General features: G+C 38.9%; 5 protein-coding genes across 10 annotated transcripts in view; 3 read left to right on the plus strand and 2 right to left on the minus strand.

The window, feature by feature from the left end:
• Positions 1 to 12,406: 12,406 nt before the first annotated feature.
• cpm.L (carboxypeptidase M L homeolog) lies at positions 12,407 to 59,176 on the plus strand. 3 transcript variants are annotated; one of them, XM_041586348.1, is made up of 9 exons: positions 12,407 to 12,654; positions 15,155 to 15,314; positions 33,823 to 33,920; positions 37,439 to 37,608; positions 39,326 to 39,510; positions 41,702 to 41,857; positions 43,259 to 43,411; positions 45,563 to 45,711; positions 57,819 to 59,176. In XM_041586348.1, the coding sequence occupies exons 1-9, from the start codon at positions 12,646 to 12,648 to the stop codon at positions 57,831 to 57,833; spliced, it is 1,095 nt and encodes a 364-aa protein (XP_041442282.1). In that variant the 5' UTR covers positions 12,407 to 12,645; the 3' UTR covers positions 57,834 to 59,176. The 3 variants fall into 3 exon arrangements, with proteins under 3 accessions (XP_041442282.1, XP_041442281.1, XP_018107945.1); XM_041586347.1 differs by lacking the exon at positions 57,819 to 59,176 and adding an exon at positions 47,912 to 49,800 and having other exon boundaries at positions 12,409 to 12,654; positions 15,158 to 15,314; XM_018252456.2 differs by lacking the exon at positions 57,819 to 59,176 and adding an exon at positions 47,912 to 49,800 and having other exon boundaries at positions 12,410 to 12,654.
• A 3,812-nt stretch (positions 59,177 to 62,988) lies between these two features.
• mdm2.L (MDM2 proto-oncogene L homeolog) lies at positions 62,989 to 72,610 on the minus strand. Of its 3 annotated transcripts, none has more exons than XM_018252457.2 (11): positions 72,393 to 72,610; positions 71,241 to 71,322; positions 69,732 to 69,806; positions 69,463 to 69,596; positions 69,225 to 69,274; positions 68,187 to 68,251; positions 67,035 to 67,122; positions 66,762 to 66,922; positions 65,597 to 65,752; positions 64,965 to 65,042; positions 62,989 to 63,831 (listed from the first exon to the last, which is right to left on the minus strand). In XM_018252457.2, exons 1-11 carry the CDS (start codon positions 72,422 to 72,424, stop codon positions 63,283 to 63,285), a joined length of 1,470 nt encoding a protein of 489 aa, XP_018107946.1. In that variant the 5' UTR covers positions 72,425 to 72,610; the 3' UTR covers positions 62,989 to 63,282. The 3 variants fall into 3 exon arrangements, with proteins under 3 accessions (XP_018107946.1, XP_018107947.1, XP_018107948.1); XM_018252458.2 differs by lacking the exon at positions 72,393 to 72,610 and adding an exon at positions 71,666 to 72,382; XM_018252459.2 differs by lacking the exon at positions 72,393 to 72,610 and adding an exon at positions 71,481 to 71,659.
• Positions 72,611 to 83,534: 10,924 nt separating this feature from the next.
• Positions 83,535 to 89,230, minus strand: LOC108711094 (solute carrier family 35 member E3). Its single transcript, XM_018252460.2, has 5 exons — positions 88,314 to 89,230; positions 86,444 to 86,554; positions 85,318 to 85,476; positions 85,119 to 85,201; positions 83,535 to 84,286 (listed from the first exon to the last, which is right to left on the minus strand). Exons 1-5 carry the CDS (start codon positions 88,698 to 88,700, stop codon positions 84,100 to 84,102), a joined length of 927 nt encoding a protein of 308 aa, XP_018107949.1. The 5' UTR covers positions 88,701 to 89,230; the 3' UTR covers positions 83,535 to 84,099.
• A 23,900-nt stretch (positions 89,231 to 113,130) lies between these two features.
• frs2.L (fibroblast growth factor receptor substrate 2 L homeolog) lies at positions 113,131 to 133,563 on the plus strand. 2 transcript variants are annotated; one of them, NM_001087328.1, is given in 7 exon segments: positions 113,131 to 113,176; positions 124,211 to 124,311; positions 125,418 to 125,509; positions 125,913 to 126,099; positions 128,179 to 128,334; positions 129,031 to 129,194; positions 131,305 to 133,563. In NM_001087328.1, coding segments are annotated over 5 exon segments (1,530 nt in total). In that variant the 5' UTR covers positions 113,131 to 113,176; positions 124,211 to 124,311; positions 125,418 to 125,443; the 3' UTR covers positions 132,262 to 133,563.
• Positions 133,564 to 136,495: 2,932 nt separating this feature from the next.
• Positions 136,496 to 144,179, plus strand: part of cct2.L (chaperonin containing TCP1 subunit 2 L homeolog) — an 11,454-nt gene continuing 3,770 nt past the window's right edge. Inside the window, exons 1-11 of the mRNA XM_018252461.2 lie at positions 136,496 to 136,652; positions 138,390 to 138,464; positions 138,545 to 138,610; positions 138,995 to 139,106; positions 139,196 to 139,272; positions 139,680 to 139,792; positions 140,357 to 140,559; positions 142,571 to 142,671; positions 142,757 to 142,884; positions 143,030 to 143,133; positions 143,466 to 143,585. Of these exons, the coding sequence (XP_018107950.1) occupies positions 136,650 to 136,652; positions 138,390 to 138,464; positions 138,545 to 138,610; positions 138,995 to 139,106; positions 139,196 to 139,272; positions 139,680 to 139,792; positions 140,357 to 140,559; positions 142,571 to 142,671; positions 142,757 to 142,884; positions 143,030 to 143,133; positions 143,466 to 143,585 (1,102 nt within the window). The 5' untranslated portion in view covers positions 136,496 to 136,649. The remainder of the gene's footprint in view (positions 136,653 to 138,389; positions 138,465 to 138,544; positions 138,611 to 138,994; positions 139,107 to 139,195; positions 139,273 to 139,679; positions 139,793 to 140,356; positions 140,560 to 142,570; positions 142,672 to 142,756; positions 142,885 to 143,029; positions 143,134 to 143,465; positions 143,586 to 144,179) is intronic.

The raw sequence follows: 144,179 nt of genomic DNA on the forward strand, positions 1-144,179 counted from the left end.
CTTGTCTGCGAGGAGAACCGGTTGCGGCCTAGCGCTGGGCCTGAAGCCGCGGCCTCGCGTGATCGCGGTACCCGCCCACGGCCCTACTACCAGCGCGGTTCCCCTTGTAGCACCTAGGGGACGTCGCAGAAGATATAGTGGGGACTCCAGACGGTGGGGTGAGTGGTGCTGGAGCCCTGGGGACCCTTCTACAGCCTGCAGCAACCCATGCACGGCTGTGTCAGTAGTTTGGGCCCTCCAACATATAGTACAACAGCCCAGCAGGGGTTGTGCATCAGGCCCTACACATCCCAACCCTGCAGAGAGAGCTCAATTGGCTGCCATACCTAATAGCCTGGACCCTAACACTAGCGTCCTGTCCTACACAAGCTGAGATCACACATTGAAGGGGGCTGTGTGACTGCAACAATGAACTAACCAAAGGTGCTGTGCCTTAGCTCCATACCCCTGATATTATCCTGGGCAAGAGCTGCCTGACCCATTAGTTACTGCGGGTCCTGTCTACAAGCAACCCACTAGGGAAGGTGTCCCTGCAGAGGAGAGATGGAGAAAAAAAAGGCTGCACAGAAGCGGATTGATGGCTATACTAAACCCACTAAAGCTTCACGAGAGCCACATCAGGGTGACGACACGGCTCATCCTGACGAGCTAGAAGGTTTAGCAGTGGTTGCTCCGCTAGATCCAGGGCCGGCGGCTCAAGACACTCAACTCCTACTGCAGGCAATCGCAGACTCCAAAGAGGTCCTTACCACCAAACTCGCAGCTACCAGCTCAACCCTCACTTCAAAAATTGAAGAGGTGCGTGTTGACCTTTCTCTCCTGAGGCAGGACCTGCAGGCAGTCCGAGAGCGCACGTCGGAGGTGGAACGCAGGACTGGGCTGCTGGAGGACGAGGTGGGTCCACTCGCCCAACAAGTACAACTCCTTCAGAGGGAACATACGATTATGGCCTCTAGAGTGGACGACCTGGAGAACCGCAACCGTAGATCTAACCTCAGAATAGTGGGCCTGCCTGAAGGTTGTGAGGGGGCAAAAACCGAAGACTTCATTGAAAGATGGCTACAGGACACGTTGGGTCCCTCCACCTTTTCCCAACACTTCGTGGTTGAAAGAGCGCACCGGGTCCCTGCCAGACGTCTGCCTCCGGGAGCACCACCGAGGCCATTGATCCTCAAGTTGCTTAATTACAGAGATCGGGATGCCGCATTGAGAGCTGCTAGAGAAAAAGGCGACATTACCTTTCAAAATGCGAGAGTTTCTCTGTATCCAGATTTTTCTCTTGCGATCCAGAAAAAAAGGGGTACGTTCACTGAGGCTCGCGGCAGATTGATAGAGCGGGGGATTAAATATGCCATGCTTTACCCTGCCAAAATGAGGATCTTGGATGGGGAAAAAGCTCTTTTTTTTGACGCCCCAGGCGACATCATCCAGTGGTTAGAGCATCGGCCTTCCTCTCCCAGACGTCCTGTTCCATAGCCCGGTGGAAGGCTCTCTATCAGGTCATATACTGTGTTAAATGCCAACCATCTGTTTGGAAATTTTTCTGTCTTTTTCTATATGCTTCCCTTGTGTTTACGGGTCCAATCATCTGATTATGACTTATTCTGAGGTGCATTTGGATTCCTTCACCACCAACAGACACTCTCTTTGACTCATTGCATCTTCGTTGCTTGCATACTATGTTGTATTTTGATATTCTGTTTCTCCTCCTATACCGAAAGGTGAGACCACTTTTGGTTGAATTACGTTGGACACTCGCCATCAAAATAACTGTTTAGATGGAGCTTTTGCGCAGCACTTCTTAAGGCCCTACAGGGCATTACTGCAGTTAGGGGGAAATACTGGTTCACATTCCCTAGTTGTTAAAGTTTTATTCTGTTTAGGGACTGATGTATCCCCGGGTTGGGGGGGGGTACCAGGTGGGGGATAACTTGTTGACTCAAGTTGGGCTTCTTACTGTCTACATGTTTTGTATGTTTTTCTTGCTACTATGTCTTACAACTCTACCCGCAACATTTACTCAGGGCTTCAAGTTTGGCCAAGGTCTCTTCCTGAAGATTCTGGTTAGGTCCCTGTGGGATGGATAGTCATGGCGTCTAGACCGAAAACGATACAAATAGTGTCATGGAACACGCGTGGTGTGAATGACCGCATCAAACGCTCTATTATTTTAGACTATCTTAAAAAAACAAGGGCAGATATCTGTATGCTCCAAGAGACACATCTCACGGGGAGAAGAGTATTGGCACTGAGACGGGCTTGGGTGGGCAGCCTTTATCATGCCGAATACTCCTCGCATTCCAGGGGAGTGGCAATTTTCACTAGGAAGGGGCTAGGTCTGGGGGTAGAAGACCTGCGAACTGACACGAAAGGTAGATATGTAATCCTAAAATGCCTGTTGTTGAATCAATGCCTAATTATCATCAATGTGTATGTCCCTCCCCCTTTCACTGTACTCCTTCTCGATGAGATACTAATGCATGTTGCTAATATGGGGCAATTCCCGACTGTATGGTTAGGGGATTTCAATGCAGTCCCTGATTCTTCCATGGACAGGCTCAGGCCTTTAGCCCAGGATTCCTCAATTTTTCCAAACTGGATAGCAGGAGCGGGACTACTTGATGCATGGAGGTGCAAACACCCCAACGTTAAGCAGTACTCCTGCTTCACTGTTGCAACCTCAGCACTATCCCGCATTGACCTTGCCCTAGTTAACCAAGAGGCACTCCGCCTTATTATGACTGTAGATTTCCTACCCCGGGTGTGTTCTGATCACGCACCCCTACAATTATCTCTCCAACTCCCCGGGCCTGAGCAGACTTCCCCTTGGCGTTTGGCCCCAAAATGGGTTCACAACCTTAGTGTACTTGAGAGTTTCCAGCCCCAGCTGAAAGAATTTTGGGAATTGAATGCAGGTACTGCGGCAGCAGAAACAGTTTGGGACTCATGTAAAGCATGGACTAGGGGTGCTTATATTTCACTCATTAAGAGGGAGCGTATTAGAATAGAAGGGGACATAGAGAGGGCCAAGACGGACCTGTCGGAAGCCGAGTACAACTTGACTCTGGGCGATAGCCCCTCACACAGACAAGCCTTAGCAGCAGCGCAAAGATCTATAGACCTTTTGCTTACCGAGAAATACTCCCAGTTTGAAGTGAATAGGCGGGCTGCCTGGTATGATAGAGGGGATAAGAGCGGTAAATTGCTGGCGCTATTAGCGAAGGACCCCACGCAGCTGACAGTCATACCTAGATTGATTGCACCCTCCGGGGAGGAGCTCTTAGACGCTAAAGCAATAGCGAATGCCTTTGGGATTTTTTATAGAGATTTATATCAATCAGGTTGCTATGATAGGGCCACATTGGAAGAATTTTTGGAGCTGACACCCTTCCCAAAACTAACTGGTGCGCAAATGGATTCCTTAGTCTCCCCTATTTCGGCCGACGAGATTAAAGACGCAATAACTAATTTCCCTAATGATAAAGCCCCCGGCCTGGACGGAATTCCAATAGAGTGGTACAAGGCGAATGCTACTCTGTTGGCCCCTATCCTGGCCTCACTTTTTAATGATTGTGCTGAGTCTGGCAGTATCCCGCTCTCCTGTTCTTTAGCAACAATAACTGTGATCTTAAAACAGGGCAGACCCAGCCACTTGTGTGACTCATATCGTCCCATTTCGTTGCTGAACGCAGACATTAAGATATTTGCCAAGGTCCTGGCTACCAGGCTTAAAGGGGTAATAGAACATCTGATTTGCCCGGATCAGACGGGCTTCATGCCAGGTAGAGCGACAGATATCAATATTAGGCGTCTGTATACAAATATTCAAGCCAATCATGATAATAGGGGCGAGAGGGTTGTGGTCTCATTAGACACAGCCAAGGCCTTTGATACTGTCCAGTGGCCTTATCTGTGGGAGGTCCTGGCCCGCTTTGGTCTGGGTGACAGATTTGTCAAGTGGATAAAAGCTCTGTATAAATCCCCGACAGGGCAGGTAAAAGTCAACAACTACCTCTCAGACCCGTTTGAGCTACATAGAGGCACGAGACAGGGCTGCCCTCTTTCATCCCTTTTGTTCGCGTTAGCGATAGAACCACTGGCCATTTGGATTCGCAGAGATCCGGGCATAGTTGGTCTTAGATTAGGTCAGCTGGAGGAGAAGGTGTCCTTGTATGCCGACGATATGCTGGTCTACCTGGCAGACCCGGGGGCCTCGCTAACTAGGCTCCTGCAAGTGGTTAACCAGTTCGGTGTTCACTCTGGGCTTAGGGTAAATTGGGAGAAATCTACAATATTTCCAATAGATCAGATACCCCCCCTGGATCGAACTCCTTCCCCACTGCAATGGACTTGCTCCTTTAAGTACCTAGGTGTGATTATTCATAGAGACCCCAAAGAATACATATCCAACAACTTAGACCCTGTCTTACAAGAATACCGCAGGAAAACCACCACCTGGGCCAACCTTCCTCTTCCCCTAGTGGGAAGGGCGAACCTTGTCAAGATGGTATTCCTGCCTAAATTCTTATATAAGCTTCATAATGCCCCAGCATATATACCCCAAAGCTGGTTTAAACAGCTGGACAAAATCACCAGCTCCTTTCTCTGGGAGAATCGAGCCCCCCGCATCAGTTTGACAGCCCTCCAGGCCCCTGCATCAGGGGGAGGCCTGGCGTTGCCAAATTTTTTACTCTATTACCACGCCTCACAACTGGTTTATGCTCACTGGTGGCTGACGTTTGATATGAATAATCATGCCCTTTTGGCGGAAGCGGCATGTGCCACCTCACTTGAGGCTCTGGCAAATCATTTGTACAGAGGAGAGAACTCCGTTTTTCCTCAGACTTCATCTATGACCCCAGTGATAAAATTTTTTAATCTATATATTGAGCGCATGTACCCCCACCAAGACACCTGGTCACCTGGCACCCCCTTATGGGAAAATCCCAAACTCCAGCACTTTAGGGGGCTTCCCGATTCTGGGCTTCGGGCGTCTATGGGAATCAAATACTTAACCCAAATTGTAGAGAGAGGGCAGCTTAAACCCTTCCAGACCTTGAGAACAGAGCACCAGCTCCCTACTAATATGATATTTCGCTATCTGCAATTGAGTCATGCCTTCCAGGCCCAGTTTCGGGTTCGTCCTTTAAACTTAAACCAATGCTCGCTTGAACGATACCTCAGGCAGCCAGGGCTGCAAAAAGCCATATCTTGGATTTATGCTATTTTACAGAAATCCTCGGGCTCACATATGGAACGTTTACGCCTAAAATGGGAAGTGGATATCCCAGTTCTGGATGAGGAGGCTTGGACGGGTGTCATAGAGCAGATTCCAGAACTTTTCATGTCTAATAGGGATAGACTGGTACAGATAAAATTTTTCAACAGGGTGTATCTTACTCCCCAACGGCTTGCCAAGATCTACCCGGGAACGCCAGACACCTGCTACAAATGTGGGGTAGAGGTTGGTACTCTCTTCCATGTGTTTTGGGAATGCCCTAGTATTCAAGGTTACTGGGGGAGAGTACTAGATTTTATTCAATCTAGTTTTGACCTACCGAATATTCGCTCCCCGGAGCTATGTCTAATGGGTCACACTGAACCACTTACTTTCCCCCAGTGCCAGAGATTGTTTTATTTGCAATTACTTTATTATGCTAAGAAAGCCATTTTGTTGACTTGGAAGGATACTTCCCCTCCCTCTTTAAGTCGATGGAAACGACTGATAAACGAAATTCTCCCCCTGCAGAAGGCAGTGTATTTAGCTAGAGGGTGCCCGGAAAAATTCCTAAAGATATGGGGTCCTTGGCTTGAGTTGCCTGACACTGCTACTCACTCATTTCAAGCATTGACTTAGGCATGGTGATATTGCTCCTCATGAAGCTAATGCATGTATATTGCTTTGTAGTACCTAATATGTAACCTTTGGTAGACAATTGTAAGACTCTCTTTTCTTCTGTACTTTGTCTGTCTTTTTGAAAAAAGTTAATAAAAACAAATTTTTTTTTAAAAAAAAGAATGGTTTGCGGCTTGGTACTTTGGAGTACAAAGATATGCATACCCAATTTGGATTTGTGGGAATGTGTACTTTCCGAAAATATATGGTTTTCTGGGGTGAACTTACTTTTTTCTACCTTTGCCCTCCCAAAACTATGTAAATGTGTTGATTTTGCAGTACCTGAAATGACAGACCATATGGGGGTCTTCCTTTTGGGGCCCCTATATGCCACGTGCTTGGGTACACCTATACATATTGGGCATCAAACTGTTCAGAGGACCCTAGGCTTTCATATTTGGGGTGATTTCTCTTGATACCTAAAAGTATGTGTGGAATACGATGCTGCAGGGTGGAAAATTTGAGGTGATTTTTGGAAATGTCACCAAAATTGCCAAATTTAGGAACGTTTTGCAGCTTGGTGCATTGGAGTACAAAGACATGCATACCCAATTTGGATTTGGGGGAATGCGTACTTTCCGAAAATATATGGTTTTCTGGGGTGAACATACTTTTTATTACCCCCAGGTCCGGACTGTGAATTAAATTAAGCCCTGGAATTTCAGGTACACAGAGGCCCACTCAGCCCACATAGAGGCCCAAACAGCCCCACCAGCCCACTAAATACTGACTTTCAATGGGGACCTTATAGCAGCCCCTCTGGCATTTGCCAGAACCCACAGATTGCCAGTCCGGGCCTGTTTGCCCCCCCCCCCAAAACTATGTAAATGTGTTGATTTTGCTTTTGGGGCCCCTATATGCCACGTGCCTGGGTACACCTATACATATTGGGCATCAAACTGTTCAGAGGACCCTAGGCTTTTGTATTTGGGATGATTTCTCTTGATACCTAAAAGTATGTGGGAAATACAATGCTGCAGGGTGGAAAATTTGAGGTGATTTTTGGAAATGTCACCAAAATCACCATATTTAGGAATGGTTTGTGGCCTGGTACTTTGGAGTACAAATACATGCATACCCAATTTGGATTCGTGGGAATGTGTACTTTCCGAAAATATATGGTTTTCTGGGGTTAACTTACTTTTTTCTACCTTTGCCGCCCCCAAAACAATGTAAATGTGTTCATTTTGCAGCACCTGAAATGACAGACCATGTGGGGTCTTCCTTTTGGGGCAACTATTAGGGATGTAGCGAACTGTTCGCCTGCGAACTTGTTCGCGCGAACATCGACCGTTCGCGTCCGCCTAATGTTCGCAAACGTTTGGGAACGTTCGCAATTTGAGTTCGCGACCATTCGACCGCTAAAATCGAACGATTTCCATTCGTTCGACCGATTTCCATTCGTTCGAACGATTAAAATCCCTCGAACGTTCGATTCGAATGAAAATCCTTCGATCGAACGATGAAAATCCTTCAAACGTTCGAATCGAACGAAAAATCCTTTGAACGTTTGAATCGAACGATTTTGCGGGTGTTCGAAGTTCGTGAACTGTTCGCGAACCGTTCGCATTTTTTGCCGGTGTTCGCGAACGGTGTTCGCGAACACCAAAACGGCAGTTCGCTACATCCCTAGCAACTATATGCCACATGCTTGGGTACACCTATACATATTGGACATCAAACTGAGGACCCTAGGCTTTCATATTTGGGGTGATTTTTCTTTATACCTAAAAGTTTGTTGGAAATACGATGCTGCAGGGTGGAAAATTTGAGGTGATTTTTGGAAATGTCACCAAAATTGCCAAATTTAGGAATGGTTTGCAACTTGGTGCTTTGGAGTAGAAAGACATGCATACCCAATTTGGATTTGTGGCAATGTGTACTTTCCGAAAATATATGGTTTTCTGGGGTGAACGTACTTTTTTCTACCTTTGCCGCCCCCAAAACAATGTAAATGTAATGATTTTGCAGCACCTGAAATGACAGACCAAATGGGGGGGTCTTCATTTTTAGGCCCCTATATGCCACATGCTTGGCTACACCTATACATATTGGGCATCAAACTGTTCAGAGGACCCTAGGCTTTCATAGTTGGGGTGATTTATCTTGATACCTAATGATGTGTGGGAGATATGATACTGTAGAGTGGAAGCTTTGAGGTCATTTTTCAAAAAATTCACCAATTTCTATAAAAACATTATAACTTTAGGAAACAATCGCAACTTGGTAGTTTGGAGTACAAAGATATATTTACCCATTTTTGATTCACCAGAATCTGTTCTAATAATGGGTAGTTTTCTAGGGTAAACCTACTTTTAGTGGAATGTTTGGCCTTGAAATCAGAATTATGCCGTTTGAGGAGCGGTGATTTGGAAATTTGGTAGTGTACTGCTTAAAGATTTTGATCTATACAAGTAAGAACTATATATATTTGGTATTGCCGCATTCAGGAGACATAGCCCTTTCCAAATCGTCTGTGTTCTCGTACATAAAATAAATTATGTTTCTGATATATGTGATTGTTCTTTGTGAAACATGATTTTTTTCATGTTATTAGACACTTAGAAGCCAATATTTTTTTTACAGAAGTAGAATTACACCAAAATTCTTGCATATTTTGAAAGTTCAGGTTGTCCTGAAAAAAAACCAATATATTGTTTTACTGGGTAAACTAAAAGACCGCCCTAGGAAAGGCCCTTAAAGTGAAAGAGTACAAAATGTCTAAAAACTGCTTGGCAGTAGATGTTCGCATCTAGGACAAAACTGCTGGCAGGGAAAGGGTTAATGACTTAGGGGAGGGTGTTGTAAGTAATGCATCAGTGTTTGCAGATGATACAAAACTATCCAGCCCAATAAATTCCTTCCAGGATGTGGCATCCTTGCAACACAATATTGACAAACTGGCAATCTGGGCAACTAAGTGGCAAATGAGATTCAATTTTGATAAATGTAAAGTCATGCACCTGGGATGTAAAAATATCCAAGCCACTTATACCCTTAATGGGACTGCACTAGGCAAATCCATTATGGAAAAGGACCTTGGAGTCCTTGTAGATGATAAACTTGGCTGTAGCAAGCAATGCCGGTCAGCAGCATCAAGGGCAAATAAGGTCTTGAGCTGTATTAAAAGGGGCATAGAGGGAGGAGGGGGTCATTCTTCCACTGTATAGAGCACTTGTAAGGCCCCATCTAGAATATGCCGTACAGTTTTGGTCTCCATCACTTAAACAGGACATTATTGTATTAGAGAGGGTACAGAGAAGAGCAACTAAGCTGGTAAAAGGTATGGAAAATCTCAGCTATGAGGAAAGACTGGCCAAATTGGTGATGTTCACGCTGGAGAAGAGGCGCTTAAGGGGAGATATGATAACTATGTATAAATATAAACCATGAATTTTGGAAAAGCTAATTTTAGTGCCTTGAGGGCTGCCCTACAGAGCATTGATTGGGGCATTAGGTTTTCAGCTAAAAACACAGAACAGAAATGGTTGTCCTTTAAAATGATATTAAATCATTACTGTTGGCAATTTATTCCCTTAAGGACTAAACGTAGAAGCTCTAAGAATCATCCTGTGTGGCTTAATACAGAAGTAAAGAAGTTAATGGGAAAGAAGAGAAAGTCATTTAAAAACTACAAATCTGTAGGGACAGAAGCTGCATTTAATGAATATAAACACTGTAATAAATGTTGTAAATCAGCAATCCGGAAGGCTTAGAAAAGAAATGAAGAGTTAATTGCGGTGGAGGTGAAAACTAACCCTAAAAAGTTTTTTAAATATATTAATAGTAAAAAGATGCAGGTTGAGAGTGTTGCTCCCTTAAATAATGGTACCAGTATGGTTGTAACAGATACAGATAAGGCAAATGTGTTAAATCAGTTCTTTTCTTCAGTGTATACAATAGAGGAGTCTGGGTTCACAGGCTCACTTAATAACTGCACGAATGGTTCAGCTCAATCTAGTCAGTGGCTGACTCAGGATATGATTCAAAAAGCTTTAATACAAATTAATGTAAACAAGGCTCCAGGGCCTGATGGCATACACCCCCGGGTTCTAAGAGAGCTTAGTTCAGTTTTAGATCAGCCCTTATTTCTGATTTTCTCAGATTCGCTTTCATCTGGTATGGTGCCTATGGATTGGAGAAAAGCTGATGTTATTCCAATATTTAAAAAGGGATTACGATCTCAGCCTGGCAATTATAGGCCAGTAAGCTTGACATCTGTGGTGGGCAAATTATTTGAAGGCTTGTTAAGGGATCACATTCAAAATTTTGTCCTAATGAATGGCATTATGAGCAACAATCAGCATGGCTTTATGAAGGATAGGTCATGTCAGATGAATTTAATTGCATTTTATGATGTGGTAAGTAAGATTCTGGACAGTGGGGGGGCAGTAGATGTGATCTATTTGGATTTTGCCAAAGCGTTTGATACTGTGCCCCACAAATGACTGCTTTATAAACTAAGGTCTATTGGGCTTAATGAAGTCATTTGCACGTGGATAGGAAACTGGCTACAGGATCGGGTACAGAAGGTGGTTGTTAATGGGACATTCTCTGCTTGGAGTAAGGTTCTTAGTGGGGTCCCCCAGGGCTCAGTATTGGGTCCACTTTTATTTAACTTGTTCATTAATGACTTAGGGGAGGGTGTTGTAAGTAATGTATCAGTGTTTGCAGATGACACAGAATTATCCAGCCCAATTAATTCCATCCAGGATGTGGCATCCTTGCAACATGATCTTGACAAACTGGCAATCTGGGCAGCTAAGTGGCAAATGAGATTCAATGTTGATAAATGTAAAGTCATGCACCTGGGATGTAAGAATATCCAAGCCACTTATACATTTAATGGGACTGCACTAGGCAAATCCATTATGGAAAAGGACCTTGGAGTCCTTGTAGATGATAAACTTGGCTGTAGCAAGCAATGGCAGTCGGCAGCATCAAGGGCAAATAAGGTATTGAGCTGTATTAAAAGGGGCATAGAGTCAAGGGAGGAGGGGGTCATTCTTCCACTGTATAGAGCACTTGTAAGGCCCCATCTAGAATATGCCGTACAGTTTTGGTCTCCATCACTCAAACAGGACACTATTGAATTAGAGAGGGTACAGAGAAGGGCAACTAAGCTGGTAAAAGGTATTGAAAATCTTAGCTATGAGGAAAGACTGGCCAAATTGGGGATGTTCACGCTGGAGAAGAGGCGCTTAAGGGGTGATATGATGACTATGTATAAATATATAAGGGGATCATATAATAATCTCTCTAATGCTTTATTTACCAGTAGGTCTTTCCAGCTGACACAAGGTCACCCATTCCGATTAGAAGAAAAGAGATTCCGCCTAAATATTCGGAAGGGGTTTTTTACAGTGAGAGCTGTGAAGATGTGGAATTCTCTCCCTGAATCAGTCGTACAAGCTGATACATTAGATAGCTTTAAGAAGGGGTTGGATGGCTTTTTAGCAAGTGAGGGAAAACAGGGTTATGGAAGACAGCTCATAGTACAAGTTTATCCAGGGACTAGGCCGATTGCCATTTTGGAGTCAGGAAGGAATTTTTTCTGAGGCAAATTGGAGAGGCTTCAGATGTTTTTTTTTTTTTGCCTTCTGGATCAACTAGCAGGCAGGCAGATTATAAAAAAAAACTAAAAAGTTGAACTAGATGGACGTGTGTCTTTTTTCAACCTTACTTACTATGTTACTATGAGTATGTCACACACAGGGAGCATGTGGAAGCCAGAATAGGGGAGGACCACTCTAACATGAACAGTCCATACTATGCTACTGTACATACAGTGACACAATGCTGGTGCCTCTTCCAGACATACCTACACCTTCGGGATGTTAAATGTAGTACGGAGGGGCTGGCTCACTATAAAAGACAAGACACACCACTAACTATTGCCTTACAATGCTATTGTCTGGCACCATACCAAAGCCAAAACCCTTCAAGGTGTGAATCACATCGTAACATAGTTAAATTGGGTTGAAAAAAGACAAAGTCCATCAAGTTCAACCCCTCCAAATGAAAACCCAGCATCCATACACACACCACTCCCTACTTTTAATTAAATTCTATATACCCATACCTATACTAACTATAGAGTTAAGTATCGCAATAGCCTTTGATATTATGTCTGTCCAAAAAATCATCCAAGCCATTCTTAAAGGCATTAACTGTTGCATATCTCTTTTAATTGATATTATTCTGTGTTGCTTTAAAAATAAGGTTGAATTGCAGGGGCACCTTCATTTTTTAAACATCCCCCCCAGAGAGTCCTTTTATTACAAGCAACAAAACTTGAGCTCGACACAATGATATACTGGAGGAAGCCTGCGGGGCAGCCATTGTATTCGAGGGCGTTTGCTACAATTATAAACAATATACCATGACGTGGATGTTGACTTTTATCTGTCATACACACTCCTAACCCAACCCATTCCATGAACCAGATAACTTCTACGGACTAGAGAATTAGGGACCCTGCGAGACAAGTGTAAAGCTCCCAGCAGGCGGCGCAAAAGTACCGGGATGAAGTTATGTGAGCGAGTTACAGGGGGGTAGAGCCGCTGCTCCGGTGCGGTGTGTTTGTGGTGAGGTAGGAAGGGCAGTCCGGGGGCGGGATGAGTTGGAGACAAGACAAGACGTAGGTGAGAGACATCATGCTTTCAGAAGTGTCGGTGAGGTGAGCAGATAAAGAGCCATGTGCACATCCTGGTGACTACTGTTTCTAGGACAGCGGGACAATAGCAAGGATGAACTGGGTAAGGCTGGGAGCTTGGACTAACGTTTCTTCTCTGGGGACTTGCCATTTCTACCTGTACTTCTCTCTATCTCTTTCTCTGTGACTGATCTTTTCTCTATAATGTCATGGTCCTTTTTTTATACTACAATAGAAAACTTCTGCTGAGACAAGGCTGGACATTTTCATGAAATAATAAGTGTTAATAAGTTTTTCCCCCATCAGGAAACCTAGATAGGACAAGTTCTTCATAGTTCTCTGCCTAATACATTGTAATACTTACTGGAGGAAAAGCTGAACAACTATTGATTGCAAAAACTTGCTTTGGTGTGGCAGCAAGGAGAATGAAATGCCATTTTACTCCAATTATATATTTTTATTAAATATATTGGACCTTGATAATATGTAATAATAAAAAGACAAAGTTTTTTTTTTACAAAGGGTGCACCGGTTTGAAGATATTTAGTGTATACATGCTATAACCGAGCACCCCTATTACTAAGACGTAATAAGCCTTGGAATGTGGATACTCACTTGGTTGTATATATATATATATATGTATAAATATACATTACTGTCATTTATCACTCTTTGTAAATAAGCCCTATAATACTTATTTAAAGGAAGGGTCACTTTACTGTAAATGTTTACTGTCAGGTAATCTAAACTGCCCATATATGGGACAATATTAGCTGCCAACTGTACTTGACTGCCAGTTTATTGGCTTATGCATGGAAACAGATGACCTACCTGACAGCTATCTGGCCGGGGATCGACTAGTTATTTATCAGGCAGGTTTGAAAGTTTAGTTGGGTGGGAACCATTTAAGGCTTCTGATGCTGTTTTCTCCTGATGTGTCTGCTAAAGGTGGCCTAAGACGTAACAATAACGTTTTTTCCAAGAAAGATTACTCATTTCAATATACACGTGTAGAGCTGCTTTGTCAGATACACAGGTAGAAACAATAGAATTCTACCTGTATCGGAGGATTCAGCACTAACTGTGGCAGATGTTCGGATGCCATCAACATTTTCCGCCTGAGCCGATCGACAAGCAAGTGGGAGATGATCCAACCAATATCTGCTGAAGACTTGGATAATGGTCTGCTTGTCTCCCACCATACACACACCTAATATCGTACGAAAATTAGTTTTGTACGATAATATTGGTGTGTGTATGGCCACCCTAAGTTATTGTTCTAATTAAGCCCTCCACAGACAGTGTACAGGTGCTTTGCATTTTTTTTTTTACAAGGGGCTAGGGTTTGAATTATTTACCCTTTTCTTCTGCCTCTCCTGTACTGATGGCTTATAGGAATAGCCCTAGCAATACAGACTTTATTAAATGTCATATTTTTATGATCAATATATTTGATCCTGGATTCTGTTTTGTACAGTCCTTGTGTACTTTTTTTCAGTCTGCTGCTTTTGTTTGTTCATGGGTTCTGAAAAAATAGTGTCCCCTGTTTATTATAATATTAAAGGGGAACTTCATCCAATAACGAAAAAGTAAACAACTTTCCAATACACATTCATCAGAAAAATGATCTATTTATATAACGCTGGCAGTGCATTACAGAGATTATACATCATTCACATTCACATTGGAGCTTACATTCTAAAGTGTTGCATTCACACATTTTTTTACATCAACATTTAACTTTTTTTTTAATCCTCACCTGCCTATTTTTTTCTGGGTAGAACATTGACTTCATTAAAATTACATTTTTTTCATTATGCAGAAAACAGTCTTTGGAAGGAGGAGACCAAATGCAAACTGTTTTGAAGGGCCAAAAAAAGAAAGGACCTTATATACATTTAACTATACTGATACCCTAAATATCTAAGCATTGCATATTTGCTTTAGAAAAAATATCCTACTTGGGCACTGCCACACATGGCTGTTTTTCCCCTTGCATATAAACTCAGGAGGAGAAACAGCCAGTCCACTACCATCTACTCCTTCTTGATGGTGTCGGCCTGCGTGCAGACACAAGGAGGTAATTTCAGCGAGGACACACAAGAGTATGCATTTTTGCACTGAAATATTCTCTTTTATTGTAGCTCAGGGTATATAATTCCCCTAAATTGCTCTGCAATAGCAGTAGCATTAATGCACTAATTTCTATACTTCATGAAACTTTATACAGATTTTTGTAGTTAAATATGAAAATTATGTAGTATAAAGGGATGTACCAAATTCAGGATTCGGTTTGGGATTAAGAAAAGGTTTGGCCTTTTGCCAGCAGGATTCATATTCAGCCAAATCCAAGTATCTTGCTGGTTCAAATCTTTAAAATAATGTAACTTACCATTACGTGAACAAGTAAACTAAGATATTGTCTTCTGCGCCCACTATTCTTTCACCCAATTTGCATATGCAAATTAGTCCAGTGTACACTTATTTTACACACAATCACCATATGACCGCACCCTTTTAATCTAGATACAGCAGTATTACCTATATAATGAGCAGATTGAGAAAATACCTGCACCTAATGTTCTAAATTTTCTTTTATCCAGCAGGTAGTGAAATGCTGTTTCTTTCTGGGAGTTACCACAGTGTTGTGTAGTCTGGATTTTAACTACCATGACAATAAAGCTGTGGAAAACTATTTGAAGGATATTAATAAAAATTACTCATCAATAACGTATCTTCATAGTATTGGGAGCTCAGTGGCAGGTAAGTGGAATCGAATTTCTGTTACTGGTGTACATTACTAAAAGAAACAGTAACACCAAAACCTGAAAGTGCTTTAAATTCAAATACAATGTACTATTGCCCTGACAAGTAAAACTGCTTCAGAAATACTGTTATAATTTATATAAACTGCTGTATAGCCATGGGGGTAGCCATTCAACTTTAGAGCTAAATGGCTCAGGTTAAATACTAGACACAATTTAAGCTCTGTAGAATCTCATTGTATTGTACAGAGGTTATCTTCTTTCTGCTATGTAAAAAGAAAACAAGGGTTATATTTTGGTATAATCACCCATTGAAATGCATTGAACTTGGTTGAACAGCAAGGCAAAACTACATTTCTTAGGGACTGATTATACATTATACTTTTATTTTCACGTTCATGGATAATGGCTCATTTTCACTTTCATTTTCACCCAAATTAATTCACTCTGGTCTATCTACCTCTTATATAAGTAGCATTGAACAAGCTTAATCATGCTTAATGAGTGCAAATTTATTTAAATTATCATACAATATTAGTAACGTACGTGTCCATTAACAGTAGTCATTTGGATGGCAACTTTGAGTTTGCCATGTCTGCAGTGTTGTAACTAGCTATACAGCAGACCCTGTGGTTGGGGGGGGGGCAGGCAACTAAGGGGCCTGGACTATGGGGTCTGCTGTATCATATTCCCCCCTCCTCATCCTGCTCTAAATTTTGTATTGCATGTACTGTTGCCCTGCACTTATAAAAGTGATCTGTTTACTTAAGAAACACTACAAAAGTTCATATAAACAATCTGTTGTGTAGCAATGGTGGGAATTGAAAAACGTTTACATGGCACAGGTTAAATAATGGATAACAGATAACACCATTATGTGCTACAGAGCTTATCTGCTATCTGCTGTGTAACTTGAGTCATTTCTCCTTTGAATGGCTGCCCCCATTGTTACACAGCAGCATATTTATATAAACAGTAGTGTTTCTGAAGCAAACACAGCAGCTTTACCAGTGCAGGGCAACACTGCATTAGATTTTTATTACTTTAAAACACTTCCTTTTTTTTACTGTTCCTTTAAGTTTTGGATGCACCCCAAAAGTATCTGTTTAAGTGGTTTTACAAATCAGCTAGACAGGCCTATAGACCTTTTAAGGGGTTGTTCATCTTCCAAACACTTTTTTCAGTTTAGTTGTTGCCAGATTTTTCACCATAAAAAAATTGCTTTCCATCTTTTATTTTTTACCGTTTTCCCAAAATTGAAGTTAAATGTTTAATGATCTTGTGTTTCAATCTGGCAGCTCAGTGATCCAGGAGCATTCTAAACTGTTACAATTTTTTACATTTAGTTGATACAATATTATCCATACATTTCTCAGCAGCGTCTACAGAATATTAGCAACTATTGTATCGATTCTAACAGTTGCCTTTTATGAAATGCGGAGATTCTGCTCAGCAGTGATAAAGATAACAAATGTATCAACTAAATGTATTCATTTAGAACAATAAAAGAGTCGGCAACCCACCTCCCGGAGCTGGTTTAGAAGGTGAAAAATGAAACGTTACACTTGAATATTAGAAAAACAGACACAAATAGAAAATAGAGTGTTATTAGAAAAAGTCTTTATTTCATGTGATCTGTCTGAAACCAATGAACAACCCCTTTAAAGCGCCACATTTAAATTATAGCAGCAGAGCAGAAAAGAAAAAGACCACACAAAATGTGATATGTGACCCAGTAAACAGGGCCATATTTCAGTACCGGAAAGAACTATATTTTTTTCTGCAAAATAGTAGCTGCCATTAAAGTCCCCATAGACGCGACGATTCTTCTCTGGTGAACGACCGATTTCAGCGCAGTCTGACCAATCCGTCAAATTATCGTGCGGTTAGTGGGATTCAAATGATCGTACATCTTACGATTTTGGCTGACATCTGTCAGGAAATTGATCGGCCAGGTCAAAAAATCTTTGGCGGCCGACATCTGTCAGAAAATTGATCCGCCAGGTTTAAAAATCTTATCGCCCCAGTGCAATCTATCTATGTTTGCAGGGCCAAGCAGGCATCTACTCTTCAGTTTTGCTAGCAATATCGCCTGAAATGGTATTTTTAGTTGATTTCGAGATAATCGTGGTCTCAAGATAACGATTGAATCTTTTAAAAATCTTCAAATCTATGGCCAGCTTTAGTGTCTCGAAGCACAGTCCAGTGCATATAAAACCCTTACAGGAGTTCACATAGACTAGCTGATGTAATCTTTAAGGGGCAGATTTATCAAGGGTCAAATTAAAAATTTGATTTTTTAAATTCAAATTTCGAGTTTATATTAGTGTAATTTGACGAGGGAATAATCCAAATTCGATTTGAGTTTAAAAAAATGTTGAAATTCGAATTTCAAAATTTATCATGTACTGCCCCTTTAAGAATTCAAATTAGACTATTCGCCATCTAAAACCTGCCAAATTGGTGTTTTAGCCTATGGGGATCCTCCTAAAATCAATTTAGAGTGATTTGGTGGACTTTTGAAAATCAAATTTTTTTCAAAAGATTTATTTTTTTTTGGTGAAAAAACTCAAATCGAATTATTTTTTAAATAAATTTTGATTGGTCATTTTTTTTTTTCAATTTCGAGTTTATGGGGGTTTATGTGAGTTTTTATAAACTCCCATAAACTCTAAATTCAACCCTTGATAAATGTGCCCCTAAAGCTGGCCATAGATGCAAAGACCCGATCGTACGAATCATCGTACGATCGGACTTTCCCATCTCCCGACCCGCCACTAACCATTCAGATCAAAGTCTTACCAGTCAGATTAGTAAAAGAACAGATCAGCAATGTTCTGCCCCTGACAGCAATCGTACGATATCTATGTCCGACCAAAGCTAGTGACAGTCTCCCACTGAAAATCGCACGATCGGCAATACACGCAGAGATATTATCCGCAGCCGACAGAAATTTTCTAACCTGTCTGATCGACCAAACGACCGATCTCCGCCGGACGAAAAATGTCGGGACTCTCCACACACGGTTCGAAAATCGTACGAATCCTCGATTCGTACGATCAGATCTTTGCGTCTATGGCCAGCTTAAGTGATCAGATTTTAAAAACTGAGCAATCATTTTGGTCCCCCACATGGAATGAGGTCAGTCCAGTGTAGTAGAAAATTACCATACTGGCATGTATAAAGCCAGATAAAACTGGCTATAGATGTGCAGATATAATCGTACAAAAAACATTTTTGAATTGGGTGTGAGCTCCAAATAATCATCTGAATAATTTCCGTACCATGGAAAACGGTTGTTCAGCCGATCAGACAGGTTAGAAAGGGTGTCACCCTGCTGGCGTGCTGACATTTGACGTATACTATCCACAATTCAAGTGCCAAGCTCAATTTATTGTGAGTAGCTTATCTGTTGTCTGCTATATGCAGGGGCAATACTGGCCCCTCTGCCGCCTGAGGCAGCAGCAGTTGCTGCCGCCCCCCCTCCGGCATGCGCTTACCTTTTTGCGCCTGACCAGGGTCCAAGGGGGTCCACGAGGACGGCAGAGAGGGACAGTATGCTAGCGCAATGAAGAATGAAGGATTTAATTCCAAGACATCATTTAAGCTGACAGCATTTTAAAGTGTATAATAATAATAATTTTTTGAAAATTTGCACTGAAAATAAGCTAACATTTTAATAATTTAATACCACGATGTATCGCAAAACATATAAGATATGTTTTGTAATGGGAATCAACATTTGTATATCAAAACTACATGTACCTTATATGTGCAGCATAACACTATCTGTCATTCATTTTGTGTCATTCTCACTTGCATGAAATATTGAATAGGGATGCTGCTTTGTATGTTTAAAGGCTAAACTTCACTAGTACACTTGCCCATGGGAAAATATCACTGGTAATAAAAAGTAACTGATGATTGATTGTTATGGGCAACCTGTCTTTGTAAATCATCCCTGTGAACTGCAGCATTCCAAGCCATTTGATGTATTTTTTTTCTCATTACACTGATCAATTTAGCCTAATTATTCAATAAACCAAAGGGAAATGTAAGTTTTATCAAAATCATTATTTATCATAACTTTCAGGGAGTCAGCTTATCAGATCATAAAAAAGCAAATAGTCGAATAAAATTCAAACGCCGACTATGGGCAGTGCTCACTTTTAATATCTATTTCTTGTTCATTTGATCAGTATTGATTTGTCAATACAGATATGAGCCACAGACAAATGTAATCAAATGTGTTATTCCAGATAAAAATTCCAAAATGGTTGGTTAGAGATCTGCACCAGGTAGCACCATGGCTAGGCATGTCGGTTGTTAATCCCTCTGTGCAGAAATGTGTTTGGCTAGCAGTCATGGGTTAATAGGGGAGTAAATCTTGACAATTTGCTTTGTTTATTGGTACCTAGTCTGTTGCTCTTGCATTTTAAATTTGACCCCAAACTCATTCAAACAGTTCAGTTTATCTGAAAACAAGCAACTATACACAGTTAACAGAAACTAAAGCTGTCTCACAGTATTTTTTATTTAAATGATAGAACAAAAGTTGATGTACTTTAAGTCTTTTGACATAATGCTTTTTCTGTGTGTACTTATTTGCATTGTAGCACTCGTATCCGGCACAAGCTAAATTTTTACAGGACGAGTAGCTTTTTTTTCTTTTGCTGCTGCTTCTAAGTTGTCAAATAGTAAAGAAAACATGACAAGACGTGAATAACTGTAGTCACTTTAGCAATTACAGCTTAAAGGGTGACTATCGCGATAATTAAAATTTAAATATAAGCTTCATCATACTGAAATAAGAAACTGTCTAAATACACTCAATTAAATATTCAGTATAGTTTCTGAAATAATCAAGTTTATTTTCACTTATGCTCTCTTAGCATCTGTTTCTTCCTTTTCTAGCAGATGTAATAGAGCTCACTCAAAAAACTGATTTCACTAAAAACAAAATCTAACAAAATAACTGCCTTTTGCATAAATTCTGCATTTAGAGAGACATGATGTCTGGTGAGTGAGCACTGATAAATCTTCTAGGCAAAAGTAGCCCACCTATAAGATATATTGGATCTAACGGTCAATGAATATCTGACACCCAACTCCTGCATGAAAAGAGAATGAAGAGAAACAGATGCTGAGAGATGGATAGTGAAGATAAACTTGATTATTTCAGAAACAGTACAGCATTTCTAATTAGTTATATTTAGAAAATGTCTTATTTTAGTATGCTGAAGCTTATATTACAATTTCGTGACAGTTCCCCTTTAAACACTGTTTTTGGAATGCTGCATTGAGCATTTCCCTGTGACACTTAGGGGCAGATGTATTAAGGGTCGAATATCGAGGGTTAATTAACCCTCGATAGTCAACTGGGGAATTAAAATCCTTCCCCATAGGCTAACATTGACTTTGGTAGCTTTTAGGTGGCGAACTAGGGGGTCGAAGTTTTTTCTTAAAGAGACAGTACTTTAACTATCGAATGGTCGAATAGTCAAACGATTTTTAGTTTGAATCGTTCGATTCGAAGTCGTAGTAGTAGTCGAAGATCGAAGTAGCCCATTCGATGGTTGAAGTAGCCAAAAAAAACACTTCGAAATTCGAAGTATTTTTTCTTCTATTCCTTCACTCGAACTTAGTGAATGGGCCCCTAAGAAAAATGCTGAAAAGCTGGCACTAGAGATTAAGATGGTAATTTATCAAAGGTCGAATTTTAGAGCTTTGCAAGCTTTTTTAGGGAACTAGCACACGGGCAGATTCGGGGAGATTTAGTCGCCTAGCGACTAATCACCTCTTCTGCGGGGCGAAAATCTCCCCGAACTGCCTTCCCCCTGCCTTTCTCCTGCTATTATGAGAAAACGCCAGCGCCAATGCACTCGCGGTGCTTCTATTTCCAAAGTCTCCTGAAGTTTCCTCATTAGGCAACTTCCGTTTTGACTGAAAAATACCTTCGAAAACACAAATACTTCATGGAAAAAACTATTTAAACTTTAATAAATCTGCCCCTAAATGTAGTAAGGGACAGATTTATCAATATTCAGATTTTTACCATGATTCAAGCTTAGTGTAGCAAATATCACAGATTCAAGTTCCAAAAACTTTTCAAGATTTATGGGGTTATTTATTAAAAGTCAAGTTGTGTTTTTCTTAAAAAAATGCAAGTTTTTCAAGACTAGTTTCACAAAAAACTTTTTAGGATGAATAAAAACTTATTTTGAGATTTATTATGCCCCGAAGCCTTAAAAAGCTAAAACCTGTCGAGGTCATGTCGAATTTAATGGCAGAGATCCCTTGAACCATTTGAAGATGTGTTTTGCCCTTTTGGATTTTTTACTGTGGTTTGCACTCAAAAACTCGTTCTATTCGAGGTATTTGAGGGTTTTTTTTGCCTATAAGCAGATCAATTTGAGTATTCAAGTTTTTTCCTCCGATTGCATTCAGTCAAATTTTTTACATTAGGGTTTTTTTCATAAATAAGCAAACATTAGAGTTGTGAGTATATTCAAGGTAGAAAAAAACCTTGCAAACCTCAGAAACTCGACCTTTGATAAATAACCCCCTTAATAAATGCAAAAATAAAGCATCTAAAAGCTGGGAGTTCTCATATAAGTCATTGGGAGTTGTATTTTCAAATATCAAGCTATTTTTGTTGATAAATCTGCACCTAATGTTTGCTTTGATTTAATGAACAATATCAAATATAGGAATAACCTTGTTTTCTTTTTTTTTCTAAACATTACTTTTTCAATTATTTGTAATGCAACATTTTTCCATTCCTTTTCGGCTTCAAAGAGCTGTATAGCTGAAGTTAGACACATTATAAGAACACAAGTGAGGCACTTTGTTAGAGCACTGTTTTAGGACTGTACGGCTTATGTGCCTGTTAATTCAGCATCAAGCCACGGTTTGCTAATCATCTTAAATTCAATGCTAGTATTATTTAATCATTTTGCCAAGCTAAACACACAGCACAAAACCGTTTTTGTTTGGGTGCCAGAGCATTTAAAAGTCTTTAAGTGTATTATTGATTCATCAACCATTATGGTGCCATAGTGAGATTAGGAAAATGTGATAATATTATATAGTCAGGAGAGCGGAAAGTTTCCTTGAATAAAGTTTAAAAAAACAAAATATTTTATACATCTTGTACAATGGTCTTTATTGAGATACCAGATTGAAGAATTATGTTAGTTATTTTTTTAACAATGATTAGAGGAGTTCATGAATGCCTTCTTGTTTGTAATAAATGGCTAATGGAATTAGCTGTGTTATTCTGTACAGTAGAGCCCCCATTTAAGTTTTTATGGGGACCAGAAAAAAATATGCATACTCCAGGAAAATGTAAAATCAGAGAAATGCATTATATATTAGTGGAACAACAAACAATTGTGTAAAATGATGGAAAACGTAGTCAGTGTATGAAAAATTGAGGTTTCACTGTATGCTCTTTATGTTGCGGTATTATTGGCTGGGCTCTAAGAGGAATGATGTATAATCTCAGTAGTGTCATGGAATATGTCTGCCTTGTATAAATTCAGCATAAAAATAATTCGATCCAGTACTTATGGACACAGGAAACACAGATGGAAGTGACATGATCATGCACAGTGAATGGCCTGTGCAGAACTGTAGGGAATGTGTCTCTGTATGAGACATATAGCGTGCTCCCTGAATGTAAACGTACCGCAGAGATTTTAATAAACATTGTATCCATTTCAGCAAGAGTTTATATAAAGTGCTATAAACAAGGCACCACTTAAGTAAACCAGCATAAAGAGTTTTACTTAATTTGGAGCTTTCTGGATAACCGCTTTCTGGATAAGGCTTCCTACAACTGTAGTGGGAAGAAAAAAAATATTTGTACCTGAAAACAAAATAAACTGTTGAATGAACTGCTGTTTTTTGGGATGGATTTAATCATTATATAGGTAGTTAATTTTAATACTAGCACAGGAAGATAATTTTATGTATGTGTGTCACTCTGTCTTGTTGGCAAAATACAAAAAAAGTCCTGTCCTGTTTTGGGAGGACTCTATATATGGGCTTATAATACTCTAGGCAAGATCAGTTATATTATTTTTGCAACATATATATTTGTTCAAAAGCCAGATCTGCAAGCAAAATAGCATGGGCTTATGATAGTGATCTCTTGTTTCTGCAAGAGAATGTGAGATGTAGAGAATATAATATATACATTTTTATGGGCAGAGAAGTGCAAGATATATTCAAGAAATTTTATAGAAACTCTGTAGAAGTTTGGTAGGTTTATACTATAAAATACGTCTCTTGTTTTTCAGTTAGATACACTCACTGGAACACTTACTTTTCAAATTTAGAGTATCACCTTAAAGGAACAGTAAAACAAAAAATCAAAGTGTTTTAAAGTAATGAAAATATGATGTATTGTTGCTCTGCACTGGTAAAAATTATTGGTCTCCTTCAGAAACACTACCATAGTTCTTATAAATATGCTGCTGTGTAGCAATGGCACAAATGAAAAAAAGGCGATATGGCACAGGTTTAATATTGGATAACATATAACACCATTATGTTCTACAGAGCTTATCTGCTGTGTAACCTGAGCCTTTTCGCCTTTGAATGGCTGCTCTGCAGCTTATTTTTTATAAGTAGTGTTCCTAAAGCAAACACATCCGTTTTACTAGTGCTGGGCAACACTGCATTATATTTTTATTACTTTAAAACACTTCCATTTTTTTATGTTGCTGTTCCTTTAACATAGTGTCTACAATGAAAGTGTCTACAATGAAAGAAATAGCCAGTAGTGGGTCAGTTTGAAAGGCACCAGTTAGGCAGGTTCAGGCTGGGTTGGGTGCGAGTTGAGACTAAAAGCAGGGCTAAAGGCAGGGCTGGAATTTCCCAACCTGTCCATCTTCAGCTGCCAGTGCATCCTTTCAAGTCATCTGCTGGAGGAACACTAGTTATCCAAAGTATCACTAGGGAAATGTAAAGCCATAAACAGAAATAAATTCCACAGTTAGATTAAAATTCAGCATCTTGCAATATAATGTGTTGCATTGTGCATAGTGCATTTTAAAGGGACTGTAATACAAAATAAAATGTTACCTAATGAAAGTAAATATAATTATAAGCATTTTCCCTAATCGTAATGATATGTAGATGTTATTGCTATACACTATCTCCTCCCCTGCTGTTCTCTGCACTCAAAATCACACCATTACTAGCTCTTACCTAGCCTTCACTAATTCATTATATGGGAACTATTAGGGCAAATTTACTTATGGTCGAATATCGAGGGTTAATTAACCCTCGATATTCGACTGACGAATTGAAAGCCTTCGAATCGTTCATTTCGAAGGATTTTAAAAATCGATCGAATGATTTTTCTTCGACCAAAAAAAGCAAGCAAAGCCTATGGGGACCTTCCCCATAGGCTAACATTGACTTCGGTAAGTTTTAGGTGGCGAACTAGGGGGTCAAAGTTTTTTTTTAAAGAGACAGTACTTCGACTATCGAATGGTCGAATAGTCGAATGATTTTTAGTTAGAAGACGTAGTCGAAGGTCGAAGTAGCCCATTCAATGGTCGAAGTAGCCAAAAAAACATTCGAAATTCGAAGTTTTTTTTCTTCTATTCCTTCATCCGAGCTAAGTAAATGGGCCCCTTAGTATTCGAATTGCTGTATGTGTATGTGAGCTTCTCTTTGACTAGAACCTTTAGGATGGCCCGTAACTGGGGCAGTCTCTTCAAAAAGAACATGTTTCTCCCATGGACTTTCTTGGTTCCATCCTTAATAGACTTTTGGATATTTCACTGGACTAATCCTGGGTATTAGTATGGCAACGGTTATACACAGTTGAGGGGTGGGCCCTTGGTTACATCATATTCTCTATGAACCTTTAAAGGAGAAGTAACCCCCCCAATAAGAAAAGCCCCTACCTACATCAGATTCTGTATGAACCATTAAAGGAGAACTAAACCCCCTCAAAAGTCCCTACCTACTACCCTAGACAGTCCCCCTTCCTGCTTCCCCCCCCCACATATTTCATTACCCCTGAACGGAGCTCATGGGCGCAATCTTTGGTCTTCATCTGTAAGGGAGCGTTGTATTGGCACATGTGCAGTTGGAGCAGTCTTACAGTTCGTAGCAACTGGCCATTCGCCAAAAGTGCAGTGAATTGCCAAAGGGAAATGGCGTCCACGAGCTCCGCTGCGCTTGCTCTACACTGATAAATGAACAAAGTATTCGGGACACTTTCAGGGGTAATGAACTATGCGCAGGGGGGAGCAGGGGGCATATTTAGGGTAGTGGGTAGGGACTTTTTTTTATTGGGGGGGTTAGTTCTCTTTTACATCACTATGATGGCTGTGTGTGTTACACTTTGTGCTCAAAACATGTTGTGGCAATAGAACACTTAGCAGCAGCTAGATCTGCTTCCTGTCTCCTCCTTCTTCCAAAGTAATTGATATACTGTGCCTGGAGTTAGAGAAGATGGGTGAGATTTATCATGCTTCTTTATTTGGCCACTCCAAGTTTTCACTTTTTGATAAAGATGAGTTTTTACTAACCTGTATTTTATCACTAAACACACTTTAATAAACTTTAATTTTATAGAAAGTGACAGAGAACGTTTTTCAGATATAAAAATGTTTTTTAAAGTTTAAAGGTAACCTCATAACTGTTTCTTGTAGCTGCTGTCTGCTTTCAGACAGCTGTATAAATTACCTTTTAATCACAAGGAGATGCATATTAAGGCTCTTTGTTCACATTCATCATTGCTGATATTAATCTCACCTGTACCTGCATGTACAAAAGTGAGCTTTGTACAGTAACCCACTTCTGAGCTACACCAGTTAAGCTCTGAAACCTGATTATAACACCAGGCACATTTCCCTTTCCCCGCTGGGTATATCATCTTATATTACTTAATATAATTGAGCAGAAATATTTAATGAAATTGTATTCTTTTTGTTTAAGAATGAGGAGAAAGGATAATGTTTCAGTAGAAAGACTTCAGTAAAACTGTTATTGATGTAATATAGTATTAATTCCTATAATGTACAAAACACTTTTCTTGAAGTCCAGAGGGCTCATTTATGACACGTGGCAGGGTGCGAAGTGCAAAAGCAGGGGCAACCTACAATTTATTCAAGACTTGAAGTTGTCTACTTATTAATTTTTAGAGGCCGGTAACTCCAGAAAAGAAAATGTTATAGAAGTTGTTGGGGTTGATATACATATGACTGTTATGGAGCAACAGATTCTGATGTTGATATATAACATGATTTTTATTCCTGCAACAACTGATCCATAATAAAGCAGATTGATTTGTAATAGATGAGTTTAATTTTGTTCCAAGAAAAGTGGATTCAATCAATATTGGTAAAATACACTTGAATCATTTACAAACATATTATCATTGGTCCTTATTTTCTGTGGGATTGAAAATGATAACTTTTATTTTGATTGATATATTTATGGAATCAAAATACTGATCTGTTTGGTAAATTCTACAGTTAAACAATGCCTGCATGCCTCCTTCCCCTTCTCTGTGAACAGAAGCAATGCTATAATCTTGGGGTGGCAATGCTGGAAGGCACTGTGCAAAGTGCAAGAAAATGGCAGATTGCCCCTGTTTTTTTAATTTAGCACCCCACCCTCTATGTCAGTAATAAGCCCACTGGACTTCAAGAATTGTGTTTTGTGCATAAATATAAATAAATAAATACTAAATTATTTCAAATTAATGTTTCACTTGGAAATCATTATGTATTACGTGCATTTGCTCCTGCAAGTAATGCAGCACCATAGGTAGTTGATTGATCCATTCCCAGTGTTAAGCTCCCCATAGACGCGACGATTCTTGTTGCCGAACGACCGATTTTAGGGAAGCCCGACCGATCTTTCGAAATTATCGTGCGGTTAGTGGAATTCGAACGATCGTACATTTTACGATTTTTCGGCCGACATCTGTCAGGAAATTGATCGGCCAGGTCAAAAAATCTTTGTCGGTCCCAGTGCAATCTATCTATGTTTGCAGGGCCGAGCAGGCAGCTCCCCTTTGTTTTCCTGGCAAACTGGTCTTTTTAGTTGATGGTAAATTCGTACGATCGTACGATCGTTCTGAGAAGATCGTGGTCTCACGATCAGGATCTGATCTTTTAAAAATCTCAACATCTATGGCCAGCTTTAATCTGGCCATATAAGCCAAGATCTGATTGCCTGACAAAGTTTCCAAATCAGAGCATCGTTGGTCACCCATGTTCAGTCACAGTTTATATCACATTTAAGATGACAGTTTCGATAAATATGTTTATATAGTTCGTTATTAAGGCTAAAGGTACACATGGTACACAAATAATGCATATTTATTAAGATTAACAATTTTCTGAAAAGGTAGAAAAACTTTTATAATGATGACTAAACTTGATTGAGAGTCATTCTACGATTGCATTATTTTGTTTATACTACATTTCTGTAATCGATTATTCTTTGTCACGTTTTAGCACACATTTATTTTTTTTTACCTGATGAAAATGTGGAGATCAATTCCTTGATCAGATCACCTATGAAAACCCTGTTCGTGCCTGACAGGATTTTTAAATCTGTCTAATTGGGCAAACCATCACTTTGCCCCATTTCATGGCCTCACAGACTGCTGTCTGCAGTGAACCATGCATGAATTGTCTGCAGCAGGGACATATTGTTTTAATTAAGGAAGCATACTAATAAACCAGCTCCATAATAATAACACCTAAAGGGGAACTGGGAACTGAGGAGAGAAGAAAGGCATGCTTTCTACACTAAGCGCAGGTTTGCTGGAGGTAGTTAAGGGACCACTGGGGCCCATAGGCTACAAAGGAACAATTCCTTTAGGGCCAATTCCTTTAAGGTCATTAGAAGTTATATGTTGCTAAATTGGATTTCAGCTCAGGGGCCGTCATTGAAGGCTGCTGAGCGAGAAGACTGGTGCTTCCCCATTCTCCCTAACCACTCATTTGCTTACCTTGGAAAAATAAAATTTTCCATACCTGTATGTAATTTAAGCATTAAATCATGGGGTATTTCATTTGCCTTTGAACCCTAGTGTAACTTAGAATAATAGAACATATATCAAAGGGTGGAATCTTTAATATAACCACAACAGTTAAGCTACCAAGTTAGATTTAATGCACTAGAGAGTTTTTAGTTTTGATGTTATTGTAATATCTTTGTACATGTAGCATGAGAAATCACACAATATGCTTTCCCATAGCAATCACTTTGCACAGATCAGTTAGCCAGTATAAAAACAAAGCTGGTTATTGAGTATAAAGTACTTCTCTGTTTAGGGAGGGCTTTACTTTCTGCCTGTGTTATTTCAACAATACATTCACTGGTACTTGCTGAATTTACATGAAGAATACAGCCTATTTATAATTAAATATACATATGCACTAAAACACATGGGCATAGTTAACTCTTCACAGACAATAATTACTTGCATTTGTTTATTTATCATGATGAGCAGGGATTGCTAAATGGTTTCCACAGGCAGCATCATGATGTCATAAAATGCCAGCTCCTCTGGTCACTATAGCACACTTTATGCATATTCGGTCAAAAATATTCTGAGTAGACTGGTTTTTAACCTATTCCAGGAGCATTGGACCTGCTTAAATGCATAAAGCACATCTTAACGCTACAGTGTACAATGTCTACATTTCCTGCTTTCTTCCAACAATTTGGAGAAGGCATCAATCATACAGTTTTCCCCAATGGAGGCGCATGCAAATAGAGCCTATATACAGACTGGGGGAGAAATGGTATTTTGGGAAGAAAACATCCCTTGTGAGCACTACACTGTATTGTGGAACATGCATGCGCATAAAGAGTAAGTGTATTGGCTTGCTTATCATGTGTCTGTGTGTGATGTAAATCAGATAGATCTTGCATTACATGCATGCGCATGCTTATTATGTATAAGTGTGTGCCCCTCCCCACCCAAGAGTAGGATTTTTGCCCCAAAGTAAGTGTAGACTATTAGGCCACACATCTAGTGAGGAAAACATTGTTTGCATGATATGTGCATTTTAAGTTAGCATAAAATGGTGAAGCCATGGTTTGTGCAGTAGCCAGGGCCTCCATTAGAAATCACAGGCCCTGTACAACAAAATTTTCTGGGGCACCACCCCACCCACCCCAGCGCCCAAGCGCCACCCCAGATCCTGCCCACACCCCAGTTAAAAGACCACACAGACATCAGCGCTAAAAATGGTAACACCCCCCCCCCCGCACACAAGTTATAAAAAGCCATTAATGGTCATGGCCCCCTTATAAGTTGAAAATTAATACTGTGGTGGCCCCCCATAAAAGTTTTTTTTTTTTTTTTAAATGCTGGTGGTCAGGAACCCCCCTACAAGTCAAAAAAACATTGGCACCAGGGCCCCCAGAAAAGTTTTTTTTTTAAAAAACATTGGCGCCGGGCCCCACCTTACAAGTTAAAAGAAACATTGGGACCCCAGAGAATATTTAAAAAAAAACATTGGTGGCAGGGGCCTATAGAGTATTAAAATAATACATTAGTGGCTAGGGGTTTAAAGGAGAAGGAAAGTTGTTTCATACTTGGGGGTGTCAAATGTTAGGCACCCCAAGTGAATGTATTTACTTATCTGAAACCTCAGGCCAGTGTTCAACAGAAAACTGCACCGGCCTGGGTTTATTCCAGCAAGCACCACGGAGTGATCCTCTTCTGGCTTCTTCTTGCTTCTTGCGGCAGCACATGCTCATTAGAGTGAAAAGCCGGCTATTTCATTGAATACAGGTATAATAAATCATTTATTTTGACCAGTCATAATAAAGTTAGATCCTCAGTGGTTGATACATATGTCTTTATTATGGGGGACTTTACAGATGTTATATGAATAGATTATATTACATTTATTGGTCAATAAATGGTCGCTAAAACATATAGGCAAGGGAAGTTTGTACCGAGAGAGCCTCATATAGCTTCCCATTTGCATTTGTCAGCATGAGTTAGAGTAGTTATGCTTTTCTTGTTAAGAGTAATCAGTGAAGTTATATGGGTGTTAGAAGCTCCAGGGTTCTCCTGTGACTATTTGCACACCTGTACTCCATTGGGAACAGGAGGCAGGCAATGGCTACAAGCACAACTATACAGTGCAAGGAGCTCATTTTTACCTTTAATGAATTGGGTTTTACGCACAGCTGACTGCAGGAATGCAACTGCACTTGTGGTCATCAGTGATGTCTTAGAGTGTCTTAGATCTTTGACCACATCACACAAATATTTTGTTACAAACAAAATATATTATTTTTCCTTAAGATGTAATGGATGTATAAATAATACAATTACATTACGTTGCTGGAAATAGCACATTTAAAAATGGACTTTGATGTGACATGACAATTGTAGGCGAATAAAGCAACATCCGTCCAGTGTGTTTGCTTTGAATACATCTCCACACCTGCTTAAAATGAGACGTCATGGAACGTTCACGAGAGCTTCGTATCACAAGTGTACTTGCCTCAGGCGTATACATGCTGTAACTGTTAACCTTTATTTGTTAGTAAGGCAGATGGGTTATAGGAGTGTACTGTCACTGCCTTTTTGTATAATACTAGCAATGTATTACAATGAAAGAAATATATTCATAAAAAGCCTACAGATAATATACAGTATGTGAATAATGTATAACCTCTTTACAGCACTGTGGAATTGGTTGCCTTCATATAAATAATAGAGAATACCAGTGTATGATATGTGACAGGTTGGGTAGAAAGAAAACATGGAAAAGTGAGATTTCTTGGAGCATAACAAGGGCTGAAAAAGTTGGCTTGGCAGTAAAAGGGTGGATTTTCTATCTGGTTCTGATGAATACAGGGGTGCTAAGAGCAGGGCTTCAGGGGTTGTTCACCTTCCACACACTTTTACAAACACTTTGGGGGGAATTCACAAAAGTGTCTGGAACGAAAAAATGTCTTTAAAATGTCGTAAAAAGTGTCGTAGCAACAGCCGACAAATTCACAGAGCATTTCTCCGCCAATTTTCAGACATGTGCGACACTTTTGAATTAGTGTCGTTAAAAGTGGGCGTGGTTTTTGCGGCGCCACTTTTCCCGCCATTTTTATGAATTACTCGTAAACTCATTTTTTTTACCGACAATTTTTCAGACACTTTAGGCTCTCCAAAATGAAAATGTCAGACAAATTGTCGTTTAAAAAGTCTTGGTAAATGTCGTTTGTACGATGAAAAGACATACGACATTTTAGAAAATTGTCAGACTTACGAGACATTCAGAGATGGTAACATCTGCCTTTGTGAATTTGCCGTTCATACGACATTTTACAAATTTGTCGACCGCCACTTCTGGGTTACTTTTTTTACCGACACTTTTGTGAATTCCCCCCAATGTCTTGTGTTTCTAAACACAAGGGGGTCCTGAAGAATGTAGTTACCTGCAAGAAATTTCTTGGTAATATCTATATCTTCCAATTTCTCCTTTCTGTCACTGGGTATGGCAGATGTTCTCACATACGATGTACTTTGGAAAGATCTCGATACATATTATTAAGGTAAAAATGCCAAGTATTCTTGTCTGTAGGTATTTTGTAAACTGACCCATTTATAACCCCTTCTTTCACTGCAATTCCCATATCCAGATAATGCATTTAGATACTTTAGGGTACAAAGTATTTCACTCTCTGTGGCCAAATAAATGAGTGAGGCACCATTATAATGCAACATATGTGGGTGGGTGGCTGCCATTTTGCTTGTTTTTGTTAAGCCAGGTATGTAGGGTGCAGCAGCACTGCCACTAACTCACTGCAAGTGTATGTGTGGGAACACCACCACTACAGAAATACTTTAGACACAAGACTAGAATCTCAACTACAAAGGAAACAAACTACTGGCATTCCTCCCCTGTTCTATCCCACACCAGAAATAAGTCATCTATGTTGTGTAAATTTAGCACATTCCCCATCCAACAAATGGATTTATTAGTAATATTTACTTTCATGTTATTTTATTGTATTGGTTTGTTGATTATAGATCTTCATAAAGCTAACCATGCATGTACTGATAAAATTCTGCCTATACTGAGGGCCGTTAAAGGGATTCTGTCATGATATTTATGATGTATTTTTTATTTCTAAATTACACTGCAAATAATTCACTCTACCATATAAAATGTCATTCCTAAACCAGCAAGTGTATTGTTTTAGTTGTAATATTTGTTATGTTTTGGTAGCCGAGGATGAGTAGAGTATAACTCAGGTCATTTTGCCTGGTCATGTGCTTTCAGAAAGAGCCAGCACTTAAGGATGGAACTGCTTTCTGGCAGGCTGTTGTTTCTCCTGCTCAGTGTAACTGAATGTGTCACAGTGGGACATGGATTTCACTATTGAGTGCTGTTCTACCAGGGGGCTATTATCTTGTGTTAGGGAGCTGCTATCTGGTTACCTTTCCATTGTTAGGCTGCTGGTGGGGGGAGGGGTGATATGACTCCAACTTGCAGTACAGCAGTGAAGAGTAACTAAAATTTATTACAGCACATGACTGGGGGCAGCTGGGAAACTGACAATATTTCCAGCACCATGTCAGATTTCAAAATTAAATATAAAAAAATCTGTTTGCTCTTTTCAGAAATGGATTCAGTGCTGAATTCTGCCTAAGCAACACTAACTATTAACTGATGCGTATTGAAAGTATCACTTTAAGTTAAATACAAAGAAAGCGTTCCTCCCAGGAACGAAAGCACGAGTTGATCAATAAATAAGGTACAAGGTACTATTGGTGTGATTAGTTCTCCTCAAGGCTATTAAACTAAGGTATTTACAATATAACTGTTGTCTAACTACACTTTTCCATTTAAGCACTCACAACTTGCATGGTGTCCAAAAACAATTAACAACCATGGCTCCTTCATTATAACCCTCATTTTAACCCTCATTTTAAATTTGAGTTTTGACGGAAAAATACCCTTGAATATATGCAAACCAGGAAAATATCCATCTTCAAATATACTGGACTAGAATTCCACCGTGATAGTTCAGATATAGTAAGCTATGTCCACTGAAAAGTAAGTTCCTTATGCTAAAGGTGAGATTATTCACATGCACCTATATGCATCTTAGTTGGTGTGCATGGGTTCCAAGGGTCACATAGGTGAGTATTTTGCACCCAGCATGGCACTTTTTAAATTAATATGCAATCAGAGAAGTAATGGGTACACAGCAGATTTCAGCTGGCTGGGCACACCCATCTCACAAGCCAGGTATCCTCTCACTAGCGAGATCCATTATTCTTTGAAAATTGCACTCGAACACATGAGTGTAATTATATGAGCGTCCTCCTTTGACTTTCAAGATGCTATTCCCTGACTAAACTAAGGTGTGTCAAAGCAGAGAAAAGCTTTGGAATTTCAGTAGACAAGTAAAAAAAACAGCTTATACCAATATGGATGGGCAGTAAACCATTGTAACGTGTTAATGCTTGTTGTTTTTCTTATGCCTTTAAGGTAACCAACTATGGGTTTTGGTCATAGGATTAAATCCTTCCAAGCATATGATTGGCATTCCAGAAATGAAGTATGTTGCAAACATGCATGGCAATGAGGTATGTATCATTTAGCTCCTTAATTTGCACAGCAGTGGCAGACACTAAGGGGCCGATTCACAAAGGGTCGAATATCGAGGGTTAATTAACCCTCGATATTCGACTGGGAATTAAAATCCTTTGACTTCGAATATCAAAGTCGAAGGATTTTAGCGCAAATAGTGCGATCGAACGATCGAAGGATTATTCCTTTGATCGAACGATTAAATCTTTCGAATCGAACGATTCGAAGGATTTTAATCCAACGATCGAAGGAATATCCTTCGATCAAAAAAACTTAGGAAAGCCTATGGGGACCTTCCCCTTAGGCTAACATTGAGTTCGGTAGCTTCTAGATGGCGAACTAGGGGGTCGAAGTTTTTTCTTAAAGAGACAGTACTTCGACTATCAAATGGTCGAATAGTCGAACGATTTTTAGTTCGAATGGTTCGATTCAAAGTCGTAGTCGTAGTCGAAGGTTGTAGTAGCCCATTCGATGGTCAAAGTAGCCCAAAAAACACTTCGAAATTCGAAGTTTTTTTACTTCGAATCCTTCACTCGAAGTTAGTGAATCGGCCCCTAAATGTAAATGCTACATGCTCCATACAGCCACATCCCATTTCTCTTGCCAGGTCAATTTAGGAGAATATGTAAATTAATTGTGGTAGTGTAATTCGTCTTTCAGCAATTTTTTTCTAGGTATTTTACACATATATTTCCCATTGTTTTGGCAACTGTTTTTGCTGCATTTTTTAGAAATGAGTTTGATGAGCCCATAGATTGCATATAGATTTGCTTTTAATAGGTTGAGGCCTAGACCTAAAGAGATACATTTATATGAGTTTTTGAGGTTTTTTTTTTTTTAAAACAGCTTGGCTAATACAACTTCACAGGAAGTGACTGAGCACATTCAGTGGGGGATCCACAAACCAATTATGTTTAGCATAAGTGTACTGGCAGTTTGGAAGTCTCTGCTATTGCACAGATGCTGTTTTATCATGTCGACACTCGAGGGCAGATTTATCAAAAATCGAGGTTGGTAAATCTTGATAAAAAAAAGCATTTTCTGATATCTTAAACAGTCTGAAGCTGTTAAAGATAAAGGGGCACATTCACTAAACGACGAAGCGCCTAACGCTAGCGTGAATGTGCCAGCATAGCGCATTTTGGTTAATTCGCCGATTCACTAACGGACGCTGGCGTAAATTCGCTAGTGTTACTTTGCACCCTTACGCCTGGCGAATTTGCGCAACGGACGTAACTACGCAAGTTCACTGACTCGCGAACTATTCTGAACACTACCTTTTACTCCAGACATCCTTCGCCACCTTAGACCAGGCGAAGTGCAATAGAATAGATAGGGATTGCTTCAAAAAAAGTTAAAAAAATTTCTAAGTCCCAAAAAACGCTGCCGTCTTTTCTTTTTTTATGGGTGATAGGCTGAAAAAGATCGAAATTTTTTTGGGGGCTACCCTCCTTTCCCCCTACATTTCCTAACTCATGGCACCTTAACTATACAGTGTAAAGCACTGCGTATCTTGACAGCGCTATATAAATAAATGATGATGATGATGATACAGTGGGCACATGTGTAGGGCAAAATAAAAATTTTATTTGCTGTTTTGAAGGTTTCCCAGGCTTGTGTAGTGCTGCTACATATACCTCCATTGTAACTTGAATTTGGCACCATATGCAAATTAACCATCGCTAGCGTAACTTTGCTTTGCTTGGCGAATTAACGCTAGCGCAACTTCGCAACCTTACGCTTCCCCGGAGCGCAACTTCGGATTTTAGTGAATTTGCGTAGCACTGTTGAAAATACGCCTGGCAAAGTGAGGCGAAGCGGACCTTGGCGCAACAACGAATCTTAGTGAATGTCCCACCAAGTCTCATTGAAAATGAATGGAAACATTTGATTCTTTTTCTGTGAAATCCACAACCATGATTATTTGGTTCAAATTTTTTCTAAAATAATCTAGCACTTGAGTTAAAAAAAAAAAAAGATAGAAAAATCTAAATTTTTATTTTGTGGTTGACTTTCTCTTAAAAATGTAAAACTGTCAAAGAGAAATGGAGAGTTTGTAGCCTTTTCTATGTAGAAAAGATGTATTCTATCTGAACTTCCAGATATAAATATCCATTTTTTTTACATGCTTGATCTCACAGATTTAAAGAAACCATAATAACTCCAACAAATTAGTTTTCAAGATCCTTTATTCTGAGAGTGTAAAGTAATCCCTCGCTGTTTAGTGGTAAAGTGATGCATTCTGGGACTGGAAGTCAGGGCCGGATTTACATAGTGGGCGCCCCTAGGCCCACTGCCGTTCGTCGCCCCTGTCCCCTCCAGGAGGACAAGAGCAATGGGGATTGGCGCACATGAAATTTAAAAAATTATTGTATCTCCAGCACTTCCCTAGTGTTTTTGAACCAATGTGGGTGTGGTTGGGCAGCATGCCGCCCCCCTAAAATCCTGCCGCCCTAGGCCCGGGCCTAGGTGGCCTTTCCACAAATCCGGGCCTGCTTGAAGTCTCTCTACTTACTATAGTGGTTAGTGCAAATTTTTTTATGGAAAGCAAAGGGACTTTAAGTTCCTGAATCCAACACTTTATAATGGAACAACATAAAGGGGGAAGGAGGAGGGGAGAGAATCTAATCATCAACAACATTGTAAGTACTGTGTATGTGTTAGCTGACAATACAGATTTTTTTTTTCAACACAATAGGTTCCATGCCTGAATGGGGGGGGGGGGAGTTCTGAGCAGCAAACTGGAAAATGTGGTTCAAATAATATATTTAAGGTTATAAACTTGGAGAAAAGCAAAATGTACATGAAGTTGAATAGTGTTGGGGGGGTGATCTCCATAATTAAGAAAGATTTGAAGGTGGCTAAATTGTGCTAACTGCAGGTACTGAAGACTGCTTGGTTCAATATTGTGAAACCAAACTAATATCTCAGAGAACTAAATTCTAGGATATGGGATCCGTTATTTGGAAACCCATTATCCAGAAAGCTCTGAATTACGCAATGTCAGGCTCCCATAGACTCCATTTTCTGCAAATATTTAAAAATGATTTCCATTTTATCTGTAATAATAAAGCAGTACTTTGTACTTGATCCAAACTGAGATTATTAGATCAAAACCAGCCTGTTTATTTAATGTTTAAATTATTTTCTTTTAGACTTAAGGTATGGAGAGCCAAATTATGGAGAGATCTGTTATCCGGAAAACCCCAGGTCCCAAGCATTCTGGATAACAGGTCCCATACCCGTAGTATTTGATCAGCAAAAGAAGTGAGTTGTTAATGCTGAATACTTTTGCAACTCTGTATAAAGTAGAGCAGGCAAACAACACAGGCACCTTTTAATGATATGAATGCTAGGTTTGTTATGGTCTTGTCAAAATGAAATCGGATCATAAATCAAATACATGATGACAGTGTGACTTTATAAACTGAACTGTTTTTTTGTTGATTACTACATATAGATGAATCCAGGCTTCACTGTGTGTTTTGTCCCATTATCAATCATTGTCTTTCAGGTGGTTGGAAGGGAATTAATGCTTCACCTAATAGAATTCTTGGTCACAAGTTATAAAAATGATACTGGGATATCACTATTAATAAACAGTACTAGGATCCATATCATGCCTTCTATGAATCCAGATGGGTTTGATGCATCAGTTCCAGATTGTTACGGAACAACTGGCAGGTAAGGATTTCTCTAGGAAGAGGGGTAGATGGTGGGTCACAGAGCACATACTAAGCCCAATAAACACCTCACTGGCACCTATAAAAATAAATATAAAAAATAATGCCATAATCCTTACCTATTCAATTATTTATTGACTTTAACAGATTATTAAAAGTGCCTCCATTCCCCAGTACCTTGGCCCAAAATTTCAAGTTGGGTTTAGTGGCCGCCATGTTTGGACTTTGGAATCAAATTCTGTCTGAACTTCCAATTAAGCGAGTGCTTAGGTGAAGAATGTAAATTGGAAGCTGACATGATTTAGCATATTAGTGCTAATGCTCTTAGACAAAAACTTTAACAGTGAAAGATTTAAAGGGATGTGACCAGACATGTCAAATGCCAACCCTACTGTATAATTCTGCATTTTATATATGGGTTCCAATGAGCAGGGCTTTCCATTTCGAAAGACTGATGGTAACTAAGCTGCTTGAATCCATATTGGTGGCAAACAAATCCTGTTGGGTTCATTTAATGATTAAGGGGCAAATGTACCAAGGGTCGAATATCGAGGGTTAATTAACCCTTGATATTCGACTGGGGAATGAAAATCCTTCGACTTTGAATATCGAAGCCGAAGGATTTTGCGCAAATAGTTCGATCGAACGATCGAAGGAATAATTGTTTGATCGAACGATTAAATCCTTCGAATCGAATGATTCGAAGGATTTTAATCCAACGATCGAAGGATTATCCTTCGACCAAAAATAGATAGCCTTCCCCATAGGCTAACATTGAGTTCGGTATCTTTTAGGTGGCGAACTAGGGGGTTGAAGTTTTTTCTTAAAGAGACAGTACTTCGACTATTGAATGGTCGAATAGTCGAACGATTTTTAGTTTGAATCGTTCGATTCGAAGTCATAGTCGAAGGTCGAAGTAGCCCATTCGATGGTCGAAGTAGCCAAAAAAAACACTTCGAAATTCAAAGTATTTTTTCTTCTATTCCTTCACTCGAACTTAATGAATGGGCCCCTAAATGTTTTTTTTAAAGCAGAAGGTATGGTGATACAAATTACAGATAGTTCCCTTATCCAGAAATCCCCCTGGTCTCTCATTTGACCCAGGGACCAACAATATTAAAGAGGGAACATGAAACATGAAACATGAAATTCAGAATTCTTCCCGATTCAACATTTGTATTAGACACTTTGGGGCCGATTCACTAAGGGTCGAACATCGAGGGTTAATTAACCCTTGATATTCGACTAGGAATTAAAAGCGCAGATAGTTCGATCGAAGGATAATTCCTTCGATCGAACGATAAAATCCTTCTAATCGAACGATTCGAAGGATTTTAATCCAACGATCGAAGGATTATCCTTCGATCAAAAAAAGTTAGCCAAGCCTATGGGGACCTTCCCCATAGGCTAACATTGACTTCGGTAGCTTTTAGATGGCGAACTAGGGGGTCGAAGTTTTTTTTTAAAGAGACAGTACTTCGACTATCGAATGGTCGAATAGTCGAACGATTTTTACTTCGAATCCTTCGATTCGAAGTCGTAGTCGTAGGTCGAAGTAGCCCATTCGATGGTCGAAGTAGCCCAAAAAAAACTTCGAAATTCGAAGTTTTTTACCTTCGAATCCTTCACTCGAAGTTAGAGAATCTGCCCCTATGAGTATAGGCACATATTGACATACTTATCTAATCAAAACACTGCTTGCTTTACTTTTTTTGAAGAACGAATAAAAATGGCTATGACCTGAACAGAAACTTTCCTGATGCCTTTGATTTAAACCCTGATCCTATCCAGCCAGAGACCAGGGCAGTGATGGACTGGATTAAAAATGAAACATTCGTCCTGTCTGCCAACTTCCATGGTGGAGCTGTAGTGGCTAGTTATCCATACGATAATGGAAATTCAGGTATGTGTCCAAATCATGCATTTGATTTGTCTGTATTGCACATGTTAAAGGGATTTGCCATGGAAAAACATGCTTTTTTTTCAAAAAACATCAGTTAATAGAGCTCCTCCAGCAGAATCCTGTATTGAAATCTGTTTTTCAAAAGAGCAAACAGATTTTTTTTAATGTTTAATTTGAAATTGGAGTCATTACATTTGAGTCACTCTTTACTTCTGCACTGCATGGAAAACACCCTTGTCTGCCTGTAATGGCTTCTGATAAAATTCAATTTTCTGTGGATGGTGTACACAGGTGACAGGTGGAGGTCAGACTTTAACTGCTGTATGTTCCTCGATCAAGTGCTTCGCATTTAATATTATCAGAAAAGGCATGGGGCATTTTAAGGAGAACTTAAGCTTTACTAAAGAAGTAGGCTAGAAATGTTGTACATTATGTTTTGAGATTCTGTAGCAGCAACCATAGCCCTTTAGTAGTAAAGATCTGTTCCTTTTGAAGATGCCCCAGTAGCTCCCCATCTTCTTTTCTGCTGATTCACTGCACATGCTCTGTGCTGCTGAGCTTTGGGTCCCGACTCACAATATACAGTACACATAGAATATAAATGTCACAATATAAGGCTGATTAGTAAATACAGATAATTATTACATACCAGCACAGAAACCAGTGCAACTAGCATCAGAATTTAATAATCAGCCCTGTAGCATCAGTTTATATTACAGGCATTTTCTGCTTGATAATTTGCGACAACCCCTAAGATCAGCTTCCCAACAACTGCTCAGAGTCCACTGAGCATGTGAGTGTCACAGACATTTTCCAATGATGAAGTTCTGGATCATTGCTGCTATTGAGAAGCTGAAACTGTAGGCTGGTGCAATAATTACAGTATATAAAATATGGCATTTTTAGCCACATTCATTAGGGTTTAGTTCTCCTTTAAGCTGCTCTCACCACTGGAGGATACAATGACCTGTGCGCTACAGTCCTAATGGCTAACACTGCTAGTACAGATGGTTATTGAAATGTGAGATTTGAAGAAGCATTCCTTCAGTATACAGTATATGCCCCTGCCACCTAAGTGCAATTCTCAATGCCACATCTCTGTTTAGTGACTCCTGTTCTTGTACCTTTTTTACTTGTAGAATGGTAGCTCTGTTGATTAGGTCCCTCTTTACTTCTTGTATCAATATTTGGATGTTTATTATAAACATGGATCTATTGCCCAGCACTGTGGAATATGTTTGCACTTTATAAATTCTTCTTAATCAATCTGTCATTTTTTCTAATTAATGATAACCATAAACTACTACTAATGGTTCATTGTTTTATGTTTTCCTTCCATACTAATCCTGTTCTCCCTGTAGTGAGCAGTGGTGATAATATAAATAAATAATGAAGTTTCTTCGTTTCCCATTGTTGTCTGTGTCTTTGACTTAAGAGGCAGCCATATATGGGCTGACAACATGCCCTCTCTCGAAACATGAGGTTTTTTTTTCTACGAGTTTAGTAAATAACCCCCTCTCTGTTTGGAGCGTGGGTTATTTCCTAAACTTGTGGGAAAAAAACCCTCATGTTTCGAGTTAAGGTCATGTATAAATCAATGGGAGATGTCCCAATTTGAAGATATTGGTCTGCACTGGGTTAAGTCCGACAATCTTAAAAAATTGGGGTTTTCAGGTGATAACCCAAAACAATTGAGTCTAAAAAATGTGTATGATTTGAGTTTTTGCTTGATTTGATCGAGTTTTTTCCCCATCCGACTTTTGCAAGTTATTTTATTGATAAATAAGGTAAAGTCGTGGATGGGATTTTGGTCAAGCTTTGTTTAATAAAAAAAGGAGATAAAATTGGATTTTAGTTACTAACCCCCAGAGTGTACAAGGTGCCGCACATGGTATGACCAAGTGAGAAAACATAGGCCATCACCCTAAACCTGAAGATTTCTTGCACTAAAATCCACCTCAAATAAAATGTAGTTAGCTTAGATAAATATTTCTGTGGGAAGGTTTCCTTATTTATGCTCTATTGAGCGTTTTTCAGCCTTTTGTTTTAACTGACTCCCTATACAAAAATGTTTATATTATATTTGATGAATTGCAGCAGTACACCTATTTATATGTTTTACAATGTTGAATGGGATCCTTTTATCAAGCAGATCACACAGACTTATTAGACAATATCTTCATCCTTTTAGGAAACAAAGGAATAAGTCCAGACAATGATTTCTTCAAGAATATTGCAACACTGTATGCAACCAAACATACTAACATGTATAAAGGCGTTGAGTGTCCAAATATGGCTAGTTTTCCTGGTGGCATCACCAATGGTTATCAGTGGTACTCCGTTCGAGGTAAGCAGGTTTGCAGATATGTTTTTTGTCTTGTGGTATTCTAAAGACAGACTGTGCACTGAAGTTTTAGTGTAACTGTATGGCAAATACAATTCTTAGTATATAATGAAAAACCTTCTTCATTTGTTACTGTACATTCATCAGTTCTCTTACACTTTCTCTTAAATAGCCTGTTTAACTTCTCTTTTTAGTACAGTATGGGATCCATTATCCAGAAACCCATTATCCAGAAAGTTCTGAATTAAGGAAAGGCCATCTCCCATAGACTCCATTATAATCAAATAATCCAAATATTTAAGACCCATTATCCAGGTCCCGAGCATTCTGGATAATAGGTCCCATACCTGTATACCTGTATATACAATAGTGGTGCTCATTCTATATACACTTATAATTTTGTTTGTTCCTGCAAGTGTAATTTTCCACTTTATTGTTTAACTTCCTCTAAGAGTAAAATTTCTTCCAGAAATGTATATAACATGTTATATAAATGTATATAACATAATTTTTGTATTAGCTGTATGAAGCCTCAAAACTAGATCAAAATGGAGGACTTGCTCGGGCACAAAATAATTGAGCTGTATGTACTGTTGATTAAAAAAAATGCCCTGTGCCGTTTACTGATCTGGTGGGGGCACAATTTACTGTTATCCTGTTAACTTCTGCTGAAGGCCTGAAGCAGTTCACCCTGACCCCGACAAGGCTTGTTGAGTGATGACAGAGGGACTGTCTTACTCTATAGCAAACTAAGATTTTTCTAATGAAAAATAAAAGTTTTGCAAAACATATTTTGGATTAAGACATGTATCTTCTGAAAATGTTAAGGAAAGGCTGGACAACAGCTATATTTCAAAATAGGTCTTGCTTTACTACAGTGACGGTTATTTATACTATAGGTGTAGGTTTGCCACCCAGCCAGGATTTCACCACACTAGTTAGCAAAACACCTTCCAAGAACAGGGCTGGTATTACAAATTTAGCAGCAATGTACTTGCTGATAAATTTTCAGTACCTTCTTATTCCCCCCCCCCCATGCCTTGCTCATTAAAACCCTGATCCACCACAATTCTAACCATCTTCTCTGACTAATCTGTGGAGAATCCTTCATCATCCTGCCAATTACACCATCACTTCTTCTTATGGTATAAAGGTGACACCCCTATGTAAGTAGGAAGGGCATTTCTTTGTCAGTGGATCATGGTAGCCATCTTAAAAAATGTCATCCATGATGTAACATCACAAATGTTTGGGATTACTACCTAGAAATAATGTAATTTGATTCCTCTGAAATTTTTTTTTTTTTTTACTTGAATCAAGTTAATATCATAAGATTGCTCCACTGATGGGATTATGGAAAATGGATGATGGACTTGTAAAACAAGTTAACGTGATTTATTTTAGGTGGGATGCAGGATTACAATTACATCTATGGCCAATGTTTTGAAATTACCATTGAAATTTCATGTTGCAAATATCCAAATGAATCAACACTGTCCCAGCATTGGAACGATAATAAAGTTTCTCTGATTGAATACATGGCGCAAGTTCATTCAGGTATGTAAAAATCATGTCTAAACCATTGGTTCCCAATGGAAAAAGAATTCCTTCCACTATAACCCTGTATCTACCTTAGATTTTGGTGGACTACAACTCCCAGAATTCTTCATTTAATCAAGAGATAACGTATTTTAATAGTTGGAGTCCACTAACAATTGGGGACCCGTGGTTAAAGGGGTTGATCACCTTTCTAACAACTGTTTAGTATGATGTAGACATTGATATTCTAAGACAATGTTTAATTGGTTTTAATTTTTTATTCTTTATGGTTTTTCAGTTATTTAGCCTTTTGTACAGCAGCTCTCCAGTTTGGTATTTCAGCAGCTATCTGGTTGTTAGGGTCTTATTGACTCTAACAGCCATGCACTTTAATTACAAGACTGGAATATGAATAAGAGAGGGAATGATCAGAAAGATAAGTAATAACAATAGCAATAAACTTGTAGCCTCACAGAACAATAGTTTCAGACTGCCGGGGTCAGTGATACATGAAAGCTGGAAAGAGTTGGAAGAGGAAGGCAAATGATTCAAAAAGTATACACAATAAATAATGAAAACCAATTGCAAAGGAATATGCCATTTGATAACATACTAAAAGTAAACTTAAATGTAAACTACCCATTTAAGAATCCAGGCACTATACAAATTTGAGTGTGCAGAAAGCAAATTCATTCCATCAGTTACCAATGCTTACAGGAGGGTAAAAACCTGTTTCAGCCAATAAAAACATAAATCATGGGAAAAAGTTCATGTTTTACAAGAACAATTTCCCCAAAATACAAGGCCAAGGTTACGCTGGAGTGGCTGAACAATGAAAGGGAAATATCCTACAATGGGTCAGCCAAATTCTTGATCTCAATCTAGCTGAGAATCTGCTGCACTATTTCAGAATTGAGGTGCACAAACACCATCAAACTATTCTATTTAATCTGCTAAAAGAATGACCCAAATCCATTTCAAAGACTCTGCAAAACTACTATGGACGTCCCACCAAGGCTTAAAAGCGTTTTCCTGCTGACCCAATTTCAGTCCCAGCAGTGAGGATTCGTTGTTTCTGGGTTCTATTTATTTGAATAAAACGACAGCAGAAGGCTGATTACAGGAGATCAGAAGAAGATCCAGTCTAAGGCTAGGGCCACACGGCGCGATTTTGCCGCGATTCTGCGCTGGGCGAGTTGCGAGTCGCTGCGGTTTTTAAGCCGAAATAGCTTTGTTAACTTTGGGGCTGGCGTCAATGCAAATCGCGGCGAAATCGCTGCGCTAATTCACACGCGGCGATTCGTTTTCTATTGTCGCCCGAAGTTGCCTCGCTGGGCGTTTCCGGGCGACAGTAGAAAAAGAATCGCCGCGTGTGAATTAGCGCAGAGATTTCGCCGCGATTTGCATTGACGCCAGCGCCAAAGTTAACAAAGCTATTTCGGCTTAAAAACCGCAGCGACTCGCAACTCGCCCAGCGCAGAATCGCGGCGAAATCGCGCCGTGTGGCCTTAGCCTAAGGACTCTTACGCACAGGCGTTGCTTTGTGTGGTCCAGTGAGGTTGTTTTCTTATACACAGTAATCCATGAGTTTGCAGAACTGTACCCACTGAAGCACACTGAACCACCAAAGTGAGATGCAACATTCAATCTGCATTCAGAAATTCAGTACAGTGCTGTGGGTATAGTCAGCAAAGGTTACAATGGGGTCTGCTAATTTGTGTACCTGTGGATTTATAGACTGGACTTGTAGATCAAATATGGATCAAATAGCATGAGCTATTTGATCCATATTTGATCTACAAGTCCAGTCTACAGGGCCAGATTTACATAGCGGGCACCCCTAGGCCTGCTGCAGTACATCACCCCTGTCCCCTCCCCTTCATTTATGCACATGCACAAATTTTCATCATCAGGTCAGGAGCACTGAGGATTGGTGCATGGGAAATTTTAAAAAAACTGTTGTAACTCATGATCAGCCCAGAGCCCCAATGCTGGTGTGGTTGAGCTTCATACTGCCCCCAAAAAATCCTGCTTCCCTAGGCATGCTCATGAAGCGTTGATGAGGCCATACTGAAAATTGAGAGAGAGAGAGAGAGAGAGAGAGAGAGACATGAGCTGGAGATCATACATTGGTGGTAACAAATTATTTTATTGTGTCTGTCATCACAGGAATAAAAGGACGGGTGTTTGACAAGCTAGGAAATCCCATTTCTGGTGCAATTGTGGAAGTCAACAACAGAAAACATGTTAAACCTTATAAAACCAATAGTAATGGTGAATATTACCTTCTCCTCCTACCAGGAGTCTACACATTCAGTGTAAGTAACTTTTATTGATCTTTAGAAAAAAGTTTTTTTGTTTTTTTTTTAAATAGGGCTCTAACACATGGCCATTTTCAAATGTGTTGCTGTGCAGTGAATTTTTTGAGATCCACCACATGGAAATACAAGAGATAACTGACGTGGTAACAGAGCCGTCTCAAGATTAAAAAGTATACATTTAATACACTTACTACACCCTCAGTATAGTAAATATAAAACATACCAATTCTTTAACATGATTCCTGTAGAAAAGCTCTTAATTTATAGTCAATATATTACATCAATAATGTTATATAAATATATTGTTTGTACATACGCCAACTTTCTCTTCTTAATGTTCCGTTCACCATGTCACCTCTTCTCCAATCTACAGTCATCAGATAATGTTTCGGTACAGGATCTATAACAGTAGATTGGAGAAGAGGTGACATGGTGAATGGAAAAAAGTGTTTATTAAGCAAAATATGACTAAAGTTTGGGCTAGTCTTTTTCTAGCCTTTCTATTTTGTTTAACACTTTTTTTCTTTTCATAAGACATGTGAGTGCATGCCTCTATCAGTTCTATATATGTGTGTATATATATGGCACTAAAGGTGAAGGAAAGGCCTATTAAATTGGGGGTGTAAAAAGTTAGGCAACCCAAGTGATTATATATACTTTAACTCAGAGTATCCCAAACCCAGAACTAACCCCAAGGTTGCAGTCTCGGCCCACTGTTCTAGTCAGCCGCCCTTTGGCTTAGGATGGAGCCCTCTGCTACTCAGATGCCGCCAGGTCTTATTATGGGAACAGGCAACAAGGGTAGTCAAAAGCTAGGCCGGGTCGTAAACAGTCTGAGTAGTTAGGGTCACAGGCCAGGTCAAAACACTCCTTAAGCGAAGTACAAAACAGGATCCAAGAGAATAGTCGATTACACAGAAAACATCAGGACAGGCAGCAAACTAGACGTATTCAGGAACAGGCAGGATCAGCAATAGAACAGTATCACAGCACAAAAAACACCCAGGAACTATAAAATAGACCTAACATTGGGCAATGAGTAAAAGGCGCCCAAAAATATCTGAATCTCGCGCAAAGCCACCACTTTAAACCAGGAAGCCAGCGGTGCGGCTTTTCATTTCACAGAATGTGCATCGTCTCACTGGAAGGTGGACACAGTGGGCATCCCCGTCACACCCCCACTATCCCACATGGGTAAGTGCTTACACTTACCTCACACCTCGGCCCGGTGCTCCTATCAGGAGAAAACTGCACTGATCCAAGGGTTCTTCCAGTGAGCACCACGGAGCGATTGGATTCCTTCTTCAAATTTCACGGGACGCATGCGCAGTAGAACAAAATAGTATATACAATCACTTGGGGGTGCCTAACTTTTGGCACCCTCAAGTAAATAGAGCATTTCCCTCTCCTTTAATGGTAGTACTGTCTCCATGTTGAACTCCTTTCCTGTAACCCTAGCCTTGAATGTCTTCACTCACTTCACATACCTGCATGATTTACATAGGGAACTCAAAAAATAGACTGTTAGACTTTTACTTTTGTCTTTAATTGTCAGTGAAATGCAGCAGTGGAATAATATTTGTCTTAAATTAGGTGCCTTCATGAATAGTCTCCCAGCGTCTACATATAATCTCTGACACTTTCAGATTTGAGTAATAAAATGTATTCTTCTTCAATCCATTTTAGTTCCTTATTATATGCCAACAATTCTTTCTGATCTAATCTTCTTGCTTGATCTTTATCATCTTTTATTAGATTCGGTTTATATCTCCATTCTTTGAGTCCGCTTGTTAACATTCCTGTCTGTTTTCCAAACTTTTACTTTTCTCTACAGCTTGCCACACAGGATAGTTTTACATGTCATTACTACTTGCTAAAATATAATTATTAATGTTTAAAAAAGAAAAAACAACTTCATGTCCTAACGGATTTGAATTAACTAGTATGATGTGGAGAGTGATATTCTGAGACAATGTGAAGTTGGTTTTCATTTTTTATTATTTGTGGGTTTTGAGTTTAGTTTTTTATTCAGCAGCTCTCCAGTTTGCAATTTAGCAATCTGTTGCTAGGGTCCAAATTACCCATATCATTTAAAAATATCCATTCTGAAATAATTATGTAAATTCAAAACAATTTCATACAAAGAAAGAAAATTTGAATTTTTTTTCTCATTCATTGCTTTCTTTTCATCTATTAGGTATCAGCCTCAGATGTATCAATACTTCAGACTATTAATGTCACAAAAAATCAGAATTTTTATGCATTGAAACACGACTTTTCGTTAAATTTGCCAACATCAAGCGTAAATAGCCATCTACAAGTTTGCACTTTGCTTTCCTTCCTAAGTACCATATTGGTAATATTTTCTACTTGATTGTCCCAAGAAGCGGAACTAGAGAAATGTACTGACCCAAAACTGCCTCCATGTTCTGCCCTTGTAGAGAAGCTGCCAATAAATATCTACAGGAAACGACAAGATTTTTGTTACCATTAAAACACGATCTCTGTTTGTATATAAAATGTATATACTGCATTATATACCATATAGTTGCCATATTACAGGGGTACAATGTATGTATTTTCCCAATGCTTTTTAGATATTCGGGTACAAGCAGGGTGCATTTCTTCAGAAATTACCTGAACTTTTGCCTCCGACTACATAGTTGTTCATACAATAGTCAGTGGCGTAACTACGGGGGGAGCAGGGGGTGCAACTGGGCCAGGGCCTGCACCCCCACAGGGCCCCCCCGGCAGATTGCGCGCCCTGCGGCCGGCTGGAGTCGGCTGCACCTGCAAAGTAAATTTGCACGGACGAGGGTGGGGGGGCCAGCTGCACGGCCTGCACCAGGGCCCGCCCCCACCTAGTTCCGTTACTGACAATAGTTCTGATAGGAATACAGTCATGTTCTTTGATCACACAAATCTGGGATTATAATGGTGATGTGTATATTATAATCAAGTAACAGCAACAGAAGGGGTTAAACAATACCTGAGTGAGATGCTGTAGATGCCTTAATAAGTGTTTGACTATAAGTGTGTAAATTAGTCACAGACAAAAAACTTGAAACTTAAAGGGCAAATGTACCCGTCTTTTTGACATGAGCTCATTGAGCTTGTCTTACACAGAAAGGTTGCAAGAACACTGTCTGCAGGGGGTAACTATAGAGGAAGCAGACCCTGTGGCTGCAGAGGGGCCCAGGGGGTATAGGGGCCTAATTCTTATACAATTTCAGTAAATATTGATAAACTGGTCAACCTCATTTTGGGGGCCTGAAAAGCAATTTGCTGTGGGGCCCAGTAATATCTAGTTATGCCACTGACTGAAATTAAAGATATAAATGTATTTTTATCACACAAACATACATGATTGCACTAATTAAAAGGAAACCATGATAGTTTGTCTATGCTCTCAGGTACCATTTCCCCAGTCCCTTTTGGCTCACACCCTTGTTACATTGTAAGTGCGACTTGAAATCCCTCTGCTTTCCAAAGAATTTCTTCACCACCACCCACTATGGAACGCAGAGGCACTTCAGTTCCCTGAACACTTCACAATACGACAAGGGGAGAGAGTGGCAAGTCACTGTGAGCCTAAGGCAGGTTAAAAAATGGGTTGTAATAATAATTTCTGAATTTTTTTTTCCTTATGGAAGAAAAATGCATTTTTTTTTCAATCCAGTTTAAACACAGACGACCACTCTAATGAATTTTACCTGATGTAAGATTTACTAAAATTTTTTAAAGGAATTGTTCAGTATCAAAATTAAAACTGGGTAAAAATACAGTATCTAGTAACTGGGTAGAAATACAGTATCTAATAAACATTATTGTTTCACACTGCAGAAATACCCATGATGCTGCAATTTTAAATAAGTGTGAATAATGGCATTTGTTAGGCAATATTTCCCTGTATGTGCAAAACGTGCCTTTTTTTATTGAATGTTGCTCACGTCTGCTCAAAAGTTGTCCAGATTTTGTTTGACTCTTCAGTTAATATGTTAATAAACTGTCCTTATATGTCTTTTAGTAACTTTATTATTTAAACCTTTTTATTATGCTATTAAAGTTACCCTAGGAATTCTGCCAGCCAGACTTTAGTCTCTTTCTTTTATAGTGACAAAACTCCTCGTGACTTAGAATATCTTTATAATCTACAAGAATATTTATTGTTTTATTATTTACCATTAATGTTTACAGAAGGAAATAAAGAAAGAATACACAAATTAAGCATTCGTAATAAAGTTCAGTATATAAACCTATAAATATCGGCTTAAGTATCCTTAACATATAATTCTATTTATCTGTTTCATTATATCTTTAGGTTGTTTCTACCCAAGGTTTCATATAGTGTCGGCTTTGACAACATATAGCCACAAGAGTGAATAGGTGGGGGTAGATATCGGAAGGAGAGGGGGGGAGACAGGTATAGAAAAGTAAAGAATGCATATAGAAAAGAGAAGGGTTACCAATTATTAAGAGTACTGAATGGAAGCCAGGTACTTCCCAAATTACTGTATAATCTCTTACGTATTGGCAATATTTCTGGGTTGACGACTCTCCAGGTACTGGGCCCATGGATACCTCCCCCTCATAACTCCTGTCTAGGAGTTTATCTCTGATGGATTCCATTGCTCTGATCCAATTTACCTTGGTCTCCAGGGTTTGCCAACCTGATATTTGCGGCCGATAAGTTTGCTGATACGTGTGGGAGTGTTGTACCACTGAAAAATTATTTTGTATGCTCTTTCGCTGGAAACTGCAGACACAGAAGTTTTTCTAGCTGTATCCCACACGTATGTCCAAGACTTTTCGGATAATCTAAGATTTAGATCCTCTTCCTATTTAGTCATGTACGGATGGTGTAAGTCAGTATTGTCTGATGAGAGACAACTATAAAGTAAAGAGATTAAATGTGTTGGATAAGATTGTTTGAAGCACATTGCTTCAAAGTAGGTTGGAGTCTGAACTGCTTGATTTTGAATCTTATCTTCCACATAGTGTCTGAGTTGTTCCCAATTGTGAACATGGGATGTTGAGTTCTTCTTTACACTTTTGGAAAGGTATTGTTGTCTGATCTGGGTGAAAGTTAGCAATGGTAAGCATATTCGCATCTATCCAGGGTTTAAAATCTGTCGGGTTGCAGCCCGGTTGAAAATCCTTGTTATAAAAAATGGTTCTGTATCTGATGCTGCGAGTACTTAATTTCAGTTTGATATCTTTTGAATCCCATAGTTCTAGAGCTTGTTGCGATGTAGGTAAAAGATTCTTAGGGGTGACCCTAGATGACTTGGGTATCCAAAAGAGGTGAGATAGTTTCAAATGGAATGTATAGTGATTCTCAATATCTTTCCATTGCTCGGCTGTTGGGGCATGATGTATGTGGATCATAGCCTCCAATCTGCTGGCCAAGTAATATCTAAAAATGTGTGGGACTCCCATTCCTCCCATTGATTTAGGCTTAGTCATAATTGACACCTTAATTCTGGGTCTCTTTCCTTCCCAAATGGAATCTGAGATTTTTTGTAGTGAAGCGGCTGTCTTTTCTGCAAAGTGTATTGGCAATGACCGAAATAGATATAGAAGTCTTGGTAACAGCGTCATCTTAACGGCTGCTATTCTGCCAAACCAGGAAAGGTGATATGTATGTCATATGGATAAATCCTTTTTGAGTTGTGGATAATTTACTTTATAGAGGGTATCAAAGGATGATGTAAGGTGAATTCCAAGGTATGCTAAGGATTCCTTTTCCCATATATAATCAAAGTTAAGTTGAAGTAGTTTCAATTCTGGTTCAGGCATTTTCAATGGCAATGCATGTGATTTTGTAGGGTTAATTTTGTATCCAGATACTCGTTGGAATTGGTTTAATGTCTGAAGTAAATTTGGTAAAGTGGTTTGAGGGGATTTAATGCCTTTGATGTCTGGGTTATGTCTAATGGCATGGGCTAGAGGTTCTAAAGATAGCAAACATCAGTGGTGACAATGGGCACCCTTGGCGTGTCCCTCCTCTGATCTCAATTTATTTACAGTAGATCGAAGACCCATACTGGATACCTGTGCTGAGGGTGCTGCATATAGTTGCCTGAGTCTCATTAGAAATGGTTGTGGTATTTGCAGTTTTTCGAAGAGTGCGAACATATAGTTCCAGTCCAGTCTATCAAACACTTTTTGCGCATCTAGGGATAGGAGGAGGGAAGAGACCGGTAGTTTTGGTGTCAGGGATATTAGTTGATCGCCTTTTGTATACTGTCTGCTGCTTGACGCCCTGGTACAAATCCCACCTGATCTGAATGATCTTAGGGAGTAATGTGGAGAGTCTATTGGCTAGTATTTTCGCAACCATCTTGATGTCAGTGTTAATTAAGGAGATCGGTCTATAACTGTCACAGTTATGGGAGTCTTTCCCTGGTTTCGATATCATTGTGATGCTTGCTGTTTGCATATATTGTGTTAATGGCGATCCCTCCAGAAGTGACTGGTAGAAGTCTTTCAAATGTGGTGTTAAACATTCAGTAAATGTCTTGTAATATTTTGCTGCGAAGCCATCTGGGCCAGGGGCTTTGCTTGATTTAGAATCTTTAATCACTGAATCTATTTCTTCTATTGTTATTGATGCAGCCAACATCTCTCGGCTTTTCCGATTTAATTGTGTGGGGGGGGACAAGAACTGCTCTTGTGAATGATTTCCTAACAAACAGCGTGTTCTGAAGGCAAAACACAAATGTATAATGTAAATAGATAGCACAAGTGCTGCTGTTTGTTCACACCTGCTATTAGCGGTCGTCAACATCATCATCATATAGTTACATAGTAACATAGTTAAATCGGGTTGAAAAAAGACAAAGTCCATCAAGTTCAACCCCTCCAAATGAAAACCCAGCATCCATACACACACCCCTCCCTACTTTCACATAAATTCTATATACCCATACCTATACTAACTATAGAGTTTAGTATCACAATAGCCTTTCATCATCAGTGTGATGATGCTTCCATGAGTGCACTTTTTGCTGCCTTAAAGGAGAACTTAACCCTAAACATTAACATGGCTAAAAATGCCATATTTTATATACTGAATTTATTGCACCAGTGTAAAGTTTCAGCTTGTCAATAGCAGCAATGATCCAGGACTTCAAACTTGTCACAGGGGGTCACCATCTTGGAAAGTGTCTGTGACACTCACATGCTCAGTGGACTCTGAGCAGCTGTTGAGAAGCTAAGATTAGGGGTCGTCACAAATTATCAAGCAGAAAATGAGGTTTGTCTGTAATATAAGCTGATGCTACAGGGCTGATGATTAAATTCTGGTGCTAGTTGCACTGGTTTCTGTGCTGCCATATAGTAATTATCTCTTTTAATTACTAATCAGACATACTGTGACATTTATATTCTGTGTGTACTGTATATTTTGAGTCGGTCCCTAAGTTCAGTAAGTGACAGCAGCACAGCACAGAGCATGCACAGTGAATCAGCAGAAAAGAAGATAGGGAGCTACTGGGGCATCTTTGGAGAAACAGGCCTTCCCTGTTAAAGGACTGTGGTTGCCTTGGGCTGGTACAGAAGCACAAAACATAATGTACAATATTTCTAGCCTACTTCTTTAGTTAAGTGTTAGTTCTCCTTTAAAACAAATGATGCTCTAAACATAGCTGTGTCTGTTTGTGGCACTTCCATAGAGAGACTAGAATTGCCACACAAGAGCAGTGACTACAGCTGCTCCAATTTTGGCATTGATACAGTATATTTGTGCCCTTAGCAGCTGTAAACATATGGCACCAAGTGTGCCCACCTGTCTGCTGGTTTTATACTTGATGGGTATACCTCTAGTAGCACAAGTCTATTGGTGATGAATGTACACCTATGACAACATTGAAGAATGACCTTCATATGTACATGCTTTGCAATGCTTGGCGTCCATATTAGCTGCGCTGGTTTTACTTGTAAATATGTCTCTGGAAAGGCTCTCCCCACCTCTAAAGCTGTTGGAACTTCTCTTTACTTCACTGGGCTCAACAGAATGGCCATAATATAAAGAAACTAAGGATCTGCAGCCCCATGCATCTGCTGCTGTTTGAAAGCCAGTAGCCTGTTGTAACCCTTTCTGTACTGCATTAGTCTATGATGTTGGCAACATTTTTAAAACGGATTTCCTTTTCCTCTGTAATAATAAAACAGTAGCTTGTACTTGATCCAAACTAAGATGTAATTAATCATTATTGGAAGCAAAAACAGCCTATTGGGTTTATTTAATGTTTACATGATTTTCTAGCAAACAAGGGATGAGAATACAAATTACAGAAAGATCCGTTATCTGGATAACCCCAGGTCCCGTGCATTCTGGATAACAGGTCCCATACCTGTATTGCAAAAGAAGTCTCGGCATAGATAATTCATTAATTGTACAACAAACATGCTCCATACAATTAGGGGGTTATTGATCAAAGGTCGTTTTGAGGTTTGTGAGTTTTTTTCTACCTCAAATTCACAAATGGTTGCTTATTTATGATAAAAAACCCGAATGTAAATAATTCAATTGAATGCAGTCGGGGGAAAAAACTAGAATACTCGAATTGATCGAGTTATTGGCTAAAAAAAACACTTTGAATTCATCAAGTTTTCGAGAGTAAACCATATTAAAAAAAAAAAACAGAAAATCATTAAGGCAAAAAACACCTTCAAATGGTTAATGGGACCTCTGTCATTGACTTCTAAATCACTTTGACTCAAAGTGAGTTTTAGTGAAACTACCCTCGAAAAACACAACTCAACCTTTGATGAATAACCCCTTAATTTACATCAAAGACAAATCAAATCAATAATGATATTTAAATACATACCACAAAATTGTAACCAGCATATACAAGAATTACCCCAACGTTTCAGCACCTTTCTCCTAAAGGCTAAATACTAAATATTTATCTCTTCCTGAGCTCTCTTTTGTAATTATTTGTCCAAAATAAACTAATCTGAACTTTGCATTTTTCACTCAGTTTGAATAAATTTTCTTCATGAGCCTGTAAAGTGAGAACTAGTCTTAATATCTGGGTTTCATCTGGTTAAATTCCACTGAATAGTTTTATTTCTAAGACTCAAAGGTTTGTTTTTTTTTACTTATTTTTCCATTTTGTGTTTTGTTTTACCCCTAAAAACTGTTTATTTTGGCAGAGTGACTATTGGATCATCTATTTTACCACTAATTATGCTGTTGGATCAGCAGATTATTTTGTTATTTAATTGATTTGCACAATTTTTGTGGTTTTATTTCAATTTTATCCCTGCATTTTTGTTCCTTTTGTATTTTTTTAGCACAGCTTTGCTGTTTGGTGCTTTGGTATGAAAAGAAGTCTCTTCCCTTGTTGGATTCATCAGAGTGTGTACTTTCCAAAAATATATGGTTCTCTGGTGGGTCTTTGTACGTTAGGGGGTTTTATGGCACATAATACGCAGTCAGGGGCTCTGTTTTCAGCAGCTGAGTTGGGAAAATTCATTAAGCATGTTTTTACATACCACATATTTAGGTAAATCTATGCATATTGGGCATCAACATGTTCAGTAGAGACGTGAGGTGTTCATATTCGGGTAATTTTCCTTTGTTTTTAAAAAATGCGTGAGATAAATGCAGCAAATTGCTGCCTCCTGGCCTTCATATTTATTATATTAGGGTGATTTATCTTCGTACCTAATTATATGTGTGAGATACAATCAGGGTTGGACTGGGGGACCCCAGGCCCACCAAGGCTGCAGTCTCAGGGTCTTCCGCTGCTGTGCCCTGCTGAGCCACGTGCGCACTGTGTTCGTTGGGCCTCGGCCCCTTCTTCGGGCCAGTCGTGGCAGGAAGAGGAACCACAGGGTGTGGATCTGGGCCGTCAGGGCCGATTGGGTGTCCCAGCCCGACCTTGAATACAATGCTGCAAAATCAAAGCTTTGAGGTGATTTTTCAAAAATGACAGAAAATTTTATAGAACCCTGTAAAGTTAAGAAAGCGTTTTGACTAGGTAGTTGAAAGTTGACTTATTTATTTGGTATTGGTGTGCTCAGGAGGCATGGGACTTTTTAATTCAGTTATATTTTCATGCATAAAATAAATTATGTTTCTACTATGTGTGCTTAATGCTTGTAGTATGGAAAAAGTTTTTTTTTTCCTTAATTTTTTGACATATATCTTGTTACACAAGTAGAATTGCATCAAACTATATTTTGAAAGCTTAGGTTGTTCTGAAAAAAATAAATAAAAACAATATATTGTTAACCTGGGTAAACTAAAAGCCCCCAAAACTGAAAGAGCACAGAATGTTCAAAAACTGTCTGGCAATGAAAGTTTGCAAGTGACCAAACCGGCTGGCAGTGAAAGGTTAAATAAAATCCCCTCGGTCACACAGCTGTGACTGGTGCATTATGTAAATAGCCCCAGGCCTCTGCATTTCCCCTCACTAACATCGCATGGACTGTGTTGGACAACGCTGTATTAGTGATGGGTGGAGGCAAGTCATTCAGAGCTGCAGGGTAGGATGTGCCCCAAGACAGATGGTAAGAATAGGGCTGACCTGCATCTTCTGCCACTGCTCTCTGCTCCAGACTCTTACCTGACACAACTAACTGGTAAGTACCACACTGTCTGCAAGTACAGTACAGTGTCTTGCAAAAGCCTTCATTAAGTATAAAGGACAAGTCAATCTCAAAATAAAACATAATTCTAAGCAACTTTCCAATATATATTTATTAACAATTTGCAGTGCTTTTAAAGTTATTTTTAAAAAAAAAATTGCTATTGAAAGCAGCATTTGCTTAACCCCTGGTTGTTGTTTTTAAACAATGTTGCAAAAGTCTTCGTTCCTCGGCAAAGACAGGTCTGTTAATCAGCTGCTTGTCTTAAGGTCCCCATAGATTTTTCGTTGGTGAAAGACTGATTTTAGTGAAATCCGACCTGTAAAATTATGGTGAAGTCAGTGGGAATGGAACGATCGTACATCTTACGATTTTTCGACGGACATCTGTCAGTAAGTTGATCGGGCAGGTTAGAAAATTTTCATTGGTCACAGTGAAACCTATCTATGTTTGCAGGGCCAAGCAGGCAGCTAGCCTCAGTTTTCCTGGCTACAACTAGAAAATATCGCTTGAGATGGTCTCTTTAGTTGATGGACAAATTGTACATTTAAACAAATGTTTCAAGATAATCTTGGTCTCACGATAACGAAAAGATCTTTATAAAATCATTACATCTCTGGGCAGCTTTACATTGTATCCACAGTCTCAGCCCCCAGGGCAGAGAATAGACAGGGACAAACAAACCAACACAGTTTTCAATAGCAATACATATACAAATAACTTAAAAGCCGTAGAAAAAAAAAAAATCGTAATGAATGTCTTGGTATGTGTACGGTGGCCTGCTAGTCCTGACAGTTATCCCTGTACTAGGGAATTGGGAAGATTTGAAAGACTGCAGTATGTTTTTACTTGTTGCTGTTATCGTTGGGGCTCTATCGGACAGATCAATGGTGTTCCGTTGTGCTCCCAGCTCCTAAACTCTGCAATAGTCACACTCACGTAAAGTCACATAAGCTTTCACTTATTTCTCTATTCCAGTGATAAGGAAAGGGAACTATCTTTCTGTATGAAATGACAAGAATTTTGCAGTAAAAAAAAACAAAACACAAGAAAATGTATCTAAATGTTTTTTTTTTATTAAGTTCATTTAAGGGTTACAATATTTTAGTATGAACTGTATGTTACTGTCTGCACTTTTACAACAGAGATGCTCAGGAGAAATGGAATTCACTGAATTGGATTTGGTGAAAAAAATCCGACATCTCATACTGCAGATGGGATCAGCAATAAGCCATCTACTCATACAGATCACACATACTAGAATCCATCCTGGTTTTTATTTTGATACGAACAAAAACCCTTGGGCAAAATAATATTTAGTAATTGGTAAAATGGATCAGTTTCAGCAATTCAATGTGAGGATATTTGTTCCCAAAAAAAGATGTGCATTGAGACAGTAAGTAATATTGTGAATAAGGCATCTACTGTATATGTTTATTTAGCAGGTAAACACTGAAAACAGCATGTTAACTATATTATGATTTTTGTTTCCCTTTAAGGCAATTTGTAGCTAAGGATGTCCATGTATTTCACAGTACAAAGAGGTAAAACCAGTGTTTCTGAGGAAGAAAGAACTAAAGAGGGTACTGTTAATAATATGTACAATAGAAGTGCTCTCCTTCTGCACCAAGCACATTAGCACAGAATGGATACACAGAATGGAGAAAGCTGAGCCCAGGCGTTACTGAAGCTTTTTATACAGAACAGAGGAGTTTCTGTGATCTGGCCTTACTTGGAAATTCAGTGCTGTACCACCTGTTTGGATCGGATTCATTGTGAAATCTTCAGACAACATTAAGGGATCAGATTTTCACTGGTTATTTGCCTTTACACTATTTGCTTATTTTTACCAAGGTTCTATATTAAAAGTGCTGCTAGCAGATCACAGAAAGCAGCTCTATTAGCATTAGCTATACAGTCAGTGGTGAAGCAGGTGGTCTGTATAGAGGACCCATGGGTGACCCACATTGGAAGAAAAACACAGGTCAACTGCAATTGTTTTTTTGAGGGCCCTTATTTTTTAGCATGTTGTTGGGTTTGGGCCCAGAAAAAGAAATTGAGTGTGGGGGGCTTCACAAGTTACTATACTGTAATCAATATTACATTCTAATAGAATGGCTGCAGTTACAACCTTATTTGAGTTTATGAAAGAAGGTAGATAATAGAAACCCAGTTGCTTGTCTAACCCATGCCCTCTCTTCAGGTCTGGGAGTCAAAATAGGCCCTGCCATTTCAAGTAAAGAGAGGCCCAATCAGCTCCCCACCAGCCCACTAAATAGTGACTTTCTTAAGTATCTTATGGCAGCCTCTCTGGCATTTGCCAGAACCCACAGATTGCCAGTCCGGGCCTGCCTCTCTTTCCTTTCTATAGAATGTATTTTATTGGGTTTATCTTAAGTGTATACAAAAAGGGGGTTGTGGGAGCACTCAAAGGCCAAGTTAAAATATGTTTCAGTACAATGGAAGTGCTACTGATATGGCCAATTAATAAATGCACATTTCCTGGTCCCGTCTCATATCTTAAGTGTCCCTTTAATTGACAGCTGACCTGAGGTTAAGAAAGCAATGCTGATGATTAAAGGTGAAACATAACCTAAAGCTCATTCAGTGAGATCTAAAACTAACAGAGCAGGCACTTTTTCATACTCACCTGCTTTGTTGTGATCAAATGTCCTTAGTGAGAAGCTTAGGAAATAAAAGTGAAACACGGCTGCTGGAATTCCTGCTTAAGCAGGGATACATTTTGCCAGTATTATCCTTCTGATTGGAGTTGGAACCAAGACTGTGTGTAAGAAACACTTGCTGCATCATGTTCATTCATTTAAGGGGCAATTAGCTGAGCATATCCTGAGCCACAAAACATGCCACTGCTTATGGGTAAGGTGCTACAGGCAACAATATAGAACAAAGCAAAATCACTAGTGTGTGTGCAGCCATTTGTAATGTACTGAGAAAGCACAACATTGAGATGGAATTCTAACAATAAATACTACAACACTTAATAAGTACAAGTAACAATTACATTAGAAATCATTTACATACTGAATATGTTCAAATGAATATACCATTAAAGCATTTACAGCAGATTTTATCTTATGGTGCATTTCACAATAATACGAGGCACTCAAACAAATTCAATTGAGGGTCTTTACAAACACGAGATTCTTGAGCAAACAGGTTCCAGATTTATTCTGCCTGGTTATACCCACATGCACTCAGATTGGTGCTTAATCAGTCATTTTTATATTTCTATGGGCACATTGAAGTTATATTAAATAGGGAAATGTTAATATTATCTCACAAAAACCACACACCCCTGCATTAAAGAAAGCATATTAAACTGGAATGTTAGGTAAGGGCTCTAACCAGTTAATATAGTCATCATTTATATCAGCTTGGATAACTAACCTATAATATCGATTTAGCAATATAGTAAAACCACAAATGCAGACTTGCTGAGCTGTAAGGGTAGGACTACATGGAAGTTTTCGGTGCGATTCGACGTGCTGCAACAAAACGCCTGCGACAAATCTCATTAGACGGAAATAAGGTAAGTGAATGCATTGTCGCATGGTGTCGCAGCGTTGATCCGACGCGACAAGATTGTCGGACGCAGCGTCGGTGTAGTCCTACCCTTAGACTTGACTACATTGTATTAGCAATGCATTATAGCACAGCTCATCTACAACCTCTAGCAGGATACACAGACACAAGTTCACTTTAAATAAACAGTTTTATTGTGTATTGTTTTTTTCCCGTTCTTCCAACTTTCTAGTAGTTAGCAACCAAAAAACCTGGCAGTAAAGCTTCATTTTTACTCGTTATTTTTTAATTGTCTTTTTTACTGCATATCTCTCTATTTAGTCCTGTACGGCTTTTGGCACATAAGTACAGCAGCTGCAATAGAGCCAAGACAGTAAACAGACAAACTAATCATCATATTATTCACCTATGCATTTAACAAAATAAAATACACACCATATGGAGTAAAACTTGGAGCTTGATGTAGAAAGATAGCAGCTCTACACCAAGTCTGAAAGCTATAATATGATTTGTAAGGTCTTGTTATACAGGTATAGGACCTGTTATCCAGAATGCTTGGGACCTAGGGCTTTCCGGATAACGGATCTTTCCGTAATTTGGATCTTCATACCTTAAGTCTACTAGAAAATCATGAATGCAATAAATAAGCCCAATGGGCTGGTTCTGTTATTATTATGGATTAATTATATTTTAGTTGGGATCAAGTACAAGGTACTTTTTTATATTTACAGAGAAAAAGGAAATCGGTTTTAAAAATTTGGATTATTTGGATAAAATGGGAGTCTATGGGAGATGGCCTTTCCATAATTCGGAACTTTCGGGATACCGGGTTTCTGGATAACGGATCCCATACCTGTAAATATGCCCTTCCTTCATGTTAATGGAGTTATGCCTCTCTGTAAGAAAATGGCAACATCTAATGGCTAAAGCTGTAAGGGATCCTGTGTGATCCAAGAATATAAAACAAAAAAGTTTTGCTAAAGCATCATTATTGGAAACCTAATAAAACTAAATAGTATTAAGGGGCAATAGGCACGTGTACACAGAAATGTATGCTACTTAATGTATTAACTTAAATATAGGGGTTTCTTTGCAAAGAAGAACTTTCACACTTGGAATCAATGAATCTGGCTAAGGGCTAAATGCATCTTAATTCTGAAGTTACTAATAAGCTGCTGTTCTATGAGAAATAAAAGCAATTTCATGAAAAATTATACTTTGCTCGTAAATTCAGAGTAACAATAGTATGTATTATTCTGCATTAAAAAAAATCTACTGTCACAATTATGGGAAGCTTTGGAACACTATAGCAAATATAGGCAAGAAGTCTGAAAGTAAGGGAATAAAAAAATCCTATGTGCCTTTTTTCCCCCATTTAAGAACAGATTTTGTAACAGAAACCAAAAATAATTTAGATTCTATATTTAATGATCGCTTTTATGAAGTGATACCTATGCTTAGGGAACAAAAACAAACATCATACTGTTCTACTATATAAACCGACTCTCCATTATACCACAGAATATTCATGGGGCATAAACTGAAGAGGTAGTAAATAAAAGATTTCGGTTTCCATGGAGTCAGCAGCAGCACCACTGCATTTTAACTATAACCTCATTCACCTTCTGGTTACAACAGGATTTAAAGTGGCCTTAAAACCAGGAAATGAACTTACAAATAAAGTTTGCTACGTTTGCACTCTCAATAAGCGAGAACAACAGTATTTTTGCATAAAATCCCCCTTGTGAGTGTATTCTGCCCTTCTCCAAACAAGACTAGATTTATACTATTACATCTTATATTAAGGTTAGTTTTTATAGTAAAGCAAAGAGAAAGTGCAGATAAGCATCTGGCTCTCAGACACCGAGAAGGCATTATCGGATGACAATGACCATTACTGGATTATCCAAGTAACATTGGGAGACAAGTGTCTATAGAAAGAATTCAATGCATCTAAAGATGGCCAATACAAAGTGCAGCATGCCACAAAAAGTGCCTACCAAACTCTGCCCCATTTGCTGCAGCACTGTGAGATAGTAGACCTGTTCTACTATGCTGTGACACAGGCTTTATTTTCCTTAAAAATAAATTACATTAATGAGGCTCAATTAAAGGGGGAGTTTCCTGCTGCATATTACACTATTGTCTCAGGTCACCTTTGGGCTATTGACCAGCTACATCCCGTTAGGCTAGTGCCAGAGTAGTGAGATATGCCAATAATCTGCTGCCACTGTCCTGATCAATGTGCCTGCGCCCAAACACATTGCCTCCGCTCTGAAATCCACCTCATCTGCCTGCTCCCAAGACAGAGGCCATGTTTCTGGGAGCATGCACATGATCAGGACAATGGCAGCAGAGGAGCGGATTCTCGGCCTGCCTAGAGATCCACCTAGTGTGGCATCAATGGGACCTGTCTGACAAAACTACTACAGAGTGGTTTTTGACCTGAAAACGCTGCAGTGCACAATTTCAGGCTGAAACTGATCTGTATTAGTGGTGTTAGTGACTTGAGAGTCAGTGGGAGACTGACATAAACTTTTAGCCTGATGGCACAGGAAGTCTGCAGTCACATAAGCATCTCAGGGATAACTACCGCAATGTAAATGCACATCCCCACCAGCAGCTATTTCACTGGCTGGTACACTCTGATTGATTTAAGTGGATGTTGCTCAGAGAAAACAAAATAGCACAGGTAAAGCAGCTGCCAGGGGGAAAGTACATCCTTCCCGAGAATTAATTAAAAATGTCCCATGGAGTAAATAATCATTTCAAAAATACCATACCTCTATAATTGACATTTAGGAACACTAACAATTTACCAGTGCAAATAAAAAAAAAATAATAATGGGACATCTTATGCCTAAATCTTCAGAAGGTAGAGAATCTCATGAACATGTAATACACTTTTCATACAGGAGTATATTGTAACTGAACTTCCACACAATGTTATTAGGGAGCCTATAGTTGAATTTAAAATTTCATAAAACTATAATTTCACCCCAAGATATAGCCTAGAATGTTGCTGCCCTGCACTTGTGTCTGTTTAGTCTACTAACAATACATCTGTAAGATCTGAAAAGTCATGGAAATCTGGATTTATAAATATTTGGAGAAAAATAAAACACATTCTAAATAAACCAAATTGTATTTAAGTGGACATCTCAAAAGAATCTACTTGCACTAAACATTAATACCATCAGCTTCCATATTTAACTGGAAACTGCAGTCTTACATATGGGAAAAATAGTGCACAATCCGCTAGATTGGGTCCTTGGTGCCCTTTTCCTTCAATTCTGGATTTTGTACCATGTGAAAAAAAGTTTATAAATATGTATGTAGACATTTTTCTTAAATTATTAATAAGTCTTCATATAGTGCTTTAATTATTCTAAGTGTAGGACATGTTCACATGAAGTTCTTTTAGCTAAAGTAAGTTAGCACAATCATCTGGATTGGCTCTCTACACACAGGGCAAGGTTTGTTCCTCTTCTTGAGCTTTTTTGCACAGGTATAGCATGCCATCAGATGACCTGTTCTGCCATGAACAATGCAGCCATTCTTGGGGCGAGTCTGACATATGACACATGGCTCGATGCTGGTAAGTGGAAGACTACACTCCATACTTTCCTCACTTGTATCTTCCTTGGTCACCTCTTGACTGCATGAAGCAATACTGCCAGATGTAGAAGGCTGAGAGCAATCCTCAGTTTCCTGAGACTCAGAACTTTGTATGCTTTCAGCTTCTTTTTTATCAAAATTTGTGTCCTGAGAGCTTGTTAGTTTACTTTTCTTACAATCAGGGACATCAAAGCCTTCATCTTCCTCGGTTTCCATTCTTTTTCTCTTCAATGACTGAAGCTCTTTTCTTCTATGTTCAGGAAGCCAGTCTTTGCGGACAGTCCAGCATCTAGGACAATGACTTGGAAGAGGGGGATTTACTTCTCCACACTCTGAACATTTCCAATAATCCTGAAAATCAGTTGATGAGGAACAGAAGTTCAACAATAATATGATAAATAAAAAGGGGAAGTATCACACGTATTTAAAGGTCAACTAACATCATAATTGTAATTGTACCAATTGTACCAATGTAGCAAAACATATGCCATAAAGCTGCTGTGACAGAGTAAAGAACAAAAGCACTATGGCATAAACTTACTGCCCTTTATACCATTTCTCTCTGTGACCTTCAGACAGCCCTCTAAAGAGGTCTACGGCCCCACCACATGCTTTGTCTCTACTGAGCTTCCAATGGCAGTTGGTTAGAAATGGGCCAGCTAGGACATATGGCATTGGCCAGGCACAGGGAGACATGTTCAGGGCTAAGTAATGTTTATACTAAATGTTGTGATCCATGGTCTCCATAAGAATCTGTGCTGGATGACATGTTAGCTCATAGCTTTAGCTATTCTTAATAAACAGTGTTGTCCATATACAATACAAAACTGATTATGGAGACAAAAGTTACCTTCACTTTTATTCAGTTACAATGCAGCCGCAGAGATCTTTCTCTGGCGAAATCCCAACTGACAGGGGGTGGGACGGTTATAAAGCCGCCAGTATCAGTCCCTTTCTTTGATGGACAGCTCTGCCCCACCCACCTCCCTGTCAGTCACCATGGACACAACTTGATCTACCCAGCACTGTGATAAAATGGGAACAGTGAAGGGGTTACATATGAAATACCTTTAAAATACCCTATTATATAAAAACGTGCATATCTAGGATATAGATACATCTATCTATATGTAATGTGATACTTCCCCTTTCATTAAACAGATAATTTGCCATTACCTTTAAACCATATTTTATCAGTTGTCTAAACAAATCTATGATCTGCCCCTGAAAAGACAATACATAAATACAGTATATATAACGTTTCCTATAAATTACGACACATTTTCTTAAGTGCAGATTGACTGAATGTTATGTAAATTCTTTTACTGCATTTATTTTTCCAGAAATGTGTTTACTGGCAAATGGAATGGGCCCTCCCTAAAACAGAATTTGCATATTAGGAGAGCGAGGTTAAATAAATACATACATTTCATTATCAGGTGTTTTTTTTAAATTTTTTTATCAGGAATAAATATTAAACTTACAGCTTCTGAAATCTCAGTATCAACATCAAAAGAGTCAGTCTCGCTCTCTTCAGCTTCGTATATAGTCACCTGATATACCTATGTCGGTAAAAAAAGAACAGATCTGTAATTTTTTGTTTAATCTAATCACAATTTCCTTAATAGTACTATATAAATCCCTATACCAACCAATGTGTTGTGGCCTAGCAATACATTCTTTTAGCCCAGCTGGCTTCTTAGGACATCTATAGACTCCCCTATGATATTACTTAAATGCTAATTAGCCTTATAGATCACTTAATTACGCATCCGGAGAAAAAAAATGCACAGACTAGTTCTTCTAGTTTATAGAAAATGCTCTTTCAAAATACATTTTTACAGTCACTGCCATGTGAAGAGTGAAGTGAACGACTACTTCCTACTTAATTTGGAACTTCCAGTAGAATCAAATATCTGTAAGCTGCAGAAATACTGCTGCAAGCCAAACTTGAGGCAGAATAGGATTTATTAATGTCAAGTTCTAGTGCAACAACTACATCGATACATTAATAAAAGATACATTAAAACCAAAGATACATTAAAATACAGACATTTTGGAACTGTGCTGTCATCTAGTGGCAAAGAAAGAAAAAAACAATGAAACATGGTCCTACCTCATCGTTGATATCCTCCTCCTCTGAAACACCATGTTCATCTCCACTAGGACTATAATCGTCTGAATAAACAGATTCTACTTCAAATTCAACACTAAACTGATCTGAATCAGAATCTTGATCAGAATTGTCACTGACAGAGTGTCTCTCTGGATCCTAAAATAAAAAATTGTAATAATTCATACACACAAGGAAATAGACTCTGGCACAGCAAAGTACAAAAGGCAACTCATAGGGGTTACACCTTTATAGGACTTTGGCACATAGGAAATCTAAAAGGTACACATACTTTTATATCTATCTATATAAAATGAGCTAGGCACAATGGCAAAATGTTTTACTGCTCATATGTTTAAGAAGGAAAATACATTTTAATCATGATATAGATGTGGTTATTAGCTATAAATACATCTATACATTTGCATTATGAAGACAATCACTGACTTGTAATATTGTAGCATTTTAGGCTGTCTACAATAGCAGCAGCTCACTTGTGGATGAACATTTACTAACTACAGAGTTGACAGCATACACTTAGGCATAGGAACACGGTACAAAATTACCAAAATTTCAGACAGGCAGGAATTGTGCTGTTTGGGTGTAAGTAGTAGCATTATCAAACTACAGTGAAAGAGAACAGAGAGCCAACAGGATTTGGCAGAACCCTGTAAAGAATGATATCCTGTGATATTCAAAAAAATCCTTGATTTGGTTCATCTCATGTAAATTGGAGAAAGAGACAGAGAGGTGCAGCGGTTCTCAGCACCATCAGGGGCTAAATCTCTCCTCAGTAACAAGCCTGCAGCTCTCATAATTTTGAGCAGGTACAATGCTTTATAAAAATAGGGATGCACCGAATCCAGGATTTGGCCGAATCCTTGTGTGTGGCTGAACCGAATCCTAATTTAAATATGTAATTTCAAATGCTCACCCAGAAACTGCCCAGTACTATCCACTATTGGAACTGCTCGGCAACAAGTTTGTAAAGAGACACTGCCTACATCTTGAACTTGGCACTTCGCCTGCAGTTCAAATAGTTCTGCAGAGTACTGGGTTGAAAGTAAACATCTTTTCTACATGTTTCCTTTCCCTGGCAAATGTCCAATAGGGGAATGGCTGCAAAGGCTTCATTTTGTTACATTTCTATACCAGTAGCCTTACTTACTGGGTTAGAGGAAGTATCTGTTGATTCACTGCTATTTCTATCACACCGTAAGCCACTGATCACCCACCACGAAAGGCTTTCATCAAAGGTTAAAGAAATACTGTCTGACTTATGTCGCTTTCTTTGTTGCTCTGCAGGATGATCAACTGAAGAGATTTCTTCTACACAAATTGAAAACAATACAGAATTATAGACGTATGTTGATGCAAATTGTTTTGAACCAGAAATCACATGCAAAAGAGCAAGAAACATGACTGGAGTCCATGGATTTACCTGTTTCATTGTTACTTTTCCTCTGGGATAAGTTGCATGGCTTTGAGTCAGAAGTGGGTGCTATTACAGATAACTCCTGAAGTACTTCCTAAGTTACAATAAAGAAATATCATCTAAATAATTTGCTAGAAACATTCACTTACGCAAAAATATGTGCTAACCTTTATTACAAAATAAAAACTGACTGTTCGAGTGATTACTAAAATGTAACTTTCTAAAATTTTATAGACACATGCTGTGGCACAGCAGGATTAGCAGGTACCATGTCACATCACTTAATCTTCTCCTCCAAACGACTGCCGACACCAAGCAAGCCTATCTAATGTGGCTTAGACTATGCAGGCTTTGTGTCTGGAATCCCTTGCTGCAGAAGATTAAACAGCAACAGATGGCACCTAGCAACTGCCTTTTCTCTATAGGTATAAAGAATGAGGCAGCACTGGGGGGGGCGCAAGCTTGTGTTGTTTTATCTTTAACTTTTAATTTTTTCTTTAATTGGCATGACTTGTGGTGAGAACCAAAACTCCAGCACCCATTGTACCATTCATGTGAAGGAAAAGCATTGTGGGACTCCTGGGCCACACAATTAAGTGCTGAAAAATACGTCAGTTAGTGATCACTAATTGCTGGTGCCATGCAAGTAAATGAATAGCAATCCTTGGCAGGTAAGTGGCATTTTAAGTGCTGCCAACAATAAAAGCAACAATCAAAATTCTTTTTTGTGTCCCAATACTTGAGGTACCTAGCGAATTGCCTATGGGTGAGGTCCAGTGCCATAGCAAATTAAAACAACACATTTTAGCCAAAAGATATTTAGAGCATGTTTACAGGGACACTATTCCCTGAAACACAGATAACAGGTACATATGTGATTTACTGTATAGGTACAGTTTGCATCCGAAGCAATTAAATTACTTTCCATGAAAATTGGATATCAAACACCAGATTACACTTGTTATAAACTGATGCAAGTTAAATTGCCATGAACAGTGATCTGAAACTCATACTACCTTTCTTCTTGACATAAAACTCTTTACATTATAAAGTGATGGAAACCCATGTTGCATGAATGAAAAAAAAAACACACAAAATAACATTTCAACGAGGAATGGTTCTTTCGAATAATTGCGAAATAATTGAGTCATTCCATACCTTCTGACTACTCTGTTTATCAGGGAAACTGCACGCATCAGTTCCAAAAATGTCTTCAGATGACTCTACATGGAAAATTAGAAGAGGTTATTGCTGTAATAACTTGAGGTAGCGGTAGCAACTACAAAACAGTCTAAAAGTATGGAATAACTACAGAGAAGCAAAAATTTACAAGGGAGTGGATAGGATGGCAACCTTGACTGCCATCAAAGTTTGATGTTCATTTCTCTGGTGTTTGAGTCTGGCAGCTCAGTAATTCAGGTGCAGACTCTAAACTGTTACAATTCTGCAACATTTAGTTGATAACATTTCTCAGCAGCACCTCTAAAACATTAGCAACTATTGTATCAATTCTAACAGCTGCCTGTAATGAAACCAAGAGATTCTGCTCAGCAGGGACAAAGATCTGAAATCAACTAAATGTATCAATTTAGAACAGTTTACAGGGTCGACGACAACCCCCCAGGACTGCTGCAAAATTACACTTTAATATTAGAAAAACGGTCACACATAGAAAGTAGAAAGTCATTGGAAAAAGTTCAATTTTTTTTCATGCATGGCTACTCAAATTAAGGACAGAGCCTTCTGGACAGATCGAGAAAACTCCAGGTCCAGAGCATTGTGGATAACAGTGCCATAACTGTATTTTATTATCCTTTTAGTCTTGAGCAAGATGACAGACTTTCTTGCTGTATTAAAATGCCATAAAATAATTTCCAGAGGGAAGTGAAACAACAGCCATATGTGTTAAAACAAACTAAAACAGCAGATGTATTTTGGAGTTCCCTTTTTTTATGCGTTGTTTCAGTAGTAAAGCGGTTATACTTATAGTAGGTTAGACCTATTTCTGCTATACTCAGCTCTGCATACTGACTATGGGAGGTTTGCTGATTTGAGGCATTATTATATGTTCTATGACACTGGTAGTTATTTTTCTCTCAATCATAAGGGAATGTCAGTCTAGCATTTAGAGCTAATGGCAAGTCAAAGAATCCGAGAAAATTATCAGTATACTAAATGAAAACAACAATAACTTACCTTTTACATTTGCTGAAACCAAATTTCTAGAAATCATTGCATACAGTCTCCTGAAATAAAAAAAAAACAGTATTACAAAATTAAAAAATGTCCCCACAGTTAAAGATAAGGATTGAGGAGAAAAAAACCTAAAAACTTACCAATGCAAACTGCCCTAACATCTGACATAAAACATTTATTTTCCATACTGCTAGAAATTAACATTACATTTTACAGTTGTCAAAATGCTTTATATTACCTTGGCTCTTTTACAGAAAATTCCTGTACACCAAATAGTTCTCCAAGAGGATCATTGGAGCAGTGGACAATATGTTGCTGCTTCTCGTCATACAACTGCTTGGCCATTATGTACTGACCAAGATGGTAAATAACCTATAGCGCAAGTATGAAGACAATGCAATGAACTATACAATTTTACAATATGTAAACCTTTTATTTGATCTTTATATATTATTATTATAATCTTTATAATATGAATTACGAGACAGGTATTTATTGAAAGCTTACCTCTTTCATTGTAAAGGTTTCCTTTTGGGCACCTGCAGATTTTAACAAAGATAACAGGAGTGGTGTGGGTTTTACCTTAAACAAAAAAAAAAAAAAAAAGTGTTACATTTTGATCCTCTGAGATATATTTGAAAAAGGGAGCAGTAATTCTGCAGTAATAAAAAAAAATAGCTGCAATGAACTATGACACACTTGGGACACTTTCTGCATAATAACTTTAAACACTTGCCACCTGCAAGTATTGAATTCTAATTTCGTAATTTGCCTTCATTCCCTGAATAGTTGCTTTACAGCTGGGGTAAGGAAAAACTGGCCACTTATTTATACAGTTCAAACAGGTTATGAGTCTGACTTTAAAGTATGCATGATTGACAGATTTGCTTTTTTAGACAATAAATAGCAGGCTTTTGGTTTAATGTAGACTCAGCAACCCAAGGGTTAACTGAATACAGGAGGAAATGCATAGATCGTTAGGGTCCCTCACAGCCTGGGTGTTGAGCTGTTGATCTAAATGCCTGCTATAAGCAATCTAAAACTGCCGAACCTGTTAAAACCAAGGCCGGCCAGATCACTCTGAATAAGTTTACATAAATTCATTTTTGAGGGTTTAAAAGCCCTTTAGGGTTGAAGCACAGGGGCAGATTAGGGGAGATGTAGTCGCCTCTTCTTCGGGGCTGAAGGGGACAACGAACCGACTGCTACTGGTATTCCGGATCCGGGGAACTTGCACAAAGAAACACCAACAAGCGGATCAGAATAACAAGTTCCCCGGATCCGGAATACTAGGCATTGTTGGTCAGACGAAATCCAAAGGTTCCAGTAGCAGTTGGTTCGTTGTCCCCTTCAGTCTGGTGTCAGAAGTGGGATTCGGTTGGAAATCCAAGGGTAAGTGGGATCGCTGTCTGTACTGACGTTTTTTTTTCTTACCCTTGGCCTTTTCCGTTATACCGATCCCTTTGGTATTCAAGGGAAAGGTCTTCCCTAACAGAGGCGACAATCTCCGCCCTGCTAAAATGAAAAAATGCCTGCGTCAATGCACTCACGGCTGCTTAAATTTCTGAAGTCGCCCAAAGTTTCCTCGTGAGGCAACTTCGGAAATCGAAGTGCTGCGAGTGCATTGGCACTGGCGTTTTCTCATTATAGCGGGTGGAAGGCAGAAGAGGCGATTAGTCGCCAGGCAACTAAATCTCCCCAAATCTGCCCGTGTGCTAAAGCCCTTTAAGGGTAATGTCATAGGACTCAAGCACACTAACAGGATAAATTAATTTTTTTTTTTTTACAATGCGGAATTCCGGGAGGTGGAAAACAGCCTGCAAACACAGCTGTCATTATTATCCTTAGCATTTTGGGGTGATAACTGCACATAACGTATATACAGACAAAGTAATCATTTTCCATTCTGAGGAAGCGGGACACAGCGAATGATAAACGCAAGCCATTCAAAGTCACTATACCCTTCCCTACAAGCACATCATTTGGTCTGCTGTCTATAAAACACTTGATACTCACCAGTTTCTCTTGATCTGAAGCCATGATGTGGGAATTTTGTAAGCAATTTGTAGTGGATGTTAGATTCATATTGCACGGCTGCCTGTATCAATACACAGAGAAATAGTGTTAAAACAGCAACCACAAATGCTGCAATATTTATTTGTACGAATGGGAAGCAGCCAACCATTGGTCTGTGCGGGGTTAGTGACAGGAGGGAAGCTTGTAGCATAGTGAGGAATGAGAGAAAGTGTCAGTTACCTGTGGCAGGAAAGAGTAAAGTGCGAGTGCAGTAGTAACAGGAGATCCAGTTCTCCCCACGGAAAGTGCCGAGCGGCTCAGCTCGCAGTAGGTATAAATAGGAGCGAGTAGACAAGTCAGGGCTAGATCCCGAGCGATGTCTGTGCATGTCTGAGCATGACCCGCCGCACCAAGCGCTGACTCACCACCTGTCCTCGCTCATCTGCGCTGCCCCGAAACCGCCTCGGACCTTGCACTGACCACATGGCGCTAAGTATCGCCTCAGGCACCTCAGTACAACTCTCACAGACACGAGACAGTTTCAGGGGTCCTAGACGTTTGCACCCCGCTGCCACAAAGCCACGCCCCGAAACAGACGTCGCATTAGTAAAGTACGGGCGCTGCTGGTCCAGGCTCAACTACACCGCAGCCACCCGAGTCCAATTAATAGGAGCGCACGGCATATACCATTATACAGACCCGGAAGAGACTTTGGTCAATAACTCCCCCTCCTAAACACATTAATGCGCCCAATATGGCTCCTATGTGAAACAGCGCGTGTTGAGCCAGTGTGCCCCCCGTACAAATTCCTACTTCCGTTGGAGAGTGATGCGCGCCGGTGCTGCTGACACGGGGCAGACTACGGACCTGGAATGTTTTGCTTTAGTCCTAGTTAGACTCAGTACAGCAGCAGCACGCTCTTCCCCTAACAGTGGGTCCAACTACCGCTTAATTGTGCCCGGGCAGCTTTCGGCCGGAGTAAGGCGCTACCTCCGCACACCGAAACTGCGCTGGGGATATAGTCCCACTACACAAGCAGGATGCGGCCTCGCCTGGAGCCAACAGTACACTATGTCCGGCTCTCTAGGCCTCTGTCCCCTCACAGTGTTTAGTGGAAGCTTTCTCCACGTTATAACTCACAACAACACTGACCTCCATTGCGAGCAGCCCTCGCCCTCCGCCATTTCGCCTGGTCGCTTTGTCTTACTCCATGGGATTTAATAAATATATATAACTACTGCCGGATACATCACAAAAATGGCAGATCAGCGCCATTTCGCATTCCTGCGTTTTCGGCTCTGTCGTGTAACAGGGAATTGCTCCCCCTGTAGGCACAGTAAGGTACAGGACAATTTCCCTCAGTGCCGACCGTCGCGCCCCTTGGCGGAAACAGATGGCATTGAAGCAATATCTATAGAAGCTGTATGAATGCGGGCCCTGAAGAATGCAGCTAGTGAATACGTCAAAATGCAACGCGCTGTAAGGAACAGATGCATGTACAGACATGAACCTTAGTTGTTTCAACTGCTGTACACTGAACATTTCCTTTCTACAGATTTGGGAGAAGAATGTTCACATTATTCAGCTCTATGGGTTACATCCCTACAATATTTAAGGGCTTAGTTACTAACGCAGTTGTAGTTGCCAATATCTGCTGGTTCTCAAAGCAGAAAATCCATGTGCTGCCCAAGGCTATTGCTGACAACGGTACCCAGTTAGTAGGGATGCTGATGGCTAACCCCAAACACGGGGGCGTAGTGATGTAGGAACAGACATGATGACATCAGAGGTGGGCACAATGAAGTTGGTGGAGTTATGACACCAGGGCAAGGTTATTGCATCACTTAGATACAACTGGGTTGTATTACATGTATGAGTCTTTTATACAGAAACCAGTTATCCAGAAAGCTCTGAAATACAGCAATGCTAACTTAGAAAAAAACATTCTTATTTTTGATTGATTTGCTTTTTTTGTATCTGTAATAAGAGAGGTGAGTATCTTAGTATTTAAATGCTTTTCATGTACAGTATTGGCCAGATTATTGTCCGGGTTTCATAAGGTTGAAAAACGAACAGAAAGTTCCGACTGAACAGGCCTTACAAAAACTGAAAAAGTTCGTGTCAAAACCGAACAGGTGGCAACCCTAACCCCTAGCCTTGGGAAGTATGCTATAAAAAATTACAAAATATAAGCCTCCCCCTCCCAAAAAAAAGTTGCAGCTCACAGTGCAGTGCTAAAAATGTAAGCTATCACTTTCTCACTCCCTTCAGACCCAATATATCACTACAGAAAACAAGTAATCCAAGATATCAGATCACTACAGAGCTATGATCATAACCACATTAATCTCAGACGTGCCCAGTGTTCTCCCCAGGGCCTTGTTGCGGGGACCCTGCATTTTCTACACACCTGGTTCCCCTGCGGCCCCACCTCTCATGTGTTATTAAAAATTACTAAACAATAATGAACAAAAACCAAAATAATTTAAAATAAAACACAGTTGCAAGCTGTATCAGAATAGCACTCACTACAACATGATAAAACTTAAAGTAAAGATGAACAACCTGTTTAGATGCTTCTTCTCCAGTGCAAACAACTCTAACCAAGTCAACCTTTCCAAAAAGGTTGGCATTCCAAAGCCCTTATAATATAGTACTGTAGCTCTTCTTTGGACTTATGTATTTCATCAATATCCCTTTTAAGCACTGGAGATCAACACTGCACTGCATGCTCTACACTGGGCTCAAAATTCATTTTAAAAGTGAAGCATTGCCCTCTCCTCCCTTGAACCTATACACCTTAACAGGATAATGCTGTACCTTAAAGGAAAACTATATCCCCCAAACATATAGGTCTCTATAAAAAGATATTGCATAAAACAGTTCATATGTAAAACCCTGCTTCATGTAAATAAACCATTTTCATAATAATATACTTTTCTAGTAGTATGTGCCATTGGGTAATCATAAATAGAAAATTGCCATTTTAAAAAATAAGGGCCGCCCCCTGGGATCGTAGGATTCACTGTACACACAAACATACCAACAAACCATACATGTTAGGTCACATGAGCCAATTAACAGACAGAGTTGTGTCTTTTGCTTCCACACTTCTTCCTGTTACAGTTAGAGTTGTAGTATTTCTGGTCAGGTGATCTCTGAGACACCACGAAATGGTGGCTCAAGGCAAGAGATGTAAAAGGGCAAGATTTACTTAAATATATATTCCAGTTTGGTAAGATTCTTTAATATGCCACTTAATATAATATGAACTATCTGTTGCTTAAGTGTTCATTTTGGGGGTATAGTTTTCCTTTAAGCCGTGACAGTCCGTAAATTGCTCAGTCCTGGCCGGGATGTATACTAGAATGGTGTTACAAGCAATTCTCTTCCCTCTCTATGAAAGCTTTCATAGAGTTCTTAGCTTCCTAGCGTACAAATTTGTAGTTTCAACCTGCCATTGTTTTCTCCTTTTTTATTATTATAGAAGGTTTATTTAACCCTTTAAATGCCACAGAACGTAGAATCTACGTTCTGTAGCAAAGTAACTTGAAATGCCACAGAACGTAGATTCTACGTTCTGCAGCATTTGCAGATTTGGGAACGGAGGAGCGGTTTGTAAAGCCGCTCGCTCCGTTCCTGCTTGTTCCCCAGCCCCTAGGCAACGAGCCTAGGCGGGGAACAAGTGGCCCCTGGGTCGCGATCGCCCAGGGGCCCCAAGGCAGCAGCAGGCACGTGCAGCATATGTGCCCTGCTGCTGCCTGCACTTTCAGAACGGAGGAGCGGCTTTACAAGCCGCTCGCTCCGTTCTTAGTGTCCCTGCCAGCTTACCCTTCCCCTAGGCAACGAGCCTACGTAGGGAAAATGGGCCCCTGGGTCGCGATCGCCCAGGGGCCCCAATGCAGCAGCAGGCACGCAAAATAAACGTGCTCTGCTGCTGTTTGCCTGCTGCCTGCTTTTTTTGAACGGAGGAGCGGCTAAAAAAGCCGCTCGCTCCGTTCATACTCGTCCCCCAGCCCCTAGGCAACGAGCAGAAGCGGGGAACGAGTGGCCCCTGAGGCGCGATCGCCCAGGGGCCCCAAGGCAGCAGCAGGCACAATGAAATCTAGGTGCCCTGCTGCTGCCTGTGCTTCCTAGCCCTACAGCACCGCCCACTCACCAGATCCAGCAATGAAGACGATTCCAGCTCATCATGCAGCCCTCCTGGACAACCTACAGCCTGCCACCCCAGGTTAGTGCCCCCCCCCACACACACATACACACAAACACACACCCACACACACCTATTGTACTAATACACTTACATTCCCACTTATATTCACACTCACACACACATACATTCAATTTTGGGGGATCAGGGGGGGTCACATATATTCACAGCCCTTACACATGCTTGCACACACTTGCACATGCAAACAACACGCATACAACACACAATTTGCCTGTTGTACACACACATACGCTATTTTGTGTGTTTTTATTTTCTTTTATCGCATCGTCTGTATTTTTGCCTGTAAAAACTGTTTTATTGCCATTGCGAATAGCGTATTTGCTAATTGCACCGCGCAATACCTTTTGTATGTTATTTCGGTGATTATATTGCAATTTCAGTGATATTTGTACATTTTTAGCCATTTTATTGCATGTTTAGCCATTTTATTTCATTTTCAGCTTTGCGTAGGTGTTGTTCGCTTATTTCTATCTGTAAAACCTATTTAGCTATGCTAAAATAATCAAACTTTGATTCTGACCGTTAATTACATTAGGCTAAAAAAAAAAAAGCCATTGATTTTTGTGGTTTTGTTGGATTTTACTGATTTTATACCATTTGGCTCAGTTCTATGTTACTTCGTTTTGCCCATGGAAATTTTGTCTGCTATAGATTCATTTGGGGGTCTCTGTGCGCCACATAGTTTGGTATATCTATACATATTGGGCATCAAAGTATTCAGTAGACCCCTGGCGTTCATATTTAGGATGTTTTATGCTGATACGTTACGAAATGTGGGGCATATAATGGGGTAAAATTCAAGCTTTCTGACGATTTTCAGAAATTTGATAAAAACCGTTATGTTCAGCATTGCTTTGCAGTTTGGCAGTATGCAGTAGAAACACATATTTACCCATATTGGATTTGTCAGAATGTGTACTTTCTAAAAATATATGGTTTTCTGGGGTCTCTGTACTGTTAGGGGGGTCTAATGTCCCATAATACACACACCAGGTGCTTATATTGCAGCAGCCAGCGCGTCAGCTGTGAAAATGTATATACAGTATTGTCATTTGGGGGTCTCTGTGCGCCACATAGTTTGGTATATCTATGCATATTGGGCATCAAAGTGTTCAGTAGACCCCTGGCGTTCATATTTAGGATGTTTTATGCTGATAAGTTACGAAATGTGGGGCATATAATGGGGTAAAATTCAAGCTTTGTGACGATTTTCAGAAATTTGATAAAAACCGTTATGTTCAGCATTGCTTTGCAGTTTGGCAGTTTGCAGTAGAAACACTTATTTACCCATATTGGATTCGTCAGAATGTGTACTTTCTGAAAATATATGGTTTTCTGGGGTCTCTGTACTGTTAGGGGGGTCTAATGTCGCATAATACACACACCAGGTGCTTATATTGCAGCAGCCAGCGCGTCAGCCGTGAAAATGTATATACACTATTGTCATTTGGGGGTCTCTGTGCGCCACATAGTTTGGTATATCTATGCATATTGGGCATCAAAGTGTTCAGTAGACCCCTGGCGTTCATATTTAGGATGTTTTATGCTGATACGTTACGAAACGTGGAGCATATAATGGGGTAAAATTCAAGCTTTGTGATGATTTTCAGAAATTTGATAAAAACCGTTATGTTCAGCATTGCTTTGCAGTTTGGCAGTTTGTAGTAGAAACACTTATTTACCCATATTGGATTCGTCAGAATGTGTACTTTCTGAAAATATATGGTTTTCTGGGGTCTCTGTACTGTTAGGGGGGTCTAATGTCGCATAATACACACACCAGGTGCTTATATTGCAGCAGCCAGCGCGTCAGCCGTGAAAATGTATATACAGTATTGTCATTTGGGGGTCTCTGTGCGCCACATAGTTTGGTATATCTATGCATATTGGGCATCAAAGTGTTCAGTAGACCCCTGGCGTTCATATTTAGGATGTTTTATGCTGATAAGTTACGAAATGTGGGGCATATAATGGGGTAAAATTCAAGCTTTGTGACGATTTTCAGAAATTTGATAAAAAACGTTATGTTCAGCATTGCTTTGCAGTTTGGCAGTTTGTAGTAGAAACACTTATTTACCCATATTGGATTCGTCAGAATGTGTACTTTCTGAAAATATATGGTTTTCTGGGGTCTCTGTACTGTTAGGGGGGTCTAATGTCGCATAATACACACACCAGGTGCTTATATTGCAGCAGCCAGCGCGTCAGCCGTGAAAATGTATATACAGTATTGTCATTTGGGGGTCTCTGTGCGCCACATAGTTTGGTATATCTATGCATATTGGGCATCAAAGTGTTCAGTAGACCCCTGGCGTTCATATTTAGGATGTTTTATGCTGATAAGTTACGAAATGTGGGGCATATAATGGGGTAAAATTCAAGCTTTGTGACGATTTTCAGAAATTTGATAAAAAACGTTATGTTCAGCATTGCTTTGCAGTTTGGCAGTTTGTAGTAGAAACACTTATTTACCCATATTGGATTCGTCAGAATGTGTACTTTCTGAAAATATATGGTTTTCTGGGGTCTCTGTACTGTTAGGTGGTCTAATGTCGCATAATACACACACCGGGTGGTTATGTTGCAGCAGCCAGCGCGTCAGCCGTGAAAATGTCTATACATATTGTCATTTGGGGGTCTCTGTGCGCCACATAGTTTGGTATATCTATGCACATTGGGCATCAAACTATTTAGTAGACCCCTATGTTTATATTTAGGATGCTTTATGCTGGTAATGATACATGGACAATACGTTGCTGGAAAGTTGAAGCTTTGAGGCAATTTTCAGATATTTCACCAAAACCGCCAAATTTGGCAAAGCCTTGCGACTCAGTAGTTTGGAGCAGAAAGGCATGGGTACCCATTTTAGATTCTGTAGAATGTGTACTTTCCAAAAATGTATGGGTTTGGGGGGTAAACATATATTTCTGTGTTTTTACCCCACAAAAATGCAGACAATGTGCTGATTTTTCATTAGCTGACGTTACCCACAGGACAATTTGTATGTGCTAACTTCATTTTGGGGCCTCTAAATGCCATATACTTTGGTAAACCTATGCACAGTGGGCACCAAACTGTTTGGAGGACCCCTGGCAATCACAATTTGGGTGCTTTTTTGTGATACGTAATGATACATGGGTGATATGATGCTGGATAGTTGAAGCATTGAGGCAATTTTCAGATATTTCACCAAAACCGACAACTTTGGGAAAGCCTTGCGACTCAGTAGTTTGGAGCAATAAGGCATGGGTACCCATTTTAGATTCTGTAGAATGTGTACTTTCCAAAAATGTATGGGTTTGGGGGGTAAACATATATTTCTGTGTTTTTACCCCACAAAAAATGCAGTTAATGTGTTGATCTTTCATTAGCTGAAGTTACCCACAGGACTATTTGTATGCACTAACTTCATTTTGAGGCCTCTAAATGCCAGATACTTTGGTAAACCTATGAACAATGGCCACCAAACTGTTCGGAGGAACCCTGGCAATCATATTTAGGGTGCTTTTTCTTGGTGCATAACGATACATGGGTGATATGGTGCTGAGAAGTTGAAGCTTTGAGGCAATTTTCAGATATTTCACCAAAACCGACAATTGTGGGAAAGCCTTGCGACTCAGTAGTTTGGAGCAGAAAGGCATGGGTACCCATTTTAGATTCGGTAGAATGTGTACTTTCCAAAACTATATGGGTTTTGGGGGGCAAACATATATTTCTGTGTTTTTACCCCGCAAAAATGCAGTCAATGTGTTGATTTTTCATTAGCTGAAGTTACCCACAGAACTGTTTGTATGCGCTAACTTCATTTTGGGGCCTCTAAATGCCAGATACTTTGGTAAACTTATGAACAATGGCCACCAAAATGTTCAGAGGAACCCTGGCTATCATATTTAGGGTGCTTTTTCTTAGTACGTAATGATACATGGGTGATATGGTGCTGGGAAGTTGAAGCTTTGAGGCAATTTTCAGATATTTCACCAAAACCGACAACTTTGGGAAAGCCTTGCGACTCAGTAGTTTGGAGCAGAAAGGCATGGGGACCCATTTTAGATTCGGTAGAATGTGTACTTTCCAAAAATATATGGGTTTTGGGGGTAAACATATATTTCTGTGTTTTTACCCCACAAAAATGCAGTCAATGTGTTGATTTTTCATTAGCTGAAGTTACCCACGGGACTGTTTGTATGCGCTAACTTCATTTTGGGGCCTCTAAATGCCAGATACTTTGGTAAACCTATGAACAATGGCCACCAAACTGTTTGGAGGAACCCTGGCAATCATATTTAGGGTGCTTTTTCTTGGTGCGTAACGATACATGGGTGATATGGTGCTGAGAAGTTGAAGCTTTGAGGCAATTTTCAGATATTTCACCAAAACCGACAATTGTGGGAAAGCCTTGCGACTCAGTAGTTTGGAGCAAAAAGGCATGGGTACCCATTTTAGATTCGGTAGAATGTGTACTTTCCAAAAATATATGGGCTTTGGGGGTAAACATATATTTCTGTGTTTTTACCCCACAAAAATGCAGTCAATGTGTTGATTTTTCATTAGCTGAAGTTACCCACGGGACTGTTTGTATGCGCTAACTTCATTTTGGGGCCTCTAAATGCCAGATACTTTGGTAAACCTATGAACAATGGCCACCAAACTGTTTGGAGGAACCCTGGCAATCATATTTAGGGTGCTTTTTCTTGGTGCGTAACGATACATGGGTGATATGGTGCTGAGAAGTTGAAGCTTTGAGGCAATTTTCAGATATTTCACCAAAACCGACAATTGTGGGAAAGCCTTGCGACTCAGTAGTTTGGAGCAGAAAGGCATGGGTACCCATTTTAGATTCGGTAGAATGTGTACTTTCCAAAAATATATGGGTTTTGGGGGTAAACATATATTTCTGTGTTTTTACCCCACAAAAATGCAGTCAATGTGTTGATTTTTCATTAGCTGAAGTTACCCACGGGACTGTTTGTATGCGCTAACTTCATTTTGGGGCCTCTAAATGCCAGATACTTTGGTAAACCTATGAACAATGGCCACCAAACTGTTTGGAGGAACCCTGGCAATCATATTTAGGGTGCTTTTTCTTGGTGTGTAACGATACATGGGTGATATGGTGCTGAGAAGTTGAAGGTTTGAGGCAATTTTCACATATTTCACCAAAACTGACAATTGTGGGAAAGCCTTGCGACTCAGTAGTTTGGAGCAGAAAGGCATGGGTACCCATTTTAGATTCAGTAGAATGTGTACTTTCCAAAAATATATGGGTTTTGGGGGTAAACATATATTTCTGTGTTTTTACCCCACAAAAATGCAGTCAATGTGTTTGATTTTTCATTAGCTGAAGTTACCCACGGGACTGTTTGTATGCGCTAACTTCATTTTGGGGCCTCTAAATGCCAGATACTTTGGTAAACCTATGAACAATGGCCACCAAAATGTTCAGAGGAACCCTGGCAATCATATTTAGGGTGCTTTTTCTTAGTACATAATGATACATGGGTGATATGGTGCTGGGAAGTTGAAGGTTTGAGGCAATTTTCACATATTTCACCAAAACCGACAATTTTGGGAAAGCCTTGCGACTCAGTAGTTTGGAGCAGAAAGGCATGGGTACCCATTTTAGATTCTGTAGAATGTGTACTTTCCAAAAATATATGGGTTTGGGGGGTAAACATATATTTCTGTGTTTTTACCCCACAAAAAATGCAGTCAATGTGTTGATTTCTCAGTAGCTGAAGTAAAGTCCTGATCAATTTGGATGTGCTAACTTCATATTGGTGTCTCTAAATGCCAGATACTTTGGTAAACCTATGCATAATGGGTATCAAACCCAGTGGACCCCTGGCAATCATATTTCAGGTGCTTTTTCTTGGTACCTAATATAGTTTGGGATATGCGGAGCAGCAAAATAAAACCTTTGCAATGATTTTTCAGAATTTTGAATTTTTTTTTGAAAAACCGCTATGTTCAGACAAGCTTTTATGTTTGGTAGTTGGGATTAGAGAGACATAGTTACCCATTTTGTAATCGGCAGAATGTGTACTTTTCAAAAATGTATGGTTTTCTGGGGTAAACCTACGGTTTCAGGAGTTTTTGCCTTGGAATCTAAAGCATGCCGTTTTCTGCCTTAGTGCTTTCAAAATTCGGCAATATACTGCCGGGAGTTTTTGAGGTACAGAAGTCCTAAATCTCCCTAAAACTATACATATCTGGTATTGGCACGTTCGAGAGACATAAGGCTTTCCAAATCAGTTGGATTTTCATCCGTAAAATGAAATATTTTTCTGGTATAAATTGATATACGATGAAAAATGGTAATTTTTCATTTTTTTTTGGTATTTAGCACTATAAATTTTTTTGCACAGGTGGAAATACATGAAAACTCAGGCAGATTTAGAAAGCTCAGTTTCTACCGAAAAAAACAATGTATAGTTTTCCTAGGTAAACTATAGGTTTCCCCTCAGAAAATGCCCCTAAAGTGAGAGAGCACAAAATGTTTCAAAAACGGCTGGCATTTCGCGTAACCAAAATGTGAAATTCTGCTGGCACTTAAAGGGTTAATGGTGTATGGATTTTTATCCTTTCAGATTTTATTTATATCTGTTCTCATATGATCAATTTTGATCAGGTAAATTGATTAAGCTCCTCTTTCATATTAATTGCATCAACATTTGTATTGTACTGTGTTGCACTTTCTGAGGGTGTATTAATTTGTTTATTCTAATAAACAGACTATTTTTAACAAATGTTGTTTCTCTTAATTTCAAATTTTTACCTTTTTGGCCAAATTGATTAGAAGCGCTGATCATTATGACAGTGCTTGCTATACAAGAGCCTTAGGTTATTCTCCATCAAAGGATGTGCCTAATTTAAGGTGGCCATAAATGGGCAGATTAAAGCTTTAAATTGATTTGACATCTTATCTGCCAGTGTGGGGGCTTCCGACAGGTCTCCCCGGTCGATATCAGGCCAAAATCAGCCTGATATTGATATTTGATTTTTTCTACGATCGAGGACTGCATCAGCTAGTTGATGCGGTCCTACGACCCGTTGGCGCCCATTTCCTATGCTATAATTCAGTCATTAAGCCCTAGGGCCTGGTGGGCATATCGGGTTAAGAGCCGCTAGTTTGGCAACCTTGCTAAACGAGCGGATCTTATCGTGTATGACCACCTTTAGTTCCATTAAGGGTATAAGTGGCTTGCCTATTTTTAAAACCAAATGCATAACCTAACATTTGTCAATAATGAACACTTGAATGACACTTGAACCCAACTCCAAGTAGAGAATACTATACAGGACATGGATGTTAAAGACGTAGATATGGTGAAAGACAGATCGTACCACAGAGTAAAGTTGTGACCTCAACAGTTTAATATTGGCGATGTGTGAAATCAATATCAGTTACAAGCTTCATAAAAATGAGTGTAGTTTGTTCAGTGTCTGGACAAAATACAATCTCATTGTGGCTGATATTAAAAGGAGGTATGTGCAGTGATCGCTATAGATGTGCAGAAGGCAATATGGGATAATGTATAAACACTATAGATGTATAAAACCTATGGATTTAAAAATAAAAACAAAACAAAAGGATATGTTTAATATAAAATGGATTTTTATTATACATATTTTCTTATGTGACAGGTCACCTTTTAAAGAAAAATCTGGCTACAGATGGTTTTTTTTTTCTCTTTCCTCTATATCAACTACAAATTTGGATGATTTTAATATAAACCAGTGCAGTGGAAGTGTGGTTTTTTTTTTTTTCAAACTCACCTACAATGTGTGTGTGTGTGTATATATATATATATATATATATATATATATATATATATATATATATATATATATATATATATATATATATATATATATATATATATACACACACATACATTGTAGGTAGGAGTTACAGTCATCATAGGCAGTGCACAATATAGATAGAACTTAGAAAGTACCTTACACCTGAGAAAGGAAAATACATTTACTAAAAGTTTATAAAGCTGATTGAAGCAAAACAAACCAATTGTTAGCAAATGTATTTTATTTTTTGCAGATTGCACTTGGAGAAGAAGTTGAACTTCAAGGACATATCTTGTTTTTTTTTTTTGTTTTTTTTTTACATCATCTTGATCTGGATTCATGTATACTATTAGGATACAACACATTTGTGTAGTCTTTATATTTAACATCTTCACTGGAATGATCTTCCTGTAGGGGAAGAAGAGACACTGCACTCTTGTATGTGGCAGTTGATTCCTTAGAGGAAGGAAAGAACAAGCTTTTGTCTTTAATTTGAGATGATCCGCTAAAATTGTTGTCTTTCCATACCATAAAGGTCACATGGAAAATTCTATCATTATTTAAAAAAACAAAAACCACAGTAGGTTTAGGTCTTGTGAAAACAAGACTGAATTTGATGGCATAGCATAATTTGCCGGGTTACAAAATTGTATGTAAAAATAAAGTTATATAGACACAATTTGAATTTGAATATAGTTATTCAATACAGTTCTTCCTTCAACACAAATGAATTATATTGACATTCAAATTAAACTGTCTTTAGAAAAAAATACTTTAAAAAATATTTTCTAATAATATAGTCTTGAGACAAAAAAAAAAAAAGTCTCACGGCCGTTGAGCCAATTTACTTTTAGTCACTTCCTGCTCAGTGATTTTGAAGTGGGTGTAAACTAAAATCCCAAACAGTGTGCAGAGAATTCCAAGGCCCTGGTTCAAAGAAAGGGGGTCCTCAAATAGTAGGTATCCTCCCAAAAGAGTAATGCAAAATTTGAAATGTCCAAACATATTGTATCTGAAAGATGTTTGTTAAGGATGTTGTTACATTTTAAATATATATTTTATGCATGGTCTTATTTGGAAAAGAAATCCAATTCTAAAACCATAGATACAATATTATAATAATTACAAGAGCCCAAATGGCTGCATTTAAATTTGACTGGTTTCAGGTCAGTACAAGCCTTAGAAAATGACTGCATAATTCAGCTTCTGCGGCTTATCTAGCTGTTCATAAACTTATACAGCTGATGTTGGAAGCTGCAGATTACCCTGATTTATGTAGTGGTCCTTACTTTTTGAATTATCCTAGGAACTCTCTTCTTTAAGGATAATGGTACACAGAATATTCTGACCACTGCTGCCATTGGCAAGAGGAAAGAAAAGTAATGCAAGAAAAAGTCATTCTAACCAACTTATCTATATGGTGGTTTTTAGCAATATTTCAATTGGTCATCATTATGTATAGCTGATTTATTTGCCTTCGTCCTCTGACCCTTTACAGCTTTCAATTGGCGGTCAGTGACCCCATCTATTGCTACTTTTTATTATGCCTCTTTCTATTCAGGCCCTCTCCTATTCAAATTCCAATCTTATTCAAATCAATGCATGGTTGCTAGGGTATTTTGGACCCTAGCAACCAGATCGAGCTTCTGAATAAAAAGCTAAAGAACACAAAAACAGATAATAAAAAATTAATACCAAGTGCAAACACGCACACACAAATTAATATTAAAAATATCATAAGCACTTGTTTCTCCACCAACCTTTCTTTTTTCTTTTGTACTTTGTTTTGAAAAAGCAATAAAAAAAAAAATAATAAAAAAAAAAATATCATAAGCAAAGGATACGTGACTGGTGAAGTGTTTCCTATAATCCAGTAGATAGATAAATTTACTGTGAAAGCAATGACACCAGAGAGGAGTACCATGGCCTGTGAGAAAAGAAAAACAGCACTTTACTTGAAACGATTGCTTCATGATTTATCCTACAAAGTGAAGCTCCATGTAATACAGAGATTAATAGACTGAAATGACAAATATAACTTACGATAGCAGAAGGAGACCAATGTCCAAAAATGCCCCCTTCTCCGATAACTGGTTCAAATATGGGAACGATGCATAGCAGCATGGCAGATGACAAAGGGGCCTGGTAGTACAGCAGTTGCATTGAATTCACTTGTAACTCATGCTGCTTCGATCCAACCCACTAAATAAAATTAAAATATATCATTTTCAAAGTGTCTTTAGCACTGACACATATGGTACACACATTTAGAAATCACTTTTTGATAAAGTATAATGTAATACAACACAGGGTCTGCAGCTCTACTACGCTTCTGTACATTCACCCAAGGGCAATATAGCTGACAAATGTGTTTAGAAGGTAACTAACCCAAAATATGAAACGCTGAACAGTGCTGCTCTACATATATGGTTTACTATGTGACTATCTCTATTTTTATATACAAAACAATTATGTTTTGGTAAAATGATGAGTGGGCAGATGACCACGCCCATAGAGTGCATGGCTATTTCACCATGAAGGTTACGTGTAACAAGTGCATGAAAACCCAACTAAACGTTAAGTAAATATGCTTAGTGTTCTACTGAGATCCTTTGCATTTTAAATTTTCTTTGATGAGTTCAAGTGAGTTCACTATGCAGGAAGATCCCAGAGCTGTGGAGTCAGTACATAAATCCTTCAACTTCTATGTTTTTAAAGGAACAGTAACACCAAAAACGTAAAGTGTATCAAAGTAATTATACAGAGGAGTCTGAGTTAGTCAGTGGTATCATAAACCGAGGAGTCTAAATCAATGGATTTATGTACCAACCCCACAGCCCTGGGTTAAGGTCACATTTATGCAGAAATATTGAAATTTCAGACTTCAAGATGGACAAGCACACCAAATATTTAACGTTTGTTCATTACTCTCTATCTAACGTTTCGGCTCACACTGTTAAAGGCCCCATTGTTGCATCCTCGATAAAGACCTAATGTGGGCTGAAACATTGGATACACAGCAAATCCCATGGCCTTGAGTTCCTCCAGTACCCCAATAACAAAATGTTATTATGGCCATTTAAATATTGTTTGAAATAAGTTACTGAGATTCGCCCTACAGATACCTTCTCCACATATAACGAACAGTAATAATAAAAATTTTACCAACCACTTGATATACTGATGTTACCAAAACACCAAGAGCAGCAAATAGAATTCCAAGACCATTAAACTTTACATCATAGTAAGAATTTAGAATCACTCCCAATGTAATTGGTATCTGCAAAAGAAACAGCAAAATGTTCAATATCGATCACAAACTCCCCTAAAACAAGTAGACTTAAAGTAAAAGAAATCTATGAGTCATATAATATTACTGATGTTCAACTATGAAGAATCTTTATTTAAGATGTTTATTTTGGCATTGGCTCTTTTTCTTTTAAATAACCAGTCAGCCAAAGTAATATTAACACAGTAAAACTGCAATTAAAAATGTCACCTCCATCACCATAGTCACCTCAGCCATGGCTGCTTTAATAAATGTAAAAAGGGACATTTATCTAAGGCCCACCATGGCAAGGGGCTCCTATATTGCTCATTTTATCTGCAATAACTTTCAAAGGAGAAATCAACCGTAAAGTAAAAAAAACCCTACCCTACATAGACCCCCTCCCCCCAGCCTAGCTGCTAAACCGGGCAAATGCCCCTAACGCTTTACTTACCCCTCAATGCAGATTCTGTCCAGCAGAGTTCACGGCAGCCATCTTCTCTCTTCCCTAATCTTCGGGAAGTGCCGTATCGGCGCATGTGCAGTTGAAGCAATTTTCTGTTTTGCGACACCTGATAATGTGCCGAAAGTCACGGAAATTGCAGTGTCGTTCTCATTCCGAAGATTACCGAAGAGCCAGAAGATGCCGTGAACTCCGCCGGACAGAAGCTGCACCGAGGGGGTAAGTAAAGAGTTAGGGGCATTTGCCCGGGGTAGCAGCTAGGCTGGGGGGGTGATCTATGTAGGGTAGGGGTTCTTTTTACTTTACGATTAAATTCTCCTTTAAGGCAATGACACATGGGTTGTTTTGTCACCCATGGGCAAAATGCTGGGCCATTGCTGGCAATGTAGGGGTGGTAAATTATTCAAATATTTAATGCCTCAGAGGGTATTTTCACAATTACAATGCCTGCTACCAGCACGACATACTGAACTCATCGTTTATAAGGATATAATTTACTATTTTTCATGGCTTTTGTGTATTATAAATATATAATTTACAGTATATTTATGGCTCTTGCATACTGTATTATATAGACACACAAGCTTGCCAAGCTATAGGGGCATTTATACATGACGTGTTTTAGCTATAAAAGTAAGTGTCATAGCAAAAACGTCCTCATTCTCTCACATCCATAAGGTAAGAGTAAAAAGGCCAAAGTAATATGCCATTTTGTCAGACTGCTACTGTCTGCTTCATATTATTGTCAATAGGAATTCACACTGGTATATTTATGGTAGATATTGATTTCTACAACCATAGGCTGTGCATCCCTAAACTGGAGACGCTGGGGAAAATTCAATTAAAATATTACACAAACAATGGGAAACATGTAGGGCTAAACCAAAAAATAAAATTTCATGAAAATACAATATTATGCAAGAAAAATCTATGTTACAGTGCTACGCAATATATTGGCACTATAAAAATACATGTTAATAATAATAATAATAATATGTCAAAACACTCAATGTACTCCCAGCAGCAGTTTCCTGATTTACTTGGCTACAACAAGAAATATTTATATATATTTTTCTAATGATCAGGCAAAGATACGGTCACGTGCAACACTAGTAAACTGAATTCCTATCACTAATGAACGGAATCACTTTCTTGATACATAAAGCAGTTGAATCATGTGACTTTAGCTAATTCAATATTCCAGTCATACTTTTGAGCGTGCCATTCAGTCTGGAGTTCATCAGCTCGCCAGTCAATGCCCTATTGCTGTGTGTGAAGAAGATGTAAGGCACAAAATGGCACACTCACCAACGTGAGCTTGATCCTTAAAGAGAAAGTCTTCCCATAGCACATTGTTTGGATGAGGATGATGACTGGTGTGGTCATAACTTTGGCCAGCTGGTAAGTACCTATGGTGTTGTTCTGAAGAGATAAGTTAGTGAATACGACAAAGCCGCAGAAGCTAAGTGCCAGAAGTGCAACTTTGGAAACAGAGAGGCTCTTTGGGCAGAAGATCCCCAGTCTTTGGCACAAGTACAGTCCAAGCCAAGTTACCACAAAGTGCACCAGTGTCAGGCTCATGTTGGGAAATCCATAATGGACATAAATCCACTTGTTTAGAAACACAATGCAGATAGATGACAGTAGGTTGCCCAGGAGACCAGCAGCAATCCTCCACGGGCTATAGGTAGCCATGTCCAAGAGCAGGGGGTCTCAGCTTCCTTCACAATAAAGGAGGTAAGTTGTAGGGCTCAGGCTGCTTTTGGAGGAAGGGGGGGACTGGAGAAGGAGGGAACGACAGTTTTCGTAGGTGCAACTCTATGTACCTCAAGGCATCGTGACATTCCGCTACCCGTACCCAATTTAGTGCCCTCACTCACATCTCCTCCCCCGTTGGCTGACTGCCGGACATGTGGGTAGAAGACAGGGCGGGGCTAGAAGCTCGCGCACGTTGCTTGTGCTTGACACGTCACAGCGACTGCATTCAAGCCCGGCTTCAAGCGGCGGATCACAAGAAGGTAGAATCCAATGACAAGGGTGGGCAGAGTCAGTGCTTGTGGATTGGACGAAGCAAGCAGTTAGCTAGCCCTTAATAAAGATGGCGGATCCTCACGCGCTGTATAAAGTTCGTGCTATAAATGTATTCCAGTAGTGCTAGCGTGACGCTTCGTTTTCATGCCCTAATTCCTCCTATCAGAAAGTACTGGAAGAAGAGGCACATTTTATCCATGAATGAATCACTGCGGTTGCGCTGAAATAAATACTTCGGCATAGGTTTTCCATTTGCTGTAAACTCTGAGGAACATCAGTATCGTGTGACCTGTTCTTATAGTATTTGTGTATTATACAATGGTGCCATGAATTACAAGTACTGGAACATATATTTAAAATGTTATTCACGGAGCCCTCATCTCTGTATAAAATGTATTGGTTGTGTTATGGTTTGAATGGATGTACCTGTTCTAAAAATGTCGATTGGTCTTTCACTTTCATGGTTTATATATATAATGTTTCTTCTTTCAATCCTGCCTCTTCCTGGCCTGTCAATCCATGCCTTAAAGGACCAGTAACATAATTTTTTTAAAAAAAATAAGTTTGTTAGTGTAGAACGAAAAAAAAAAACCACAAAGTCATATTAAACTTTTAAATCGCTAAGTCTTTATTAAGAAATAACTGACCGAAACTCCTCTTCAGAAAAGGCGATCCATCGTGCAGCGCTCGATTTCTCCTCCCTGCTTTCCCTATAGGAGATAGCCAGGGAGGAGAAATCGAGCGCTGCATGATGGATCGTCGCCGTACTTCCTTTTCTGAAGAGGAGCGCCAGCAGAGTTTCGGTCAGTTATTTCTTAATAAAGACTTAGCGATTTAAACGTTTATTATGTCTTTGTGGGGTTTTTTTCGTTCTATACATTTTTTTTTAAAAAAAAAATTTATGTTACTAATCATTTAAGGTGGCCATAGACACAACAATTACAATCTTTCTTGGAAAAGATCTTTCCAAGAAAGATCGTTTGTTTCAATACACACATGTAGAGCTCAATCGTGGGATATACAGGTAGAAACAATAGAATTCTACCTGTATCTGACGATTCAGCACTAACAATGGTTAGGGTTGCCATCTTTTCTGGAAAAAATACCGGCCTTCCTATATATTTATCTCTTTTCCCTATTAATAACATTGGGATCAATCAATTACCGGCCAGGTGGCAATCCTAACAATGGCCGATGTTTCCAAAGATGTGCCTAGCAAATTCAGATTTTTTTTTTGTGTATCACAGTGTTGCATACTGCCCAACAGTTCCTAACACAGGCAGCAGTCCAGACACTTCCACTGTCCACAGTCACTTTTCTGCTCTGCTGTGCTGTCAGTTTGCCAGGCAGTCCGCACAGTCCCCTGCTCTTCTGTTTATCTCCGCACTCTCCCACTGCACTTGCATCTTAAAAGACCAGGTCACGCCGCCCACAAACTTCATCATGCGAGATTGTGACGTCACAACGTCACGTAAGCGCAGTGACGTCCCAGACGCTGCAGCCCGCATAGCTGGGGATTTGGAGGAGGAAGGAGCAGCAAAGCTGCTAAAAACAAAATGCCCGTTTCTCCCCTCACAATTTTACCGGCCGCGTAATTGACGGTATTTTTTAAATACCGGCACCGGCCTTCAGACCTGTTTTTCCGGCTGGGCCGGAATCCCAATCCACGAGCCGACCGATATCCAAGTCTTCTGCCGATATCAGTCGTCTCTTTTCCCACCACACACACACCGAATATCGTTTGAAAATTACCTTTTTGCGATATTATCTGTGCGTCTATGGCCACCTTAAGTTAAGCAGTCTTTAGTGTGCTGGTGGGGGTTGTTTGTGCCTCAATTTGGTTGAAATGCGCCAGGGACTATTTTGAATATCATTTTGGACCTGATTATCAGGAGCACAGACCCTAGAAACCAAAAGAAAATAAACATGAGGCTTTTTTTATTCTTATCTTATGAAGCCCTACCCAACCACATAGCTGGAAAAATTTCAAATCTGACTACTGCATAACCAACGCAGATAGCGAAGAAGCACGCACTCCATGGACCAACGGATAAAATAAAAGATCTTTATTGAAACAGCTAAAACAATGATCCTTACGCGTTTCGTATCCGTAGATACTTAGTCATAGGCATAATTGAAAACAGCCGTGAGCTAACATTTAAACAGATAAAAAGGATATGACGTATAAATCAGTGATCCTAAATTTGAATTTTAAATTTTTAACCCTAAAATTGTTTCAGCTGAAACGAAAAATTCTGCTTTTGTACATATTCTTAAATCAAATTAAATAGTTAATTTATAAATCACAGTTAATATGATATTTCTTAACATAATTTTTATACAATTTTTATACACAAAACGATCTATTATTTATGTGGATAGAACACTAAAATTAATAATGGTAAGTTAACAATGATAAGTTAATGAATCACAATTTACATAAACTTTAATCGCTTTAAATCTAGCATCAAATTCAGAAGTATTCATTTACATTGCGAGATTTATGTTAGGTATAGACTTGTATTGCATATCATATTTATATCTATATCAGGCATCAGGTTTAAAAGGGAAAAGGAAAGAGGAAGGGGACGCATTATTTGAGCTTCATCTAGACGTCTTACGGTTGAACTAAAATATTAGAACTGATCCGTTATCAGCTTTATTAGGCTTAAGATCGAAGCAACATGCCAAAGTAAATTACTATTATCTTGAAACAAGTTCACCAAAACTTAATGTGCTTTTTACAAATTAAATTATAACAAAGGGTGATTAAACAAGCAAACGAAAAACGAATCCATTCATATATATAAAGCGCTAATAATAAATCGCTAGTAGTGAACAAAATCATAATAATATCAGTGCCCTTAGTGAATAAAATTTTAATTTTAATTTTAATTTTTATGCGCTATATTTTAAAATGAAATGCCATATCTCGCTTAATATAATTAATTTAAATAAAATTATACCTTCACCTATATCCAAAAATTGCCACAATGTACATTTGTGCACTAATCCATCAATTTTCAATAACTTTAATGTGCCAATTAATATTCAAATTCAAATTATTAAATTTTAACTTATTAAATTAATAAATTATTACATTATTAAATTATTAAATTCTCAATCCTCCAAAATGACTTCCTTATCGAGTTATTAATTCATTGTAATATAAATTTGCTCAAACCACCCACTCAATATCAATAATATACCATATTAAAACGTTGTCTCAAGTTGCATATCCATCTAACATAACCATTCTAACCAGTCTCTAACCAATCAACCAACAAAACCCATTTTCATCTTATACAGGACTTTAGACGTGACAGGAAATGTCAAAACGCAAGTTCAAACCTAGCGGCTGTCTAGTTTCTAATGTAAAAATCCAATATGCTTCTCTGTAAAACAGTCTCTGCATCCGATCTCCACCTCTTGTGGTTGGGATGATTTTCTCTATCCCTTGAATCCTTAAGTGAGAACAGTCCCCATTACTACAAGCAAGAAAATGTCTCGAAACCACTGTAGAGGAATTACGTGAGGCTATCTGGCTGATATGTTCTCGCATCCGACACTTAAGCTTTCTAGAGGTACAGCCTACATATTGAATACCACATTTTGTACAAGTGAGTAAATAGACAATATATGTCGAATTGCAATTAATGAAATCTTTAATCTTAAACTTCTTTTTAGTATTTCGACTAGTAAACTCCTTTGATTTAAACATGAAAGTACAAGTTATGCATCGCATTGCACCACACTTAAATGTTCCAGTAGTATTCAACCAGGATGTTCTCACTACATCACTATTAACCTCACTTGGGGATAAGATGTTACCCACTGTCTTGGCTTTCCGTGTCACAAATTTACAGCCTTTTGCCAGGACCTTTCTTAAGTTTCCATCTCCATTCAAAACAGGGAGATATCTCTTAATTATTTGCTTAACTTTATAGTACTGCTTACTAAAGGTTGTAATAAACATCGGTATATCCTCCTTCGTTTTATTTTTCCGGTGACTACTACTCATATGATCACATAAGAGCTCAGATCTCTCCGTTTTTAATGCCCTGCCAAAAGCCTCTATTAGGTGATCTAAACGATATCCTCTTTCAAGAAAACGATTCCGTAGCTTGATAGATTGTAATATAAATTCCTTGCATAACCAACTGCAAACTTTTATTACTGTCAAAATCATACTAAAACTTAATTTTAAACTAAACTTAGCCTTCAAAGGAGTAATTACACCAGTGGTGCCATATAAATAGTCATAAAAAAAGACCATGTAAGCTGGTTTAAAGTATGTGAGCTCTCTGTTATGAGAAAAGCTGGATGATTTGGGAATGCTTACACTGGAGAAAGGGTGCATAACAATGACATAACAATCCCGAACTCTGACCACCCACCTTCCCCTGGGTAACTGGCACATGTAGAGTTTTTGTACTGCACGAATGAAAGATGTACCTTGCACCCAGCTCTACCACTGGATTTAGTCACAAGTGTTGGGAGGGGGGATTCTTTTTTCTTGTATTACCCTTTTTATTGTATAGGCACCTGAGGGCTGCCAGCCGAAGTTTCCTTCAGAGGCAACTTCAAGATATGTTTGTTTTACCGCAAGTGATTTCCAATGGAGGTGGATTTTTGAGAAATATGCGAGGAGGAAGCAGGGAGGAAATAATGGGGATAAAAAAAACACAGATCTCCAGACCAGCAGAGTGCTGGGGAAGCAAGCAGCCTCTTGATGAGAAAACTTGATCACTGAAGATGACAGCTTTATATAGGATACAATCTCTAGTTTAATAAAAAAGAAAATAAAAATGTATTGTGGAACTTTACCTTTGAGAGGGTTCTACCTCTTCAGGTGGATGCTTCCCTAAAAAGTTATTACAGATGAAATGGTGGCTCCCTGTGTCTTGGTGGGTCCATTCAAAAGCTATTGTAAATTAAAGGCTTATGGTGGCTTCCTGTGCTCCTTGTTGCACATTCAATTGGTGCAAATTCTCCTTTAACACAGAGAATAATTTTGTCTTTCAGTTACATGTAGTGCCATACAATTTTTGAGCATTTTATATTCTTTCATTCTAGTGGCATTTTTCCACGGGGTGCTTTAAGTTGCTTAGGCGAACCATATGTTGTTCTTATCAGGGCAACCTACACGTTCAAAATATGCTGGCATTTTTGTTTTGTAAGAAAAGATACAAGCTTATTTTAAAAAAAGTATGTCTACCACAAAGGACCATACCACAACTGATTTGTTCCTGAGCCTATAGTGCTTTGGATTCACAGGTTTGAGGGCACTCAAAATGCAGATAAATCCACTCAGAAGGGGCTATTTAGTAAGTCTTCTGGCTGATTAAGTGATTTTTTTTTTAAATCATAACAGCTGAAAAGTCTCACAGTAGTCCCCTTTGACTAGAAGGCCCAGGGCAAATTCATAATTTGCCTATTTATTAAAGGGAAACTATACCTCTGAACATAGGACTCTATAAAAATGTTTTGTATGAAACAGCCGACATGAACACTACCGATTATATTATAAATAAATCATTTTTTATAAAAAAAATATACCTTTCTAGTAGTATGTTCCAATGGATAATTCTAAATATTGAAGGGAAAGAGGAGAAGTGAAGTTCTGCACACCGGACCATCTGTTAAAAGCCAAAATCTTTATTGTTCCATGTTAAAAAAACATGCTGCATGGTTTTCTTGATGCGTTTCAGGCATAGGTGCCTTTAATCAATATATGCGGCGTGGGACGCCTAGAGTTTCCTGCAGTCGGTCATAGGATAATCACTGCCGGCGTCTAATTTACAAAATTGCGTTGAGTCGGAGCGGTCATATTCTTTTTATCTATGATAATTCTAAATAGAAAACTGCAATTTTAGTACCCGACTCCTACAAATCACTGTGTTCACACTCAAACCAAGGGCACACGTAAGTGCTAGGTCACATCAGCCAAGAAATGGGCAGACCTCTGTCCTTTACTTCCATACTACTTCTTGTTACAGTTAGAGTTGCATTATTTCCTATCATGTCATCTCTGAGAGAGCACACAGTCAAACAGAAAATGGTGGCTCAAGGTAAAAGATGTAAAAGGGCAGCATATCCTTTTATATGTTTTACCTTAAGCCTATAAGCCTATTAATGAATGTGTGTATATGTTTAATATTCACTTTTTATCACTTTAAGTAGACATAAACATACATTATAATGAAGGTAAACCTCTTGTCACTTAAGCAAGAGAGAATCTATTTTTGTTCTAATGAACACTAGAGGGCACAGAGGTATCACAGGAGAAAATTTCAGCACAAAATACCAAAAAAAACAAAACTTTAAACAAAGTTGGAATGATGTTGCAATACTCTTGTTCCTCAAAATCCCTTTACAGATACCCTAAGTAGAATGACCATAGTACAGAGTTGCCAAAAGGACCATTCTTTTGTTGCTGTTGACTGTCAGTTGTATGTTGGAACAGTAAGCTTGATACAAATTGGGGCTGGGTGTTAAAAGAGCGGGTTGGAATGCTCAAATGCAAATTGGGTGGTGAAACACTTTAGGGATGAAGGATAATTAAAAATTGCCAGTTAAAGGAACAGTAACGTCAAAAAAGAAAAGTGTTTTAAAGTAATGAAAATATAATGCAGTATTGCCCTGCACTGGTAAAACTGCTGTGTTTGCTTAAGAAACACTACTATTGTTTATATAAATAAGCTGTGGTGTAGCAATGGGGGCAGCCATTCAAAGGAGAAAAAGCTCAAGTTACACAGCAGATAGCAGATAAACTCTGTCTGTCTAATAGTGTTATCTGTTATCCATTAGTTAACCTGTGCCATATAGCCGTTTTTCAATTTCCGCCATTGCTCCACAGCAGCTTGTTTATATGAATGATAGTAGTGTTTCTGAAGCAAACAGATCAGTTTTACCAGTGCAGGGCAACACTACATGATATTTTCATTACTTTTAAACACTTACATTTTTTGGTGTTACTGTTCCTTTAAGTCCAAAGAGGGGCATGAGGTAGATAGCCAGTACTGTTCTAGCCTCCATTAGTATGCTGCCTGCCCTGTTAATAATTAGGTAAAATGTCTTCCTTTGCAGTTAAAACTGCAGGCTGAGTTAGTAATACTTTATAAGATTCTTTAGAGAAATATATTAATAGAAAGAGAGCAAGAGGCTTTTTTAATATTTCCATTACTAAAATTCAAAGATAAAAAAAAATAACATGATACTGTCTCTTTAGGACATGGGGTGATTCAGAAGCAGGGGCATAACTATAGAGAAAGCAAACCCTGTGACTGCTGGGCTACAGAAGATATAGGGGGGTAAGTGGAGCACTGATTGATAATATCAAGATGTTCATTAAAAGTATGTCATTGCCAAAATAACTGTTCAGAAGAGTTTTATGGCTTGAGCAGTTTCCAGCTCAGTTTTTGGATAGAAATGTGTATTTTCTACCTATTATCTTGGGTACAAGAGACTGCCAAATAAATACGTGTGTAAGTCAATAAAAGTAACTTAAATACCATTTAGTAAAATATTAATTGACATTCCTGGTCTATAATTCCCTTCTTACTTTAACAATAGCAAAAATGATGCTGGGAGTTGTAATTCAGAAATGTTTTTGTAAACTATGGTTTAGACACATTGCCATTTTAGAAAGCCAGTTTCCAAGATATGAAATTTAAATTTTAAACACGGGTGGCATTTTGACACCAAATTAGAAATCAATAGTTTCCTTGTTAAGCCTGAGATCTGTAAAGAAAATTTTCTGCTTTATGTCGTATGTGTAGAATAATTTCCAGCACAACACAAAATAGTGTGCATATTTTAAGCTATCGCTTGTAGGCACTTATTTTAAAAGTTAATAGTTTGTTTGTAACATAATGGCCGTTGCTGTCCTCTGCCTGCCCTCAACATGATCACTCTTCGTGCAATTTTGTGATGCAGTTATATAAACGGATCCATTCAGAGCTGCAAATGTACAAACACTCCACTGCTGCTAAAAGGGCAGTGCCTACAAGTTTGTCTTTGTACGTATGCCCTGTGGAATTCACAGCAAGCCTAGTAATGCGTTTGTGGATATCCCTCTGTGAGTAATATATAGCACACAGTGTACCTTTATGTTTAAAAAAAAAAAGCATGATGCTAATAATGACACATTTCACATATAAATGTTTGTAATGTTTAAAACAAGGGAGCATGTGATGGGCCCTACTCCCAATATATGTGATTTAAATATTTATTATTACACTCAGTATTCCAACATTTCATTCCCTATTGGGACCGATTATCACTTGAAGCATTGAAAAATTGTAATATAATGTAATAGATATTTAAATAACATATAATGGGAGTGCTGATCCTCTGGACACTAATACAAATGTATATACACAGGTATGGGACCTGTTATTCAGAATGCTTGGGACCTGGGGTTTTCTGCATAGGGGGGTCTTCCCATATTTTGGATCTCCATACTTTAATAGTCTTCTAAAAAATCTTAAATGAACCCAATAGGATAATTGTGCCTCCAATAAGGATTAATCATATCGTAATTAGTATCAAGTACAATGTACTGTAATATTATTACAGAGAAAAAGGAAATACATTTTAAGAATTAATTACAGGTTTATTAATGGGTTTCCATAACATATCCCATACCTGTATATATATACATACAGACATAGACAAAATTCATCCATAATTTTGTACATTAAGCTACCAAAATATGCCCCCCTTTAAATAAAACAGGAATTGTTTGTCCATATTCAAGTATAGGATCTCTTATATGAAATATCTGGGACCTGGGTTTTCTGGATAAAGGATGACCTTAAGGCTGCTAAAACTCATGTAAATATGAAAGCAAATGGGATTGTTATGCCATCAATATGGATTCCTGCAGCTTAGTTAGCAACATGTACAAATTACTGTTTTATTATTACAGAGAAAATCATTTTTAAAAATTACAATTATTTGCATGAAATGGACTGTGAGCAAGATGAACTTCCCAGAAAAAGCTGACTGCAGCAGGGCCACTTAAACAAATAGGCCCAAGTCATACCATCCATGGCAGAATGGCCAACTAGCAGTCCTTTTGATATCCCCTAGAAATGGCATACAACTCATTTTAATCAGCTTGGTGAGCTTTAGCATATAAACATTTAATATGGGAAGCATGGTGGTACTGTGATTGCTGGGGTTATTTCTAGCCAGGACTATATTTGCGTGGGTTTCCCCTAGGTACTCCAATTTCTTCCTGCATTCTGAATACATACAGGCTCCTAAAAAATGTACCACAGTATGTGAATGTAAAATAATTAAACAAACAAAAAAACATATGTGTGTGTGTACACACACACGATACTGTGTATACACTACACAGATCAGGATTAAATTGTAAAATGTCTTCCAGGCCTTATATCTACTAATAATCAGACAATCTATAACTTCACTTCAATAAAGAGTTTGCTCAGACTTGCTCAGTTGGAACATCCCAAAATGTTGGTTATAGGTGCCTTAAATGCAAGAATAACAAAGCAGCAGAAGTGACCTAATGCATTGTTGGCAAGCCACCCTCCCCTGGCCTAAATTTGACATGGCAGCAAATTTACACATAGTATACACACTGGGGCAGATTTATCAAGGGTCGAATTTCGAGGGTTAAAAAACCATCGAATTCGACCCTTGAAGTAAAATCCTTCGAATTTGAATATCGAATTCAAAGGATTTTACTGCAAAAGGTTCGATCAAACAATCGAATAAAAACCGTTCGAACGATAAAATCCGTCGAATCGAACAATTCGAACGATTTTAAGCGATCGATCTAATGATTTTTATTCGATCAAAAAAAACTTAGAAAAGTGCTCTGGAAGGTCCCCATAAGCTAACATTGCACTTCGGTAGCTTTAATGTGGCGAAGTATGAAGTCAAAGTTTTTTTTAAAGAGACAGTACTTCGATTATCGAATGGTCGAACGATTTTTACTTCGAATCGTTCGAATCATTCGATTCGATCGAATTTGACCAATTCGATAGTCGAAGTACCCAAAAAAATACTTCGAAATTCGACTATTTTTGCATTCCAACTATTCACTCGAGCTAAGTAAATCTGCCCCATAGTGTGTGTATATATTATTTTTTATTCAGTAAAATTCTATTTTTTGTGATATATTCTTGATAGCTGTCTAAAACCTCATATGTATTTGCCATGGATTGTAATAAATACAATTTGAAGTTCTTTACTTTTTGACGTTTACTTGGTCTCACTTCATTTGTAACAGTGATTCCTATGATGCAATAAACATTTGAATTGGGAACGAGAATGGATGCAGAGGCGGCAACTGCATTCTGCTGCTTGCCCACAGGCATAGATTGAAATAGTTGCCTACATGCCTGAAAGGTGTTGTGTAAGGAAACTGGCATGGAAACTTGGTGTAGGTGGAATTTCTTCCCATCCCTTCAGAAAGTAAAAATAACAGCTAAAGCTGTTTTTTAACTTTAATGGATTGAGCAGTTATATGCATACAAATACACAAAACTTACAGCTGCCTATTTAAAAAAAAAATTAAATTTTTCTTCTACTTTGCACTGTGCATTCTGCCTTACCTGTATTGCTGCAGGTGTCTGTGCTTTTGAGAGACCTGAGGCTTGTACCAAAAATACACTGCTGACTGAGTTAGAACTCTATTGCTGAGGAGCCGGAGGGGGAGACATGTAGGCACCCTATGTTAATTTGCTAATAAACTTATTAATCAATGAAGGAATGTGGTATGTGTGTGCATGTGTAATTTAATGTGTAAATAGTTAATGAGGTTCAGATCAGATATGGGTTTGCAGCAATTTTCCAAACAACTGCTGCTATATATTAGGCATTTTTCAGTAGCAGTTTGCACAAAATGTCTCTGTCTTAAATATATTGATAATGGGTTGAGTGCTGAGGACTCTTGTAATTGTCTATATGTATTTTGTGGTCACAGCCTCGCTGCACCCCCGCCTAATGGTTTTAAAAACTAGTGGTGAGCACAACTTTCCCTTGTTTGTTATAGTTCTACAGGAGCAGTGACCAGCTCCATGTTGTAGCTCCCACCCTTCCCAGCTATAGTCAGGTGATCCCACTGGTGTCTAATAAAAGGGCAGCCAAGTTTGGGAGTTTTACTTTGAAAGCAGCAAGTAAGTTGCAGGTAAAACGTTTTCGTCCCTTTATAAAATGTATAATGAAACTATAGAATTCTTAATGAATCAGATGAAAATTGAGCGTAGGACTGGCCAGATATGGGATGACTTTGATGTAGTTGGCCAGCTTAAATATATTGCAATATATGGACAAACAATCCCTGTTTTGTTTAAAGGGTAAGGCATTTTTCAGTAGCAGTTTGCACAAAATGTCTCTGTCTTAAATATATTGATAATGGGTTGAGTGCTGAGGACTCTTGTAATTGTCTATATGTATTTTGTGGTCACAGCCTCGCTGCACCCCCGCCTAATGGTTTTAAAAACTAGTGGTGAGCACAACTTTCCCTTGTTTTATATATAGATATATATATATGTGGGGTTTTCTAGATAAGGCATCTTACATATCTGCATGAAATGGGGGGGGGAATTCAAATATTTAAATTGATCAAGTCAATCGGCCAAAAAAACTTGAATAGCTTGAATTGATAGAATTCTTGAGCAAAAAAACCCCGAAAATCATGAAGGCTAAAAACATCTTCAAATGGTTCAAGGGACCTCTGCAATTGACTTCTACCTCACTTCGACATGTTATAGCTGGAGTATTTTCAGATTCAAGTTTTTTTGCAGCTTCGGGCACAATTTTAAAAAATGCATAAGTTAATAGTGCTGCTCCAGCGGAATTCTGCACTGAAATCCATTTCTCAAAAGAGCAAACAGATTTTTTTATATCTAACTTCGGACATGGGGCTAGACATTGTCAGTTTCCCAACTGCCCCCAGTCATGTGACTTGCACTCTGATAAACTTCAGTCACTCTTTACTGCTGCACTGCAAGTTGAAGTGATATCAAGAATATGACAGCTATATTGTAATCCGTTGATAACTGAAGAGTAAAAGTAGGGTCTTATGATTACCAAACATAAATGTACACTGCTTACCAGTGGGTTTAGGAGTGAAGAAACATTTTAAAACATATGCTGATATGTAACTTTGCTTGATCAATAACAGTGCACACAACAAATTAACCTTCTTATGGCGTTTCATACAGCTTGCTGTAAAATAACAATGGTCAGCATTTAACAAAAATGCTATTAAAAGTGGGCTTTCCTGTTACTGATACTGCTTTTTTTCTACAGTGATAAAAGTCAGGCAAACATTTTAACCATAACACTAAAAAATGAAAGTGTTTAAAAGAAATGAAAATATCATGTAGTGTTGCCCTGCACTGGTAAAACTGATCTCTCTGCTTCAGAAATACTACTATAGTTCATATAAACAAGCTGCTGTGTAGCAATGGCGGTAATTGAAAAAAGGCTCAGGCACAGGTTAAATAGTGGATAACAGATAACACTATTATGTTCTACAGAGCGTATCTGCTATCTGCTGTGTAACCTGAGTATTTTCTCCTTTGAATGGCTGCTGCCTGAGGGGACCCCCAAGGGGCCCCCTCTGGATCCCACAAGACAATTTTTCCCCCTCTAAGGCAAATTGGAGAGGCTTCAAATTGTTGGTTTTTTTTTGCCTTCCTCTGGATTAACTAGCAGTTAGGCAGTTTATATATAGGCTTAGAAGGCTGAACTTCATGGATGTGTGACTTTTTACTATGTTACTAAGTGTTGCTATTGTGCTCTTTTCCAGATTAAAAATCTGATGCAGGACGCAAAGTCCTGAGCTCCCCACCTCGAGCAGTGTTGTCAGTGATGCTCAAGGTAAGGGGTTGCTCTGAGGATGCTCATGTACCACCCACCTCCTTCCCTTCATCCTGCATCTGAAGTGACTGTGAGTCACAACTCTGCACCTCAGAACGCAATTCCATGATTGCATTTGGGTAAAGGTGCAAAAACATACTTTGAACTTCTGTTTTGTACTATGCACTTTGTCTCATTATTTTTCAATGAGACCAAACACCTTCAACTATCTTTGACTTTATTCTCTATGCTTGGAAATGAAATGCAAATCCATTTATTCTATGCTTTAGGGTTAAGAAAATAGTGCTCACCAACCTGATCTACCAGTTCTTTTGTGTATGTGCGCTGGGCAAACATTTTTTTCCTTCACCAATAGAAAATCTACAAGTGCACAATAACCATTATTTCACTTTACAAACTATAATGCACTATAAGAGAAAGCCAAACATAAAATCTAATGTAAGCAAGAGTGATGAATTATGCTGAGTATTTCTTCATTCCACACCTCCAGGCTACTTTACAAGAACTATTTGCCAACATGTGTAAACAGAACTAAAAGACTGTAGAGCGCTAGAGACCTGCCAAGACACACATATTACTGACAGGATCAGACCATAAAAGGTGCATCCTTATTGCACAGTGAACACTGGGATTGCCCAAACAGTTCCAGACAGAGACAGTGTAATTCTGCACCAGGCAGACTGTCTGGTGCAGTACAAAACACATCCTCAAAACTACTGTGGGAATGTACTGCTGGCTGAAAAATATATGTGCCTGCAACATGCTACAACATACACAAAATGAATACAGGGCATAAATAAATACAAATTTTCAGGAAGGGGAAGTGGCTGAGAAATTTAAAAGACAAGCAAAGTAAAAGAAATGTGGGTGCCAATATATTAAGCACCCTCCCTGACCAATGTAACCTTAAAGCAGCAGCCTGTTTGCCTTTGAAAAAAAGGAACTGGCCTGGACTACCCTTCTGCAGAACTTGGTGGGACTATTTTCCTGTTCATCTAGGTGTGCCTTGCAGCATCTTGGGCTGGACACAACACCAGAATGTGTGTTTTCACATACAGAAGCTGATACCCCGGAACAATCTGTTGAAACAAACAATTATGCCTGGACTGCTAGCGCATGTGGTGTATATATGCAGCATATTGTAGGATGGTTACTGCATTTTTTCACAAGATTTTCTTTCTCACATCTTTAGGCAGCATTTTTATTTGGCATTCATTTTGGCCCATGTGGAGATTACAAAAGTCAATATTGATATAAACATACAAAGCTTAATTATACATTACTACAATTATGCACAGGAATATGTGTGATGAAACCCAAATTTATATAATGGTATGCAAAGATTTGTGAGAGTGTAGAACAAATCATAGGTAATGAACACTGTATTTTCCATGGACCCTTTAAAACCACATGTTAAGCCAATAATAAAATGGCATAAAACCAACGTGTGACATAGCTCTTAGGGAGACCCTAAATCTAAGGAATATATCACCACAACACTTTGCTGTAAGTGCATAGTACCCCAGACTGGGGAAAGCCTAACAACTTTATTTACTGGGGGGTGCACAACAATCTATTAGATGTTTGTCTCCGGTAGTGGCACAAACATGTGAACTCCCTCAGATTTCGCCAGGGGTTACTCAGTTTGGACCCCCATCCCAGTCTCCTGTCACCATACATCATTTTCCTAGTATTTCCAGTTTCTTAGTTGAATTCAATTTGCACATGCACAGTAAGCAGTTAGTGATGTCAGATGGAGCTTGTGCACATGCACAGTGAGCATTCAGTGGCTTCAGAAGACTACACATGCATGCACAGTGATCCTGGGGCTATTGCTGACCCCCCTTCCGCTCCGCTCTTAAAACTTCAGCATTGAAGCAGATCAAAAGGGGGGCGGCATTGATAGTGCAATGAGCAATATATTGCGCTCTGCACTAGCGGAGCCAAAATACTGTTTTAAAAAACGGAAATTCAGCTCTTAAAGTTACAGTTTGCTGCTGGCTGCTCAGTGCCACCTAGGCAAGGTTCTCACCTTGCCTCATTGCAGGAGTGGCCCTGGTGCAGTGATGTCAATGCTAGTGGTGGGCATGCATAATGACATTACTTCTGATGATGATAAAAGACACTTTCATAATTTCCCCCCTGGCTTAAGCCTTGCCATGGTTGACGTCTCTGTGTCTACCCACTAACTATAGTTGGGCCATGCAATAGGTGCAAGACAGCAAAAAAGCAATTCAGCATAACTCCTTCAGACTGTTACACATCTCCCAATACTCATGGTGACAGTACTGCTGCAATGAGGTGACATGATACTAATTGTTTAGTTGAAACACACTCCTGCACAATGTCCAATTGGGAATTATGAAATTCATTGTACCTATTCCAATTACTGATAAGAAACTTGTACATTTTACTAGCATAAAAGGAGTCAGATCTGGGCCAAGTATCTTTACCAAGCAATGCAAGGGTGGCTATCTACATCCTTCTCCCAATGCCCGACCACACCACCACATCTGACTGTAAGGGCATAATTATATGGGATATTTTTGTCAGATTTTGTGGATCTGCGTTATTTGACCTATTGGATGTTGGCATACAACAGTATGCAATAGCAAAAGATTTTGTGGGATTCTATAAAATCTGATCTTCCATACTATAATGTAAAATCTGATTAAATAATGTTGTATGGTTTCAACAACCATAACAAACAAATATATGTGACTTTATCTTATTCTATAATACTCCCTGGGCTCAAAAAGCAGAGTTGCTCTGGTAGAACATGCACACTAGAAACTGACATAGCATACCTCCCAACACTTTGGAAATAAAAAGAGGGACGAAAAAGTTTGTTTGCGTATTTTTGTAAATTTTTGACCACGCCCATTTTTGTGGCCACACCCCATGATTACCATGTTAATTTTACTAAATTTGGCAGGTTATGAAAGTTTGAACATATTTCTGTGTTTTTTTTCCAGTTATTACAGTTTTCCTAATGAAGGTGAAATGCCCTTTAAGCTGTGAGTCTAACTTTTCCCAAGGGACCTGTTATCTTATATTGTTACAATTACTTATTTCCTTATCTTGAAATTGTTACAAAAGTATTTTATAAGCAGCAGTGGCTGTTCTGGGCTCTCTGCCAAAAGCCAATTGAGTTAGAAACTTTGTTTCTTTTTCTGACTGTTCAGTGCAGAGAAAAACAGGACTTTCCAGTACAAATGAGGGACTGCAGGTTGAGCTGTCAAAAGAGGGACTGTCCCTCTAAAAACAGGACAGTTGGGAGGTATGACAAAGTCTTGCATATAAATGTGCATGCTTCTGGTTGGCAATCATTGTAGTGGATGCTGTGACTGGATGTAATGCAACAAAAAATGGTAACTGCCATTGTCAGAGGACAATCCTAAATATGCATAACTCATCATGTTTTTAAAAAACAAACAAATAGAACTCATTTGAAATCATTTGGGTGATACATTGTATTCCCCAAGGCTTTTAGACTATAAATTATCAGTACAATGGAACAAAAACTTACATCACGTCTACCTTCCAATTCTCCTTTGATGGGATTGAAAGCACCATTGTGCATTTTGGGATTTGTAGTCATAATGCAGTTGTCAATGCTGAACAGGGCTGTGGAGTCAGTACACAAATCCTTTGACTCTGACTCCTCAGTTTATGGTACCTCTGACTCCAAACTGAAAGTGTATCATATTAATTAATATATAATACACAAAAGCCATGACTATCTTGTAAATTATATCCTTATAAACGGTGAGTTCATCAGTTATAAACGGTGAGTTCTGATGTCATTTCTGTCACATGACTACTGAAACTTGTGTATTATAATAAATAAAGTACCCCCAGTTGCAAAATATGAGGATATTAGAAGTTACCTCGGAGTTCCATGACCTGTATAAAAACACTCGGCCTTCGGCCTCGTGTTTTTATATGGTCATGAAACTCCTCGGTACTTATAATATCCTTATATTTTACAAAAGGGGGTACTTTATTCACTATATAAAGTACTGTTGCTCTGCACTGGTAAAACTGGTTTGTTTGTTTCAAAAAGACTACTATACTTTATATAAATAAGCTGCTGTGTAGCCATGGGGGCAGCCATTTAAAGGAACAGTAACACCAAAAAAATCTAAGTGTGTTAAATATCATATAATGTTGTCCTGCACTGGTAACACTGATCTGTTTACTTCAGAAACACAACTTTAGTTCATATAAACAAGCTGCTGTGCCGCATGGCGGCAATTGAAAAATGGCTATATGGCACAGGTTAACTAATGGATAAAATATAACACCATTAGACAGACAGAGCTTATTTGCTATCTGCTGTGTAACCTGAGCCTTTTCTCCTTTGAATGGCTGCCCCCATTGCTACACAGCAGCTTAATTATATAAACAATAGTAGTGTTTCTTAAGCAAACACAGCAGTTTTACCACTGCAGGGCAACACTGCATTATATTTTCATTACTTTAAAACACTTTTATTTTTTGACATTACTGTTCCTTTAAGCTCGAAAAAAGGAGAAAAGGTTACATAGCAGATTCTCAATGTGAAGAACCACCTACATTGCTTCAAACAAAAGGTCTTTTCCTTTAATCTGAAGGGGTGGCCTCTGGTGCAGCGATCCTCTTTATGGGTAAAAAGGTCCCCTGCTATTTGTCTATATGTCCTCTAATATACTAGTAAAGTGTAAACATGTCCCCTCGCAAGCGCCTTTTTTCCAGAGATGTTGATTGAAAGTTAAGTACACAACATACAAAGCATGTACTGCCAAAGCTCAAAAATATAAACCACACCCTAAAAATCAGTTAAGTTAAACTACATTAACCAAAAACAATTGGAAAACCTAAAAAACTTATATTTATTGAACTTATAAGTATTGTTCTTAGAACAAATGTATTGTTATTGCTTCTTTTTATTACTCATCTTTCTATTCAGGCCCTCTCTTGTTAATAACCGTTTTTTATTCAAATCAATGCATGGTTGCTAGGGTACATTTTTGGCGACTATGACTTGATGCCCAAAATTGCTCCTGACTCCGACTCCACAGCTCTGTGAGGACAGTACTTTCAGACACTCAGTGGTATGAGCAAACAAATGACTGCCGCACCAAAAGAACCCTTTATTGATATTATTCTTTATTTATATATTGTGGGGGATATTCCACAGTGCTTTACATAGATTATGTGCAAAATTCACATTTGTACCTGCACCAGTGGATTTTAAATGCCACTAGTGTGAACCATGCAATTTGCCCAGTACTCTTAAGCTTGCCATTCATAAGGTGATATTGTTTTCTAACTCTGCCACTCCTAGCCAAGTGTGGGACCAAAATGACAGCCTCCATGACTGATAGTTAACTGATCGGCCTCAAACCAATGAGGCTGGCAGAATGATTCTGTTGGCAAAGGAACACATTGGCCTATGTATGTGGTCCTCCCCTGAGGAACCTGCACATGCTCCCATGTCATACTATTGCTGGCCTATAGGCATTAGATCACATCAGCATGATTCTGCACCCTCCCACCTGGGTTGTGTTTAGGGTTGCCACTTGTCCAAATCAGAACAGTTCATATTTTCTTGGAGTTTCTTGGCTCAAAACTGTCTATTCAGGTTTCAGCATTCTGAAACCCCAACAAAAACCTGGCCAATGCCTACCCCTGATATAACAGCACTGCCCCAACCTTCCCTGCCATAACCCTATGTCATAACCCCGCCCCCATACATTACTAATCCACCCCTCAATGCCACTAATCCAACCTCCCAATGTTATCAGCCTGTCCCCAGATCTTATTGGTCTGCCACCTTGTCCAATAAATTGTGTTATATAGGATATACAGGGTTGGACTAGCCCCCTGCCACCACCATTCCTCACTATGCTTCCACTGTGGAACGTATGGCCATCTTTAATATCTAATTAAGTAGTACTGGGAGCAGAAGTGGAAGCGGGAGCTGCAGGGCTGCGTGGTGGTCCCTGAGTTCCCCAGTCAGACATTAAGGATATATTGGATATTGTACCCAGGGGCATGAGGCAGCAACCCCGATGCCGCCCCCCTCTCCCGCTCCACGCTTAAAAGTTTAACATTGGAGCGGGACAAAAGGGGCTGCATCGCTAGCGCAAGCGCGCGTACTGCACTTTCTGCACTAGCAAAGCCGGATTTCCGGTTTAAAAACCGGAAATTCGGCTCTTACGTTACAGGAGGCGGCTTTTTGCCGCCCCTTGTTACTGGCTGTTCACTGCTGCCTGAGGCAAGGTGCTCACCTTGCAAATCCAAGGCATTGCAGCGCACTCCTAGGGTCAATGATCGCTCAGGTTCGTATTCATTTAAAAGATCCGTCTTTATTAGTTACATCAGTTAAAGGGGACCCGTAACCCAAAAATAATATTCAAAATCCTATTTTATCACACTAGTCAAGCAAAATAAACTTTAATTACACAATATAAATGATTTTAATCTTGCTTCCTTTAGTCTTTTTTCAGTCAATTAATAATTATAGCAAGCAGGCAGGAGCCATTTTGTGCACAATGTTATTAAAGGGATACTGTCATGGAAAAAAATTTTTTTTCAAAATGAATCAGTTAATAGTGCTGCTCCAGCAGAATTCTGCACTGAAATCCATTTCTCAAATGGGAAGGTAACCAGATAGCAGCTCCTAACACAAGATAAGAGCTGCCTGGTAGATCTAAGAACAACACTCAATAGTAAAAACCCATGTCCCACTGAGACACATTCAGTTACATTGAGAAGGAAAAACAGCAGCCTGCCAGAAAGCGTTTCTCTCCTAAAGTGCAGGCACAAGTCACATGACCAGGGGCAGCTGGAAAATTTACAAAATGTCTAGCCCCATGTCAGATTTCAAAATTGAATATAAAAAAATCTGTTTGCTCTTTTGAGAAATGGATTTCAATGCAGAATTCTGCTGGAGTAGCACTATTAACTGATGCGTTTTGAAAAAAACATGTTTTCCGATGACAGTATCCCTTTAAAGCAAGCCTTGCATCATCTCAGAATCTTGGTTGTGCACAGGAATGGGGGACCCGATGTCCATCCCCATGCCCTTGCTTCACAAATAAATGATGACGAGAACAGGGGAATATGTGGAGAGCAGTGACATCTAGGAAGTGCTGAATAGAAAGTGAAAGTAATTGTCTGCCCCACCTCTATGCCCAGGAGGGCATAGTGGAGTGGCAGACATTTGATTGACAGCTGAGATTTTTAAACGAGCTTACAACAGCTATGAATGCTTTAATTAAAAATATAAATTGGATTTCATGTTTAATTTGAAAAGGACTTTTATTATACAGCCTTTATAAAGGAATGTTAGCTCATGGTCTGACACGTTTCATAACTATGTACTTCATCAGAAACCTCCGGTGAAGTACATAGTTATGAAACGCGTCAGACCATGAGCTAACATTCCTTTTAACTGATGTAACTAATAAAGACGGATCTTTTAACTGAATACGAACCTGATCGATCATTGACCCTAGGAGTGCGTTGCAATGCTTTGGATTTGCATTGTGATAATCGTCTCCCTTAGCGACAGACTCTGGGTGGCAGCACCCGGGTCACCTCATGAAGAGGGTAAGCCGATTCTTGTATTATTATATGTGGGAGAGCAAATGATGAAAGAGTCTGGGGCAGGTCCGGACTGAGAATTAAAATAGGCCCTGGCATTTCAGGTACACAGAGGCCCAATCAGCCCACATAGAGGCCCAAACAGCCCCACCAGCCCACTAAATAGTGACTTTCTATGGCACCTTATAGCAGCCCCTTTGGCATTTGCCAGAACCCACAGATTGCCAGTCCGGGCCTGGTCTGGGAGATGGATGGAAGGTTTTGCCTAAATTTACCTATAAGAGCAGGGCTCGGGGCAGGTTGCACCCGAGCCACTTACTGTTAACGGTGATCGGCTACCGACCCCAAATAAATCTTACAATAAACAGGATAGAGTGAACGATAATATTTATTGTGCTAAACCTCTGTAATAGTGCCGGGACTTTTATGTATATAAAAGGTGCTCATCTTGCCTCATGGCAGGAATCCATAATTACATTTATAAAGATAGTTGTGGTCATTTAAAAGGCAGTGTGTATTTGTCCCCCTCTCCATCCCCTTACTCATTTAGACACACAAGTTAGGAACCTGTAGAGGATGCAAATCGATTTGACCTGACACTGATTTTTTTATCTGGCGGAGGAGGTATGGGCTGCAGCCAGGCAGAGGGAAGAAGCCCCTTAGTGCTCTGGACTTCTTCCCCTCCAATCTGTAGTAAATGACCCCTATTAAGTTTCATGAAATTTATGAAAACCATAAGGGTTTTATAAAACTTACTCAGTGATTGTACAGATTTCTTACTTTCTATGCATTAATACACATGAGTCTGTGCATGTTTAAGTAAATATGCTTCATGATTGAAGCATTTGTCATACTTGGTTTACATTTTCAGGCTAGTTCATAGTACAGCTGCCTGCCTTTAGTCATACACAGAAATATTTAATATTTAAGATACCTGTGTACTCAAGGTTTGTGTAGGTGTGGATTTTCTGAAAACTTGCAAGATCTTATTTCTTAAGCTGTTTGGTAAATGAAAGCAAGTTGGGTGGTAGATTTAGGTGTGACAGTGCCACTCGCATTTTCATTGCTCTGTTAATCTTGTTATTCCGCAAAATGACAAAATCCTAGGTTTCTAATCACTGCTAGAATTAATAGGAACACCAGTAGATGCCGCACAATAAAACTTTTATATTGTAGTAAAACAAAAAAAGGCCCCTTTTAATGCACTAACATATTCTATTGGATTTTTATTCATTTATTACAAAACAATACGTTTTACTGCTTTTTAAAAATATATTTTTGCATTTTTTATATGTTTAAGGCTGATCTCGACAGTTTCTCCACATAGAATCTGCTGCTCATTTGTTCCCGCTCTACTTGCACTCAGAAGCATTGTTACCAGTGGCGTAACTACCGGGGGAGCAGGGGGTGCAATTGGGCCAGGGCCCGCACCCCCGCAGGGCCCCCGGCAGTCATGCGCCCACTGCAGCGCCGCACTGAAGAGGGTGGGGGGCGGGGCCCGGCTGCACGACCCACCCCCACCTAGTTCCATCTCTGATTGTTACCGCTCAGGTGCAGGCAGACGTGGTGGATTTTGGTGCCAAAACATTTTGCGTCGAAATCCACCTGTGGAGAATCCACATTGGTATACATCGTCTAAAGCTGGCCATATATGTAAAGATTTTTAAAAGATCTTTTCGTTATTGTTAGACCAAGCAATCCTTTAAATGTACGATTTGTCCATCAACTAAAAAGACCATTTCAATCGATGTTGTTTAGTTGAAGCCAGGAAAACTGAGGGTAGCTGCCTGCTTGGCCCTGCAAACAAGTGTAAAATATATAGATTTCAATGTGACCGATGACAATTTTCTAACCTGGCCAATCAATTTTCTGATGTCGGATGAAATATCGTTAGATGCATGATCGTTTGGTTCCCACTAACCTCACGATAATTGGACCGATTGGTTGGATTGCACTAAAATTGGTCGTTCACCAAAGAAAAATCTTTGCATCTATGGGGACCTTAACCCTAGTTTACATTTGCCTTTATTGTGAGTGATTTGCAGTCTGTCTAGGGGACGAGGTTTGTGTGTGTGGGGCGGGGGGTGGACAGGGTCTGAATGGATTATTGGCATAACTGATCCATGGCTGGAGCAGATCAGTGGCTTGGCTGTGCCTGTATAGTGCCTAACAAAACAGCACTCCACAATGATATTTGCCTTTCCGTCTCATTTAAAGAGAGTAAAGAATTTATGTAGATGACAAAAGTGCTCAGATGACTACTCAGAGCAAATTTATAAACATGTTTAGCTTTACATCTCCTTTAAATGCTGGCTCTTCCTTTACCCATTTTAACAAATTAGAAAAGATTTTATTTTAAATGGCACTTTAAGATAGTTAGCGACACCTGAGGGCCATGCCCCTAAAGCTACTGCCCTAGGCATGGGCACTCAAGTGCATATATATATTTACATGACCCTGCCCCCCCCCCCTCCATGTCTGTATAGCCTGCGGTGTTTTTCTATTTGACAGGCAGACAGCAAAAAGTTTAGAATATTAAGTTTCAATCCTATGGTGATTGCCTGCAGGCAGTGGTGGATTAATGAGATGTGAGGACCCTAGGCTTTAGCAATTTACAGTTTGGGGAGATTAGTCACCCCAAAGAAGAGGCGATATATAGCCGGGCGACTAAATCTCCCCAAACTGCCCCCCCTCGTGGGCTAGAGTGTAAATCGCTAAAGCCTAGGGTCCGCACATCTCATTAAATCGCTGGCGGGATGGCACTCAGAGTGCTTCGTTTTTCAAAGTCGCCCAAACTTTCCTCGTGAGGCAACTTCGGAAGATGAAGCACAAAAATTGCCATCCTGCCGCCGATTTACATTCTAACTAATGGTGGCCATACACGGGCAGATAAAGCTGCCGATATCGGTCGTTTGGACCGATTTGACAGCTTATCTGCCCGTGTATGGGGGCTTTCGACGGGTCTTCCCGATCGATATCTGGCCACGATATCGATCGGGAAGGTTGGATTTTTACCCGACCGTCCCGTCGGAGCCGCTTGGCGCATCGTAATTCGATCGTTCGGCCATACGGCCGAACGTTCGAATTACCCCCGATATAGCCATGCAGTTTAGTGGCATATCGGGGAAAGATCCGCTCGTTTGGCGATGACGCCAAACGAGCGGATCTTTAAGTCTATGGCCACCTTAAATCTGAGCGTGTGTCTCCGCCCTGAATAATAAGAAATGAAGACCAATTGCAAATTGTCTCCGAACGTCACTACATCATACTACAGGTTATCCCAAAAGTGAACAACCCCTTTAAAACGGAGTTTTCTCGATTCTCACCCTTTGATAAATACACTACTATAAATACAGTCAGCTTTTTACACTGTTTGCTACATATACGCCTAGCTGTACCTTACTACGCCACTATAGAGACTCTGCACTGTGGCTCACCCTCATCACCGCTCTGCTGACGTCAACTTTTTAAAACATTCTTTGAAAGCGCGCTCCCGTTGTCTCCCGTAACTCCTGTGCACGTTCTTACTCTCGCGCTCCGTTGCCCGCGTGACCCGGAAGCAGTAGTCCCGGGGGAAGCTGCGCAGAACCAGAAGCTTCGGCCCAGCTGGCGGCCTGGAGCCCGGGGTCTGAGTGCAACCCGGGACCGAGCGAAGTCCTACCGGAACCTCGTAGAAAGCCGTAAGTAACTTTACTAGAGCTAAAAGATCGTTTGCTGTACACTCAGCCTTTAATATATGGCTCATTCGGAGCCGCGGAACTCCCACAAAAGGTCCACATCAGCTAGCTGTGATCAGTTTATGTGCAAGGCTGATTGGTATAGCCAGGTTTGTTCCCCACCGAGCCGAGGTGATCAGTATTGGTGGGAATGGAGTGTCCGTGTATACCGTGGTTTTGTGATTTTCTCCTTACACAGTAAGCATTGTTTTTATACCGCGAGAAACGCTCCTTAGCAGAGATTTTAGGTGTACGACTTTCTAGTAGTTGTGTAGGAGTTTTCCTTCCCAGCACGTCACGCTTCTGCATTTATTTCACAGGGGCTCTTGGGATTTGTAGTTTTACTCTGCTGGAGAGGAGCGAGTTTAAGTTTCTTGCCCCAGAAGACCATCAGCAGTGCCATGCGCTGAAGCCTTGACTCAAGCTGTGTTGTTGTAAAGCTGATCCCTTCTCTTTCTGAGAAATGACTGTTGGTTCTATTGTAATGATTTTATATTTAGAATATACAGTAGAACCCCCATATTTGTTACATTTTTCAGGGGACCAGAATAAAAATGATGTAAAATCCCTGAAAATGTAAAATGAGGGAAATGTAGTATCCATAATATATAGGTGGGACCAAAAAACAACCATGTAAAATGTGGGTTCTTCTGTACTCTGTTTTGCCATAGATGTCCTTCCAGCTGTAGCTATATGTGCCCCCCAAATTTCTCTGCCAGTTGTAGTTTAACACATCAGTGTTGGCCTTTACTGTCATGCCAACGTTTTTGCAGAAAAAGGAGGACGCTACCCCTTGAATCACTTTTTGCAGAGTGGAAGGAAATGTAATTCTAAGCATCTTTCCACCATACAATTTAAATTGTGCTTTTTCTGAACCCTGAAACAAATGTAGCAGAAGGCAGTTCTTCTCCAGGTCTGTTCATCAGCTGGCTGATGCTACATTGTTTCAGGAGAGAGAGAGACAGTGTAAACTTAATTTGTAAGCAACTTAAAAACCACCAAATGTTTGTTATTAACGTATATTTGGAAGATGCTTAGGATTACAATTTGGGCGAAAAACTATTTTTTGGGCGGCGGACCTCTTTGAAGTCTTTATTATAAAAATTGGCAATCGTTATGTACACCTATTGAAGATCAAAATCTAGATAAGGTTTTAATTTAAATTAGGTTCTGCTGCTTATTTCTCCAGATGTAACAACGTGCTGCGTCTGAAATACATTAACAGCAAATTTACTTTGCTACATTATTAAAAAATATGTCTTGGCTTTAAAAGTGATTCTTAATTGTTAGCATCCATGTAATGTATATCAAATATGCAAGAGACAAAAAATGCATACATTCACAGTAATCACTTTATTACATGGTATAGTAGACTGCCTCGTTACTTTTTGAGGGGGGTAAACATGTTTTCATGAGGTTAGTTTTAAATGCTTAATGAAAAACATTTGCCACACTACCGTCTAAATTTGAGTATCATGGCCTTCCTCCCAGACTAAAGGTGGCCATAGACGCAGAGATTGCCAAACGAGCAGATCTCTCCCCGATATACCCACATGGAAGTGGGCAATATCGGGCTGATCCGATCGTGGGCCCTAGGGCCCAATGATCGGATCAGAATGCATTCAAAATAGGCGGTCGGATTGCAATCTGACCGCATACACGCACAGAAGCAGCTGTGGTCTGATAGGATTTTTTACCCTGCCCGATCGAGATCTGGCCAACTTTCGGGCAGATATCGATCATGGAATGCCCATCGGATAGCCTAACACACGGGCCGATAAGCTTCCGAGTGTATGGGGGCCTTAAGGGCTATTGCATGTTTTGAATAAATTGGCATTTTTGATGTAGCCTTAATTTGTTTTCAGTTTGTTCACCATAAACAAACACTTTTTCAGTTGCTTTTTATCTTTTATTTTTACTGTTTCCCCAAAATGTAAGTTTAAATTTTAATGTTTGGTTCTTTGGTGTTCGACTGGCAGCTCAGTAATCCAGGAGGATCTGAACTATTACAATATACTACATTTAGTTGATAAATATCTCTGGAGTATTGGCAACTATTGTATCAATAATGAAACCCAGGGATTCTGCTCAGCAGGGACAAAGATAACAAATGTATCATCTAAATGTATCAATTTAGAACAGTGAAAGAGTCGGCAACTACCCCCCCCCCCCCTCCCAGAGCTGCTTTAGAAGGTTCAAAATTAAACTTTACCCTTCAGTATTAGAAAAGCAGTCACAAATAGAAAGTAATTGGAAAAAGTCTTTATTTCTGGTGATCTTTATTTTAAAGAGGATCTATCATGAATCATCTCGCTGTAATAAGACCTTTTTATTAGTATAACCAATTAGCCATCGCTTCGTTTTCTGAAGTCCCCTGAAGTTGCCTCACGAGTGCCACCCCGCCGGCAATTCGCATTTTAGCTAGCTGGAAGGCATTTCGGGGAGATTAGTCGCCTGAAGAAGAGATGATTTGTCGATGGGCAACTAATCTCCCCCGAAAGCTGTGTGTGCCACCACCCTTAGAGGGGGAAAAATTCCTTCCTGTATATTTTTATACACGCATCAGGTTACCTAATTTTTCTGCGGAGTGACTTTTAGTTTTTGATTTTGGTTGGGCAGCTTGTTAATCAGATCAGCTCCCTGACCCAAGTTTTGATTTTTAAAGGGTGGTTCGCCTTTTGTTATAGAATGGCTAATTTTAAGCAACTTTTCAATTGTCCTTAAATTTTTTTTCTTCTTCTGACTCTTTCCAGCTTTCAAATGGGGGTCATTGATCTAATCTAAAAACAAATGCTCTGTAAGGCTACACATTTATTGTTATTGCAACTTTTTATTAAACATCTGTCTATTTTGGCCGTCTGCTATTTATATAGGATGCAATGCATGGTTGCTAGGGTAATTTGTACCCTAGCAACCACATTGCTGAAACTGCAAAGAGGAGAGCTGCTGAATAAAAAGCTAAATCGCTCAAAACCCACAAATAATAAAAAATATTAAAACCAATTGCAAATTGTTTGAGAACATCACTCTACATCATACTAAAAGTTATTTTAAAGGTGAACAACTCCTTTACATAATATCTTTACTCAATGAAGCTTATTTGCCATCCTCTACTGTCTCTTTCAGATTGTGGTCACTGAAGTCTGTGGTAAAAGAAAAATATTGCTCTTTGAGGATACAACTTTATAGTTCTTATTCTATCCATGCTGTGCAATTCATAGCACCTTTTTTTCCTTGCAATTCAAAAAGTCACTCTTAAAAAATAAAATTAATTCTGAGAGAATATTATAGGTCTTTCCAAATTATTATTTTTTGTTTGGTTTTTCAGTGATATAGTAAATACACGTTTATCTTTTGTATTTCATTCTCTATGTTATGTGGCTTATGGTGCATAGAAATACATTTGGGGAAGCACACAAACCTAAAGTTTTCAGAACAAAAATCCAACTGTCATTGCTGGTGACAGGCAGTTTCCGTTAAAATGAATGGCATGTTCCTTGCCAGAATTTTGCCCCCCCCCACCACCACCACCATCTGAAAACTGCCGGCAGTGAATGTTATGTGCTATGAATTGTTCATCTAAACAAGTATATACTTACCTGAAACCCCGGGCTCTATGCATAATTCTAAAAGTTAACTCAAAGTTCGCAACCCCTTTAAGCATACTGCCACATGGGGCTATTTCTCTAACTGGGTAAAAACAGAAGCAGACAAATTATCCATCTGCTCCTTTCTACTTCTGCATTGATAGGCACAGTGTTGGCCTGTGTGCAGACACACTGAGTGGAGTTAGTAGCTATAGCACAAATAAATGCGTTTCAGGCCAAAATCGGCTCCATGTGTCCACACACAGACCGTTGTTGTGCCTGTCAGAAGGAGAAACAGTCCTGTGTGGCAATAGCCTGAGAAGGTGATCTGAATTAATTGGAAGAAACAGAAGAATGTAGTGTTTAGTTTGGTACCACGCTGTACCAAACTAAAGCAATATAAGAGAATACTTTGTAATGTTCATAATTGCATAGCATACACTCTTGATTTAATTAACCATAAAACCACATAAATGTGCAAATAAAAGCCCAATGTGCTACTTAGTTTTCTAATGTTCCACTCCTAACAAACAGACAGCTAGATTAGACAAGATTCAATTAATGATGTTTTGTTAAAACACAATCTTCCGCATTTAAAGCTATTTTCTGGAACCTTTGATGCCCACAGGAAATGTTATCTGCCTTTAGAGTAAAAGTGCAAAATGTGCCTTATTTCCCCGATGTGCATTTTTAAACATCTCAAATTCTTTTTTGAATTACCATTTGCCCACAACAGTCTATTTTAGTTATAGCGTTGAGTAAAAGTCTCGCTGAAGAACAAAATGTAGTTTAAATAAATAATGTTGTATTTTAAAAGCTCTGACCTACCTCACACTTTTTGTGTGTTTTAAATGTCATCATCATGTCAGGACAAAAAATATAGGATCTATGAATCAAGAATTGGAACCTGGGGCTCTCCGTTATTTGGAACTCCATACCATAGGTTTGTTTAAAAAAACAACATTTGAACATTGTTTAAAAATTTGATTTGTCTTTCCTCCAATATCGATTTATACACCTTGGTTTTCCTCAAGTACAAGGTCTGTTATATTATTACAAAGAAAAACATAACTTTGTAGGAGATGGCCTTCCTGTAATTTGAATTTTTTTGGGAGTAGCTAGGTTCTAAACAAGGGGTTCCATTCCTGTATAGGCAAATTTGTACATCACTTGGTTATAATGTTAAACCAGAGTAAACTTGACTGAAGCTGAAGATGTAGTAGCTAATAACCTAATGGATTTTCTCATTGCTGGAGACCCCACAAAATTTGTATATAAACAAAAACAAAATAAAATTCAAAGGTTCATATTTTGTTAAGAGAAACCAGGGGTGTATCGGCCATGTAGGCACTCGAGGGCCTGAGGCCAAGGCAGCAGCTGTAAGGAGTTGGGAAATAAAAATTATGGTAAATTAAAATTTTTTCCAAAAAAACTGCTCTCCCACCGCTGCCAGATACTTCTTTACTAAATCACTGGCTGGGGTTGGGAGTAGTTGGTACCTTGCAGACTTGATGTAATGCTTGCTCGCATTACGTCACTTTTGAAATGCGCCTATGCAGATAAGGCACACTGAGAAAAATGCAGCCCTGAGAGAAACACTAACATAGAAACTGTTTTAATAAAAATGTTGAAATGTATTGCATTTGCTAAATCAGATTGATATCTGTCTACTCAATTCCTTTATAGTCTGTATAAATGTACCAGTGTAAACATAGGGAAACTCTCTTTTTCAGGCCTTTATTTATTCACATTACCTCATAGTCTTTCAGGTCCCTCAGCTGTATATTTATCTTGAAAATAGCCATGCAGGTCTTCATTTATCTCACAACTCTGATAGGTGAAAACAGACTTTATACCTGCCCCTTCCATCTGAAACACCAAGGACTCCTTCAAAATGTCAGGTTTTGGATATATCCCAGGAGCAGCAAAGAATGCAAGCTTTTCATGTGCTACAAGATGTGAAACCTTCCCAATGGCCATGAATAAGTGAGACTCTGTATTTTCTAGCCTTATTTAAACATTCATGCCTTAAACTTGCTTCTTGCCAAATGTGTGTAAGTGCCGCAGAGCTGGAACAATTTAGAGATTGTATCTGCCAGAAGCCATCGGCTTTCTTTACCTTTTTTTTTTTTCTTTTTTTTTTTAAATTTTTCTTTTTTTTGCATCGAGTTCTAGGAATAAACAAAAAGGTGATTTGAGGGAGCCTCTAAAGCAAGATGTTTTAGGGCTTTTTAGGAGTGAGTTTTTTCTTTCATGGGCAGCTTTTAAGTTTTAATATATTTGACTGAAATTGCAGAGCATGTATTACTGCTATATTAATGTTCTTGTTTAAAAATGTAGCGCATGCTCAGTTCTGCAATGAAAATAATCATTTATTTTCCTTCTGTAATTCCAGTGTTCCTGGGTTTACAGGGCTCACAGGCTTCTCATAGAAAATCTATATTGACAGCTTGGTATCTAGCATAGTTTAGCTGAGTATAACTGAGTAACAAGAACAGTAATAGAAATAGGTGGCCTGAAAGCTATTTAGCTGGTGGTGGCAAAGATTGAATCAGTAGTTCACAAAAGCAGTAATATATCTTTTTAATGTGGTGTGTTCAGGAGTGGGAGTAATTGGGAACATTTTGGAAAGTTTCATTCTCCTTTAAGATTGTAATCCCTGGATTGTAAACTCCAGTGGGGCAGGAACTCATGTGCATGATGAACAGTCTCTAAAGTGCTGCGTCAGTCCTATATAAATAAATGATAATAAGTGATAGCTGGGAGCCATTGAAAGCTCTTGCAGGTCTGCATACTTTTCAACTGAATCCCACCTCACTAGTATTATTTTGTTCTGAAAGATTATTTGGTATTAAAGGGGCAGATTTATCAAAATGTTAGAATAGATCTTGCCACAAAAAAACCCAATCCCTTTCTTATCATTCCTATGGTATTTTTAAATGCATATTTATCAAATGAATGTATGAAGTGAATTCCATTGATAAATACCATTCTAAAAATCCCATAGGAATGAATAGAAAGCGAGTGAGTTTTTCTGTGGTGAGTTCTACTCTCACATTTTGATAAATCTGCCCCTAAGTGTTTGCCATGTAGTAGCTGTCTGGTGTGTTGGTGTAGGTGAACATGATTATTGTACCCTTTTATTATAAAAGAAGTTTCAGAAACTGAGGTAAAAAATGTAACATTTAAATAAAAACTCTGATTTTTAGACATTCATTGTGTCTGGGTCTTGTTTGTTTTCCAGATGCATTTAACATTGTACTTCTGCACATTTTGGGATTGACTAACACACCGTCTTACTGCAAAAAAAGCATAGATGTAAGCAATTTAGTATGCTAAACGGTTTATTGAATTGTGGCTATTTGTGGCGATTAAATTTCTATTCAAAATACTCCTTCAGTGGTTCCCTATGTTCCAGTGCTGCAGTCAGTGGGAAGTGTTATTCACATGGAGGATAGAGTTGTGTGATCTGGGCTTTGTGTAGTGGGTGGTCACACAGCATGCATACTGCATTGATGAATTAGTCCAGTCTGTGACTGACCTTATGGCTGGTGGTAGTGCTGAGATAGGACAGTAGGAATTCAGCATGCAAGTCTTGCCACTTTATTCAGTAGGGTTTGTATCTGCTTGGCATTTTGTGATACAACACGTTTCTTACAATATAGAGTGTCACATCTTTGCAGATAAATCTGTGTTGGTTGTCTTGAAAGAAATGGAATTACCACAGACTTTAGTAAAATACAGACTTTGTGCAGTGTGTGTTTTGTGATCTACTTACTGCCTATTTGAAACTTTTCCACAGTCATAATGTGTGTGACCCACCTGAATAAGTCTAAAAATAGTGTTGCATGGCTAAACAGCATTGCTAAAAATGTGCTTGTTTAAGTCCATTGTGCTCATCTCTGCAGTGATCACTGAAGTGTATAAAATCTATTGCACAATTGCAGAGGTTAAATATTACCTGCCCACGCTAGTTACTGTTGCTATAGTTGTCCGAGGCCAGCTAATGTACAGTGGCGTGGGCACTAACACTCCAAACTATCTTAGCACCTGCACCTGTTTGCAGAGAATGGTAAGTTGAAAGCTTTCTCTGGCTGACATTGCAGGTTGAATGTATTTTGTAGTCTTGTAAGCAACATTAACTCAGATCTCCTTTTTGATACATTTGTGCTACATGTAACACTGCTTCTCACCAGTTTTGCAACAGAGATCTAAAATAGATTGTGGATATTTACCCAATAACTCAGACACATTTTTTATTTTGCCTGGTATCTCTCCGCATCACTGAGGTGAACCTGTGCTTGGTGCCTGAAAGCTATCCTGTGTTGCCCGAGCTTTAAATAATAAACATTTAAAGCGGCATGTTCTGCTAGATGTGGAAGCACTGCTTTTAAATGTGCACAAAGCAGACCAGCACAAGCTATGAGGAGAGGGATGCACAGGTAAAGAAAGGAGGGGCATTTATTAAGAAAGTGGCATGAGATCAGGACAGCCCTTTGGCAATAGAAGCTACAGCATCACTTATCATGGCTTTTTACAACAATCAACATGTATATCACTTGAACAGATCTGTTTTGGCTTTAGGGTTCATAAAGATGCACAGCAACTTTAAGTACATAGAGAAACCTGTTCAACTAGTAATTAAAAGCTTTTAGTTGCCCTTCAGTAATAATATTAGTGACACTTTAGATGCATGGCATTTTCTTTGCTAATTACTGATGTATTTTCTAATTGCTGATATGTGAACAGTACCATTGTTTGAAAAATCCTCCTACCGCATAAGTGGGCCCCACATCATATGAAATGTGAGCACTTCATTTTATGGGCAGCGCACATTAACCATTTGAGTGAAGGACTTTAAATTAAGCACCCTGTAGTTCCAAAATGAACACCAAGATCTATTGTTGCTTCCATGAGCCATTCTGTGGCTAAAAGAACTTTTCAAAGCAGCAATCTACTTATGTATATACCCATGTAAATATAGCAGAATCCACCATTAGCTTCCTTTTTGTGTAGTAGGTATAGAACATGAAGGTTTAGTCCGGTTGAGACAGCTTGCTGCCTGGTAAGCATCTAGTAGATCTTGCAAGTGGCAGGCTCATTATAATAAAAGAAGAGAAAACATAAGTAAGCAGAGTATGTGTCATTTCCTCTGTGGTAATAGATTTTTGATGGCAGTCATATATTCTAGAAGTAGAACTCCCTTCTCAAAACAACCTTTTTAAACTAGGGAATCTACTGTTCTAAATTTCTACTTTCATTTTATTGGTTCCCCACCCCCTCTCTGTTCTTTTTTTTCTTTCCTGCTCTCTCCCTTTTTTGTGTTTCTTTCCCTGTTGTGTAGTTTGTGTCCCTGTCTTCTTATCCAGCATAAATGTTGCTTGAAGTCTGACATAAGTAGTGTGGGAGTTGTATAAAAGGTCTTTTCCCACTTAAAAGAGAGAAATTTCTGTTGCTAAGGAACTTCTTAAACTGACCTGCTGCCATTTAAACCAGAGAAAGTTGCTAAGGTTACTTAAGCAGTTAGGAAAAGAATGCTAGATGTGTGAGGCACACAAGGAATTTAGTCGAGCCAAGGATCTGCTTTCTTTAGGCCCAACAGTTTTTTTTTTTTTTGCATGTGTTAGAAAAGTGGCCATCTACTGTTAAGAAATTATCATTTGCATGTAGATAATTCCAGTTGAGTGTATCCTACAGGTTGCCTTCATGGAAAACAGTATCATACAATGTTTACTTCTTTCTGCAGTTTGAATTTGGATGAAAACTAGGCTTAGAGCAATTGCTCGTGGGGTATGTTGTCACCCACAGGAAAGTTTGTGAAAATGAAGCATTTTTCACCTTAAAATATAAGGTTTTCATATCCATAAAACACGCAGGCGTATATTATTCTACTCTACATATTTTCTTGTATATTTGTATTCATGCTTGCAGTACTGAGGCCCTGGCAATTAGATGATTCCCTTATGCAGATGATGTAACATCTGCTAAATCAGGGGTGAATCCAACATCCTTCAAGAAGAAAGTCCGGGAAGCTCTCAAAACATTTGTGCTCTGGCCAGTCTGCATCATGTGTGTACATTTTGCTTATAGTTTGTTCACCTTGGGGGGGGGGGGTAGAGGATCTCTTATTCGGAAACCCTATATCCAGAAAGCTCCAAATTACAGGAAGGTCATCTCCCTAAGACTTAGATCCAATACCTGTACTTCCCCCTTAAAGGAACAATAACATAGAAAAAATAAGTGTTTTAAATTAATAAAAATATAATGCATAAAACTGCTGTTTGCTTCAGGAACACTACTATTGTTTATATAAATAAGCTGCTGTGTAGCAATGGGGCAGCCATTCAAAGGAGAAAAGGCTCCGATTACACAGCAGATAAGCTCTGTAGAACATAATGGTGTTATCTGTTATCCACTACTTAGTGCAGAGACACAAGCTGCTATTTCGGGAGATTAGTCGCCCAGCTTCATTTTCCGAAGTTGTTTCACGAGGAAACTTTGGGCGACTTCGGGAAGCAGAAGTGATCCAAATGCCATCCCACCTGCGATTTACATTCTTTTGGAGTTACTGTTCCTTCAAAACAGGGAAATATAAAATGTAAAATTGGTAATCTTCATTGTCTTTTGTGTGGGAATGATAGATTTTGTGCCACTAGGTTAGTGTGCTAAACAAGTATTCTCGAACTTTATTACCTACTACTTTATCCATATTTAGGTTTAGGTTTTCGTACAGCAGTAGTTTTTTTACTCGGGACAGTGACCCCCATTTGAAAGCTGGAAAGAGGTAGAAGTTAAAGACAAATAATGCATTTTTGTGTTACGACTAAATAATGAAGACCAATTGCAAAGGTGTCACATATTATAAGTTAACTTAAAGATGTACTCCTTGCTTGAATGTGTGTGCTTCTAATTGGTATAATTGGCTATTTAAGGCACACTCTCATTACTGACATATAGTAATTTTATCTGCAGAAACAACAGCTGTGGGGCACCATCATAATGTCATGTTAATCAAATTTCTGCCCTAGTAGAGCTACTGTAAGTGTATATGTATGTATATATATGGTCCAAACTGGTGCACACATATACAGAAACAGCAACTGCCTGGGTGCTGGTTAAAGATGCCAAATCCGACTTATACAAAACAAAAACCGCACTCACAGGAACATACAAAACTGGCGCCAAAACTGGATGTGACATCATCATAGGGTGTCAACATAACATCGATGATCATAGTGTTCAATTACCTAAAAAAGGCAAATATAGTAGTGTTCCATAGATCACACTAGACTTTCTATTTGCTTACCCCTGGAAAGCGATCGCAGCTCATAACTTATATATATAATGTGTGTGTGTGTGTGTCCAAATGTCCAACAGCCTGGAGATATATATTTTTTCTTTCATTTTAAAGGTTTCTAGGCACCTTGGAAAAACATGCGGCATGTTATCTTGGTTTAAGACTAACGCCCTAATGCAGCAGCAGAGGCTAAGAAGATTAATGGCCAGATCTAAGTAAGTTGTTTTCTTTTTTTTTTTTTTTCTTTTTTTTTTTTTTTTTACTCCTGTTTACTTCATGCAATGTGCTTTTCCGTTAAAATGTCATTTTCACCACCTCAATATTAGTTTGAACATGGCATTAAATGCTAGTGTGCACTCCATTTAGAAAAAGGCCTAATAATGAATGCCTCAATAATGAATGCATAAATAAATACTGAGTATGGCTTAGTTTACTATATTGCCCATTTTTGTAGGTTTCTACTGTTCATTCACAAAGCTTCTTAAATGCATCTCAATACATTTTTATCTGTGTAGTGTACACTTGCAGATCTGTCTCAGCAACCTATTTACTAATGCAAAGTGTTTCTGCCAATATTCTTTATTCTGGATGGAGCCTAGTCTGAAACAAATAGAGATCACAGTGGAAAAACACTGTTTCTGTGGTCCTTATCATAACAAATAATAAATGAATGCATAGGATGTCTCTTTGGAATAACTGTTAACAGTGTGCTAAAAATGAGAGCTAAAAACTTTCTCAAAAACGGACAAAAATTAAAGCCCAAATTACTGTTTTAGCCACTTGTTTATGTGACAAAGTATATGAATTCTGTAAAAAGTCTTGAATGGACTTTATATTGACTTAAATTATGAATCCTCTAAACAGCATTGCTTTGACATAGCATATGGTAGCACCCTAGCTCAACAAGGAAAGCTAAGAAACTGAGAAAGGTTTATAACAACACTTTGTTTTCATAATTTCCCAACAGAGACCATTATTTTTACTCAAATTTATTGGTAAATGTAATTACAGCAGAATCTGTGGGAACTGGCAGGTGGAGAGGTAATCTGAACAAGCAATAGAGGGAACACTATGTGAAGCATGTCTCCTTTTTAGAAACAATTACATTTACCAATCATTTTAAAATAATTGAACGTGGTTAAATTATTTTTTATTGGAAACTGGATGCTTAGATGGGCAGCAGTATGAGATATTCTAGCCTATTTCATATACAACTATTCAGAGCAGGCTTCCATATGCAGTATAAATAGTTTATATTTCCTCCTTGCATATTTACCAATATCAATATCACACCTGCACTATTTTTTTATTGCCTCGCTAGTGATCACATGGTCTTCTAAAGAAGCAATGGGTAGCTGTTGTAGCTGTCCAGATAAAGAAACTATCCCAGATAACCAACAAAACAGATTTAAGGTAAGTTGTTAATACTTCTAGCCTGTATATACAAATAGCTTGACATGTGAATGGTCATGTACAGGGTATCTTTATTTTTTTCATGCCCTTTTAGTTGTTCTGTAATTGCTTTCTCCCTACTGCTAATCTTATGACTCTAATTTTGTTTGTTTGGGGGGGGGGGGTTGTCTTTCACCTTCAGAACCAAACGGTAACAAAGGTGAAACTAATAACATCCATTCAAACCAAATAGTGATGTACTGTTTGCTGTATATCTGGAATTTTTGGTTTGGGAAATATGGAACTGAATCTGTAGATAAAGTATTACTTTTTTGTTGACCGTTTTTAAATCTGCAGCCTGGGACATTCAAAATGGTGACTTGTTTTATATTTTTATAATAATATTTTTGTCTGTTTATATAAGGTTATTAACGTTGATGATGATGGTAATGAGCTTGGCTCTGGCATAATGGAATTGAGAGAAAATGAACTCATCTTATACACTCGCAAGAGAGATTCTGTCAAGTGGCCTTACCTCTGCTTGCGACGCTATGGATACGATTCAAACCTTTTTTCTTTTGAAAGTGGACGAAGGTGTCAGACTGGACAAGGTAAGGAAAAGCTTCTAGATTTCATTGTACAGATACTGTTTTGCATAAATGGTTGAAAGATCTTCACGCATACCAAAGATGTACTGTAAAGATCTTTCTTTTAATTTATCTATTGCTATGTGATGGAAGAAATAGGATTCTTGTGTCTTATTGTATCCTCTGAATTTCTAATCAAGCCACTTAGCGTGGACACTTCCTTTATTTTTTTTAGTTTTCTTTATACTTGTTCAGGAGCATAATATATGATGAATATAAAATGCAAATTATGTTGCAAGAAAAGAGCAGGGGTTTTCATGCTTTGGTGCTATTCTCATGACTACCACTAGGGAGCATGACCCATGTTGTGGTATAATAAAATGGGAAGGAGAGAAACAGTAGCTGTCTTAAAGCAGATCCATCCACAAGTGCTGACTCCTTCTCAAAGCTCAGGATCAGGCACAAGGCACTGAGATGGCTGCCTCCACACCAATATTACAGATAAAAATTACATTTGTTGGTTCAACAATAACATTTTAAATAGTAGATACAAACAAATCCTTCAGCAGAGTTGTCCGATAGCTGCTATCTGGTTACCATCCCATTGTTCTGTTGCTGGGGGGGAGGAAGGGTTGATATCACTCCAACTTTTGCAGTACAGCAGTAAAGAGCGACTAAAGTTTATCAGAGCACAAGTCACATGACCTTAGGGAAACTGACATTAAATCTAAAAAAATCTGTTTGGCCCTTTAAAAAAAAAAGTATTTCAGTGCAGAATTCTGCTGGAACAGCACTATTAATGCGTTTTGGAAACAAAAAACCTGTTTTCCTGCCAGAGTATCCCTTTTAGATGGTTTATTAAAATAACTGATTGAGTGAGTTTGAAATACCTGAGGCATATAGCTTTGTAGTATAACAGATGTGGTTAACCTTGTACGATCTCCTTACTTTGAACAGCAGGCGCAGAAGTTACAGTATGTAACCTAATTTTAGGTTGCGCATCATTCTTACCTTTCTTATATCACCAACGCTTAGCAATCCAAGTTTATAACATCTGTTTCCCTAAATTTTTATACACAGTGTTTTGCTTTTTGCTGTTGCGGTCACAAAAATGTAGTCACTGCTAAACTGATCTGAGTTTAAATGATGCATATGTTAAATGAAAGTCTAAATATCCCTGCCATCAAGTCCTATTTTGTAAGGTTCTCTTGAAAATATTTGGATTATTTGTACTGCATGCTATCCCTATAATGTTATGTTCAGGACTTTTAAGGTTATTTTATTTATATATATATCTATATCTATATCTATATCTATATATCTATATATATATATATATATATATATATATATATATATCTCTATATATATCTCTATATATATCTCTATATATATCTCTATATATCTCTATATATCTCTATATATATATATATATATATATATATATATATGTATATCTCATTTGCAGCTCTCCCTTTCATCCAATGATACATTTAAAAAAAAGTCCAGGGTTTCAAATCAATCCATGCAAAAAAAATCTTTTTAACAAGAATGTTAATTTTAACTTAATGCTTGCAAAAGGAAGAGCAATCCAAAGCTGGGAGACTTCACTGATTGCCTTTTCTGGTAATGGTAAGTTGGGCTCCCTCTGCTGGAGGCATGGAATCATACTATCAATGCCTTCTTTGTACTGTCTGTCTTCTCTTCCATTACCATTTCTCCCAGCGTCCAACAAGAATGGGGCAGTTGCTTCTTTTTGGTAGGGCTTATTTACATTATTAATGCAAAAAAAATGAAGTCTTAGAACCACATCACTTTTTATTCCTTTCCAAACTTTTTAGTGCTTCAGTTGTTTTACAACTACTCTCCTGTATAGGACACACACTCTACCATATGTCTAAAGCTTCCTTTGTATTAATGTTTTTATAATGTTATGTATTTTTGTCATTATGTGTCCCAGCGACTGGTTAGAAACATTGAGTAGTCTACAGTGCTACGCAATATGGCGCTATATAAATACATGTTAATAATAATAATAGTCTGCAATGTTTTTGTCATCCACTGACATATTTTAATTGCACATTGAAATATTGTGTTTTTCAGGAATATTTGCTTTTAAGTGTGCCCGCGCAGAAGAGCTCTTCAATATGCTTCAAGAGATCATGCAAAATAATAGCATTAGTGTTGTAGAGGAGCCTGTAGTTGAACGAAATCCCCAGACCGAGTTGGATGTTCCAAGAACCCCTCGCACACCCACTAGTAAATGCCTTTTTTCTTTTTTTCTTTTTTTTTTAAATTATCCTTTAATGTGTGTAGTAACAAGAAAAGGACTAATAAGTGATGGTTGCCAATTTGTTAGGCACCCCATCCCCCCAGTGAATATATTCACTAATCTTGGACCCTGGCCCAGCACTGTTCTCTGAATAATGCACCAGCCTGGGGTATTTTTCTTCTACTGCAGCACTGCCATCTTCTCTAATTTGCCACACAGACTCCTTTGCTTATGGTCTCTTTAGAATATTATTACAAAGCAAGTGCTACAAATGAGAAACCTTGTTTTAATATCTGGAATATGAAACTAAATGGAACAAAATTAGCACTGGTTCAAGTGCTTGCACACTTCAGAGAATGGATTTTACAGGCAACAGTTTCTATCACTTGTATGATGTGTTTTTGACATGATGTAATTTACTTCTATTCTTCACTGCTGTTCAAATATTATTTTTTTTAATAGTCGTATATGTGTGTGTTCATGGCTTGAAAAGGAATGTTAAACTGGTTAAAGTTTTATTTAAGTATATATAGCATATTTTTACATATATTCATTGCAAAAAATATATGTAAATAGACTATATATTCTAGGGATAAAGACTTTTGAGCATGTATTACTTGCTCAAATTTCCTCAACTTCGTTCTCTCAAATTTTAAATCTGTATTCCTTTGCTTCTTCTGTAGCCCCTGGCTTTAGTGGATCAGGTGTTCCAAATGGATACCCCCGCTACCCATCCTTTGGCGAAGCATCATCACGCCCATCAAGCAGGCATCCCTCTGTGGGTAGCACACGCCTTCCTTCAGTTGGTGAAGAATCTACGCACCCATTGCTTGTCCCAGAAGATCATGTACGCGCAGGGTTACTGTATTTATCCCTTCTAAAGTTACACTGAAATGTTGTATAGCTATAGCTTAACTATATTAAGTTCTGACTTTTTTTAAATAAACTATCATAAATCTCTATTAGGGATATGTACTTAGAACAGGTGAATTTATTTTATTTGCTTTGTGCTTATATTCGTGTGCTGATATGTTTACAGAGGTTATTTAACCATTCAAATAAGTCCCTGCCCAATTACAGCTTATAATGTTCCACAACATACTAGGGCCCGACTGATCAAGAGTTAATTAACATTTTTGTTGGAGGAAACAGTAATATTTAGTTGAAGAAACAAAATTTCTTCTGCACACCACTTACTTGAATAACCAGTGTGCATTCACTTCCTAGGCTACTCCAAAGCCCAAACCTTATCCAGGGACTTTGTATGGAAGAAGCACACCTGTACACCGGCAATTTCCTTTTCAATCCATTTATTGCAGCAAAAAACAGCACAAGATTTCGGGGAGGGCCCCTTTCACCTAAGGAGGGGGGCACTCCCCGAAAGCTTGTGCTGTTTTTTGCTGCAATAAATGGATTGAAAAGGCAATTGCCGGTGTACAGGTGTGCTTCTTCCATACAAAGTTGCTGGATATCTAGATGAAGGCCATGCAAATACAAGGAGAACATACAGTACAAGCTCCTTGCAGATTGTTCCCATATCAGAGCTGAACTGGGGACCCATCTTCTGCCAAGCAGCAGTACTAACAACTCCGTCACCATACCATGAATTTCTACTTATGGTATCTGTTTGCACAAACTATGAACAAATGTACCTACATGGCTTATGGCATTAGGCAACCAATAAGCCCAGAAGCTGAATATTATATAATTTGTTAATTCACATAAATTTCCAAGTATCCGCAGGAGTGACCTTACACAGCAAACTTTGCTTAGTCCTTAAAGAAGAACTAAACCCCCTTGCTAATAAAAACCCCTACCCTCCATAGTCTCCCCCCCCCTGCAGGTGTTCACACAAGTAAATGCCCCAAAGCTGGTAATTATCCCTCATTGCAGAGTCAGCGCATTTGAGCTTACGTATGCCATCTTGTGGCACTTTGGTAATCTTCGGTCCCTTTGGCAAATACCGTGGCTTTTAGCGCATGCGCAGTTGTTCGTGACCGGAATATTGCTACAACTGTGCATGTGCCAATACGGCACTTGCTGAAGATTCCCGAATCGCTGAAGATGGCCCCGTGAGCTCCGCTGCACTGTCTGCAATGAGGGGGTAATTACCAGCTATGGGGCATTTACTTGTGTGGACTATGGAGGGTAGATTTCTTTTAAAGCTGAAACCAGCTAAACTGAAAGACCATATTTTTGACCACCTTAATGTGTTGTTCCTGTTCTCTATAATGTTTACCATGAACAGCCATTTTGCTTCACCACACCTCCAGACATCAGACCATGCACCCCATACTTATTTGTGTAGTAGGACTGTCAGATTTACAAAACAGGTGTGAGTGTTGATAAGGTTTTTAGAAAGAGAATGTAGGTTGAAGTTTAGTAATAGGCCAGATCTACAAGAACCAGCAACAAATCACAGAACATATACTAAGCAAAAAGAAAAACTAAGCTACAGGGCTGCCTTGTTTAAATTATTTAGTACTTTAAAGCTAAAACATTTTTGCAAATAGCTGTTTGTTATTCATGCTCTGCTATATAAACTTTCTTAAATCGAGTTAATGCCTGGAAACAATGGCAACTTTCTGTAATCCCATACAATACCAGTAAACCCAACTACATGTCAATTGGTTGCTAGAAAGAAGGTGTTGACTATGCTGCTTTTTGTATACAGCAATAGAAATATTTCCAAAGAAAAAAATAAATGATCCCTTCTCTATTGAAAACACACTTGAATGGGGCTCTTGACCTTTGGATATGCCTGTGTTTTCACGTATACTATTCGGATACAACCTTTACAGCATTACATGATAAATGCAATAATTAAACACAACTCCTCATAACTATCACATTTGTTAAGTATTTTTCATGATATAGCAAAATTGTGGATTAACATAAACTATAATTAGTTAACTGTGTTCATTCTACATTTTCATGATTGGTTTTTCTTTTGCCAGGTGCATACATATGTTAACACTTCTGGAGTACCGGAAGATCAGAAATCGAGGCCAAATGCTCCACCTGCTCAGGAGGTTCGTGTTTCCAACCCTGAAGGAATCGATAGTGACGCTGAACCTGCTGTTCCTGAGAGGGATCCACAGGTTATTCTTGAGCCAGATGGAGTGAAGTTTGTTTTAGGACCAACACCTGTTCAGAGACAGTTACTGGAGAAAAATAAACTGGAGAAACTTGATCAACACCAAGCTAGTGTAAACAACGATGGAAGCAGTTGTCCAAATAATACAGAATTGGACACTGGTTATGACAGCGATGAGCGCAGAGAAATTTCCAGCAATAAAATGGTGTACGAGAATTTGAATGGATTGTCCATTTCATCATCTGGGCTGCGAAGGGGACGGGTGGTACCGCCCATTTCCACCGATATCCAAAATGTAAATAACTCTGCACAGAGGAGAACTGCCTTGATAAACTATGAAAATTTACCATCCCTTCCTCCAGTCTGGGAAACACGGAAACCCAGCAGGGAGGAAGATGACTCGCTAGGACCAAAGACTCCATCCTTAAATGGTTTTCATAGTAACTTAGACCCAATGCATAATTACGTGAACACTGAAAATGTAACTGTTCCATTGAGTGCTCACAAAGTAGAGTTTTCTAGACGTCGGGACTGCTCACCAACAGTCTTCAATTTTGATATAAGGCGCCCTAGTCTGGAACAAAGGCAGCTTAATTACATACAGGTCGATTTGGAAGGTGGCAGTGACTCTGATAATCCCCAGACTCCAAAAACGCCGACCACTCCACTCCCACAAACACCTACGAGACGTACGGAGCTATATGCTGTGATAGATATCGAAAGGACTGCTGCCATGTCAAACTTACAAAAAGCACTGCCGCGAGATGATGGTACGTCTAGAAAGACCAGGCATAATAGTACTGACCTACCCATGTGAGCCTCAAGCACACGACTTCATTTTGCACCTTTGAGATATTTCTTTTAAAAAAATCCCATCTTATACACTAACACTTTTATAGACTTAAATTTACATGTGCCTTTGTCTAAAGGGAATTGATGTAGAGCAGGTACTCCTAAAATAATTTTATCACTACAGTAGTGATATGTACTGTATAACTGCATAGCTGCATTTTTGTGCCTATTTAATTGAATAGACTTGCAGTGGTATGCCAGTTTTAAAGTTATCAAAAGAAGACACTTGCCTTTAATTATTTACATCTAGACTGTTGCCATTTAAAGCTGCAGATGCATTTTAATTTTGTGGATGTATGCAGTATGAATGTGTTAAATATATACAGTATGTATTTTTATACTAACATTTTTTTTATAATGCAAGATATTTGCCAAATATTCTCACCAGCATTTTGCATTGTGGACATTGGTATAAGTGTACATTTGCTTTTGACCATGTATTAAAAAGTGCTCTATTACAGCCGTGCAACATACTGCATTCAGGCAAGCGTGTTGCTTTTGCACGCAAAGCACTATTCAAGCTATGTTCCCAAAATGTCCTCCTGCATCAAAAAGTCCATTGCAGGAATTGGGGTGCAAAGGATTCTAGATTTTACATTTTTACATGTTGGGGGGGGGGGGGTGATGTGAGTTACATTATGCCTGGGCTGCATTTATTAAATGCAGATATTTACAGTTGTATAAAGGCCAAACACTATTTCTTTTCTGTTATCCCATTGTATTATATTATAAGATTACTGTATGTTCTACTTTAAACTGCAAAGTGTTTAATTTTTTTTCCTACATAAAAGTATATAAATAGCAACTTTTGTATAAAGGTAGTGTAGGCAATATTTGAGTTTCCTTTTTTAATAATGAAAAAGGCAATGTGCATTGCCAAATGTTATATGACAACTTTTCTAAAGCAGTCTGTTAGGTTAATATCTGCACTAAACATTCCATGATGCCATGTTACTATTGAGCCCTGCAGGGGTGACAGTTCATAGGCAACGCAATGTAGAGCAGTGGGTTGCTGGAAACATTGCACTGCAGGGCTCAGCATAAAACATACTATGCAGAAACATTATCTACATTAAATGTTCTTGATTTGAACACTAGCCTTTAATTTAATGTGTTTGGTTTGCATTTTCAGATATTGACATTGCCTACCAGATGTTCATTTAAAATACTCATTATATATAAATATATTTTGATATTGACAATATTGTCACTTCGTTGGTGCCAACATCATTTTTGTAGCATGGCAATAAAATACTGATTTACACAAGGCTGTGTTTTGTCTTGAATGTAATGCATTAAAGTATAAAAAGTTTTCAGTATGCCTGTTTTTCCCATATGTTGAACCCAAACATAAAAATTACAGTGTTCCTTTGTATATAAAATACACTGTGGCAACAAAATTGTGCACCCACTCCTCTGAAAACAGGAGGCACGTGAAACTCAGGTAAGTATTTAACAGTTAGATTTACGGTGCTCTGATGGCTATTTAATATCAAAGATTTAATTGACCACATATCATCACTAGTCAATCAAAACGCATCTGACTGTACAATGATTGTATCATGCACTGTATGTGGTTGTATTAAACAGACTGATAGGGCGCTGCCATTGATAAGCTTGTTCAGGAATCGCACTGGCCACTTAGCCAGGTTTGACTGTATAGTTAATCCATTATCCAGAAAGCTTCAACATATAGAGGGCCATCTCCCATAGACTCCATTTTAATCAAATAATTCAATTGTTTAAAAAACAATAAACCACAGTACCGAAAAGATTCGGCCACGATCTGACGGAATTTTTTACCCTGCCCGATCAGCATCTTGCCGACTCTCGGCCACATATCAATCACGGATGCCCATCGGATGGCCCCACACATGGGCCAATAAGCTGCTGACTTGGCTGTTGGCAGCTTTTATCGGCCAATGTATGGGGGCCTTAAGTGTCAAAGCAAAACAAGGGACCCAGCCACTCCCATAATTGACAGAGTTAAGGCAAAGACTGTATGCAAACAGTATATTGAGGGATGGAGTTTTACCTTTGCACGCACTGGCTGGGTTTATAAAGCATACCTCCCAACATTTTGGAAGTAAAAAGAGGGACAAAATTTTTTTTCCGCACGTAGCACAGCAAATTTTTTGACCACACCCCTTTCTGTGGCCCCACCCCCTAATTACCATGTTCGGTTTTACAAAATTTGGCAGGTTATGAAAGTTTGAAAATATTTCTCCTTATCTAAACTGTGTTTTTGTGTCTCAAAATTGTTACAAAGTATCTTATTTTCACCTGTTAGCTGTTCTGGGCTCTCTGCTAAAAGCCAATTAAGTGAGAAACTTTGATTCTTTTTCTGGCTGTTCAGTGCAGAGAAAAGAGGGACTTTCCAGTACAAATGAGGGACTGTGGGTTGAGCTGTCAAAAGAGGGACTGTCCCTCCGAAAAAGGGACAGTTGGGAGGTATGATAAAGTGTAATTACACAAGTAGAAAATGAAGATTTCACTGGAGAGCTTTTTTAGTGAAACAGTGAAGACGTTTATTCAAGATGCATTAAAGCACTTTTACATGTTTCGGACCTCTGGGGTCCTTCTTCTTCTGCACCAGAAGAAGGACCCCAGAGGTCCGAAACATGTAAAAGTGCTTTAATGCATCTTGAATAAACGTCTTCACTGTTTCACTAAAAAAGCTCTCCAGTGAAATCTTCATTTTCTACATGATATCGTTTTTCTGGACGTGGCAAACCCAGATCACTGTTGGATTGAGCTATCACTGACTGATACGGTTTGTGGCAACAAGTTATTTGCATTTTTGGTAATTACACAAGTAACTTCTGATGAAGGGAGGCTTGTCCACTTTCTGTGGCTGGGTAAATAGAGAGAGAGAGAAGCCACACAAGGCATCTAGGAAGTTAATGTACCACGTGAAAATTGCCATGGGAGACACAATTTTTTAGTACACACTGGTCATGGATCAGGTGCATTGTCCGTTAGATCCAATATATCTTATGGGGGGCACCTTTTGCCTAGATGTATTACAGCTCACTCTATTAAAATCACCAGAAATCCTGTCTCTCTACATGCAGAATTTGAGCTAAAGGAAGTTCAATTTTGTTTGTAGTGAAATCGGTTATTTGAATGAGCTCTAATATATCTGCTAGGAAAGGAAGCCCCCCCCATAACATATATTGGATCTTTCATCTGACACCAAACTCCTGAATGAAGACAGAATGAAGAGAAACAGATGCTGATAGAAGAATAGTGACTTTTATTTCAGAAACGATGCACAATTTTTAATTGATTGTGTTTACAAAGTTTCTTATTTCAGTATGCTGACGCTTATATTGCTTTTTTATTTTTTCGATACTTAACATAGTTTTTAGGAAAATAGTATTTCCCTTCTTTTCTGCCTCTTTCCTGCTTTCAGATGGGGTCACTGACCCCCAGCAGACAAAAAGTTATTTCTCTCTGAGACTACAAATGTATTATTTTTAATTACTTATTGTCCTGTTCAATTATTTGTCCATCCATATTCCAGTCACTACATGGTTTCTAGGGTAACACAACCAGATAACTTCCGAAATACCAAAATGGAGAGCTGCCAAACAAAAAACCTAAATAACTGACCAAAAAAAAACAAGAACATATTGCAAATTGTCTGGAAATAGCAATATTTACATCTTACTAAAGGTTGGTTTGAGGGTAAACCACCCTTCAAGCATTAACAGACCCCAGTTCCAATTCCATATTGCCTTCTCTCCCTGACAGATTTTATTACAAAATGGCAACCCTAAGCGAATGTGGTTTTAAAAGGTGGCCGTGACATATAATACAGAAGCAAAGTCAAAGATGGACGTCCTATTCTTAAGAATTGCCAGGGGCCTGTTGCACTTAGATGAAACAAAAGCATCTAAATACATTTATTTTAACAAATAAAGTTTAAATAAACGGAATGTTAAATATCAGTGTAACGTGATTTCTGCCTCACATCTCGCTAACAGAGCAGCTGAAGGCATTGGATTCTAGTGCCTCTCGCTGTCCATAAAGCTGTAACTAATCCATCTCATGCCGCCCGCCATGGCAACATCCATAAATGGAAACAAAAAGGCCTAGGTTGACGCCAGACCTCCGTTGCGTCATCAAAATGCACCCTAAGTACAGATGGGCAAAAATGAAACCAACAATAGGCTTTTTCAGTGTCTGCTGACCATTTCAATGATGGCCGCCAACCCACCTATTTCAGCTACTTTACAGCCTTTCTAGTGCTTTCTGCGCCCGCCTCTCTGCCGTTAGTGGCGTCACTTCCTGTTCAAAGCCGGCTGGGAACTGCAGCGTGCTCGGGTCTTTTATTTCTACTTCACCATCATGGTGAGTGAATGAATCGTTTGTCACTTAATAATCGGGCTTCAGATCATAGCTGTTCGCCCGTGGCCCGGATGATAGTTGTGTAGCCGGGAATCCCTGCTAGTTTCTCCCATGCGTTCGGGTACAATGCACAGGCTGTATTAGAGCGAACGCCCAGTGCACGCTAGATCCCGTTTGACAATATTGATCCAGCATGTACTCGGGCCTTTAGCTGAAAAGCACATTTAAGCGCTGGGTGGGAAGGGGGTAATTGTACCAGGCGCTAGTTCATATACTATCAGCGTCACCGTGTATTTTTGTCAGCTAATGTCGTGCCTTTGGGCTGAAAAAGGACATTTTGTAAAGTAATAGCACGTTACTGTGTAAATTGAAGATAGCTACAGGGCTTGAGAATTCTCATCCATATGGCTCGGCTCAGTTGACATTTCTGTCACGCCCCTGGGAATATAAATCAAGTAGATTTTGTTGCAGCTTTTTAACTGGGTGTTGTAGTTTTGCAATATCTGGAAATTTGCAACAACCAGGATCTTAATAATACTTTTCCTGGCATCAGGGTCCCAGTCTTGCTGTAGTTCCCCCCCCCCCCAACCGTGACACCGATTTTAGCTGCCAAATTGGCTGCTTCATTTTGAGTCAGCACACTTTTGACCTGTGTATGGGGCACCCCGAGGCGTACCTGGCTGAAAATCTGACAGATATAATCGGATAGTTTTAAAAATATTGCATTGGCTCATTGATGTGGTTCTCGCCCCCAAAGACCTATAATTCTGTTGTTATCCTGTTTACTCTCAAGGTGGACATATTTGGGAAAAATCCCCTTGTTTGGTGACCATTCCACGCAAGTGGATGTTTCAAAGTGTGACAGGTTTAAACCAACTCTAGGTCATCAGAGGTAACCACAGCCCACCTTGAGGTGGACAATATCAAGTTGATCCAATTGTTCCCTCAGGCGAGTGATCGGATCATAAATGCTGCTATGGGGGGGGGGGCTGTCGGATTGAGAACTGCATCAACATGCAGATGTGAATCCAATGCAATTTTCCCAGTGCTTCCCTTAACTTTTATTAAGTCGGCTCACCTTCTTAATTGGGTCATACCGTAAAGACCAAAAGATTCATCAACACACATTGTATGAAGGAGGCCACAAAGCTTCCGCTGTGCTGCAAAACTTTTATTCCAAAATTCACTACATGTTTCGAGTCAGCAAGGACCCTTTCTCAAGTGGGAGAGAGTCCTTGCTGACTCGAAACATGTCGTATTTTGGCATATTCATACCACTTCCCTACCTTGTCTCTCTGCTACATTTCTAGTTAAATGCTGACATTATCAGAAAGCCTACAAAAGGATCGAAGATCCTGATCACTCCTTGTCACCCATTTATTTAGCAAAGTGTTTTGTGTATTTAAATCTGCAAGATAACCCACTGCTTGTTACATTTCTAGTTAAATGCTGACATTATCAAGCAGTGGGCTATCTTGCAGACTTAAATATGCAAAACACTTGGCTAAATAAACGGTTGACATGGAGTGAAATGCGACATATATTTAATGATTCTGAAATTTTGTGGGTTCTTTCCCCATTCTGATTAATGCTAGCTTCAATATCCGTTTGTAGTACAATGCCAGGCTGTAAATGCAGCTTCAGCATAAGCTTTTTGTCTGCTTCAGAGTGAACCGTACCAGCTTAATGCCCAGAAATAAGACCTAATGCTTCTTATATTTGCATTTTTTTATCTTGCAGGCTTCCCTCTCGCTAGCACCTGTAAACATTTTCAAAGCTGGAGCTGATGAAGAAAAGGCAGAAACCGCCCGCCTTGTAAGTGGTTATTTTGACCAAGTAGATTAATCTTTGTTCTTGGATAGCGCATTTCTCTGATAGATTTGTTGTCCTTCTAGTCTTCCTTCATTGGAGCCATTGCCATTGGAGACTTGGTGAAAAGTACCTTGGGACCCAAAGGAATGGTAAGCGGCAGTTTTAATTACAAAGAAAACCAAGAAAATCAATGACCACTGAAGGGCAGTCTTCATAACAAGCTCATGACTGTTTGTAAAAGGGGTAAAACAAAATGCATGTAGAGGACTTTTGCAATTTAATTTTTAAATAAACTTTTTAGAAAAATGATGCTTAAATAAACAGATGTTTTTAAAGCATTTTATTCTCCCAATAACTGGTTTAAAAAAAAAAGTAAATTTTAAAACTGCACTGGGGCATTGACTGCATATTTTTCAAGCTGTAGTTCCCCTTTAAAAGTTTACAGGTATTGCAAGTGATGGTTATTTTCTTGTCCTTAATACAAGAACAAAAATATTTTCTCTTGTTAAGGCTGTGTTCAATATTTGCATTAGGACAAGATTCTCCTAAGCAGTGGCCGAGATAGCTCCGTTACTGTAACCAACGATGGAGCAACTATTCTGAAAGCCATCGGTATTGACAACCCTGCTGCACAGGTTTTGGTTGGTAAGTTCCCAGACTTTAGTTGAACCAGTTTTACTGTTCATTTCTATGGTTTTCAGTAACGTCCCCCCCCCTTACCTCTCCCCCATTAGACATGTCTAAAGTCCAGGATGATGAAGTAGGTGATGGAACAACTTCTGTGACAGTTTTGGCAGCTGAACTGCTCAGAGTAAGGAAACTCTTACCCATAATTATGTCTGTTTCTAAGGAATACAAATACAGTAAAAAATCCTTTCTTGGCACCTCACTCTCTTCACAAACTGAATGTGGCATACTTGTTGCCTTGACGGTACGAACTGGAAAAAATCCAAATCCTTAAAGGGGACAGCCAATTACTGGATATTCGTTATTTTATATATTTGCAAAACGTGTCTTTAGTAGCACAGATTTGGCTCCTAAATACTGTGACCTAATGAAGCTAGCATTATCAGCATGTGTAAAGCACCAACAAAGTTTCTAAATCATTAAATGTATGTAGTATTTCATATGTGAGAGTAAGCTGCAGTAAGACTTGCATAGTAAAACCAATCTGATATGCTTGTTGAATATTGCTGTCATTTGTTTCATTGTAAACAGGAAGCAGAAATTTTGGTGGCTAAAAAGATTCATCCTCAGACTATCGTTTCTGGATGGAGACAGGCCACACAGGTAGCCAGAGAGGCACTCCTTAAAGCATCTATGGATCATGGGTAAGTTATTGTGGAATTTTTTATAAATAATTGTCTTATCTATTTTTTTTTAATTAGTTTAAATGGGGTAAAAATAAATTCAGGTGTCAGATTTAGTATTTGGAACCCATTAACTAGAAAACTCGGAAATAAGGCAAGTCTTCTAGATTTGTATTTATTCAACTTTTCATTTGCTTTTTCTCTAATAAGACTATGCTGCTACTATAACCGGTGAAGCACTTTGATTGCCAGTGTTCACTCTAGACTGTTTGCTCATTTATATATATACAAAGTGTGACATAAGCGCTCACTGATAATTGTATAACACACTTTGTTTTTATGCTGAAAGACAGGGTAATGCCACAAACAAAAGAGAATCTCTACACAGGATTTATCGTTGATCTTGTATTGCATGGAATGGTTTGATTTTATTGCTGCTACTGTTGCCTTATATGGCGATTCTACCTGGGCATAAGTGTTGGGCTTATATTCAGTCCATGTGAAATGCGTAGAGGAATTACAATTGTGTTTTTGTTTTTTTCATATAATGAACAGTTTTTTCTTCTTTCTTGTGATATACTGTAGGAATGATGAAGAGAAGTTCTGCTGTGACCTGATGAATATTGCCCGAACTACTTTGTCTTCTAAACTTCTCACCCACCATAAGGATCACTTTTCTAAACTAGCTGTGGAGGCTGTCCTGCGACTGAAAGGATCTGGCAACTTAGAAGCAATACATCTCATTAAAAAGCTCGGCGGAAGCTTAACAGAATCTTACTTGGATGAAGGTATTTATCATTTTTAATAAAAGAATGTAAATGTATTTGCCTTTTTCCTTTAATACAGAAATGCAGCCTTTGTGGTACACTGCATATCCATAGTGTTACTAGTGCATTTTAGGAGACAGCTCCTGAATTTTAAGGGTTGCTAAACTCCAAAGTTAAATATTTGAACTTTTTATTTTTTTATTTGACAAGTCCAAAAACCTGCTACAAATGTATGGAAATAAGTGCTTTATCTCCAATAAATACACTTAAAACACAGTTAGTACTTTTCAGTCCTCTCCTATGCGATTTGTGAAAATGGATTTCGGAGTAGCGATGTGCAGGTCAACCCAGGTCGGGAAATTTTGGGCTGACCTCTACACAAGATTGCCAGGTTTGGGCCAAGCTATTCTTCTGCCCTCCCCTCCTGCAACCTTACTATGCCCCAATTTGCCTCCGGCAGCCTTTATTAATAGAGGCAAAACTGCTTTGTCTCACCTCTTTGTGACATCAGAGAACGAGGTGGGTCATGTGTGGGTCTATAAATAGAAGAGGATTGCTGGGTCAGTTTGGAAGCAGCCTGGTTAGGGCCAGGTGTGGCTCAACTTTACTATTTCAGAGCTTCCGATATTTTTCCTTTTAGTTACATTAACTGCAGCTTTTTTCATACTCCCTAAATTGTGTTAGCGGCTTTTGCTTATATCATAATCTGCATAGTCGCCTTCCACAACCAACCTGCCCACTACAATGTCGCACTGTTACTTCTACTGTATTTTGGAACTAAAGACAACGCTGGTTGTGTTCAGTGCTGTAGGCAGTGATTGGTCATTTTCCTGGTAGAGTGTTATTCCCTTTTCTCTAGAGCAGGGCTGTCCAACTGTCCCGCGACCCCCACCCCCCTTGTGTGGCCCCCCCCCACATTAAAGTATGTCTACTGTGTCTGCTTACCATGTGTAAACTTTGAGGATCTCTACAGAGATTAATTGACCCCTGCATTGTTTAAACCTCAAATTCAGGCACTAATCCCCAGCATTGTTTACATTTATAATCCCCCCTGTATTGTTCACACTTGTGACACCTCTATTGTTTATATCCTAAAACCCTGTACTGTTCTCACCTGAGACCCAGACTGAAACTGCCCACATTGTTCACCTGTTCACACTCATTCAAACTGCTAAAGGGGCACCAGCACTGTGTCACTGTATGTAGAACATGTTAGCGTGTTTCTGATAGGTTTCCTTCTCTTTTCTGCCTTCCTTGTGCTCCCTGTGTGTTCCATAATCTTCCTGCCCTATGCTCCCTGTGTGTGTCATACTCTGCCTGCCTTATGATCCCTGTATGTGCCATACTCTGCCTGCCTTATGATCCCTGTGTGTGCCATACTCTGCCTGCCCTATGCTACTTGTTTGTCCTACTCTGCCTGCCCTATGCTCCTGTGTGGGCCATATTCTGCCTGCCCAATGCTCCCTGTGTGTGCCATACTATGCCTAACCTATTCAAGGAGACATATGGATTTAAGGGTGTGTCTTAATATGACTTAACTTATTTCACATATGAGTGAAAAGTGATATCTCTACAGTGGGCACCAACCATTTAGTTTTTTGGTGGGCTACCACAATTAAAGTGGACATGGTCTTGTGGTAACATGGGGGTGATTCAAAGTGGCTGTTGTTTAAAAACACGGAGTGGTCAACACTGGCTTCCATTATCGACCCTCCATTGGTTGGAACGCATTGCTTTAGAGGATTTTAGAGTAATCCTTAAGAACAAAACCGTATAACAGTGGATGGCCAAGTGCATATGTTTATGAGGAATGGAAGGAATGTACCTATGGTTAAGATTAAGGAATAGTCCATTAAATAATGGATTCTAGATGTAGGAGAGCTGACAGTTCTGCATCAATGCTTTACACTGCATCACATTAGTTGTGGGAATTTAGTCTTATTGAGCAGACTTATACTTCAAATATACTTCAAAGCATGATTTTATTTCTAACTTAAGATTTAAAAATGTTTTGCCCTATTTTCGGCCCTAGGATTCTTGCTGGATAAAAAAATTGGTGTAAATCAGCCAAAGCGTATTGAGAATGCTAAAATCCTGATTGCCAACACCGGAATGGACACTGACAAGATAAAGGTTTGTACATCTTCAAACTATATAATTTTAACAAGAGAGAGAGAACATATACAGTATATTTATATATTTTTTGTGTCCTTTAAAGGTCTTTGGTTCACGAGTACGTGTAGACTCTACTGCTAAGGTGGCAGAGATTGAACTTGCAGAAAAAGAAAAAATGAAGGAGAAAGTGGAGCGTATTCTAAAGCATGGAATCAACTGTTTCATTAACAGGTAAAATGGGGAAACAGGATTAAATAATAAGGGGGCATGTTTTGACTGAATGCAGGTAATTAGATATTTGTTATAGGTCACTGCTTTGTCTGTGGCTGTTCAGTTTTCAGGCTGGTGTTTATGATGCTTTTATTTTCTTTTTCAGGCAACTGATCTATAACTACCCAGAGCAGTTATTCGCAGCTGCAGGTGTTATGGCAATTGAGCATGCAGATTTTGCTGGTGTCGAACGTTTAGCCCTTGTCACAGGTACTGAACCTTTGTCCGTTATATTGCGGTTTAATTAGTTATACCATAGGATGTGGATTTAACTATTAAGATTGGACTATTGGACAGCAATTTGATATTTCCTGTCTTTCAATCTCCTTGTTTTTTACAGGTTCTGTAACTAATGTAATGAGCTAAAAGTAGCACCATGTCTCGCCAGTTCCCTAGTTACCTGTGCAAAATAGTGATACCTTTTCAGCCATGGCTGCAGCAGTGTCAGAAGGGGTTTTGACGTGTGTGCATAGGGCATTTTTTAAAGGTTGTAATACATTTCTCTACCTTGACAAAAATACATATATTTATTATCCCTTAAGGTGGTGAGATTGCTTCAACCTTTGATCATCCTGAGCTGGTAAAACTGGGTACCTGTAAGCTCATTGAAGAGGTCATGATTGGAGAAGATAAGCTTATTCATTTCTCTGGTGTTGCCATGGGTAAGCATTGAAATGTTAAATTATAGCGCATACTTGGAGGTTTTTAAAGTGGACCTGTCACCCAGACATAAAAATCTGTATAATAAAAGTCCTCTTCAAATTAAGCAGGAAATCCAAATTCTTTTTTTTTATTTAAGCATTTATAGCTGTTGTAAACTTATTTAAAAATCTCAGCTATCAATCAAATACTGCCTGCCCCATCTCTATGCCTTAGGCATAGAGGCGGGGCAGGCAATTACTTTCACTTTCCATTCAGCACTTTCTAGATGTCACTGCTCTTCCCACATTCCCCCAGTTCTCTTAACCATTTAATTGTGTAGCCAGGGCATGGGGATGGACATCAGGTCCCCAATTCTGGTTCACAAACAAGATTTTGAGATGATGCAAGACTTGCCTTAATAACAGTGTCCACAAAATGGCTCCTGCCTGCTTGCTATAATTATGAATTCCCTGAAAGAAGGAAACTCGATTCAAATAATTTTTACAGTGTAATTAAAGTTCATTTTGCTTGACTTACATTATAAATAGGATTTGGAATCATTTTTGTGGGTGACAGGTCTCCTTTAAGAAATACATTATGAGGACTTAAAGGAG

The sequence above is a fragment of the Xenopus laevis genome, chromosome 3L, assembly GCF_017654675.1.
Source record: "Xenopus laevis strain J_2021 chromosome 3L, Xenopus_laevis_v10.1, whole genome shotgun sequence".
In the NCBI taxonomy this organism is placed as follows: Eukaryota; Metazoa; Chordata; class Amphibia; order Anura; family Pipidae; genus Xenopus; species Xenopus laevis.

Bases quoted from the DNA above. Each gene is read 5' to 3' on its own strand.
- cpm.L (XM_018252456.2), top strand. The intron at 15,315-33,822 runs GTAAGTGGAATC...TATGCCTTTAAG, and splicing joins TATTGGGAGCTCAGTGGCAG to GTAACCAACTATGGGTTTTG. The intron at 37,609-39,325 runs GTAAGGATTTCT...CTTTTTTTGAAG, and splicing joins TGTTACGGAACAACTGGCAG to AACGAATAAAAATGGCTATG.
- mdm2.L (XM_018252457.2), bottom strand. From the start codon at position 72,424: ATGGCGGAGGGCGAGGGCTGCTCGCAATGGAG. The intron at 65,753-66,761 runs GTAAGTAAGGCT...TTTTTATTTTAG, and splicing joins CAGATACTTCCTCTAACCCA to GATCCAGAGAGACACTCTGT. The intron at 65,043-65,596 runs GTAGGACCATGT...TTACCGACATAG, and splicing joins AGGAGGATATCAACGATGAG to GTATATCAGGTGACTATATA.
- LOC108711094 (XM_018252460.2), bottom strand. From the start codon at position 88,700: ATGGCTACCTATAGCCCGTGGAGGATTGCTGCTGGTCTCCTGGGCAAC. The intron at 85,477-86,443 runs GTTGGTAAAATT...AATTTTATTTAG, and splicing joins TAACATCAGTATATCAAGTG to TGGGTTGGATCGAAGCAGCA. The intron at 85,202-85,317 runs GTAAGTTATATT...CTTTTCTCACAG, and splicing joins ATTGGTCTCCTTCTGCTATC to GCCATGGTACTCCTCTCTGG.
- frs2.L (XM_041584975.1), top strand. From the start codon at position 127,644: ATGCTTGCAAAAGGAAGAGCAATCCAAAGCTGGGAGACTTCACTGATT. The intron at 128,335-129,030 runs GTAAATGCCTTT...CTTCTTCTGTAG, and splicing joins AACCCCTCGCACACCCACTA to CCCCTGGCTTTAGTGGATCA. The intron at 129,195-131,304 runs GTACGCGCAGGG...TTCTTTTGCCAG, and splicing joins TGCTTGTCCCAGAAGATCAT to GTGCATACATATGTTAACAC.